This window comes from Gymnodraco acuticeps, unplaced genomic scaffold, assembly GCF_902827175.1.
Source record: "Gymnodraco acuticeps unplaced genomic scaffold, fGymAcu1.1, whole genome shotgun sequence".
NCBI classification, from domain to species: Eukaryota; Metazoa; Chordata; class Actinopteri; order Perciformes; family Bathydraconidae; genus Gymnodraco; species Gymnodraco acuticeps.
The window spans coordinates 1-104,912 of record NW_022991935.1 but is presented as its reverse complement, the minus strand read 5'-3'; the positions used below and the strand labels follow the sequence as shown (position 1 = coordinate 104,912).

At 43.1% G+C, this 104,912-nt stretch overlaps 3 protein-coding genes and 10 non-coding genes across 23 annotated transcripts; all 13 read left to right on the top strand.

The window, feature by feature from the left end:
- Positions 1 to 1,841: 1,841 nt before the first annotated feature.
- Positions 1,842 to 31,931, top strand: si:dkey-30c15.10 (uncharacterized protein LOC559353 homolog). 9 transcript variants are annotated; one of them, XM_034200289.1, is made up of 25 exons: positions 1,842 to 1,987; positions 2,682 to 2,778; positions 2,903 to 3,067; positions 3,457 to 3,552; positions 4,005 to 4,189; positions 4,500 to 4,586; positions 4,914 to 5,000; positions 5,699 to 5,762; positions 6,996 to 7,187; positions 8,492 to 8,805; positions 10,194 to 10,288; positions 10,415 to 10,544; positions 12,145 to 12,280; positions 12,812 to 12,988; positions 13,467 to 13,593; positions 14,530 to 14,578; positions 14,916 to 14,969; positions 15,053 to 15,085; positions 15,170 to 15,197; positions 18,130 to 18,239; positions 18,729 to 18,782; positions 22,395 to 22,481; positions 26,248 to 26,355; positions 26,439 to 26,584; positions 30,726 to 31,931. In XM_034200289.1, exons 2-25 carry the CDS (start codon positions 2,688 to 2,690, stop codon positions 30,883 to 30,885), a joined length of 2,775 nt encoding a protein of 924 aa, XP_034056180.1. In that variant the 5' UTR covers positions 1,842 to 1,987; positions 2,682 to 2,687; the 3' UTR covers positions 30,886 to 31,931. The 9 variants fall into 9 exon arrangements, with proteins under 9 accessions (XP_034056180.1, XP_034056179.1, XP_034056184.1 ...); XM_034200288.1 differs by having other exon boundaries at positions 1,847 to 1,987; positions 2,894 to 3,067; XM_034200293.1 differs by lacking the exon at positions 4,914 to 5,000 and having other exon boundaries at positions 1,847 to 1,987; positions 2,894 to 3,067; positions 5,702 to 5,762.
- Positions 31,932 to 41,852: 9,921 nt separating this feature from the next.
- Positions 41,853 to 82,782, top strand: exoc3l1 (exocyst complex component 3-like 1). Of its 3 annotated transcripts, none has more exons than XM_034200299.1 (16): positions 41,853 to 43,889; positions 44,197 to 44,323; positions 54,486 to 54,661; positions 64,517 to 64,736; positions 70,711 to 70,923; positions 72,118 to 72,317; positions 72,402 to 72,620; positions 73,328 to 73,398; positions 74,008 to 74,125; positions 75,690 to 75,815; positions 75,948 to 76,048; positions 76,149 to 76,265; positions 77,051 to 77,321; positions 78,053 to 78,199; positions 79,292 to 79,425; positions 80,888 to 82,782. In XM_034200299.1, the coding sequence occupies exons 1-16, from the start codon at positions 43,785 to 43,787 to the stop codon at positions 81,072 to 81,074; spliced, it is 2,532 nt and encodes an 843-aa protein (XP_034056190.1). In that variant the 5' UTR covers positions 41,853 to 43,784; the 3' UTR covers positions 81,075 to 82,782. The 3 variants fall into 3 exon arrangements, with proteins under 3 accessions (XP_034056190.1, XP_034056189.1, XP_034056191.1); XM_034200298.1 differs by having other exon boundaries at positions 78,044 to 78,199; XM_034200300.1 differs by lacking the exons at positions 54,486 to 54,661; positions 64,517 to 64,736 and having other exon boundaries at positions 78,044 to 78,199.
- On the top strand, positions 57,269 to 59,609 carry LOC117535751. Its single transcript, XM_034200302.1, has 2 exons — positions 57,269 to 58,783; positions 58,884 to 59,609. Exon 1 carries the CDS (start codon positions 57,454 to 57,456, stop codon positions 58,369 to 58,371), a length of 918 nt encoding a protein of 305 aa, XP_034056193.1. The 5' UTR covers positions 57,269 to 57,453; the 3' UTR covers positions 58,372 to 58,783; positions 58,884 to 59,609.
- A 15,963-nt stretch (positions 82,783 to 98,745) lies between the features above and the next one.
- trnaf-gaa lies at positions 98,746 to 98,818 on the top strand. The gene has a single exon. It is a non-coding gene; the product is annotated as a tRNA-Phe (tRNA).
- Positions 98,819 to 99,138: 320 nt separating this feature from the next.
- trnaf-gaa lies at positions 99,139 to 99,211 on the top strand. Its single transcript has one exon. It is a non-coding gene; the product is annotated as a tRNA-Phe (tRNA).
- Positions 99,212 to 101,865: 2,654 nt separating this feature from the next.
- trnaf-gaa lies at positions 101,866 to 101,938 on the top strand. Its single transcript has one exon. It is a non-coding gene; the product is annotated as a tRNA-Phe (tRNA).
- Positions 101,939 to 102,258: 320 nt separating this feature from the next.
- On the top strand, positions 102,259 to 102,331 carry trnaf-gaa. Its single transcript has one exon. It is a non-coding gene; the product is annotated as a tRNA-Phe (tRNA).
- A 322-nt stretch (positions 102,332 to 102,653) lies between these two features.
- trnaf-gaa lies at positions 102,654 to 102,726 on the top strand. The gene has a single exon. It is a non-coding gene; the product is annotated as a tRNA-Phe (tRNA).
- Positions 102,727 to 103,057: 331 nt separating this feature from the next.
- Positions 103,058 to 103,130, top strand: trnaf-gaa. The gene has a single exon. It is a non-coding gene; the product is annotated as a tRNA-Phe (tRNA).
- Positions 103,131 to 103,460: 330 nt separating this feature from the next.
- On the top strand, positions 103,461 to 103,533 carry trnaf-gaa. The gene has a single exon. It is a non-coding gene; the product is annotated as a tRNA-Phe (tRNA).
- Positions 103,534 to 103,874: 341 nt separating this feature from the next.
- trnaf-gaa lies at positions 103,875 to 103,947 on the top strand. Its single transcript has one exon. It is a non-coding gene; the product is annotated as a tRNA-Phe (tRNA).
- Positions 103,948 to 104,277: 330 nt separating this feature from the next.
- trnaf-gaa lies at positions 104,278 to 104,350 on the top strand. Its single transcript has one exon. It is a non-coding gene; the product is annotated as a tRNA-Phe (tRNA).
- A 320-nt stretch (positions 104,351 to 104,670) lies between these two features.
- Positions 104,671 to 104,743, top strand: trnaf-gaa. Its single transcript has one exon. It is a non-coding gene; the product is annotated as a tRNA-Phe (tRNA).
- The last annotated feature ends 169 nt before the right edge of the window (positions 104,744 to 104,912 follow it).

Here is a 104,912-nt window from a genome sequence, read left to right as displayed (position 1 = left end):
GTACTTCTTCACCTTGCGGCGCAGCCAGTAAGGAGCCGGAGGGGGAGGGGTGCGGCTGGTCAAGCGTCAGGCCTGGCTCTCCTCTAGACGAGCAGCTAGCAGCTAGCAGCTGCTGAGTCGTCCCTATTATCATCATCACTACAGCCGAGAGACAGAAAAGGAAATAAGCTAGGCGGCCGAGCTACACGAAGTAACAACAACCATATGATATCAACATTTACCACAAACTCACATTTTCTTGTTGACAGTGTGTGGCCGTGATTGTAGCCTACCTGTAAATCTGGCTAACCCCCACTAACGTTGTTGGCGGGCTGGGGCTCGGGGATGAAACACGGCTGTCGAAAAAAATATCCATCGAGCTTGGACAATTTGGCTTTTCCTTGGTCCTCCTTTTTTATCTTTTTCTTTGCATTTTGTAGCTCCACTTTTGTGTTTATAACTGCTCATGCTTAGGCAGTGCTCTGTTGAATGACAAGTGATTGATGATGACGTTGACGTTCATTTACGTATGGTGTTGATGGACGGCTGTTGATGACGATTTTACCCAAAATACATTTGGAGACAATAGAAGGGATTCACTTGCCATTTTTCATGTTTTAATGTTAAATGTGAGTGTGAAAATAGCAGAACAAGTTCAACTCGTATTATAGGCTACAATGCTTTATACCTAATATGACCACGAACGTCAGTGCACTCAGTGGCGCGAGGCAGCAGGGCCCGCCCGAATATCTCGGGGGCGGAGCCTGCTGCCTCGGCGACGGGCCCCCATTGGGTCCCGACCGTCCAGGGCCCGGGGAGCCCTGCCCCTACAGCCCCCCCTGAAGCCCCGCCCCTGCACCCCACCTTACACACTTTAGCTCTGTAGTGCAATCTATTATTGCGTCTTTAATATATTTAACACGGTAAATAAAACGCAATCCCATGTTTTCAGCAAGCACATACCATTCTGTTGACTGTATAAGATATACAGACGACAGACAAATACATCTAGATGAATTATGTACAGTCCACGGTTCAGACGTCTACTTTACACAGACACTAGTGCTGAGCAAATCGAGGCCTATTATATTTCGCCCGGTCCAAAGGGGCGCTCTTGCTATGGCAAGCCGATTTAGCTTTTATTCATTTCTGGAGGATATCAAAAAATCTATTCTTATAGTAAGAATGCGAATTCTTGATATCAAAAATGCATTCTTTCTAGTAATAATGTTTATTTCTGATATCAAAAATAGAATTTTAACTAGTTAAAATGCAAATTATTGATATCAGAAATTCAAGTTGTAATGCGTATTCTTTATTATCAGAAATGTGATTTTAACTAGTGAGATTTGCATCGTTTTTCTCATTCATTTCAATGGGAGTTGGAATTTGACATTTCTGATATCAGTTGTTGTTCCTATAGTTACAAATACATTTGAACTAGTAAAAATACAAATTTCTGATATCAATAATTCAATTTCAACTACTCGAAATGCTAATTGTTGATATCAGAAATACCATTTGAACTAGTTCAATTTCCTTTTTGATATCAGGAATTCAATTGTTACTAGTTACAATTGAATTCCTGATATAAAAAAAGGATTTTGAACTAGTTCAAATTGTATTTCTGATATCAACAATTGAATTAGGCCTACTGATATCAGAAATTGGAATTTGAAATAGTTCAAATGCCAACTCCCATTGACATGATTGAGAAAAACGATGAAAATATCACTAGTTAAAATCGCATATCTGATATCAAGAATACACATTACAACTAGTTACAATTGAATTTCTGACATCCTCCAGAAATGAATAAAAGCTAAATCGACTTGCCATATCTCCCACAGTCTTTACGGTACTGCAGTTGGGTGCACTATGCTCTGCTAACGTCAGAAGAAGACCCGCTGAAATTCAAAGTTGGAGGAGGAGACGAACGCGTAAAACAACAAGGAAGTTGTTTCTAGCTTTCTGTCAATTCAACTGTTCCTTACAGACTTATTTTCAGGTAAGACAACACACGATTTATTCAGCATATACATTGCCAGCTCTGTTGTTCCGCTTGTTAGTTCTACAGTTAGCTTGCAATTCTAAGCTAGGCTAACGTTACGCTGGTCAGTTTTAGAAAAGTTAGCTTGGAATTAGCTTGCTAGAGTTTATTCAAATGGCTGCGAAGCTAATGTTAGCAAGCTAAGTCAAGTAACAGGTTTTAGTTACGCAGATATATGCTTTAACGCTAATTAGCTTGAACGAACACATGTTTATTCAAGTGTTAGCAGTGTTAACAAGTTAACATTATGTTACATCATTGTACCTAATCTTACTGGCTTGGACATAGGCCTACTGCAACATTTCATAAAAAATGCTAAAACCGGATATAATATCCGATATTATATCATATTCCTCTGTCTGTGTAAAAACGTCTGTTGTTAAGTAGCTTTATTTATTCTATCATGGCTATTTAGTTCGTCTTAACCCACATCATAACTTTTAGCCGATCAATCGTTTCGTACATTACCTTCACTGTTAACACATCTTATTTGTATCTGGTCTGTAACTCACTGGGCCAGTGTATTAGTTGTGAGCAGGTGATTTGAGAGGTGAGTCACTACATGAACTGCAATGAGTTCACCTGTTTGTAGCAATGCTGTTGTGCTTAATAATAGCTTGCATCTTAAAACACATGATGTGACTGTTTGCAGCTCAGAATGGAAGCTGGTGAGGAAAATGTTGGCAACGTCATGAAAAGACAGAGAACACCTCTGTCAGACTCTGAAGATAATGTCCTCTCGGCACCAGGTTTGTTTGTGCCTTTGTTAACAATAATGTAGAGTTTCACGCATATCTGTGTATCATATTCTCTGCAGAATAAGAACATTTTTGACTTTATCCTTCCCTTGCATCTTTCTATCTGATGTCTCAGAGTGCAATGATGGCCAGAAGCGGCGGCGCCTGGAGGCGGCGGGTCAGGAGAACTGTAGTCCTAAACCCTCCTCTGGCCGCAAAGCTGAGCTAGAGACCAAGCCGGACACACCCATGGTGTCTTCAGTCCGGTCCCGGGTCCAGCAGCTCACACAGAGACGAGAGGGTAATCTTACCTTTACATTTGACCAGACAAGAAAATATTGTATCTTTTGATCAATAATGGAAGACTAAATATCATAACAAAACACTTCAGTATAACATGATATGGAAGTAGCATTTATTGCAGGGCTGTTGCATTGGTATTAGCTAGGAAGACATAATAAACAACTATATATATATATATATAAAACATATTTATTGTATATGCACAAAATTAGACGGTACATACAAAGGTTACAGTTATGTGGGCGGTGATTGTGGGAAATCTGAAGTTGGTGACGTGAAGCAAAGGTCAACAGTCAAGCTGGATTTCCTGCATGCAAGATAAGAACTATTGTCAAGGTGCCGTGCAATCTGTGTGGTGCTATAAATATAAATGGTGTGTTGTCTTAGGGGGAGCTCCTCTTGCCCAGCGGTGCCTGTCTGATCCCGGGGTGGACAGCCCATTGCTCATCCTCCAGGAAAAGGGTTTCAAAGAGCATCTCCTTCGTGAGTATGCAAATAAACACACATGGCAAAGAAACATCCGACTTGTTACTGTTAAATACTATTTTCTATTATTTTACAGAGATTAAAAGAAAGAATAATAGATAGAATACAATCAACCTAAAATGCATAAACTTGAATGATCTCAGATCAGACCTGACAGTGGCCAGAGGGCCATCTTTGAGGGTGTAAGGTCAGTTCAAATCATTTGCAGCACCTAGCTCACATGATCGTGACAAGGGTTGGAAGGAAAGCTTTTGGGACTTTTGCATAATTCACTTTAAAATACATCATGCCCATTGGATTGTACACATGCACTACCTTCACAACATACTGCTGTATTACATAGACAGATACAGATATGTATATGGTGTTTTTGCTACAATTTCTTAGATTTGAATTTGACCTGATGCCTATTCGTGTTTGATAGTAAATCCCTATAAATGTGCCCTCAGGTGAGGGAGAATTCAACCAGCGACTGGAGCGTTTCAAAGTGCCAGTCTTCCAGACTGCCCCCCCCACCACAGCCAGCTCTGCCAACATCTCTCCGCGGACCCCATCCAAATTTGTGTCTGCCATCCAGCAGAAGCTGCAGGGCTCTGCAGCACCCAGCTCCATGCAGGCTTCACGCATCCGCCAGGTTGGTTCTTGGCCTTTTTTTACTAAAATGTATTATCCGCTCTGAATGAACTGGATCAACATCATTGTTGATCTTCTTTTCTTTAGTTTATATGGGCAATTGAACTCCTAGGCTTTGTGATAGAAGTCCTTTACCCATATAAACTATTTGCAATATCCATCAGTATTTCTTTGTTGAATGTTCAAACAGTTAAATCTATCTAAATTGAAGCTACTAGCTGCTGCACTGTCCTTAATTATATTGACTTGAGCATGAATGAGTACCTGTAGGAAATGTATGTCTTGACTTGTGACCTTGTTTCACTGATCAGGAACGGGAGTTGAACCAGTTGCCGTTCCAACCAATCAGTGAGAACGCCTGGCTGAAGAGGAGCAGCTCTGATCCCTCATTATCTCAGGTGGGCTTGCGATCATCATATTTTATAATTCAAATAAGAATACGTTGGTCTTAGCTGTCAGTAATGTTGTGTTATTGTGTTTTATTAAAGTAGATGTGTTTTCTATTTGGCACATAAAAGAAACGGAACAGATACTCACTTTATTCTAGACAGCTTTCCACATCTCTGCGATGCTGATGGGATAGGCTACTTATATAGCGTTTGAATGGATAGGATGCCCCCTTTGGCTGGCATGTAGTATGTTCAGTAATATACTCAGAATGTCACTTCTTATTGTAAATAGCTTTTGAGGGTTTTTTATACACTAGTGCATGTGAACATTAGCAGGGATGGACCCCTCTTGGCCCCTCTTCCTCCGTCTGGGTTCCTAGATCCACCAGAAGAGTTTGTTGGCCTCCTATGCAGCCCTGGGATGTGAGTCTGTGACCAAATAACCCTTCCCTTTCTGGTCACTCTTGTGCTTCAACACTGCCAAATACTTGGAGCCAATCAAATGGGCATCATTGATTTGGGTAGAGATAAGAATAGGAGCAGTGAAGGCAAATAACAAGTCACCTTGTTGGCATAATAACCCATTTCCTTGGCTCCAGATATGTGTCTCTTCAGAGGTAGAAGATCACTTCTGAAAAAGTGCACATATTAAGGTGTGGTGTGGTTTTGGGGAAATGGATTGTTCACATAAAGGATTATCTTTTCACTTCACATGTCATGAACAGCAGCTTCTATTCGATCCATAGTGGGTATATGAGAAGGTAACACAAGGATGGTGTCACAGTTCCAATGAGTTTCATAGGGTTTATTGAAAGAAAATCACCTCTAATGAATACAACTGTATGTTACATGAAGACAGCTTGGTGAGCATTACTGTACTTGTCTCAATGGCTGTATGGTTTGTTGGTTTGATACGTTTTAACACTGTTTTACTTATTTGTCTCGTGCCACTTTTTTAACACGCTTTTTATAGTTGTTTAGCACACAGTCACGATAATACATTTGAGATGCTGTACTGTATTACTTCTCTTTTTAGTATGTGTATTTACTTTGATTATATCACAAACATCAGATGAGGCTCTGCATTCCTGTATCTTACGTGTGTTCCCTGTTGCTTCCAGCAGATGGATGATGATGCTGTGATGAAAGATGGCAGCTTCACTGAAGCTTCTACATCTGGTGCAGGTAAGACTTTCAACATCAGACCTACTTTTACAAAATCAGTCATTATAAATATGCAAACACACATTTTGTTCCTGAAGTATAGAGGATTAGGTCGGTACACACAGGGTTTCAGCAGACCGATTGGAGCGATAGAAGTAGAAATGACCTAAAGTGATCTGCAGGACCAGTATTCTTGCCTTTTTGATGCCATCGCACCCGGGGTATAACAATTATAAAACAAAAAACACTACTCTTTTAAATCTATTTGTATTTATTCCCAAACAGTGATACAGTACCAACATTTCACCTGCTACTAGAACCGTTTAACTGACCCTTTCTACAACCCTTGAAATGCTGCCGTTTGGTCACCTACAGTAAGACGTTATGCTTACATACAGGGTTCCTACGGTCATTCAAAACCTGGAAAAGTCATGGAAATTCTAAATGCAAATTCCAGGCCCTGGAAAAGTTATGGAAAACAATATTTTTCCCAAAGTTTTGGAAAAGTCATGGAAATGTAACTAAAGTTGCATCAAATATAATTTATATTTTATCTAATCGCCGAAATAGTAATACTATAATGATAATAAATACTGTATCGTAATGAAACGTAAATTAGCATTTAACTTGCGAGGTATTTTGCTGGTGAGAGATTTGAGTTGCTTTAGCGTGTAGAAGCTAGTAAGCCTATTTGATTTGTTTTATATAGGCTCAACATGTTTCATATGCAGACCTTATTTTCCTGTTCCATGTTAAAATAAAACATTTTCAGTGGTACCGCTGAGAAAGAGTCATTTCTTTGGTCATGGAAAATTAGGTAAAGGTCCTGGAGAAGTCATGGAAAATCATGGTGAAAAAGTGTATGAACCCTGTACATAGAATCTGGTCTTACTTAGTAATAAGAAGATACATTATTCCTATTAGTTCCACAGTGTGGTATACAGACTTTCTTTTTTTAATAAAAAAGAGCACTGGTTTGGGATCAATAGTCATTCATTTCCTTAAGTTTAAGTGCCAGTTTCATCATGATAGAAACAATATCTACTTTAACAGTGTTTTCCTCCATTTCAATTAATAGCAGCACCTAAGAGAGTTGCAAGGAAGTCCGCGTGTTTACTGTGTAATACATGCTTTTCTAACATCATTATTCTACACTATTTAAATCCATTTTGACACCCACTTAATATAAAAGAGTAGATATGAATGAACTAACACGGGTAGCCTATTATAACATGTAAGACTACTTTTCAACAGGATTAAAGGCACCCAGAGACTGTGAAGGATCGCTAGAGCTTGGAAGCTCTATTGAGGGACAGATGCACATGGAGCAAAATGCTGATGATGGAGTCAGGGAGGAGAAGGAGCAAAAGAGTTCCGCTGCACAGACTGGGACTGTGTTGAAGTTGTCTTTTAGCGAGGATCAGAGTTTCTCAAAAGCACCTTTGGGTGAGGAACGCATTGAGTTGCCTTCAGGTAAAGAGCAAGGCTTGCTAGAATCAACTCATGCAGAGGAGTCGAACATGAAGGAACCGGTTGAGGTAGTGATTACACAGGGCAGGTCTGGGTCATTTGAGGAAATTGATGGTTCATATAGTGAAGAGGGCATTGAGCCTTCAACAGATGAGGAGTTAAGGTCTTGGAGTTATCCTCAAGAAAAGGTGTGCAATGAGGAAGAGTCTATCAGAGCTGCAGAACAGGAGAAATGTGTGTGTGTTAAAGAGCAGGAGAGTCATTGTGAATCACCTATAATGGAAAAAGAGAAAATAGACAGTGTTGCAGATCAAAGTGAACCCTCTGACATCCAACATGGAGAATGTTATTTGGTTGATGTCTCTGCTGAAATGCCTGGCTCCTCTAAAACGAAGGATGATAAAAAACCTAGACCTGAAGAGGATGAAGAACAAGGGAACATGGAGTCCTGTGAAGGAGCAGTTGCAGAAGATATTCATATTTTTACAACAAAACAAAACCAGCAAGATACAGGAGAAAGTACTTCTACCGATGACATATGTCAAAAGTCAAAGGAGATCCAGGCAGCTAATGTGAAAAAAGAAGACTTGGATGTGGACTCATACAAAAGAGTTCCAACATCTGCTTTTGCTCAGGGTTTGTCAGAGGTCCAGGTGTCAGATCACCTTCTGGAGACAGGGCAGGGTGTTGTAGATGGGCCGTCAGAACAAACCCACAAAGCAGAGGGAGGAGACAATTCAAAGAAAGTCACCTTTATCCTGGAGCCTGAGCTAATCCATGACTCAACAGTGTCTGAGGAAAATACCTCCATGGAGTCCAGGGCGGAGGCAGGGTCAGGTGAGAACAGGAAGGAGGTGAACCTCTAGAATCGAGCACGTGGGTGAAATTGTTTGTTGGTGAGACAGAAATCACTGCATGTGGTGGGTTCATATTGAGAGCAGAATGTTTACAAATTCACAGGTGGACAAGCTTCTCCACTTATGTTTGTATGGATGTTTCTGTTTCACTTAAAGCTTACATTATTCAGCTTCAATGCGGTGGTAAGTAGAGAGACCATTTTAAGGCCATGAGCACAGTTTCTATTGCAGGGTTGCACTTGAGGGAAAAGTCGTTACTGGGATTAACCTACAACAAGATAGATCGTGTCTATATGGTGTGGGTTTCCTTCATTTAAATCCAATTGTCTCAGACATTAGCAGGCATCTCATTCAAAAATTCAATTGAAGTTTTTTTTTTCTTCAGAAAGTGCCCTCATCCCTTTGTTAATGTATCTTCCACAGATGCTGAACTGAGCTCTCACGATGAGACCAACACTGCCGAAATTATTGACCAGATGTTCGATGAGGTGCTGGAATATGCTGGAAGGATGGAGGAGCAGAGGCGGGATGAAGACACTGAGGACAGCGGCATTGGCATTTGCTCTGGAGACAAAGAAAAGATTGACATGGAGTCAGAAAAGGAGAAAAGTGAGGAAGAGAGGGAGTCCAAAGAAAAGCACTGTGATGAAAGCAACAAGGATGAGCTGCTGACTTTTCCTTCCAGTGGCATCCTCTCTCCTCTCAGCAAGTCTTTAGAGGCTGTGGTCACACCTCTGGTAAGATAATTGCATAACTATAGGCATTTTCACACCGGAGTACGGACTTCGGGCGGCAGTATACGCCGTGAAGTTGTTTGCAGGGACTTATTCCGATGTGAACGTGATTTACTACAGGGTGTCCGCGGGGTCTTAAAAAGTATTAAAAGTTGATAAATCAATTTAGCGAAAATTAAGGCTATTAAAAAGTATTATACGGCATTTTCCAAGGTATTAAGAAGGTCCACAGCAACGACAACATGAAACACCCTTTCATTGACTGAAACAACATGTCGGGAAACCCCCTCAAGGTGGCCCCATGCATAGCGTGCCATAACATGCTGCTTCTTATTTTAAGTTTCGTTGCCTTGCTCCGCTCTGTGGGGGGGGGGGGGGTTTATCTGCTGGTGGACTACCTGAGAGATATACAGCAGGAGAACACGCCGTCCACCGCGGAGAATAAACAGAAGGGCAACCATGACAACCATGCTCCGGGGTCTTCTTCGCTGCTTTTGGTGTATTTTGTGGCGGCAGCAGCGCCACTTACAGGCCTGGCATATGTACTACAGCGTTTCCAGCATTTCCAGCGGTCTAGTGTGAACGGACACGTTAATGAATCGAATGCGTGTGAACGGAAGACTTTTTTGCGTTTGCGTATGCGTCCTCGTGGGGCCGGGGTCTAAGCCAAACTATATCCAGTCACAGAGATATGCTATTTTAAAGTAAGGTCAACACATATCGACCCTAAATATAGTCTATATTAAGAACGAGAAAAGTCTTAACATATATATCGTTTTTTTGTAAACATATGACAAATGTGTGAGGGTGATGACGTCAGAGCATCGTCCTATGTGCCGGGCTTAGCCCCGGACAGCCCCAGCCCAATTTAACCCCTGGGTATTTGTGAGGGAGCTCCTATATGGCATTACCCCGCTGAATATATTTCATAGTTCAACGTTTTTTTTTTCTTCTAATGGTTTCTGAGTAGTTTTACTGGAATGAAAGAGTACAGAAGCAGCATGCTGCATTAAACCTGACCTTCACAGAGAGGTTGAAGTTCATGTGGAGAGGAGGCTTCAGTAGTCTGTCTGCACTCTGTTTAGTTGTGCTATCTTACAATCAATATAGTAAATGTGAGGTAAAGTGTGTCGCCAATGTAACCGGTTAGAACTCCAAGTTGCGATGAGGTCTTAAAATGTATGGAACGGGTCTTAAAAAAGGTCTTACATTTGACTTCAGGATTCCTGCATATACCCTGTACTAGGACAGTTCTGGGACTAAAGAGTTCGGCGGGACTAAGTACAGCAAAGTACTTGGTGTGAAAGCGGCTTATGAGCTTTCCATACATGTGTTCCATTCATAATTCAGACCCTGGAAAACATATTTAATGTTCCATATTCCACCTACAGCGACTGGAAGCAAGCCAGGATTCCATTCCTCCCTCTCTGCTCCTGACTCCTGAAGAGACCACCACTCCTGTTAGTGAATCTGCTCCTCTATACAGGTAATAACAGCAGGCCCACAGGCCTTCTTAACGCTATGATGATACATTATTTGATGTGAATAGATAGAATATCAATAGTTTCAGTTGACACAATGTTTGAATGTTTTTCTGTTCTGTTTATTACAGTATTGATGCCTACCGCACACAAAGACAGAATAAAGCGCCCAGCATTCAGAGCGTCACTCCTGGTGTTCAGAGGCGAGCTCCAGAGAAGTCCCGACCTCAACCCTCCGTCAACACCAGGGAGAAAATCACGGTGTGTAACACAACCAGACTAACCTATCGAGTGAAGTCGACTGCGTGTAGTCATCTTGAAGTCAATGGTTTTGAATGTGTTTTTTGTTAGATAAATAGGATAAGATAATAGGGTCTATAAATAAGGTTGGTGGTTAACACAAGCTGAAGGGATGTTCACGTCTTGTTCTACAAAATACGCAAGTGAATACCCCACTGATGAATGTTTGAATCTTCAATGTTTATTGCCTCGCAATAGCTTTTTCCTTCTGGTGGAAAAAATGCTAATTATTATAATGATTTTTTTCTGAAATCCAATGGAAAAATCTCATTGCTTTTGGTTGATGGAGCACTTGCGATTCTAACTTCTGAGTCAGCCAACAAAAATACATCATCACTTCACCACTATAATCTGCAGGGCTCGACATTATAAATGGCCCGGAGCGCAGCGCGAGCAGGCTCCCGTGAGCGCGCTCCTTCACTACAGACTATCGCGCCACCTAACCATTCGCCAAATGTTTTTAATACCAGAGGTAACCGGCCAAGCGCCGTGCAAAAAAACTATCTTCAAATGAAAGAAAGTCACCGGAGGAGTTAAAGGAGAGTGACAGGGAGCATGAGAAGAAGAGGGAGAGAAAGTTTCAGCCAGCTTGATCGATGGAGTTGGCTTCTAGTGGTGCAGTGACGCGTCCTAAAACCCTTTTATAATCTATCGATTTGATTTATGATTCTAAAATTATAAAAGTAGGGTAGACATGTGGAGATTATCCGGCTGAATAAAACGTGCATTTATCAAACAGGTTTGTTTTCCACAGACCTTATTTCCAGCTATTTTCCAAAACCCTGTGGAGAAATCTCATTGCTTTTTGTGGAGGGAACCAGCAGCTTACTTCCTGGTTTTAGGACGCGTCACTGCACCTCTCAATATGATGCCAATATAAGGTCTTCTGTCGACTCTGTACATCAATGCCGACCTATGCCGACAAGTAAGTGAAGAGTAGAAAATATAAAAGGTATTGGCTATAGAGAAATGTCCCAGCAGTTTAGGATAATGAAGGATCTAATTTGATCTATAGCCATTACATTTCTAACTCCTGATGACAGGAAGGCAGAAAGCGCATTATACAAATAATAATACTCATAATAATAGCATTTTTTAACAATGACCACAATATCATTATTTTAATAAACCAAATATGAACAATTGAGGAAAATGAGGAAGAACTGATTGTTCAAATGTTGTAGTACAAGTAGTAATGTAATTAGTGCATAAATTACTATTGCAACAAATGTGTTAATTTTCTTCATTATTAGTAGATATTTTGGACGAATGCTCCGGGCCAGTGGTTACAATGGTGGGGCCAGTGATAATACAATTCCACATTAATAATGTGATAATACAATTCCACATTAATTCCACCGGCCCGGTGGGCCAGTGGAATTAATGTCTACCCCTGAACTGTTATTGTTAATCAACCAATTTCAGACTTCATACTTCAGGATGAGATTTAAGTATATACTTTATTAGATAATATTAAATCAGTCAATTTGAAATGAAAACTGCGCTTCAAAATTGAAAGTGAGTAACCCATAGTGTTACATGTTGTCCTGTGTTTGTCCAGACTCTGAATGAAGAAGCAGGGAAGCTGCAGAATGTGATCAGCCAGACGCTGCAGGCTCTGAGCTGCTGCACCGATGAAGAGCACGGCCGAGGCTCGCTGGAGGAGGCTGAGGCGGAGAAGCTCCTGCTGGTCTCCTGTACATACACTACTACTACTACTACTAATAATAACTTACATTTATATAGAGCCTTTCATAAACCTAAGTATGCTTATACAGAGGGAACATAAAACACACAACAGAACACGCAAGGACTGCACAGAAAACAGACAAGGAGACAGAAGGCACATAAGGAGATGTGTAACATTGTTTGTGAGTGCAGGGGGATAAAGAAATTAAAGTGGGAAGGCTCACAAATTAGTTTTCAGGGTTTACTTGATGATATCCAGAGAAGGGTCTAGATTTCAGTTTTAACGTAGCCATCTTTGTCTACGAGCTACATATGAAATATTGCTTTATTTCGATAATAACATTTTACTTACAGTTGATGAAATAACACAAACGAGTGTTATTTAAAAAAACAAAACTATTATGCATACATTTGTCTGTTTATATAATAATAATAACAACCATCCCTATTTCGCAAAGCCTAAATAATTGTATTTAAAGCATAAGAGTTTTTTCTTCATCTTCTTAATTATCTCCATGTGTTCTACTTGTCTGTTCCAGGTGAGAAGCGTTCTGCCCTGCTGGCAGAGGTTGCTAGACTGAGGGAGGAGAGGGGCTCTGAGTCAGGAGAGGAGGGGGACTATGTTCCCCAGCTGCCCTGCAGAGGGACGGTCAGCATCACAAACATCCAGCTGCCTCTCAAGGTGGAGTTTGTCTGCTCCTCACACAACCGCACAGGTAGCAGGAAAACAATTCTACTTTATTTGATTGCATTTTAATTGTCCCATGGTGGCAGACAGGGGAAAACGCACACAAATGTGCCAAAACACATGCACGAAACACCACATTTAAAAAAATGCTGCAATACAAAATGCTGAAGTTCGGGAGTTATAAAGTTTGTCAATGAAAATTGCATAAATCCTTCAGATATTATTGCAGATCTGCCATTGAGCTAACGTAGCTAAACTAATCATTTTAAATATAGTGACTAATTTGCAGCATTTTTATATTTGCATAGTTTCTGAAGTTGCAGCGTGTTTCTCCTAATGACAGGGTTTTACGCCATTGCAGCGCATGTGCACCCGTCAGCCACAGTAGTCCCATATTGTTCATATGTATAGGTTTAATAAAAACACGTTTTCAAAATGCAGGGCTTAGCTAATACAAATGACCTGTTTGACATCCAGTTAGAAAGGACTACGTTTTTTGTGTTTAGGTCGGCCGAGTCACTTCTTTTTCGTGCTGATCCGCTACGGGCCCTGCAACATCGATGCCACGCCGCTGGCCACGGCTGCTGATGCTAAGAACGGAGACACCATCTCCTTCCCTACTTCTGTCATCCTGTAAGCTGCTGCGTTGTTATTGCGTTTAACAAAATATTATGCATCAATCCTGGAACATATTTGCTGCTTTTACATACTACATACTTTATTTTTCTGAATTGACAGAATGTTTTTTCACAAGTAAACAAAACCATTTATTCCTATTGTTTAAATCAGTGATAGACACCCTGGTTTTGGGCTTAAAATGCTTTTAACAAACTATAAATGAATGGTAACATCCAAACAGCTTGTCCTTTAGTACAGTGCTTCTCAAACCTTTTTCAGTAGTGTACCCCTTTGAAACATTTTCTCAGCCGAGTACCCCCTGACCAGCCCGAACATTTTTGATCGAAAAAGCCTATACAAATAATTCCAATATAGTGATGTGTGTGATTTATTAACTCATTCATGCATTAAAGCAAACTAAGGATATTTTCATTTTATGCATGAAAAAAAAATAACATAACGACATTTTTTAAAAACTGATTTTTCCAAGGACTTTTTCCACTGAAGTAATATCTGTTTCACAAACCAATGAACAAAATGATATATTATGCAAAACTATAAAATATAATACACACATTTGACATGTTTATATGAGGACCCCCTTGGTGGTTCTAGGAATATTTTTTATAAAATTGTGTTTTCTATTTAACTTGTTCTAAGATTATTTTTGTAATCATGCATGGTATTTTTTTTAATTACATTTTTTTAGTTTTTTTAAACTCACGTACCCCCTGCAGTACCCCAACGTACCCCTAGGGGTCCGCATACCCCCATTTGAGAATCACTGCTTTAGTAGAACACATTTGTTACACGTGTTGAGTTTCTTATTTATGATCTTGCTCACTTGCCTTTTTAAATGTGAAAAGTCTCATGCCTGCATAAATGTGATAATTTGAGTGGGAATATATAGATTATTGCAACGTATACTCTTTTGTCCTCTTGATATTTAAGGAAGGATATCCGCTCATCCTTTGAGATAGATGTGGAGGTCTACAGCCTGGTGAGAACTTTCAACATATTGATGTGAACTCATATTTTGCTATGTTTTCAATCAAATATCTATAATAGACTGAAAAATTATTTTTTCCATTGTGAAATAACATTTCCAAGTTTAGTATGCTAGGCAGCTCAGCATGTTGTTGGCTTAACGTGATGTTAGCTTGCATGTTGTTGACCAATGGGGTTTTTATTTTGGTGGGCTGGGAGGCATGCATCTGGTTAGCACACTAATTTTCTTAGCATGCTCGTTGTCTTAACAGGTTTTTCTGGTACATTGTGGGTATAACAGCATTATTAGGCACATAATCTACAAATGTTCTGTTTTTGTGCCATTCTAGTCCCACACTTCAGGTGGTAACAGCAGCATGGACCGGGCCAGCGCCAAGTCACGGGTAAGTCGGCAGACAAATAAATGAGCCATGTGTGCATTTACCAAAAAAATACTGATTAGGTTAAGTTGTTTGCTCATATTCAGGTTACGCCAAGAAAGCTTCTGAACACCCTCAAAGTGAGTATCCCGTTAAATGTCCCGTCCCAATCATAGAGTATGTTATTTAACCTCTCACCTAAACCTTTTATTTTGCATTTACAGAGATCCAGTCACAGTCACAGCCTGACATGTAAGTTGAGTTTTATTTTGGTCAGTACTTCTGATATTATAATCTAGGGATGCTCCGATCGATCGGCCGCTGATCGATATCGGCCGATACGCACTCTCTGCCGATCGAACTGTGCTCTCTAAAAATGCCGATCGCATGACGTAAAATGATGACGTAAAATACATGACACTTTTCTCTGCGCGGCAAAACCATGGATGTATAATAAGAACTAGGGGTTTCACAACTACCAATATTTACTAGTCGACACGTTTTTCAAAATAGCAGCCGACTAGTCGTTACGTCATAATAAAGACACACAACGAGAGGTGTACAACTGTATTTTATATCGGAACTCATACAGTTACATTAAACACTGCATTTTAATTTGTGTTACATGGCTGTGTAAATAACAAACAGTAACTGGACTTAGTAAATAACAAACAGTAACTGGACTCACCAAAATCAACAGCAAAAAACTCTGTTTACTGAAATGCCACGTAAATCCAGTGCGCAACACTTTACTCGCTGTCCTCCACGATAACGTCCACCTTTCCAGATGTTTGGTTTGCGTTGAGGAACACCAACGCATCGACATGTGAGGGAAGGAGGCTTGACCGCTTTCGGGTGACAGTGTTGCCTGCCAGGGAAAAAACCCTCTCACTCGGGGTGCCTGTGGCTGGAATAGCCAGGTAGCTCCTCGAAAGCTTGGCTAAACGGGGACGCGGTGCACGTTTTCTGCCCACCACTCCAGTGGGTTATCCATTGTGGGGATATGCGGTGTCCGCTGGCAGTAAACCTAGCTCATCATCCGCATCACTGTAGACCCGTTTTTTCTTGCTGCTCGTCTGCCTCTGTCCTGTGCTGACGCCGGTCCGTTGCTCACTGGTGCTAGCATTACTGCTAGTGCTAGCTGTCGGCAGCGGGAGTCTCATCTTCAGATGGTTGCGCATAGCAGATGTATTTTTGTTGTACAGCTGTACACAACTGACACTTCACTGTGGAGTTGGTTACATCTTTGTTGAAGTACTGCCATACATAAGAATGTCGGACGTGTTTTGAAGCATTTTGCAGCACCTCGTTTACCTCCATTTTTTTCACGACTAGGGCCTACAGCGCCGACTAGTGGTAAAGGTAGTCGACTAGTCGATTAGTTGGTGAAACCCCTAATAAGAACTGGATACAGCGTGGGAGGTGGGGCCTCATTCATTCCTATGAGAGTTGCTCATTGGCGCATGAAGACAGAATGGCCCAACTTTTGAGAGAGAGAAACGTCAGAGATTACCCGTCATGCCTGAGAAGTACCTGTGTGTGTGCGCTTTAACCACGCCCCCCCAAAAGGCTCGTGCACGTCAATTTGCAAAACAAGCTCGCCAAAATGGCTTCACCGGTCTGGCTGTATTTTAAGGTGTCCTAAAATGACAATAAAATAGCGGTATGCAACGTGTGTGAAGCAGAAATCCTACAGCTCCGCCCGCTGTGACGGACCGGTGAGCGGAGCAAAACACTCTAAGAGTTAGACCTAACACACTTAGCTATTTTATCTACCTCTGGAACAAGCTAAACTAGTTATACATATATTTATTCTTTACTGTCGGGTCACTCATTACTGGATCAGTGAGCTGCATGAAATACTGACAGGCTGTCAGGAGAGAGAGAGAGGAAAAGAGAGCGCTTCCGCTAATTTCTCCCGTGTTATTATCCAAAGTTAATGTAAACTTGAATAATGTACTTCATTTGAATGTAATAATTATGTTGTTTGTGGAAGCTCCAGTGAATGAGCCCCATTAACTGAGTTTTAAACATCACTTTAAATAGAAGATCCCCACAGGCCCCGCCCACTCGATCGGATCGGCAATTGGCGATCGGAGCATCCCTAATATCTAGGGATGCACTGATACATCGGCCAGACATTGGCGTCTGCCGATGTTCGCCCTATTTACTGCCATCGGCAAATGAGGTGACATTCACCGATGGCAGTCGCCAATGTTTTTGTTGTTTTTTTCTCGCGATCCGTTACATCTGCGGCACCCGTAGTTCGCTTATATAAAATAAAAACATTAACTAAAGAAAACAAAAAAACAACATGTCGGCAGTGTGGGGATTTGCAGTTGGCAAAAAGTGTTCCGTTGACACGGAACGGAGCGCTCGCTTTTCCTCTCTCTCTCTCCTGACAGCCCGTCAGTATTGTCTCATGCCGCTCGCTGATCCAGTAAAGAGTGACCCGACAGTGAAGAATAAACATATTTATAACTAAGTCAGTGTGATAGGTCTAACTCTAAAGGTGTGTTTTGCTCCGCTCACCGGTCCGCTCACCGGTCCCCTCCCGCAGCGCGCACACGGCGGCATGCGTTGAAGCTTGCCGGTGGGCGTGTCTGAAACTCGACCAACAACCAATCACATGAATCTCCCGCCCGGACACACAAGCACGTGGTTTGATTGGCTAGAGCTTGTACTGGCATATGATTTGATTGGCTGACGCTTCAAAAGTTGAACATTGCTCAACTTTTGAAGCGAGCGAAGCGACGGAACCACAAAGCAGTTCGGCAGAGTGTGACGTCACCCCATTCAAAGTGAATGGGCAGAAGCGTTGAAGCTTCAACGCACGCCGCCGTGTGGACGGGCCGTCACAGCAGGCAGAGCTGCGCACTTTCTAAACGGCGTACTATGATGTTATAATAACGAACTGGCTCAGCCTTTGAAACTGAAACCATTTTGCGAGAACAATTATTTGTTTTTCCTGGCAGAAAGTGGAATGACAAGTGGAAAAAAAATTACATTAAAGCATCGGCCAAATTGTTATTAACATCGGCCAAGAAATGTTGCATCGGTGCATCCCTAATTATATCCCTGTTTAAATCAACAATTGCTCTAGAATGTTAAATGTTTAGAAAATATACAAATGCATATTACTGACTGTTGTGAGTTTATCATTCTGCTTTTCCTTATCATTCAGCTGCAGCTCTTCCTGCTCTCAACCCTCGTCGCTCCAGCAACTTTTGTCTGGTGGGCTCCCATAAGATTGACTTGGCCTCTCTGGGACACGGCAAGTTCCCTCTGGATAAGGTAATCTGTCATGAAAAGGAACATACTCAGGGTTTTTGCCATCCTAAATTAGGAATTAAAGGTTAATACAATTCTTTATCCGTCTGTCTGGAAATGAGGTCTGCAACTGAGCAGTTCTGTGAAAGCAGGATTGTTCATCAGATGAATAATGTTAATATTTAAACAGATTATTTGATATGTTCATATATCTTAACAAGCCTTAGCCACATCCATAAAGATTTTTTTCAGGCAAGTAAAAACAACTCATGAATGAAGTTTGGTGGATTAGTTTAGGTTCAGACACAAATCGTTTTTGTGGTAATAGTTAATAATGTGATAAGATTCAAAGGGAAAAACATGGCCTGTGTAAAACATCCACTGTGCTGCAGAAACCACTATACACTCCTTTGGTGCTTTTATTTTTCTCACACGGGTGCCACATTGGTGATGTAACATGTCTGCCCCTCCCTTTCTGCCTCCCTCCCCCTCTGTCCTGTTTCCTTCACTCAGATGAAACTTGAAGGCAAAATCAGGAGGCTGCTGGGAGATGAATTTCAGGAAAAGGTTTCACTCTTTTCACAACACTGCCAGCCCTTCACCTCTCACTGTTTTCTTTAAAGGTCCCATGTCATGGCCATTTCCACTGATCATAATTCCATTGTTGAGGTCTACTGGAATAGATTTATACTGTGCAATTTTCCAAACTCACATTGGTTTCCCATACAGTATCTCTGTAAAGTATGTGTATTCAGCAGTATTCACTCTCTCCACTAAACGGCTCGTTGCAGCTCTTGCCCCCCCCTCCCTGTGAGCCCAGTGTGCTCCGATTGGTCGGAACCAGTCGGGACGTTGTGAATCGCGCTGAGCTCCGTGGAGGTGTTGTTTCCTTGTTTAGCGATACACAGCCAAACTCATCCTGAGCACACACAAAGTCACAGCCGAAGTAAAAACAATAAGTGTGGCTTGATATTGAGTAAGAAAAAGGTTGATAAACGCTGTGAGAATGGGTCTGCAGAGAGAATGGGTCTGCAGAGAGAATTTCGTCGCGATCCCAACTATCTGTTATCAGCCTGCAGCCAGGAAGGAGAAATCAGCAGAGCTGCCTGCACTGAGTGTGTGAGGAAGTCCGTGGATTGGTCAATTTGGACCAATCAGCGGGGGCTTAACGTAACGGCTCCGCGGACGTAACGTAACGGCTCCACGGATTGGTCCATTTCGTTCCGGGGACGACATGACATCATGATGTACCCGGAAGAATCAAATGGACAATGACGTTTTACCAACGAGGCGTTTTGGGGAGGTATTTTCTGTGTTAGAGTTTTATTCGCTACATGGTGTACTTTGAGAGTTTTGACTCTGCACACCATTTACATGCATAAAAACCTTCATAACACACAAGGGGACGGGTAATAACCGGAAAAGCATGACATGTCACCTTTAACATGAACTAGTCTCTGACTCATGACTTAACAAATGAACTGCCGCTGTGTTTGTGGTGAATGCTTTTATTAGCTCAAGCTATTTCCAATCTGATCTCATAAATCAAAAACACTATCCATTATGTTATTTTTATTCCAAAAGCAAATGTATGGGAAATGACTAATTGCTTCAAGAGATATATGCTTGCTATATTATATATTGATACCCACACCCTAGATCAGGGGTGGGGAATTTGATACGGCCCTTGAGGTAATTTATAAACACACGCAAAAAAAAAATATTTAAGAAATCTAGACCGCAAAATAATTAAACAAGCGAGTGCCTGTTTTTCCTGGCCAAGTTCAGGGTCCTTGAACACAACACGAGCCGTGTCATCACGTGGTGTATGTCTCGTCTGACAGGGGTGTAGAGCTGACGGAGAGCACCAGAACGCGGCTCCGCAGGCCCGGTTCTACGGGGTGCATAAGGGTGCATTGCACCCTCATTTGAAAAATGAAAAGTGAAAAATATGACATATAAAATAATAATTTAGTTGAAATAAAATTAATTGTGGTTGAATAACATTGTCTGCTGCATTTAGTTAGTCAATTTAAACGGTAAGTAGCGTTATTATGTCAGGTGTGCGTGCGCTGCGCGTTCGTCATCTGCAAGGTGCTTACACAGCAGTCAATGATGGACATCAGTAAATGGTTAAAACAACCAGCCCTTATCGCAGTAACACTGCATCTACTGCAGGTAATAGCAGTTCAGATCATGAGGACATTACGTTACCCGCGGCCACTGTCGTGGACACTAACGCCCGACTCGCCGGCTTTGCCCACCTCGCCCACGGAGGCGGAGCAGCCGCAGCCGTCTTCATTGCCCCAAACACCGCCACCCCTCAGCGGCCCGCAAGTGCCAGGGGACCTCGGCAAAACAGAGCCTGCCCAGGTATATTTAAAAAAAGTACCCAACTCGCCTGTTCAGTGGGGTAAGGCGCTCATTTTGCAGCTCATGGTTTTAAAACAGAGATTGGCTGGAATATTCATGTGAAAAATGCCATCTTCTGCTATAATAATAATAATAATTCACATTTATTATAGCGCTTTTCCAGATGCTCAAAGCGCTTTACAAATACACATTACACATATCATACATGCAATGGTCATGTACTGTGGACAATACCCACAGGAGCAAGTTCAGGTGAAGTGTCTTGCCCAAGGACACAACGGCTTTACAGACGCAGCAGCGGCGGGTTTCACCCCTTGATCTGATGATCATTGCACAGCGCCACACCGTCCATCTTCACGCCTCGAAGTCATCGAGGCGCTTTTACAAGTACACATTAGTATCATACATGTACTGTGGACATTAACCACAGGAGCAAATCCGGGTGAAGTGTCTTGCCCAAGGACACAACGGCCTGACGCAGTGGCGGCAGGAGCGGGTTTCGAACTGGAGTGCATGTAGACATTTCGGTTCAAGTAAGTCAGATGCCTTCACCACAACTGGCTACAACAACTGGCGCCATGCTCTTATAGGCTACGTGATAAGGGACTGAGAAGGCATGAATCAAGCAAAGAACACATGGATCCATAGATCTCTTCATTTTGCTCTCAAAGTGCACCAGATTGATGCTTTCAACTTCAATATTTAAAAAAAAAAAATCTTCTCGGGGGAGCATGCCCCGGGACACCCTTAGAGGAGGTGAGGACCCCCCTAGAGGGTGTTAGGTCCACTCCCCACTTATAAAAATAGCACTTTACCACTGCACCCTCTCTAATCTCAGATGCACCCTGAGTCATTTTGTTCTGGAACCGTGTCTGCGGCTCCGGAACTTCAGATAAGGAGCCGTACACATGTCACATTTTGTTCGTGGCTGTGTCTTTAGCTGAAAGCCCCGTGGCGATCTGGTCATCTGTCATACTGATCATACAGTCAATAACTTTGTTGTTATTAGCATCTTGTTAGCTAGCTATGCTAACGAATATAAGAAGCTTTTTCTCCAACCAGTGAGGTAAAGGCACATCTTTATATGATCATTAGTTATATACAACATTAAGAGAATAAAGTAAACAAGTATAAAATACTATATGACAGTAAAAAAAAAAGTTGTTATTAATAAACAAGAATAAAGTTTAAAAGGAGAGTGATTTGTAAAATATCCATAAAGAAAATCTGCTTACAGTTCTGTTTCATATGATGTTGAGAGATGTATCCATAGATCTCCTAATGTTGCTCTCAAAGTGCACCAGATTGATGCTTTTAACTTCAACATTTAAAAAAAAAAAAAAAAAAAAAAATCTTCCCGGACCCTCCTAGAGGAGGTTTTGGTGGTCATGCCACCACCGTGCACGTGCGAATCATGGTGACATATCTGGATTAAGAGGTTGCTTTTTCTTTGCACAGCATGAAAGAAAGGCGAAATTAATGGGCTGTGATTTTAGTTTAAGCAGAGGTCAATAATTTGTACGGCCCTCGGAGGATGTTGTAAAAATTGAAATGGCCCTTGAGAGGAAAAAGGTTCCCCTGCCCTAGATGCTTCTTCCTAGTGTAATCTATTCATGCACATATTCACAATACATTTACACGTCACTCCAAAATGCGGTACCTTCTCATAATGACAATCAGAATATCTAAAAGGCTATGTTGGAAGGAAATTCTTTAAAATATTTTCTGTTTTTTGCTGCTCTGTTTGTCTTCCACGTTAAACCAGTTTAACAGTGCCCCCCCCCCCTCTTCTTCCCCACACTGCAGGTGCCTTTCCTCTCTCCTCTAGAGGGCAACATCTACCTGCAGCTGAACAGCAAGGGGCACTCTAGTGTACAGCACCAAGGCTTCCTGGTCAGTAATGTGGTGATGCTTATTTTCAAAAACTCTTTCTGCATTGCTTACATGTCCATCTTTAGCTGACGCCTATATCCAAAGCGACAACCATTAAGGATATATTTTTAGAACTGCAAGTTAAATAAGCCATACCATTGTTAGTGCAATTTATGGCTCACCAACCTTAATGTTAACACAGAGAGAGATAAATAAAACACAAACAGACATTGGTTGAGATTAATTATTATTCAGTTGCGCAACAACAACAACAATAATCTTGGAGTACAACATCACCTGCCAATTGCGGAAATGTCCCCCAACAGTAGCAACAATCATACAGCATATATAGCCACTGCAATGAACACACACACATTTTCCCTAACCATTTTTATCATGCAGCCTACCACACAAAACGTCACATGTTTTTCCCTCTGAATGCCACACTTGTATATGTTTAAAAGTCATAATTTCATGACATCCTTAGAAGTAAACTAACAAAGGTTAACTGTTTTTATAACCTGAGGCCTTCTCTGAACTTCCTCCAACCTCGGTGTCAGCTCACTTAAAATGAATACATCTATTGATCATTCAGAACGACCATTGTCTCTCTAACTCTGTGACCCAACTCAGTAACACACATCATATAGCTTACCATGTGACCTTAATGAATATGCCAGAAATACGCTGTAATAAGGATTGCCATAACACCATTTTGAGTGCTAGAGCAGAGGTTCAAATGAGACGGAAGGGATTTCAGTCTGCAAAGGAAGATGTGAGAATATCTGCTGTCCTGATATCAGAGGAGAGCTCGTTCCACCATTTTGGAGGCAGGATAGAAAACATGCATGTTTTTGTTGAGGGGTACCTGGTCCCCCCATGAGGAAGTAGAAAGGCAACTGAGGTGAATGCGTACATTTACTGGTTTAAATTATCACTGCTCTATGTAAGACACGAGTGGATCTGCCTATTTTTGAGTGTTTAGTCAACTAAATGTGTTGTTTAAAATGCATTTTGATGGAATATACAATATTAATCCTCCTAAAAAATAAATACAAAAACATAATTGAACGTGATAAGCAGGCTCACTTTCATATCTTAATAGTGGTGGTTTATTAAACATCCAAACGTCTAAGCATTATACAAACATATGAGCGGTATGTCGGGCGGTAGCCAGGCCCCCTTCATAGTGAAGCAGTAGCAGAGTCTAGTGGACGAGCTCGGTGTACTGTTTGACCAGCCTGGATGTAAGATGAGCCTGAGACTAATGGCGCTTTTCCACTGCAGGACCTAGCACGGCTTAGTACGGTATGGTTAGGCCAGGGGTCGGCATGCGCATGCGGCTCTTTATGTTAACATGTAATCTCTTTGCGCCTATACTACTGGCCTTACGGTAGTCTAGGTTGCCCTCTTGAGACTGTGAAACGCATGCGCAGTTAGTCTGTGTCGACCTGTAGCATGAGGTCCACTGTTCGTGAATGGCTCTGTATTGGTGTTATGCACGTTGATTGAATAAACCAAGTTAACAGAAGATAAACGTTGTGTTTATTTGTAGTAGACTAACACTTTAAGCCCTCTACTCTGGCTCCCTTGAGCTTAGACAAAAATAAGAAGGGAATAAAATACAAATATTTTTAGTACTATTTCTATTTTGTTGCACGGTTGAAAATGTTTCGTATTTTGAGGTGATACTGTGACACATAATTTTTTTCTTTTTAAAAACGGTTTTAATTAGGTCTACTAAAATATGCGTCATATCCTGCTGCGGTGAATAACCTGACCCCCGGCTCGATGAGCGAACTATGGATAAATCAAAGAAAAGTATTGGAGGAACACAGAGGGTGTCGTTCTGCGTGGACAGAGTTATATGCTTTCACAGCAAACCATGCTAGCTTACTTGCTAGAGAGAAGTTGTCAAAAGGTGCTGCAGCCTTTACGTATTGGAGGAAAAACACGGAAGAGGAAGACAGCTGACGATCTTCAGTCATAATTCAATCCGTTAACTCTTTTTAACATTTAACATCTATCTATGTTTTATTTATTTCAAAGTGGGCCCATTTTAATTATATTCATTTTCTTCAAATGTGCAGAGGACTCCCCAAGTGCTGTGTTGATTTATTTTAAAGTAGGCCTGTGTATTTTTTGTATTTTCCTTATAAGAGTTCTTTGTTTATTATTAGAGGTAAACAGTTATCTATAATGTATAATAAATGCAAAAAACTGTAGTTTTTGACTATGATGTAACAATATATACAACTTTATAAGCTATCAAATATGTTTTGCGGCTCCAGACAAAGAAAAATTGGTGGAAAAGGGGACAAAATGGCTCTTTTGGTCAAAAAGGTTGCAGACCCCTGGGTTAGGCCTTGCTATGCCAGGCTCACTTTATGCTGCGTTTCCATTACAGTTTAGTAATGGGGGTAGTAACTATAGTAACGCAGTGTAGGCGGGGCGATCGGCTGTTGTTCGGCGGGCGGAGCGACGCTGTGTAAAACTGCCGTGACCTCATCTTCAATGCGAACCACAAAACCAAAACATCAGCCGTTAGCTGTTAGCACTCAGAGCTCACAGCTCCTCATAAACTAGACAAAAGTTAAACAAGTACAAACCACAGACTGTCTGTGTCATGGCGAATACAGTCGCTGGTTTATTTATGTCTGTATAGGCCATTGTTGTGAGTGTGGACGGTCGGAGCATATACTGCGTTAGCTTAGCCGATCTCCATTCAGAAAACACGCATTTTAAAAGGTTTTCCGCCTGCCGTCTGTCTGCAGACCGGTATCAGTATGTTGTTACTTCGGCATAATTTTAAAACGTGTATTACAATTAAATCCCGGTAAAATATGTTCATTTTGTTGTAGTTGTAGCCCCCTTGCCAGCGATTCTCTCTGACCATTCAGCCCGGTTGTTGACCCGGTAAGAACCTCGATTTCGGAGGGCCAGAAAAAAGGTGAAAAAGCAACATTGAGCCGGAACTACCCCTAGTGGAAAACAACCCGGCCCGCTTAAACCGTGCTACGTGCTGCAGTGGAAAAGCGCCATTACTGGACCTTGAAAAGCACGTACCAGTGTCTTGAATGGGATTAGAGCAGCCACTGGGAGTTGAGCAGCTGGGCAATAAGGGAGAACTAAGGGAAGCTCAAGACCAGCTGTGCTGCGCTCTGGATGGAATGCAAAGGTCAGGTGACATATGCGGGCACACCAGCCTAGGATTGAATAAATCAAGGCACGTGATTGCAATATCCTGGACCAGAACCTGCACTCTCTCCTGGATTAGGAATGGATTTGTAGCTTCCTGTACTTATAAACTACATATTGCAAATAAGTGGGTCATTTGTATGGGTTTGTCCCTGTTTACAGTTCTCGGTCCTATGATAAGTCACTGATGGGAGAGGCCTTTCCTGGAAGGAAGAGCAGTTTAGTCGTGTCAAAGTTTAGCTTCAGGTGGTGTGCAGACAGAGATGGTGACCTAACAGAATGTGTCTCTGGCTCTCTGGCTAACAAGAGGTTTACCACTAAATCTTAACATTCACAGAGTAAATTGCGTCAATGTTCCTCATAATAGTTTAAAAACAATTGTGAGTTTGTTAAAAGATGAAAACATAAGTAGCAGTTTTACCCAATCCGGTGGGAATGAGCTGCTGTCTATGCTAAACTATACAATAAAGTAGTACGCTAATCCAATAAGACGTAATGGATGTCTTTCTAAAACAGTGGGAAACAGTTAAACTGCATTTCTCTGTGTTCGGTTGTTTTAAATTCCCTCTCTCTCTTAATGTGTTCCCAGACCATGTTTGAGATGATCAGTGGATACGGGGTGTGGCATCGCCGATATTTTGTTCTGATGGGATGCACCATGTCCTACTGGAACCACCCCAATGACAGAGAATCTAAGGTATGGATGTATGGACCAACACACAGAAGAATCACCCATTTACTTTAAATAGCTTTAACTGTGCTTCTGTTTTTACTTCCCAGGATGCAGAGGGCAGCATTTCTCTGTCCAGCACCAGCAGTCAGTGTGTGCGGCCTGTGAAGAGGGACTCGTGTGCGCGACCGTTCACCTTCGAGCTGGTGAGCAGCGTCCCGCAGCAGCAGGACGCCGGCCAGGACACCTTTGCCAAGTAAGACTGAATAAACACTAATAAGCTTTAATAATCATGTGGCAGTTAGTGAAGTGTAAATACTAGGGCTGTCAGTCGATTAAAATATTTAATCGCGATTAATCGCATGATTGTCCATAGTTAATCGCAAATTAATCGCACATTTTTTATCTGTTCTAAATGTACCTGAAAGGGATATTTTTCAAGTTTTGAATACTCTTATCAACATATGAGTGGACAAATATGCTTTATATGTGTGTTTATTATCATTTGAACAATGACAAATATTCTCATGAATATTAAACACAACAACCTCTGAACATTAAAAATATTCGCCTCAATTCAACCTGGAACCTCTCATACAAGTGTGTGTGTGTGTGTGTGTGTGTGTGTGTGTGTGTGTGTGTGTGTGTGTGTGTGTGTGTGTGTGTGTGTGTGTGTGTGTGTGTGTGTGTGTGTGTGTGGTGTGTGTGTGTGTGTGTGTGTGTGTGTGTGTGTGTGTGTGTGGTGTGTGTGTGTGTGTGTGTGTGTGTGTGTGTGTGTGTGTGTGTGTGTGTGTGTGTGTGTGTGTGTGTGTGTGTGTGTGTGTGTGTGTGTGTGTGTGTGTGTGTGTGTGTGTGTGTGTGTGTGTGTGTGTGTGTGTGTGTGTGTGTGTGTGTGTGTGTGTGTGTGTGTGTGTGTGTGTGTGTGTGTGTGTGTGTACTATCCGTGCTTAGTGTGCTGACTTTTCGTTCAATGTCCCACTGTCTGGCTACCTACATAAAGTCAAGTGCTCGGCGAAATGTCGCTCCTCTGTTTTCATTGAAACAGCTCCTTATATCAGTTAGCGCAGCTAGCTAGCACCAGATGCTAACAACAGCAATACACGTAAGGTATGCCTCGCTCGCGCCACACATACACACACCCTCCCGATGGCCAGTTGGTGAACGTGGAAGTGTGGTCTACCGGGTCTGCCACAAGCGGGCGGCAGGAGCGGGGCTGTCAGCATCAGCTTGTAGAATGTATTTTAAACTTGATGCTCTCTGAAACTACGGGGCGGCCGAGGACAAAAAATACACATGCGTTAAAATAATTAGAGTCGTTAATTTTTTTTTGCGTTAACTTGACAGCCCTAGTAAATACGCCTGAATTATGTCACTTATCATTGAGAGCTTTAAACCACTACTCGGGATTTGCTTTTTATTGGTTGTGTGTTCATGTTGATGTCCACTAGTGATGTCACAGGGGTGTTTTTACTTTTGACATTCAATGAGAAACGCCTTCTGAGACAGTAATGTTTGGGTTGCTGTTTGAAATGTCTATTGAAACCGTATAATTACTGTAAAAATATTTAAGATTAACAGCCTCTACATCAGGGGTGTCCAAACTACGTCCTGTAGTTATTTACACAGTATTCAATAAGCCTCATTTTCAAATATTTCAGTCAATTCAAGTTGATAAAATGTTCTAACAAATCTTTGCATCTAACTTATTTGCATAACAAGTTTGAAATATACCTTTTCCTATTCTTCTTATAAGAGATGAGCTGAACACTTTTTTAAACAAAATTAATGAGGGGGTGCCCAACCTTTTTTGAACCGAGAGCTACTTTTAAAGTTGCCAGTCTGCCGAGATCTACCAGTCCAAATAGAGAGGCGTAGCCATTACTGACAGCCTACTACCAGGTAAATACACACTTCTACTTGTATAAAACTGACCTTTGTACGATTAATACTCCATAAAATACTGCAGATCCTTTATTTTACCTCTTTCTAATCTACACACATACAAGTATTTAACTGAAGTTACACAACAGTGTTGTTGATACAGAGTTGGAGTTTATTCACACACGTCACTTTTCAAGAAACATTGAACAGTGCTGCCACATATGACACAGGAACAAAATAAAAGACTCTGAACCCTTTCTTTGCCATTATATAAAAATAGTGTTGCTACAAAAGTATAAATTAGGCTTACTAATAAGACAACTCAGATCTGAATCTACACAGGAATCTGCTGCCAAAGTACAATAAAAAAGACTAAATTAATAGAATCAAACCCTTTTTTTGTTGCATTTTAGTAGAGTATAAAAATAAATGCATTTAAAATAGGATGCAAGCAACACTAGTTTCTTAACCTGAATTGATAGATTATAATCAATTTAAGTTTGCATTATTATACCATTTTGTACAATAATTATAATGAATAAGTTCAAACAAACTCAAACTTACAGCTGATTAATAACGGTATCTAACTTGAGTTTTTATCATATCAAAAACCTGTTGAAATGCTACTGTTATTTTTATTACGCATCGGCAGCCTCCAGGAAAGCTTCTTTCACAACTTCGCCATCTTTGAAAGACTTCATGTGTTTCGCAAGAACGTGACTGATACGATAAGATGCTATGGTAGCAGCCTTGCTCTTGTTGTTGGGCCTGGTGAAAATGGACTGCTGTGCATTTAGCTGTCCTTTCAGGCCCCTCCCCTTTTGGAGCGTAGGGCAGAATTAGGAAGGAATTCCGTCTCGTAGCGTTTGTGCACTGTTTTGAAATGCCGCTCCTAAATTACCCTTCTTCGATAAAGCCACGCTCGCATTGCAGATGAGATAGATGGACTTTGAATTTGAATAGATACAAACATAATCATCCTCCCACTCGGAGTGAGAATTATATATGTTTTGCTTGTGTGCGGACTGTCACTCCTGTTGACACGGACAACATTAGCGAACTAGTGCACTGCCCACCAGCCGCGCCCCGACACATGGGGTCACGCCGGCCAATCACAAAGCTTTGATGCGTTCAAGTGCATTATTCTGGCACAGGAAGATTATGTTATAGGACATTAACGATAAAACAGAATATTGTTGTTCTATTTTTAGACACATCTCGCGATCGACTGGGAATCTCCCCGCGATCGACCGGTCGATCGCGATCGACTGGTTGGGCACCCCTGCTATAGAGAGATGTGATGTAGGCTGTTTTTTTCTATTGGAAATTCAATTATCAAGCAAAATTGACCTACATTTGATTGATTCTGCTAACATCTAAAGGCCCTGACACACCAGGCCGAAATCGTCCGTTTTCGTTAGTCGGACGACGAAGCGTGCCCTGTCGCCCAAACTCAACTTTGGTGTGTCCCGCACCGGCGGCCTTGACACGCCTTTCATGGCCGACGCACGGCCGATTCAACATGTTGAATCGGCGTGTGTGTCAGGTACAGGCAGTCGGACAAAGAAATCACTCTGATTGGCTGTTCAGCTAGCGAATCAGTGCATGAGAAGCGAAACGGTTGCTTGAGAATGTCTTCCACAAGCAACACTCCAGTACCGCACGAAACATGTTTTCGATGGACGAGAGTGAAAATGGAACGCACACGCTATTTGTTGTTTATATCACGTAGTCTGTTCTTCTTCTGTCTTCCGGTTGTTGCCTCTTTTTGAATGACGAATACACACTACCACAGCCTGCTGGTAAGGAGAGTTATTGCCGCTCACGCATGCGCAGTTCGTACGTGCTCGGCTGAAGTCTTTGCGGTGTGTTCCAGTGCAACACATGGCCAAGACGCAGGAAAACACGCCGACGCAACAGTTGGCGTCAGCGAGTTCTTTGGTGACTGCTTGGTCTGTCAGAGCCTTAACCTAACTTATGAGGCAATATACCTCACCTCTAGTGATTTGCCCAGCCCTTCGTATATTTTTCTGTATTTGGCCCTGAGTGAAAAATGTTTGGACCCCCTGCTCTAACAACATGAGCAATCTGGCCAAAAGGCATCATATTTTGGCATCATCAGGATTGCACAGTTGCCAACTGCCATAACCTCAAAGCTCTGTTGCCCCAATTACGTGTAAGGTGGAAGGAGTACTCAGATGTTGTACTTAAGTAAAATGTACTATAGAGTAGGTATACAAAAAGTACAAAAGCATTAGCATCAAGTAAGTACTCATTATGCAGATTGGCCCTCTTTAGAATAATATTTAGTATATGTTTTGATTATATAAATGTGGTAGAGTAAAAGTACTCGATTTGCCTCTGAATTGTAGTTGAGTAGAAGTACAAAGTAGCAAAAAATGTAAATGCTCAAGTAAAATACAGACCCTCAATATTGTACACTCCCTTTTTTTAAAAAAATAACAAAGTACCCATAAAAACACAGTTCCCTAAAGGCTGATGTTGTTTTTGTTCAGGCGTTGGTTTTCAGCCGACTCCAAAGAAGAGAGGCTGGACTGGATGGAGCAGCTCAATCAGGCTCTTTTGGACTTTCACACGTGGAACCGAACACCTGGAACCCAAAGTCAGCAGTCCAACACGTGCAGCAGTGGGAACCTGAGGGAGAGCATCCTGTAACTACATCACTGAAACACCAGATCCCTGCTGCCCAGGCTCCATGGAAACACAGGGTAGTGTATGTGTGTCAGGTAGATGAGCTGGGATCAGGGTTTACATTATTGTTGGAGAGCTGCAGGAGGTGAGCTTCTCTTCACAGTTAAAATGAAACTGATGAATCATAAACAAAGCGAAACCCTTCTTTATCTCATATAGAAAATGTTAGGAGATGACTTTGATTTTCATACTATTTCTTTTAATCTGAATCCAATCAAAGCTGTTGGTTTACACTTTTATTTGCTAAGCTACAGTTGGCCGTTCTAATATTATTTGTTGTTCATGATTTTGAGGAAAGAGCTGCTTCTGTTGGCAATACTAATTGGTCACTTTCAGTAGCAAAGGTAAATCTTCTTGTAGCAAATGTATTTTTGAGATAATTTACATTGTATTTGCATTGTTAAACTGGAAGGATAAACAAAGATATATATATATATAGTGACACAAACAAATATACAATGAGAGGGAAATCTCTACTTAACTAATGTAGGATGAGAATGTATTTGAAGGAAACACTAAGAATTATTAGCATTAGGAGGAATGCTTCCAAGTGTTGGAATGGAGCCTTTCATAGTCATTCAGACAATATCTGCTTCTGTTGGGCGAAATAATACGTTTTCTATCATCAGCCCAGACTTGTCTGTTTCTGTCAAATGTGATGGAACAAAAAATAGGACTTAATACTTGTCAGTACTGGCATCTTGGGGCCATTTGTCTGCAGTGTTCTCTCATATCCAATATATAATTTGCGTTACTGCACATAAAACACATTTATTTGCATATTAAAACCTGTTTTATATTTGTACAACAGTGGATGAGAGGTGTGGTGAGGTAAGAAGGGACTGTAGTGATGCTGCTGCAATGAATGTAATCTGTTCTGTCTGTCCTTTCCATGTGTTTACACCTATCAGTCTGTCCCTTTTTGTTATAAATGTTATTCATGTGAACTCTCATTCTATGCACTTAATGGAAGGTCCCAATAAAGTAATGGATTGAAATGGCTACAAAAACAGTGTATGTTTGTGAACTTGACAAATCAGGCATGTTTTATTTGAATGCAATTGTCTTTACAAAGGCTAATGCATCTCATTAATAATGGCTCTGTGATATTTGTATTTCCAGTAGAGAACACACTCTCCCATACAGACATTTAAAGCCCATATAAAGGAATGTGAAGGGCCACAGATGTCTTGACGTACGCAGCCTGTGAGTGGCAGGAAGGCAGCTCGGGTCAGGAATGTCATACAGGAAGTGGTCTGAAATTAGACTTCCTGTCCCTCCCATAGCTCCTCTGGGTGGAGCCACTGGTGAGTGCTATGGAGCTCAAGGTAATGACAATAACAGGGGTGGGGCAAGGAACAGCTGTGTACAATTGTCTGTATGAAATTACTATACCCTGGGTGCTGGGCCGTATTACAGTACAGGGAATTTCTTGGTTTGTACCCAGGGCCGGTTCTAGCCAATATGATGCCCTAGGTGAGATTTTAGCTGTCCCCCCAATCAATAGAGTATCCAAGGAATACACAATAGAATATATAAAGAATAGTTGAGAAATATCTACAAAAAACCAATACACTACAAAAACAGAAACTTATTGACATAGGTAATATACATCAAAAAGGCTTCAAATGTATTCAATATTGTATGATCATGTTTGAATTGGGGGGTGGACATCACATCCTCTAGGGCAGTGGGTCCCAAACTTTTTGTGCCCAAGGCACACCAAAGGACAAGTAAAAATCTCAAGGCACACCTATTGTGCAAAATAGCCCTTATAACACGTGTTATCACTCATATCATGTAAAATATCTGTAAATGTGCATAATTATTTACTAATGCCAAATAAAATGTGACAAAGACAACTATATTACTCATGAAATATTTATTAACGAAATATTTCAGAAATTAATTTGAAACTTTATCAAATTAGGCTTCATCAAAGCAGCGACACACTCATTTAAACCAGACAGGTCACAACATTAAAAATGAGGCAAAGGAAACTCAGCAGAAATTCAGCACAGAGAACTGTCAATGCAAGGAAGCTGCATTGTCCATGGTCCTGAACTACAAATGATAAATGTAACATTTCAGCAATCAGCATTGAAACATGTGCTATTGTAAATATTTTGCCGATTTACAAATTAGTGAGATACATGTGCATGTCGGGGCGTGCAGATTTTTTTAATCCTTGGTGGCACTGAGGAGAGGGCCACTCGCAAGTCCTGTTCAGAGAGCCGTGACCTCCTGTTGTTCTTCATGTAAATCAGAGTAGAGAACGCCAACTCCAGAGATGGGGTTGTTACTAAAAAAAATGTAATATTACATATTACTTTAAAAAAAGTAATATATTACACTACTTCGTTACTATCTACATAAAGTAACTCGTTACTTTACACGTTGCTTTACTCGCCGAGCACGTACGAACTGCGCATGCGTGAGTAGCAATAACTTTCCTTACCAGCAGGCGGCGGTAGTGTGTATTTGTCATTCAAAACAGGCAACAACCGGAAGACGGAGAAGAAGAACAGGCTACGTGATATAAACAAACAACAAATAGCGTGTGCGGTAGCTTCACCTTAGCATGTGTTCTTTGCAGGTGTGTGTTGAGGTTTGACGTGGTGTTTCCAGCAGTGGATAACAGCTTCTGGCCTGGACACAGTTTGCACCTCACCGTCACATTCCTGTCTATTCTTCGGACGAACTAAAAATAATGGGCATACCTCCACCCCTCGAAAGTGATCGCTGACTCAGCCATGTTTATGCAGCACTGCACGTGGAGATGTGGACGCGCAAGTCGCGCAGATTACATACATATAAACCTACAAAGTACTGATATAGTACATTAAAAAATTATTATTTTTGTGTAGTTGTATATTGCAATAATAACGTATGGTTGTCACAAAATCCCACAGCACACCCGGACTTGCCTCACGGCACACCAGTGTGCCGCGGCACACCGTTTGGGAACCACTGCTCTAGGGGGTCCCCTAAAAAGATTTTTTTTGAATATTTTAAAATAAAATGCTTCAATCTGGTGCACTTCGAGCACACAATTACTAGAGACTAGATCTAGGGGGTACAACTCTAAACACCCATATGAAAAAGAACGGTTTACATTTTAATAATCAAATAATTATGTGAACATAACTAATAACCCACAGCCAAAAACAAATAAATGTAAAGTATTTTATTTTTGTTGTCCATTCATATATTATTTTACCTAGTTAAAATGTATTTACGCATATTTTTTTATCTCCAGTTTTAAACGATATTTTTGATTTACTGTCTTATTGTATACATTGAAGTTATTTCAAACCTGTATATCCCAATAATTATAAAGGAGTGCCTTGGAAATATGCGTTTACATCAATTGTGATCAAAATGTTTGAGACCCACTGAGATAACTTAGACTAAAGTGAACTATCTAAATACTGAGAGTCCTTTACCTTATTGAGCCTCTCAGTCTTACAGTAGACAGCTCTCTTCCACCCTTGTTGTAGAAACATCTTCTTATATCCGTTAGCGCAGCTAGCACCAGATGCTAATAACAACAGCGCCGGTACCGGTGCGCCCTCTCCCTCGCTCGCTCCCACGATCACTCGCACTTTGGCTGTGAGCTGCGGGCGCCTGATAAGCCAACATCCCCCACAAATCTGAGATGTCAGATTTGACAGGTCCATGGCAACAGCCTATGGTGAGATCTCAGATTTGGTGTAAAGCTGTTGAGGCATGGACTGGTGATATACAAGCGAAGTTTGGGGGACGATCAGACCGTGTCCATTGGAGTTACAGCGTCATTGTGTTCTATGGCGAGGCATGCGTTTCTATGGAAACGGCATATGATGACACCCCATAATTGACGTAGAGCTGTTGAGGGCAGGACCATTAACCATTATCTGAAGTCTGCTGCTCTGAGCATGTCAGTTGGAGTTATGACATCGTGTTCCATGAGACAGGTGTTTATATTTGAGTTAACGAGGTGTCCAGAGATCAAAGGTTTCCATGGCGCTGAGAACTGCGCTGAGAGCTGCTCATAAGCCGAGGCCCCCTGCGCAATGTTAGGCCCCATGCTGCCTGCATGATCGGCCTGTAGGGAGGGACGGCCCTGGGAGCACGTCTGTGTCCGTCCGCATCTGTAGCCTGTTATTGTCTCATTATACCGCACTGTCAATTAATTAAAAGTAAATATATAAGTCGTCATGAACACATCTGTCCATCAGACAAAGGGCTGCTGTGCCTCCTGTCATCATTGATGGACGTCTCTTTAAAATGACCGCTCAGAGGAGAGGAGTTCTCATTTCTCTAACCGCCTGCTCCCCTCCTCTATCCTCGGTTCCCCTCCTCAGTCCTCCGCTCGCATCTTCTGTGGGCGGCACCAAGTCTCAAGGATAGGAGTCGAGGAGGGGACATTTGAGTTTTGAGAAACCTTTCCAGAGTCCTGCCTGCCTCCAGGCTGTCGTCGTGACGACACTAGAGAACAGCAGGTCAGCGTCCTTGTTATCCTCAGTGATGTGGTCCCACCCTGACAGGAAAACATTCTGCACAACATCCTGCTATGTCTCTGTTCCTTACATGGCCATGAAGGAAATGTGTGGCGAAGAAACGAGATGACAGTGAGGTGCTGAGGCCTTGTTAGTGTGACCAACAAAGGAACCGCTCCGACAGAAGGAAGGTTGGACAGATACAATACCAATATGGACGTTTTTACCAAACTGTTCAACATATGATTTTTCGCACCCTGTAGTCTAATGCTTTCGTATACAACTGTCCACTGGTTGTTTGGAGCGACTAAGATACTTAAAAAAAATTAATACTTTTCATATTGAAAAAATATATAGGTTAAATGACACTGTAAAAATACTCAATTTTAAGTAAAAGTACTGCATCATAGGGGTGTAACGGTATCCGTATTCGTCCCGTACTGTCACGGTTCAGACGTCACGGTTTGGCACACGCAGTCACACGACGAATACGCCTTTTTTTTTACGAGTGGGAAAAAAGTCTGTCATTCAGGGCAGTATCCACTACACTATATATAATCCAGGGGGCGGTATTGCGCCTAAAAGCTGTTTGCCAGCCGCCCTTAAACAACAAATGAAGAACAAGAAGAAACACAACAACAAAATACAAGAAGAAGAAAAGTTAGTATGGCGATTTCAGATAACACACAGGAGCTAGAACCCACCTGCTTCTTTTAAATCAGCTGTGTGGGAACATTTCGGGTTCCCTGTGGACTACAATAACGATTAAGTGTGCGAGTGGTGGATCGGACGAGTGGTGGATCGGACGAGGACGGTGTGTCGCCGTTGTTCGACAGTGGTGCGGTATGCTAATGGCACACAGGCCAAACATGCTAAATCATATCAGAAGTAGGGCCGGGACTCGATTAAAAAAATTAATCTAATTAATTAGAGGCTTTGTAATTAATTAATCGAAATTAATCGCATTTTTAATCACATATAAATATTTGACCTGAGAACAGTGAGAAGCAATTTTGTTCACATGGATTTTAGTATACCATTAGGCGCATTCACACCGCAGTACTTTTCCCACAAAGGTTCATGAGAACTTAGTTCATGAGAACTCTTTGAACCTGGGGGTGGATTAGGCAAATGAAGCCGCTGACGTCACTTCTTCTTCTTCTGCTTTGGGTTTACTGGCAGGCCGCAAACCACTTCACGGCGTATACTGCCGCCCAAAGTCCCCGGCCGGAAGTCCCCGGAGTTGGGGACTGGCTTCAGTAGAAGCTGCTGGGACTCCCAGCAGCTTCTACTGAAGCCTTCCGAGTAAATCGCCAGAACGCCGACACCTCCTCATCTCCACCACTCCCATGTTTTATTTTGTGTTGCCATAAGTTAGTCTCTCTGCGTTTCTGCGCTGGGCTAATGCTAATGCGAGGATAATAAAATGGCGGCTTCACAAAACTTTTTGGGAGTTTTACGGGGCGTGGTTTGCAATCCGCCCAGCCAATCAGACATATAGCTCTTTTCTCACAAGAGAGCCGTACGAAAGTCCCTGCTCTCTCGCAGCTCTCTGCTCTCTAGCAGGGACTTTCGTGGGGGTAAAAAGGTTCTCATGAACTAATTTTAGTACCGGCTCTTTTTGGTGTGAACGCGATAAAAGAGGCTAACGTCCACGCTAGCTTCCACGCTAGCTGCTATATGTTTTGCATTGAGGTGATACTTGAGGCTTGATGTGCTGCGGTGATATGCGAATTTCTTTTTGCATAATTTGCACACAACCGTGCTCTTATCAACGCTTCCATCCGTCCGTTTTTTAAAACAACATTTCCCACTGTTGTTCACTGTGGTTTGTTGTTGTCTGAAGTCATGAACGTTAGTTGGTGCTCCAGTATAATCGGTACGCCTGAAACTCATCCAGTGAGAAACGTTCCGCGGTGAAAAAATAAGTGCGATTAAAATGCGTTAATTTTTTTAACGCGTTAATTTTTGTGTAATTAATTAATCTTAATTAACGCGTTAAAGTCCCGGCCCTAATCAGAAGGCATCACCCAGATTTGCCAATCACCGGAGCCCGGCAAAAGACAACAGCAGTTCAACAGCTGATCCCCGCTGTTTTTAAGAAGCCAATAAACATGAAAGCCTAGAGACCAAAATAAATAACGGAAGCTTTTGGCATATGTTTTTCAACGACTATGCGCTCTTGAAACACTTTCTTATTATTTATGTCATATTTTCAAGACATTCTTTTTAGTTTTACAGCTTGATGAAACCTTTTTGTTTGACATCAGCCATTATAGATAATATTGCCATCTGAGTGTGTGTGGTACTGTGTATGGTTTGTTTTTAACTGTTTAATACAGTTCATTATTCAAAAAAAGAGTTATTTATTTTTAAACTGAAACTTGCACTACTGTTCAAACATAAATAACAACAAACCTGGAATTATGCATTTGGGACTTTGTTTTGCTTTTTCTTGTTGTACCGAACCGTACCGAACCGTGACCTCCAAACCGAGGTACGAACCGAACCGTGACTTCTGTGAACCGTTACACCCCAACAATGTTACTTAAGTGGAAGCATTTAAGTATGGTTAGAAAATCTACATAAAGTATTCTGAGTAAAAGTGATCATAACATATTAAAATGTTTTAAAGCAAAAGCACATTTTCGGTTATCCATTCATGATTTGAATTACTTAAATATAATGCTGAATGGAACTATACCAAATAATCATATTTTAAAGTTTTACCTTAGTATTGTGTGTCCAAATCTGAATTTATAAAGTAACTAGTAAATACATCTGTAACAATAAATGTAGTGGAGTAAAGGGTACAAATTAGAGATTAGAGTAGAGCACGGGTATTCAACTAAAATTCAACGAGGTCCAGTTAGAGAAAGTCTCCCCATGCAAAGGTCCGGAACATCAAAATGTCTAAGTTGTTTTATGAATTAGTGATATATATTGAAGTAGCTTTATCAACGTCTGCATGTAATCAACAACTGACTGCCAATCAAATAAAGAAAGTACAATTCATAAACAACAATATTTATTGTCAATTAACATTGAACTATACAGATATACAGTAAATACTGTGGATATGTGTAATGTTCCTCTCGGGCTGCATTTAAAAAATAAAATAGAGAAAATAAATAAAATAGCTTTTGAAAATATGTGCATCTTAAAAGTGCTTAATTTTAGATAAATAAATTAAAAGTGTAGCAGCAGCTTGAGTTTCCATTTTTCTTTGTTAACCGTTTCACATCATGACTTAACAGTTTCAGATAATTATAGAACAATATCAGTTTTTACACATCATAACAATTGAACAGTTTTAAAGTTTCTCTTTCTTTCCCTCTTATATTGCAGTCCCTCACTCACTTTTTTTTAATTCAGTGCGAGAATTGAGCTCAAGCTCGTCCTGCCAGGAGATTCAATCTGGGCTGAAATGGTGTCAGGGCCATTCTCATACACACATGCATTGGTTAGCCTCGGTTAGCCTGCCCTGGAACGATATTTAGTTTTAATTTTGATCCTGGTGGACTGATCATATCGGGCTCTGAGACTGCTTATTTTTTGTGACCTCAGTTCTGACTTGAGAGGGAATGTTTGGTCAAACACTTTGTGTTTTGTCTCATAGTGGCGTTTTGGCACTTTTAATGAGCGCCACGGTCTCTGAACAAATGAGACAAACTGGTTCTGTGCTCCCATGGGCAGGATGAACATGAACGAGTCCGTCCACTCAGGGTTAAAATCTCTGTTCTCACTGTCCACTTTCCTCTTCTTGGAGAGCGCCATGTGTAATTATTTGTCTCTCCCTGTCTGCCGCTAACACGCCTGTTCACTCTCCTCTCCGCTTCTCTCCCTGTATCGCTAACTCTTCTCTTCACTCACTTTCCTCTCCGCTTCTCTCTGCCGCTTTCTCATCTCTTCTTCTGTGTTTCTCTCCCTGTATCGCTCACTCGTCTCTTTCGCCCCCTGTCGGCAGCGGTTAAAATAGAATCGCCCCGTCAAAACTGAAATCCCCTATTAATGTATTATTGATTATAGGTCCGGGTCCGTCTGGGTCTGGACCGCGGTCCGCCTGTTGCTGACCCCTGGAGTAGAGGTATAAAGTGAAAATACAAATACCTCAAATGTGTACTTAAGTACAGTACTTGAGTAAATGTACTTAGTTACTTTCAACCAATGGATGTGACAACCTTATCACCCAAGTTTTCAGTTCCCCTCAGCTCTACGGAGCGTTTAAGCATCTTGCATCGCATTGTTTTAGTTCAATAATGGCTTTCTTCTCTTTCCACATACTGGAGCTGCCGTCTGGCAGGCGGTACTGCAGCATCAGGACAAAGACCACCAGACAGTTTCATCCCACAGGCCATAAGACTATGGCCAATAAAGCCTTGAATGTTGAATTGAAATGAATGAGTTTCTCAGGAGTTCATGGAGATCAAAACAAAAATGAAGGCGGGATGACTACTCGACTTACATTCATGAGGTGCCAGAAAGATGGTTTCAAATGCTAATGTTGTCCCTCTCTACTGGATGTGCTGGATGGAAATCTCCACTGACCGCAAGTGTCCAAGAAATCATTTATTGCATATTTAAATTCATGTATGCCATATCATTTCCTAACACTTTATGTAATTGAGATACTAGTTAGTTATGTGGAGGATCCAAAATATTATAAACATCAAGTTCCTTGACATTCAACCCATTCTGGACAAGCTTTCTCAAGATCTGTTCTTTCACATTTATTTTCTTCATTCAAATTCAGTTTGTTATTCACAGAGCTCTGACACACACACACTTTTTGAATTGCATGAGGACATTTGAAGTGCAGCAATGAGAGATATTGTTCCCATGTTCCCTTCAGACAGCTTGTTTGTGCTGGCTCCAGCCAGCGGTCCACTTGGCACGCTCCCTGCTGTGTTCTGAAGAGGTCAGGAAGCTTGGAGGAGTAAACAGGGCAGCTCTCTAAACACAGTTCCTCTTCAGTGATGAAGGCTGGCGCTGGACTAACAGCTGCATGGGATCAGAGGGTCAGTGACTCTGCTTCTGTTGTCAAGCATCAACAATAGAGCGACAAGTTTACCTTCCTGGTATTAAAGGAGTGTCTTCCCTTTTTTTTTAATAATGTTTATTACATTTTTCAAATACAATACAGAACACAACAGCTGAGACATGACATGACAAGTAAGGTGTGAACAACTAAAAACACTGGACAATTTAGGATTTCCCCAACCTTTACCGTTCCAAAAAATTAATAAGAACTTATTTTGAACTATATTTGATCAGACTCAGGTAATGTTGTGTTACAGAATAAGCCACAAACGGTCAAGCGTTTTCTGATGTTAGTTGGTGATTTTAAAATGCAAATGCAAAAAGAAGACGTTTCATCTGAAATACAACTGAAAATAAGAGTATTTGACATAACAAGAAATGTCAGATGCATCGTCTAAAAACAAGACCCTACACTGCATTGTTACTTCTTCAGTTATTAGGGCTTATATCAACTGTAAAGACATATTCTGACTAGAAATTAGACACATTTTACAGTTTTTGTAGTGTATATAGTATTTATTTTTAAGTACTTAGAAAAAGCTAGGTTTCAGGAGGAAACCCTCATGATATGAAAGTGTGGGTCCAATATAGTCCAAGCAAGGGACCCATACTTGATGGAAAGCATCCACTGAAGAGTGTAGCATACATGTATTTGTTAGGGACACACTCCTTTTGAACACAAAACTAACACACAGTTCATTCACAATGCCAGAGCAGTAGCGTTGTAGCTTCACACATGACCAGAAACAGTTAATAGATCGCTAGTTGTATGTGTATGTGTGCGATGTAAGATTAGAAACTGAGTAGATTTGGTGTTAAAGAATGTTGACTACAGAAATGTTCAGAACACTGTCTGGCTTGACCATTCTGTCCTGTAGAGGGAACAGTGACTTGAGGAAGCAGTAACAGCCGTGGCTGTGAGGGAATATTTCTGTCTTTACTCCTAGGCAGTGGCGGTTCTAGACCAATTTGACTGGGGGGGGCCACTGGGGGGCCAGTTATTTTCTGAGGGGGGCAGGACGAAAAGGAGAATTAGACAGTATGAAGTAATTGCGCATAAGAAAACAATGCAATACAGTTATTGGTATTTGTTTCAGTACACTTATTTATTTCAGATAGATCTTATAGTTATTACTGTTAGCTTCAGCTTAAGTTATAGTGCAAACATTGCACTAACACCATATTTATATAAAAATAAAGGCAAAAAACATCTCTACTTTACATAAGGGTGTCTGCACAATCTCACATTACAGCAACAAAATCCTGCGGTTTTTGGCAAACCGAGTACCAGAAAATATACATTTATAAAAAAAAAAAACTTTAAAAAAAAACTTTTCATTGTTAGGGGGGTCAGAGGTCAGTGTTAGGGGGGCACCCCCCCCCCCCCCCCCCCCCCCCCCCCCCCTAGAACCGCCCCTGCCCCTAGATATTTAACCTTTTGCCCTTTGACGTTTATGACCAACCCTGGCTCTGTTATCTCCCGTAAGGAATGTGGTAATGCAGTCATATGTTGATATTTCTCAGTCTATGACTGGTCAAATCTGGGTCACAAATGGTTTATGGGTGAGAACGCTGGCTTAGAGGCATACCCTTTAACTGCCAGCACCACCATTTGGTAGAGCACATTTTGTGTCTTGATAGTAGTTGAACTCCATCTGATTCAGCCAGCTCTACCCTTTGGTTGACATGTTATGCACAAAACAACCTCTAGATGTCACTGTGGTTCAAACAGAATGTCCTTCAGCTAGCTTCTTCTGAGAAAGTTGGCATGCTAAAAATCACTGCTGAAGAAATCACTCTTTTTGGTCAACTTTTGTAAGGTAACCATATCCTTTTTGACATATTTTAGTGGCAGGGCACTGACTGAACATAATTAGATAACTTGATGCACAAAAAAAGTTTTAATAAGGGTGTAATTATTTTTCTGAAAATATGCTCAACCAATCGGTCGAATTGGCCTTTTATGGTAAGCTAACAATATGACTTTTTCAGAGTTTCAGAGATGTTTTCCAATAAAATATGGTAAATGAATAGCTAGTCAAAAAAAAATAAAAATTGTTTGTGCTTATTTGTGGCCCATTTGATAAGAAAATGCAAAACAATAATTTTTCCATAGCTTTTTTCTTGGTCCGGCAGTTAAAGGGTTAAGGGTCAGACGCAAGTGATTCAGTGGGCCCAGCTGTTTAGATTATTCTGCCCCAATATGTTGATTTAACTCTCTGTAAACTAGTTAAAAGGTCTATCGAGAGAGAGGCTGGGCAGAATTGATGTGGCAACCCACCCGTGCAGTCAGAACCTCTGGCTGCTGTGACTTGTGATGTGAAATTCTCCGGCCGATACTTGTAATAAAACACCAGTGTTTGACATCAAAGCTCCAACTCTCCTCATGTCTCTGAGTCCTGACTCTCCATTGCTGCAGAAGTTTCCCTTACAGTGGCCTCCATTAGTTCTTGGCTCCTTGTGTTCCCTTATTTTATGACTGCTTGCAGGCTAATGACATGCATTATACATCGTTTCTTCCTGTAACTGTGCTTTATTGGTTTCCCTTTAAGAGGTTTTGTGGAACACCATACGTCCACTTACAGTACCTACCCCCCCCCCCCCCTTTCTGCCACCATCTGCATTGTTTTCCTGGTCCCTTCCCCTGCTATTGACACAATTATAATAACTTATTATATTAATACTTTTTAATTTGATACTTGTGTTTAAGTTATTTTGATGCTACGAATACACCATAACTCGTAACTAGTAACATATTTTGCTTCGTTATTAGAAAGTGGCATTTTTCTGACAGAAAAATGCCAACACGTCACAACAAATAAATACAAAGATTAAAGAAAAACAAAGATGTAGATTGGTTTGTCCACCAGGCATGGGTTTGAGGAATATTGATCTCTGTCTTCATGGTTGTTACATGAATCAAAAGTACTGAAGCCTCTGGAACAAATCATTTCGCAACCAGTTACAAATCCATGTAGGTAAATTCTTCATCATTTTCTCAATCAGTGAGCTGTAGAGGTGATTGTAGTAGATTTTGTATCCAGGATGTCTATTCCACTTAAGATAAGCTAAGCTAACTGACGACTGGCAGTAACTTCATATTTATTGTGCAGACAAAAAAACAATGTTGATATCTTACACTCTGCAATAAAAGTAATTACGATTATTTCTTTAAATGTGGTACTACTCCTTTAAAAAGTATGTATTAAAGCATGCAGTTCATTCTTGACCCCGTCAATTCTTTGTGACCAAACAATTCCAACTGAATTTGCCTCACAAGCTCTATCCAGGTCTTAAAACCGCATCACATCTCAATCAGTGGGTGGAGTTTGCTCAGTTGTCATGGAGATGGATCTGTTGACATGCGAGCTAAGTACTATCATCCAGGATGTATCCATCACAATGTTGTCACCTAACATAGACAGTGTGAGAGCTTTGAAATCTGAGGTAAATATTATTCTCTATATCATTCTTCAACATGTTCAACACAGCTTACATCCCTATCCCTGCCCCTTTCTCCCCTCAACCTCCCCCTCCCCACCCGCCAGAATTATTCTCTTCCCTCTCCTCCCCCCTGCTCCCTCCCTTTCCTGCCGGCCTCTCAGCAGAGGATGTGTCTGGGAGAGAGAGTGTGTGTGAGGGAGTAGAGGAAAGCCGTCAGTAGAATGGATATATGCCCTCTCTCCACGCTCTCTCCTCTTCCTCCTCCTTCTTTTCTGTCTCATCTCTGTCCTTCTTCACCCTCCTCTGCCAGCCTTGCCCCCCGGACCCCTTCAGAGCCGGTCCCCGGGGAAACAGAGACTCGTGGGGTGGACGGGCAGCTGAAAACTCAACTCCAATGTCTGCAGGGGATCCGAAGAATGGCCGGGACAAACCAGAAGGTAACTGGATGCACAGACACACACTGTTGACAACATTGACAAGGCCAACACCCACTTCTTATAAAGTGTCTTACTACAGATGAAACAAAGCTGTGCATGGCTACAGTGATTAAATGATTGAACTATTCAAAAACAACAACTGAATCATTAGGTTTAGAGTGATGCATTTATTCATGGGGCGGCACTTGTCAACCACCCTTAGTGTGATGGAGGTTCCTCCCGGAACACAGCGGTTGAGATCACAATAATCAGCTACACACTCTACAAGTTCATCAGTAAGTTTGAATATAATATGTCCTGATGGACTAAATGCAATTTCATACAGTTGTTCAAACAGTATCACTACAAGGTCCATTTAGTCGCTGTTCTGGAGCTTTCAGTCTTATCACATGATCTTTATCAGCAAATAAAGCCCAGTTGTCATGGAATGACTTTTATGAGAATGGTGGACTTTAAAGGGAAAGTCTGGCATTTTAGTATTGCATTTCAATTAAGTGAAGGTATTTTGGGGGGGACTGATAAAAGTTGGCTAATTGGTGTAGCAGAGGACGATATATCCTAAGGTAACTTTAGTTCCTATATGGGTCAAACCCCCGAAAATATGGATCTGACTCTTAGCATATTGCTCAACAGCATATTTTGCATCTCCATCCCTTGCAGACTGGGCTCTGGTTTCAGACAGAGGGTGAAAACAGGTGCTGCAGCACAAGCAGTATGAGAAAAATGTATTATTCTTTTGAACATTGAAGCATGTGAACATGTCACAGAATACAGAAATGAACCTGAACATTAGCATCATAGGGCCTCTTCTACATGTAGAATTGGGTGAGAGCCTCTTTAAAGACAACATGTATCTGCATAAAAAAAGAATGTATAGCATTGTTTGTGTAGGTCTAGCATGAGTCCTTTTTGACAGCAGGCCGGCCATCATACCAGCTTAAACGCTCCACTGTGTACCATCATGAGATGATCGATTGGTTTCCATACCAACCTGCCATTATAATCAGTGACTCACTGCTGTATTGTCCTCTTGTGATTTTCACTGTGCTGTTGCAGCAGAGGCTCACCTGACTCATCACTTTCCTGAATGTGGGCACAATGGTGTGTTGTTTTGCAGAGCTGCTGATGATGAGCACTCAGATTTAATGTTGGAAGGAGATAGCAGTGTCCCGTGACCCCCTGCTAGACAGAGACAGTCCTGTCTGTGTAATCGACACAATCACACAGTCAGGAGTAGCTATTCCTACCAAGACCAAAACCTGAACTTTTAGTCATGCCTGCTTAATCAACCACTGATTTAATGATGTTATCTTAACACTTTCATCTAAAATGTTATCACAGTATTTAGCAGTATTCCTACATTCACAGAATGACTGCTTAATAGATGGGTGCAGCAATGACTCCTGAACCCTGAAATGAGTTTTACCACTTCTGGTTCCCTCGTCTTGATGTCAACGGTGATAAACGTGTTCTTTGTTAGACGCGTGAAATAAGGTTTGTGGTTAGCACAAGCTGAAGAGAATTTCATAAAATAAAAGATATCAGTAAATATCCCACTGGTGAACGTCTGAAGCTTCCTTTTTATGTGTCTTAAATATGAACGTGTTAACAGGTGGCTGAATGAGACGACTAAACATCATCCCGCGGAACATTAGCCGGCTTTAGCTTAGCGGTGGTGACGTGAAGTCATGTGACCATGATATAGTTTGTTTATGGCCCAGCGCTAGCTTTTGTAATTCTGGCGATAGCATTTACACTTCAAAATCATAAAGTGGTGTTAATATGTGAAAATGATCCTGCTAAACAAAATGTGTAAGTATCATCAATGTGTGTATGCCATAGATATTTTTTATTCTACAATATTCAAAAACCCAATGGAAAAATCCCATTGCTTTTTGTGGAGGGAGCTTTTGCTATGCTAACTTCCAGATCGACCATACATGACGTATGGCACTGAATCTCTGTATTCTGGTGGGTTAGGGTACTGTCTGCTGAGTCAATACCCAGCACAATATTCAATTAAGATGTGTTTAAATGAGGCATTCTCACATGACTGATGGCTGCCAGTCTAGCTGACTAAAAGATGAGAAATGAAATAAGGAAAGATGCTCTCCATTAGAGTGCAGATAAATGTTTCACTCAGACTGTTCAGCATATCAAAACTGCTGCTAAGCATGCCCAAAACAGTCTCTTTTTTGCAGTGATGGCCTCAGTAGGACAATAACAAACTGGAAGCATAGAAGAGCCCGGAGGACATTTCGGAGATGTCACAGAATCACTGAATAATGCAATACATAATCAGGATGGAGAACTGTCTCACCACACTGGATTATTTGCTGAAAATGTCTTGTATGCAAAGCTCCTGTGGTGACAGAAATATTGTTAAACTCAGTTGGCACAAGTCTAAACTTCCTCTTCTTGTGGTTAAGTTTGATATTTTAAAACTGACATTTTGAAATCCATTTGGTACCAAACTTACCCAATTATGATTGAAACGTTTTTCCCTCTGAAAACTGTTAAGATGAGTAGGCAAACCTGAAGTGTCAGGTCCCTTATTCAACAGCATCAATAGTCATGCACCGTACATATAATGTATTTGCGGTGTAAAGTATTCCCTCTGCTCTGCTTCATGACTTGTTTATTCCATAAAAGCATATTTTGATGTTAGTGCAGGAAACCAAGAGTGGTGTGTGCATCATAATGTGAAGGAATCACAAGTTGATTCTCAGGCAGAACCTAAAATCCAATAAAAAGTGAGCCAGCATTTTACAATATTGCATGTTTGCTGAGCTAGGTGTGGTTCTGCTGATCGACTTACAAAAGTGATCTCTGGTTCTCATTGTTTGACTAAACTAAACCAGCTGCTTTCTGGTTCTGCAGATGTATTTTTCCCAAAGTTGTGCCTGTCAACAAACTGGAAAATGCTACCTATATAACTATCATGATGTGTCAAGCCATCATACTAAATTAAGACGCAAGATGTGTACTAGATTTAGCTTACTAATTGAATATTACGGAAGGAAATGTTTGTCAGCCATATTATTAATTGTCTTTCACATTTGCTTACGTCATCTTAGAAAGTACATGTTGAATGCACTCTAATGTAAAAGGCTATAGCTGACCAACTGTTATGAACCGGGACGCAGGACCCAAAAGCAGGACTCGGAGACAGTTGTCCAAAAATAGAATGTTCTTTAATAACAAAAACTAAATCGTACTTTCAAAAAATAGAAAGTAGTTAAACAGCCAAAACTAAGTTGTACAGCAACACAAAAACTCACTTGGCAAAAGGTCTAAATCGCAAGGTAGGTATCAGGAGTCAAAAGGCCTAGGTGCTCACGACATGAAACATAACGAACTGACAAAGGAACAAAGAAACACCAGGGCTATATATAGGTGAGGGGGATGGGCACAGGTGAAAACAATCAGGGCAGGGCCAAGCAATCTCACGGGCGGGAAACACACAAAGGCAGGAAATGTGGGATCTGGAATGACAGGAAAGATTACTTTCAAAATAAAAACAGGAAGTGACAAGATCAAAACACAAAACTAGAGTAAAACATAACTAAACCTAACATATCTGTCGAGTCACAACATTACCCCCCCCCCCTCTAGGGACGTCTCCTGACGGCCCAGGCAGATTAGGATGTTGCCTGTAGAAATCCCTGATCAACTCCTGATCCACAACGTAGCGAGAAGGGATCCACATCCTATTCTCTGCTCCATAGCCTTTCCAGTCAACAACGAACTGCTTGCCACGTCCCCTTCTCCGGACTGCCAGCAGTTTCTTGACCGTATAAACAAGGCCACCATCAACAATTCTGGGGGGTGGCGGAGGTTTAGTTGCGGGCACCAAACTGCTTTCCTTGACAGGCTTGATCTTCCCAACGTGGAATGTAGGGTGGACCCGCAGGGACCTGGGGAGTCGCAGGCGCACAGACACAGGGTTCACAATCTTCGTTATTGGAAAGGGACCAACAAACCTGGGGGCTAATTTTCTTGAAGCGACATGGAGGGGTAGATCTTTCGTGGACAACCCCACCTTCTGCCCAGGCTGGTACACTGGAGCTGGCCGGCAATGTCGGTCAGCCCCCCTTTTCATTGAAGAAGAACTCCTTAGAAGGGTTCGACGGGCAGCCGCCCAGATGCGGTGGCAACGTCTGACCAGGGCATGTGCAGACGGGACCAAGACCTCCTTTTCAGTCTCAGCAAACATGGGTGGTTGGTAGCCAAAGACGCACTGGAAGGGAGTCAGACCTGTGGCAGAGGTGGGAAGAGAATTGTGGGCGTATTCCACCCAGGTTAGGTGCTTGCTCCACGATGAGGGATTCTCAGCCACCAAGCACCTCAGACATGTCTCCAACACTTGATTTAATCTCTCCGTTTGTCCGTTGGACTGGGGGTGATACCCAGTGGAGAGGCTAGCGGTGGCTCCAATGAGACTGCAGAACTCTTTCCAGAACTTGGAAACAAACTGTGGGCCCCGGTCTGACACAATATCCCTGGGAAATCCATGTATCCGGATACATTGACCATCATAATTTCCGCCGTTTCCTTGGCCGAGGGTAGCTTGGTCAATAGAATAAAATGAGTCATTTTAGAAAAACGATCTACCACTGTTAGCACAGTGGTATTACCTTGAGACACCGGGAGTCCAGTAACAAAGTCCATGGATATGTCAGACCAGGGCCGTTGAGGAATGGGCAACGGCTGCAGCAAACCAGCCCGAGACCTGGAAGAAGTTTTGCTGCGAGCACAAACAGGACAGGCATTCACATATTCACCAACATCTTTAGCCATGGACGGCCACCAGAAACGCTGCTTAAGTTCGAACAGGGTTCCTCTAACCCCAGGATGACAAGTGAGCAAGGACGTGTGAGCCCAGTGAATGATCTTGGAGCGTAAGGGCACTGTAACAAACAGCCTATCAGGCGGATACTCCTTAGGTGCTGGGCTCTTAACATTTGCTTGCTGCACCTCTTTTTCTATCTGCCAAGTTACCGCTCCTACCACACGGTTCAGTGGTAGGATGGGTTCTGGTTCCTTGGCAGCAGGCTCAGGGTCAAACAGACGGGACAAGGCATCTGGCTTGGTATTCTGGGAGCCAGGTCTAAAATCAAAACGACTGAAAAAAGTGTCCATCTAGCCTGGCGTGAATTCAGTCTCTTAGCCTTTTTTATGTATTCGAGGTTCTTATGGTCTGTCCATACCAGGAACGGCTGAGCGGCCCCCTCTAGCCAATGTCTCCACTCCTCCAAGGCTTGTTTCACTGCCAGTAGTTCACGATTGCCCACGTCGTAGTTCCTTTCCGCTGGGGACAACTTACGGGAGAGATAAGCGCAGGGATGGAGCCTATTATCCTTTGCAGCCCGCTGAGAGAGAACTGCCCCCACACCGAGGTTAGAGGCATCCACCTCTACCACGAACTGTCGAAGTGGATCTGGGATGGTGAGGATGGGAGCAGAGTAGTGTTAATTTCGTCAGCTATTTTTTTAATTTAGCTTTAGTCTTAGTCCTGTGTTAAAAAAATTCGTTTTAGTCATATTTAGTCACCTTCATCCTGTTTTTATTTAGTCAAGTTTTAGTCGACTAAAAGACTGAGCATTTTAGTCTTATTTTAGTCGACTAAAACAGTAAACATTTTAGTCAAGATTTAGTCGACTAAAAGTCTTATTTTAGTCAAAGAAAACTGATTATTTTAGTCTACTTTTTGTCAATGAAAACTGTTGAGTCTTTTTTAGTCATCAGATTATATAGAACATTTCAGTCAAACTAGTCTAGCCAAAACCAATAATTTGTCATTTTAGTATATATAAATAAATAAGATTATATCTTGTCCTTATTTGATGAAAAACACAGATTGAATGATTAAGAATGCAGCTTTGCAGAGAGTATCTGGTCAGGTTTGTGGTGTTTTTACCTGTGTTATGGCCACATTGCTTCCCTTCTGATAAAACAATGCATTCGCTTTTTTTCTCCGCCTCATTGTAGCGAAAATGGGGCCAAATATCACATTGTTTCTTTCTCCCAAGCAGTGGTGGCTTTAGACTTTTTCGTTGTCATTTTGACGGACAGGATCGTAACATTTCAATAATCCATTATTATCCGTCGAGTGCACAATTTATCAATCACTCGCGCTGACGGGGGGGTATTCGGTTAACGCGAGTGCGACCACTGCTCCCAAGCCCTGTTGTTGCCATTTTATTTTCTGTTAAATAAGGTTAGTTAGACCATGAGTTAGACCCGAGTCTTCCTGACAGTTCACAGTGTGCCGCTGCTCAGTGTAATTCAAATCTACCACCGCGCGCAGCACAGACACACACAGCTGCTGCCCTGCCGCAGAACCGGAAATGGAACTGCTGGGAGAAAAACTGACTATCAGAGATGTAACGTTATCTTTGATAATATTTAGTCTCCTCATTTTTCGTCAACGAAAGTAAAGAGAGATTTTGGCATAGTTTTTATTTAGTAAACTACATTTTCGTCTCGTCACTTTTCGTCAACGATATTGCATGATGATTTCGTTACAGTTATTGTTTACTGCCGTCGGTGCCGTCTCGTCATCGTCTCGTTTTCGTCATGGAAAAAAAGGTTGTTGACGAAAATATTTCGTCATAGTTTTAGTCAACGAAATTAACACTAGAGCAGAGGTGAACATCTCCTTTAGAGCTTGAAAAGCGTTAGCAGCTTTGGAGTTCCATTCAAAAGGGACATGAGGAGAGGTAAGTACATGTAGCGGGGAAGCAATAGAACTGACATTTCTGATGAAAGGTCTATAAAAATTTGCAAACCCCAGGAACTGCTGTAGTTTTTTCCTGTTGACAGGAACTGGCCACTCGGCCACGGCACTGACCTTGGCAGGGTCCATCTTTATTTGACCGGGGGCAATGATGAAACCCAGGAACGATGTGGTTTGGACATGGAACTCGCACTTCTCTGCTTTAACATAAAGTTGGTTCTGTAGCAGGCGGTCGAGGACTTGACATACATGCTGCTGGTGGGTTATGTTGTCAGGAGAAAAAATCAAAATGTCATCAAGATATACAAACACAAACTTATTCAGGAAGTCCCCCAACACCTCATTTATGAGGGCCTGATACACTGCCGGTGCGTTTGTCAAGCCAAAAGGTACTCATAGTGTCCACTAGGTGTGTTAAATCCAGTCTTCCATTCGTCCCCCTCCCTGATTCTCACCAAATGATAAGCATTCCTTCAATCCAGTTTGGTGAAAATGTTGGCGTCTTGCAAAAGTTCAAAGGCGGAGGAGATGAGTGGGAGAGGGTACCTGTTTTTGATGGTGATTGAGTTCAGAGGGCTGTAGTCTATACAGGGCCGGAGTGATCCATCCTTTTTGTCTACGAAAAAGAAGCCCGCTCCCGCCGGTGACGAGGAAGGGCGAATGAGTCCGGCCTGCAAGGAGGTCTCAATATAATTGTTCATGGCCTCCCTTTCGGGTCCGGAAAGAGAGTAGAGGCGACCTTTGGGAATGGGGGAGCCAGATACCAAGTTTATAGCACAGTCATTAGGCCTATGTGGTGGCAGGTCAGTGGCTCGGGCTTTACTTAAAAACCTCCTTTAGGTTCCAATAGCAATTGCGCAGCTTGGACTTGTCAGAGAAATCTTGCTCCTGTACTTGGATAGCCTCAGTCATTTCTGTACATGCAATCTGAACAACAGCTTGGGTCTCAATCCTTCTAGCATGGGGAGTGTTGTCACCAGTCTTATTGTCTCTCAAACAGAAATGCTTGCAGTCCTCTCCCCATCCCTTAACTCTCCCAGATCTCCAGTCTATGTGTGGGTTGTGCTTGACTAACCATGGGTAACCAAGAATAAGTGGATGCTGAGCCGAGTCAAATAAATGGAAAGTCATGTGTTCAGTATGTGTTGCATTTACGGTTATTTCAATGGGCATAGTACAGTGGGTAACGGTAAACAATAACCGACCATCCAGAGCAGAGGCCTTTAACGGTTGCTTCAAAGGAATTACCACACAGTTCCATTTCTTGGCCAACCCCCAATCCATTAAACTTTCATCTGCACCAGAGTCTATGAAAACCCCCTGAGTTAAAACATGTCTGTCTACTTTTACCTGTACCTGTGTCAACGTACGAGGAGGGAATCCAGATGACAGTCGGCTCACCAGGGTCCTCCTCGTCCCTGATGAGCCCGATCTTTTGCTGTACAAGAAGCCAGGAGGTGCCCCTGCTCCCCACAGTAAAAACACCTGCCCTACTTGAATGCGCCGAAGACGTTCCTCCGGAGTCAACTTTGCCCGACCCAACTGCATGGGCTCCTCTGAGACACTAGGGAGCACTCTTCTCTCAGGAGGAGTATCGGCAGGAGGTCTCCAGGCGGGACGATGGCTTGGTGTGTCCCCTTGATGTCGAGGCAGACGTGCCACATTCTTGAACCTTTCTTTTTGTCTTTTTCGGCCAGTCTATTGTCTATTCGAACTGCCAGTGCAATGACAGAATCCAAGTCTTCTGGGAGGTCCAAAGGTATTAACTGGTCTTTAATGGAATCCGAAAGACCAGACAAAAAGGCGTCGAGCAGTGCTGAAGAATTCCAGCCACTATCTGCTGCAAGGGTCCTGAACTCAATGGCATAGTCCGATACTCTGCGCTGACTCTGCTTAATCTGCATCAGTGCTCTGGTTGCCTCCCTTCCAGGAGCCGTGCGATTAAACACCTTGGTGAGAGTGTCTGTAAATACATCCAGAGAATTACAGGTAGGTGAATCTCTCGCCCATTCGGACGTAGCCCAGGCCGCTGCTCTCCCCGTTAAGTGGCTCACCATGAAGGCCACTTTAGAGTGATCAGTGGAGAATGCAGCAGGGTTATATTTATAATGGAGATCACAATGAACAATGAAAGGGCGACAGTCACCGGAATCTCCGGAGAATCGCTCTGGAGATGCCAGACGAGGCGGTGGAGCATGGAGTGGCACATGGTCAGCTGGAGCAATTGGTGTGTGAGCAACAGCAGGAGGCTGAGGGAATGAACCAGCTTCCAGGTGAGCGAGGACACGGTGCAGCTGTTCGGCAAGGTGATTCACCTGAGTATTGACGGAGGCTTGAACATTTTCCTGACGGCCGGTCAGGTCCCTCACCCCCAGGTTGATGGTGCCCAGCTGCTCCTCATGCTGGTGTAGTCTCGTTCCTTGAGCTTGCAGAGCTATCTTCACTGTCTCTGAATCCGCTGGGTCCATATTTTGGTCAGTTCGTACTGTTATGAACCGAGACACAGGACGCAGGACCCAAAAGCAGGACTCGGAGACAGTTGTCCAAAAATAAAATGTTCTTTAATAACAAAAACTAAATCGTACTTTCAAAAAATAGAAAGTAGTTAAAAAGCCAAAACTAAGTTGTACAGCAACACAAAAACTCACTTGGCAAAAGGTCTAAATCGCAAGGTAGGTATCAGGATTCAAAAGGCCTAGGTGCTCACGACATGAAACATAACGAACTGACAAAGGAACAAAGAAACACCAGGTCCATATATAGGTGAGGGGGATGGGCACAGGTGAAGACAATCAGGGCAGGGCCAAGCAATCTCACGGGTGGGAAACATACAAAGGCAGGAAATGTGGGATCTGGAATGACAGGAAAGATTACTTTCAAAATAAAAAGAGGAAGTGACAAGATTAAAACACAAAACTAGAGTAAAACATAACTAAACCTAACATATCTGTCGAGTCACAACACCAACAACAAGAAAAATCCTCATTCCTTTTTCTTTTATTCAGTTATTGTAATATTACATTTCCTAGTGGTTCTTTACTAAACTTAAAGAATTGTAAATGTAATAAAAATGACAGGAATCTGAACATTTCTGTCCTGGGCAAATCCCAGTAGTAGTAGGTAAAAAGGCATTGGCAGACAAAACATATGTCAACTGAAAATGTACATTATAATACAATCCAAAAATGTGGGTTTTAAAAGAGTACTGCCCCATTTTAGCTTTGCATTCCAACACCAAGGATCAGAATGGATGCAGCAGAACCAGATATTGTCTTTTTTATTCCACATATTTGATTTTCCTTGTTAAAGTCTAGCACTTGGTTGGAGATTTAGGTGTGTTAGTATCGTCTAAATGAGCATGGAGACACTAGCTGCTACATATAGTTATAACAATAATGTTATTGTTCCCTGGTGTTCTGTCAGATTCACTGCAGGTGGCTCAGATATGGCCGGAGGTGGAGCGGGCCGAGTGCCTGGCCCGGGGCGCTGCCCTGAAGTGGGCTTCAGGTGTGTTCTGTCGGCCGGAGCATCTGGAGCGGCTGAGCCAGTACAGGAAGAGAGAGAGTCAGAGGACTGCCTCCATACACACCAGACTCAAGGTGACACCACAGACATCACAATCAGCCTGTCCTCCTACAAAAAACGACCATATAGGTCGATTGTTCAGCAGCTTAATACGACCCAGAGTCACGTTTTAAAGTGTAGCACCTCTAGTGGTCGTGTAAGAAAAAACATGCTCCCGTTTATTCACAAATAACCCTATCTGGAAAATCCTAAATTGTGGAATAGTTTGGCCATTAAAATGTTTTTTTATTAGATTTATAGCGAGAAGTGTATATTGTACTTTTATAATCTACGTCCAGTCGATGTGTAGGATCTATAGTTTGATAGATATTACGAAGATGATTTGAGGTCTCGCCAGGATAACGTGTATGCAGCTTCCATGTAAAGTTAGCGTGGGTGAAAACAGTTTTTCCGGTCTTGAAGTTTTCATTATAAAACCAGAAGTATTCCCCACACTGTCAAATGATTACACAGTGATATCTGCATTACTCATCCACTAAAAAAAATCAGTTTATCCTTGTTAATTACACAATATTGATTGGTTTAAATTGTGTACAATGCTTTTGTGTTTTTAACCTTCGATTCGGAAAAACAAATTGTTTATTTGGAGTTTAGACACTACAGAGTTTCCGAAGACACTACACTACCCAGAATCCCCAGCTATCGTTTGGGACTACAACACCCGCCTTGCTTTACAAACCCCGTGATTAGTCATCAAGCCCTGTGATTGGATGTTGGAGTGGCAGTGCGACAAGGTTACGCCGAGCGTCAAACAGCTCTTTGAAATGGAATGGAACCACGGCAGACTTTCCAAAACTGGACTTGGACGGGTCCAGCCCCCGGGTCCAGCCCCCCCAGAATTACACATGCTGGCTATTGTGTGTTTCGCAACATGTTCTATGGCACGTCTCTACTGGGAATTGTAGTTTTAAAAGATGTTTACGTATTTCCCACAATTAGTGTGTCCATAATGGGCAGCATTAATATACCCACATGACAGCTAAGGTCAGAAGAGCTTTATTTAACAGCTGGTCTTATGTCTGTGACCCTTCCTGTTGTTCATTGATAAGCCTGAAACATGCACTTGTATAGGTTCAGAGGCACATTTAGCAAATATGGCAGTAGCCATCGATCATCTTAAGATAAGATAAGATACTTTATTGATCCCAAGTTGGGAAATGTTTTTGTTACAGCAGCATACTACTTTGTTCTACTCCACTACAATTCAGAGGTTAACCTGGTATATTTACTCTACTACATTTATTTGTGTTACTTTGCAGATTCTGATTAATGATGTGAAATATAAACAACCCTTAAATCAGACTTTAGTTACACCTGAGTCAAATTCAGCCTTATTAGTTTGTCTGTTTTGCACATCGTCCTGTTAATAGGCTTGTTTGAGACACATTGCGGCTCGCCTCGAAAGTAGACGAGAGTAGCCGATCGCAGCCGGGGGAGGTGTCAAAAAGCTCGTCTTAAGTCGGACAGCTCGGAGTCGGCTTGACTGGCTGGGTTTGCAATGTCGGAAATTGCGTTGGCGTTTTTCGTTGCAGATGAAGTGGATGCAATAGAAATCCCACAATTATTATATCACTACAAATGAATGACTCAAGTGTCAGTTCATTTTGAAACAAATCAGTACAAGGGGGGTTGAATACATGTAAAAGACAGAACCACTTATTACTTTTCAAAACTACTTCCGTCAGTGGTCTTGACAAGTTTGCATTTATAAAGAATGCACAAATGTGTATATTCGTTAATGTCAGATATGTACTAAGTAAATGCATTTGTTCCTGCTCAAGATTAGATTCAACTTTATTGTCATTGCACATATTACAGGTACTGAGACAACGAAATGCAGTTTAGCTTCTAACCAGGTGCAACAAGCAGTAAAGTGAAAAGTAATGTACACAACCTACAGAATAAAAATGAATTGAATGATGAATAAACAGTGAGGGGTATGAATACACTAGATATCAGCCTGTGAGCAGCATGAACAGTGTGTATGAATATGCTAAGATATATAAAGTATGAAAACGGTAAGCAGTATAGTATAAAATATATGGATATTAATTTAATGATGATAAACATTGTGGAACAATGATGAAAAATGGGAATGGATGTGGCGACGTAAAACTGACACAAAACAACAACAAACTTTTGCCAGCCAATTGGAGAGTTTCATCAGCAGCACGTGGTAAAAACCACCAATGAGCGCTCAGCTCGAGATACCAGCGAGACGTTTCCCATCAAGCATTTCGCTTCTGCAGCCCGTGGAGAGCAACTGCGCCAACTCGCCTCGCCTCGCTCTCAAGGCTGCGGGCGTCTTTGTCCCGCGAAATTTCAAAGTCTCATGTGGGCGGGCCTCCAGAGCAAGTCGGACAAAATGACTAACCATCATGCAACGCACTAGCAAGACGTTGATCGCAACTGCGCAGGTCTTGCTTGTCTCAAACAAGCCTAATATCTTTGGACGTCCTGCACTAAACTGTTTTATTGTAGAGATCACGACATTATCTTCTTGATATTTTCTATCATTGACCCTTATTTTGTATGTAGGCTACTCTTAATATTTAAATGTTTTCATCAAATATAACTTATTCAACAACTAATTTCAATAACGTGCTTTAACCACTAGGCGGTGCGGGTTAAAAAAAACAGTGGTGTAGGGAGCAGCGACATGTGAGGATGCAGTTTTCGGAAGGAACATTTCAAAAGTTATTTTTCGCCTCTTTTCTCGCTCCCGTGGGGCAAATGTGTCTCTAAAGTGTTCAGCTATCTAAAAGTAACCGTGTTTTGATTTGGTTGTACATAAAATTCTCAAAAAATGCAGAGGAACCAAAGACCGAAACCAGGCCCAAACGCTGCGGACTCGCCTGAGGAAGACAAGGCCGGGTCAGCGGAGCCGCTGTCGGATACACAGGCAATCATGGCCGCCCTGAAGCGGACTGAGCAGTGTGTGCTAACTAAAATCGACTCAACGGTGACGGTGGCTGTAGGTGAATTGCACACCAAAATAGACAACCTGTCGAGGGACTTAAGATCAGAAATCTTCAATGTGCGCACAGAGTTTACTAAGGTTGTTGAAGATGTTAGGAAGGAGAACGCAACTTTCGTAACGCGCATTGAAGGCCTTGGGGAGGGGGCTAATTGCTATGCTAACCGGGTAGTGGAACTCGAGGCTAAAGTTACTACGCTGTCCTCACAAGTAAACAAGTTGGTGGACAAAACCGAAGATCTAGAGTCTCGACCACGGAGAGATAATTGTCGACTAGTTGATGTGGCGGAAGGGACTGGGAATATTCAACCAGAGAAAGCCATAGCTCAACTACTGCAGGATGCTCTGAGCCTGGACTACACACCGACGCTTGACCGTGCACATAGGGGCTTGCAGCCGAAACCAGCTGATGGGGATGCCCCGAGGCCGATCATCATTAAATTCCACTACTTTCAGGAGAAAGCAGATATTATACGGAAAGCCATGGGAGCGCGGCCCATCTTCCACAATGGCAAGCGTTTCTACATCTACCCGGACTACACGCTCTCGGTGAGGAAAAGGAGGGTGGCGTTTACTGAGGTCCGGGGGCTGCTGCGCAGATGCCCTGGTGTGAAGTATGGACTTGTGTATCCAGCCACACTTAAAATCACAACCTCAGCTGGAGATCAAAAGTTATTTGAAGACCCAACCAAGGCAAAGCACTACATTGAGACGGATTTGCACCCGCGGGATCCGGAGGGAGAGTGATAATCAATATTGGGGCCATGACAGGTACTGTTGGAGCTGCAGGATAATGTCACAGCCTGTGTCACAATGACTACATTTTTGACTGTTAATTACACTACAGTTGGTTGCGCTTTATGTGTGGACTATGGACAATGAGTCAGGGAAATTACAACAATACAGATTTTCTTAAGTTATAGCTGTTTATATCTCCCAACTGTAGGTGTTTAAGGCTGTTTTAAGTTATGACCACATAAGTGCAGCAATGTCGGTACTATGAGAAGGGCCATGTTTCATTTAAATTCATATTGTTCTGCCCTTGCACAGTTCAGTCGAGTGTTTAGGTTAGTCTTGACGTGTTATATGCCTAAGAGTAGGACGAGTGTTTGTAGGGCAGTCTCAGGCTTTAAGAAGACCAGCCCGGGGATCGAGGATGGTAAGAGTTTATTTTTTGTTACTTTCTTAACTTTTGTCTGTTTTATGGTACTTTTTTGGTTTTCTATTGCCTTAACCCAAGATTGCACATATGTGTTCAGATTTTGCCAACTTTCAAGTCCAGACCATGTATCCAGTGGCAGAGTTATGGCTCCTGATGCTGTATAAACAACAAGGTGCATTCTCTTTCATCAGCTGGAATGTCAAAGGCCTAAATAATATGGTGAAACAGAGTAAAATATTTGCCCATTTAAAATCATTGAAGCCTGATGTGATGTTTCTGCAGGAAACACATCTGAATATTAACTCCCAAAAGAGACTAAGATGCAGTTGGATTGGACAAGTGTATCACTCGCGTTTTGATTACAAAACCAGGGGCACAGCAATTTTAATTAGAAAGGGGATACCTGTTGAACTCTCTGAAATAATATCTGATCCCAATGATAGATATATTGTTGCAGTTGGCAGGTTGTTTAATACTCCTTTAATATTGGCTAACATCTATGGACCGAATTGGGATGACTCAAAGTTTTTCATAAACTTCTTCTCAGCCCTCCCTGACCTCAATAGGCTACCTATAAATTGTTACTGGGTGGTGATTTTAACTGCGTTCTCCATGCCCACCTTGACAGATCCAACCCTAGACCTAATAGTACCCTGTCAACATCTGCGATAGCTATAAACTCCTTCCTGCGCTCCTGTGGCCTATCCGACCCGTGGCGGACAAAACATCCTAATACTAAACAATTTTCGTTTTTCTCCCCTGTCCACCATAGGTATTCCAGGATTGATTATTTCATTGTAGATGACCAATTACTTCCCTTAATCCCCAGGAGCCAGTACCACAGCATTGTGTTATCAGACCATGGTCTGATAACACAATGCTGTGGTCCAGTACAAATGGATATGATGTTTCCTGGTAATATAGCACCCCAACGCACCTGGCGTCTAGACCCCCATTTGCTTTCATATGAACACTTTAAAACTTACCTCAGTGGCCAGATTGACTTTTTTCTAGAAATTAATGACACCAGGGATATTTCTAGGAGTGTTCTATGGGAATCCCTAAAAGCTTACATCAGGGGACAGGCTATTTCATACACTGCACATAAAAATAAAGAGCAATCTAAGAAACTTAAAGAACTGACACACAGCATTGCAGATGTTGATAGACGGTATGCTTTCTTGCCCACGGCAGATCTTTTTAAAGAAAAAGTACTGCTTCAATCTGAATTTAACACACTTTCGACGTGGAGAGCTGAAAAAAATATTTTAAGAACTAAACAGGTTTACTATGAACATGGGGACAGAGCAGGGAGACTCCTCGCACTCCAGCTCAAGCGGCTGGACAGACGATCCCAAGGATCAATACAGGTGCCGATTCGACTTTGCATAATCCCCAAATAATTAATGACCAGTTTAAGCAATACTATTCTACTTTATATCAATCAGAGGTAGATGTTAACTCGTCTGAAATTCAGTCGTTTCTGGATTCCTTACACATCCCAAAACTCTCACCAGACTCCCAGTGCTCCTTAGAGCAGCCATTAACGGTTGGAGAAATAGAAGGCGCAATCAGACTGTCTAGTACAGGGAAGGCACCAGGTCCGGATGGGTTTCCCATCGAGTTTTATAAGGAATATTCCTCAAAACTTGTGCCGGTTTTAAAATCGGTTTATGAAGAATCACTGGTTAATGGTAAATTGCCACCAACACTCTCTCAAGCGACAATTTCAGTGATATTGAAAAAAGACAAGGATCCCTCACAGTGTAGTTCCTATAGACCAATCAGCCTTCTTTGCTGTGATTATAAAATATTAACTAAAGTCCTTGCGCAGCGATTAGAAGCCTTTATTCCTACCATTATTGATAAAGACCAAACAGGTTTCATCTCTGGGCGACATTCATTTTTTAATGTACGGCGGTTATTTAATTTATTATTGTCCCCTAAATCCACAGTACGGCCTGAAATTATCCTGAGCCTTGATGCTGAAAAGGCGTTTGATAGGATTGAGTGGAACTATCTTTTTTCTGCCTTGGAAACATTTGGACTGGGACCTGTTTTTTGTAAATGGATTAAGACAATATACTTAGCTCCTACAGTCGCTGTTAAAACAAACAGTCTTATTTCCGAATATTTTATGCTCTACAGAGGAACAAGGCAGGGATGCTGCCTGTCACCCTATATATTCGACATTGCAATTGAACCCTTAGCAATTGCTATCAGAACGGACAATAGGATTAAGGGCATTTCCAGGGGCAACACAGTGCATAAAACATCTCTATATGCGGATGACCTGCTCTTGCAAATGTCAGACCCAATAGAAAGCATGCCATGTGTTCTCTCCTTGCTGAAGACATTTGGGAACATATCAGGTTACAAAATTAACTTGTCAAAATCTTTACTATTTCCTCTCAATTACATGGCAAGGCTGGAGGATTATGGTCATCTGCCCTTTAGGATTGAAAATGAAAAATGTACTTACTTGGGTATTGAGATAGCAGGCTCGGTTAAGGATATTTTAAAGTACAATTATAAATCTATCTTGGAACGCACCAAGAATGATCTAGATAGGTGGTCGAAGCTGCCTGTCACACTAGCAGGGCGGATAAACGCTGTGAAAATGACAATATTGCCCAGATATTTGTACCTGTTTCAGATGATTCCGATTTTCATCCCAAAATCCTTTTTTGCCCAACTAGACAGTCTTATCTCTGCGTTTATATGGAATAAGAAGCCTGCACGCACAAATAAGGCAAATCTGAAGGTGGTTTGGGTCTACCTAATTTCCTATTTTATTACTGGGCAGCTAACATAGCTAAACTCACATACTGGAGTACCACATTTGCAGACAAGGAGGGCCCAATATGGGCTACAATGGAGTTGGAGTCCACACTCCCAGTTTCCCCAATCTCATTTTTAACTGCCCCCCTTCCATTGAATGTTTAAGTGAGTTTAACTCAAACTTAGTGGTCCAAAACTCAATTAAGATCTGGGGTCAATTTAGGAAACATATGAATCTGAAAAGCATATGCAGTTTCTCGCCAATAATGTCTAATCACCTTTTTACACCATCCCGTTTGGACATGGCATTTGCTGTTTGGCATATAAGTGTCTTGGTCTATTTTCAAGATCTTTTTAGTGACGGCAGTTTTGCATCCTTTACACACTTGTGTAGGGATCACAACATACCAAAATCTCACTTTTTTAGATACCTCCAGGCTCGGTCTTTTGCGTCTAAACATTTTCCAGGATATCCATGTCCACCCTCTCAAGATCTAGCTCACTCGGTTCTTCATGTGAATCCATTTAATAAAGGGGCTGTGTCCAAAATATATACATTGATTCTGAATAACTGCCCTCCAACATGGGACAAAACTAAAAAAGCATGGGAATGAGATATTGGTGATTCTATTTCAGAGGAAGCCTGGGGAAGCATTGTTTCACGTATACACACCTCTTCTTTCTGTATTAGACATGGATTAATCCAATTTAAGGTAGTACACCGGCTACATTACTCCAACGACAGACTAGCTAAGATCTTTCCCAGTGTCGCTCCAACCTGTCCCAGGTGTCATTATTCTCCTGTTTCCCTGGGCCATATGTTCTGGTCATGTCCGTCATCAAGCAGTTTCTGGGCTTCTGTGTTTCGGTCACTCTCTGCAATATCAGGCAGGATGCTATCTCCTAATCCTCAAACAGCTATTTTTGGAACTGTTGATACTGGACTAGGGTTCTCCTCCCTCCACAAAAATGCGGTTGCCTATGCGTCGTTGCATGCTCGCCGTCTCATACTGCTAAATTGGAAAGGAAAAAATCCCCCTTCCTATATTCACTGGATCAGGGAAGTGATGCTTGGGCTAGACTTGGAAAAATTGAGATATGCAGTGCGCGGTTTAGTCAACAAATACGACTAAACTTGGTCGCTATTTATTACCCATGTTAGAGGCCTATCTCTCACCTGATTCACTTTGCATTTGTCTTTGACTATTGACCTGGGCACTCTGGGGTCCCTAACTTTGGGCTTGAAGTTGTTGCGTACCTTGTCAGACTAAGGGTTTAGAAGGCTGGCAATAAGAATAGCATAAACTGAAATGCTTTTTTGGGTTATGTGTGTGATGTTTTATTATATCTGATTATCTACTCGTATACTGTCTATTATCGTCATTTTTGTTGTATGTGTTTATTTTGGTATATTCCTTATTTTTTCATTTATTTTACTTGTATTTATATATTTTTTATATTTTATTTCTATGACTATTCGTTTTTTCCGGTTTTTTTTCGTTTGTCTATTCACTGGGGAATACCACCTGGAGGGGGAGGGGGGTGGGATTTGGGGCGTTTGCAACTTGTTGTCATAAATGTTAGACATACTGTATTTGTGATGAACTGAAAAATAAAGTTGTTAAAAAAAAAACAAAAAAAAACAGTGGTGTAGTTAATAAAACATAATAATATCAAACATTATATTACTATTAACTTTATTGTGAAATTAAAACAGAACGGTAAAGGAAAATACAGTTTCAGTCTCTCGATTTGAAACTTATGCATTGTACCATGAACCTGTATACCTGTAATAGTCAACTGCATGAGGAGTTGGAAAGGTAGTTCAGAAAATCGGTAATATCTTTAAAAACTACAAAAAGTCCCTTTCTATCAGCTGTGCACGGTTATGGTGTAAATACAGACCATCTACCAATTGGATCAAATATAAAAGTCAGCCGAATTAGTGTTGATACTGCAAGGAGACGTATTGTGTGAAAATAAATGTAAGATGTTGTTTAATTGCTGATATATTTATGATCCACGTCACATATTCAGTTTTGGCGGTATTTCTTCCAGTTTGTCTAGAAGTCTTCTCATCAGGGCTCTATAAATAGAGAACTACGGCAGATGTGTAATATTTAATGCAGCCGAACCGTGTATTACAATGCCGTTATGTGATAACTTCCAAAGAGAAAAGTATTATTTTATTTCTTTTAAATGTTTTCCGATTTCATATCACATAAACACCATATCCCGACGTGCATTGCGGCGGGATCAAACCCCTCTGAAAAAAGAAATGTGTCTCAGAATCGAAAGAGAAAAACCTATGGGAAAAACACAAAAGCATTGTACACAATTTAAACCAATAAATGTCATATAATTAACAAGGATAAACTGATGTTTTTTAGTTGATGAGTATTGCAGATATCACTGTTAAATCATTTGATCATTGGTTTTATTATGAAAACGTCGAGACCGGAAATACTGTTTTCAACCCGTAACTTTACATGGAGGCTGCCGCATACCTCAAATCATCTTCGTAATATCTATCAAACTATAGATCCTACATATCGACTGGACATGGATTCTAAAAGTACAATATACACTTCTCGCTAGAGATCTAATCAAAAAGCGTTTTAATGGCCAAAATATCCTACAATTTAGGATTTTACAGAGGGTTATTTGTGAATAAACTGTAACGTTTGCATTCAACGGGAGCACTAGAGGCCGAAAACTTTAAAACGTAATTATAGGTCGTATTAAGCGCTTAAACAAACGATATATTTGGTCGTAATAAGGGCTTGAACAATCGGCCCATTTGGTCATATGAGTTAGAGGACTTGTTGATCACAATATGTACTCTAAATGGTTGCACTTAGAAATGGTTGCTGTTAGTCAGTCAGAGGGGAGCTGTTAGTCAGTCAGAGGGGATCAATAGTAACCACTGTGCTGCTCCTTTCCTTCCAGTCCATGGTGCAGTCGTACCTGGAGGGGGTGGGCTGGGGTCTGGAGCAGCTCCGGGGTGCCCGGGGGGAGCTGAAGGAGGTGTCGCAGGCTCTGAAGAGAGCAGGACTGGAGTCTGATGGAAACACAGCGGGGGTAAAGTCTCTGGAGAGGATGAGAGAGGTTTCTGTCAGCCACCGTCAGCTCCTCGCTGCTGTCAGCAACCTGCCACGACTATACTCTGGTGAGAGGGCCGAACACTCATTCATTCATAATGATTTCTGTTCATGATTATATCATAGAGCGACCAAACTGTGCGTTAGATGGATCAAATTCAAGTACACTGGCAAAACCAGAAGGTATGGGTCCTCTTGGATAATGGTCTCCAATGCTGGTCAGTCACAGGAGGAGCTTCAGTTAAGACTATATTCACCAGATTGACCACAGAGCATCAGACTGTTTAACTCAAAAGACTGGCATTGGACTACAACATCAGCAGCCAAACCCTTCAAAAATGTGCAATTTAGCATTTATATCTTATTAATACCAATACATCACTGTATGCATATATATTTATTACAACGTGCATTTTTACCTTAACTTCTCATATTAAAAAAGAAAAAGTATATTTATCTTTTTAGTCTAACTTCTTATGTTTATATCAACCTTTTTACTTTGTTTTTTTTATTTTATTGTATCTTTTTATTGCACATTTTTACTTTAACTTATAGTTTATTTTATTTTTGTATTTTATTTAAAAAAACATTTAATTCTAAAATGGAGAACATGTCACAAAACGGTGGTTTACATATTGTAACCCTGGTTATATAAGCACAGGCGGAGCCCTCTACTGGACTCTATGGGTACTACCCTTAACCATGCTATGCGAGCATTCACATACTGAGTTGCATAAACGTAACTGGCCAATCAGGGCAAGTCTACCTGAATGCGCACGCAGGCACAGTATATAAGGTGGCCACGCCTCCAGATCCTGTTATCCTACACCCTCTTTAGCGAGCGGCATAGGAAAGACAGGGCCCCTAGGTAGAGGGCTCCGCCTGTGCTTATATAATCAGGGTTACAATATGTAACCTCCCGTTATATTACACAGGCTCCGCCCGCTACTGGACTCTATGGGTACAGTGGGTGGAGCCCTGATGGATAAACGCCCTGTAGTTCAGCAGCATCGACCCATCACACTGCCCCTGACCGGCTTTTGGTCCCCACACTCATACACGCTTAACTCGTGTTGAGTGTGCATGGAAAATAGTGAGGAAGGGGAGGAGTGTCCTCCAATCCTGTACGGGGTTTGCAGCATACTACGTTTCCCGTGTCCCTAAGGCGCATGGGAAAACATAAGCGCACTATGTCCCGGGGGGGGTGCCTACTGAACCACAGCCCCCCCCTCTCACCAGTTGTGTGTTGCCCCAGCAAGCACCGAGGATGAGAAGGAGTCAGACATGTCCAAGAGATAAGACCTTATGGAGGGGCCTGGCGTAGACCAAGACGCCACCATGCATATGTCCTCCACACTCACGCCGTTGAACAAGGCTGAAGACACGGCCATACCCCGTGTAGAGTGTGCACTCGACCCCAGTGGGGAAGGCCCTCCCAGCCTGTCTGTAGGCATATGAGATGCACTCGCTGAGCCATCCTGTCAGGCGCTTCTTGGACAGAGCTTTACCGCCCCCCCCCCCCCCCCAAAGCACACAAACAGCTGTTTGGTGCGCCTAATGGAAGCCGTTCGCTCTACATAACATGCCAGCGCACGCACTGGGCCGAGGAGCTGTAATTTAGGCTCCCTTGCCCCAATATGGGGTGGAAGACTAAAGCCGTTCAATTGTATAATAATAATAATAATAATACATTTAATTTCAAAGCGCTTTTTCAGGTGCTCAACGAACGAACAAACTCCCTGGGTTTTTGGGAACAAAGGAGGGGTTCGGTCTGAGTGTCGCCCCACTACGGTCACCCCGGATCAAAAGGCAACTCGGGTGTACCGACAGAGCGGTCAGCTCGGACACTCTTTTGGCTGAAGTCAAGGCAAGCAGCATAGCTGCTGTCAATGACAGAGCCTTCAGGGAGGAGCGCTCCAGAGGCTCAAATGGTTCTGTGACCAGAGCCTCGAGCACCAACGGCAGGTCCCATTGCGGGGAGGAGGCGCGCCCTACTGGGCGCTGCAAACGCGTCTTCCCCCAAGGGTGGATTGTCCCGCCGAGCCATGGAGAACCACAGGGCACAGTGGCTGTTGCGCCGGTTGGCGAACAGGTCCACCTCCGCTCTCCCGAACTGGGCGTGAACACCGTGATGTAGGAGGTCACTCGCCCCAGTGGAGTTCCCCTCCGCAGATGTTTTTGGGACCCCCAGTATCGGAGGTTGCCCTCCACTGATGGGGGGGGGATGGTCACCAGACGTAGTTTGTGCCTCTTGGGATCTAAACAAAGACCGGGAAACCACCTCTGCAGGCGACACATGTGCAGTAATCCCAGTGGTACCACGGAGTGCGCAGCCGCCATCAGACCCAGAGTCTGCATAATGGTCAAAGCTGACACTGTCGCCCCCTGTCGTAATCTGCAAACTGCCCGAAGCAGGGATGCCTGTCTGCTCTCTGATAGGGTGGCCCGTAGTCTGCCTGCATCGAGCAGAACCCCCAGATACTGCAGCTGCTGGTGAGGTATGGGGCTGCTCTTCTTCCAATTGACCACAATCCACTTGGATCAATTGGGCTGTGTTTGACCCTTCCCTGGACCTGGCCATGACTATGAGGTCGTAAAAGAAGACACTCATGCCATGGTCGCGAAGCGGCTGAAGCGCTGTGGCCACACATTTGCTGAACATGTGTGGGGATAGGGAGTAGCCTAATGGTAGTCTGTTGTACTCGTAGGCTACCCCCTGGAAGACAAAACGCAAATACTTTCTGTGCTTTGGAGCAATTTCGACATGAAAGTAAGCGTCCTTCAGGTCGATGGTTGTGAACCAATCGCCCGGCTGCACTAGTTCCAGTAATTGTTTTACATATGAAACTTTTTGCAGGCATTGTGCTGATTCAGGCTGCGAAGATCCAGAATGGGTCTGAACTCTCCTGTCTTCTTGGAAACCAGGAAGTACATGGAGTGTAAGGGAAACTTCTGCAGCAATGGAGAGTCAGGACTCGGAGAGACACGAGGAGAGTTGGAGCTTTGATGTCAAACACTGATATTTATTACAAGTATACGGCCGGAGAAATTCACATCACAAGTCACAGAGCAGCCAGAGGTTCTGACTGCCCGGGTGGGTTGCCACATCAATTTTGCCGCGCCTCTATCTCGATAGACATTTTAACCAGTTCAGAGAGAGTAAACAACATATTTGGGGAGATAGACTAAACAGCTGGGCACCCTGAATCACTTGCGTCTGACCCTTAATGGCCTTGAAGCCGTAAACCATTTCGTGACCTAGAGTTGAACTGGTTTATCAAGATAGCTGGAGCCTCCCATTCCTTAAGAGATATAACAGAGCCAGGGTTGGTCGTAAACGTCAACACACAGAAAAGGTTAAATATCTAGGAGTAAAGACAGAAATATTCCCTCAGTTTCACTCTTTTTATCATTTATGATAACCTTAAAACATTAGTCTAATAATAATTTGGTCAATACTTAAATCAATAGGCGTCTTCAGATTTGAGTGTGGTCTTACACAACATCAATTACATCACAAAGTAGAATAAGATCGAAACATTCAATCACAATGATTGATACAACCAATCATAACAGAAAAATCATCTCTCATCAATGTTTGGATCATCTTTTGTCAAAAGCACAATAATGAACACGCCAATTTGTAAGGGAAACTTCTGCAGCAATGGAGAGTCAGGACTCAGAGAGACACAAGGAGAGTTGGAGCTTTGATGTCAAACACTGATATGTATTACAAGTATACGGCCGGAGAAATTCACATCACAAGTCACAGAGCAGCCAGAGGTTCTGACTGCCCGGGTGGGTTGCCACATCAATTCTGCCGCGCCCCTCTCTCGATAGACCTTTTAACTAGTTCAGAGAGAGTAAACAACATATTTGGGGAGATAGACTAAACAGCTGGGCACCATGAATCACTTGCGTCTGACCCTTAATGGCCTTGAAGCCAGCGTTCCCAAAGCCGTAAACCATTTTGTGACTGAGAGTTGAACTGGTTTATCAAGATAGCTGGAGCCTCCCATTCCTTAAGAGAGATAACAGAGCCAGGATTGGTCGTAAACGTCAATACACAGAAAAGGTTAAATATCTAGGAGTAAAGACAGAAATATTCCCTCACATGGAGTAAAGCCCCTTTTCTCTGTCCTGAACGCACCGCGGCACGCTCTCGGGGGCCGCGCGCCCCGTCATAATGCCGTCTTCCCACAGACTGTGAAATGCATCAATCGGAGCTATTACACTAGGCGAGGTGTGTTTACTGAACAACACGCAAGCTGTAGTAGTCTCTGGTGGCCTACTCCGCTGCCAAACCTCCCATAAAAGGAAGTTTGGCCCATGGGGGGCTGACACAGAAAGGGCCAATTTTCTTATGAGGTCTTTGAACGCACCGTCATAATGCCGTCTCTTTGAAATGGACATTATGGGGAAATGTGGAATTGTGGAGAGAGATAACTCTCACGGCCCGTCCACACTACAGCGTCTGCAGCGTCGACAGCTTCAATCTGCCCATTCACTTTGAATGGGGTGACGTCACGTTGCCGCTTTTTTTCGCCGAACTGAATTGTGGGTAGCAGAGCGGTCCGTCTCCGGCGTCTCCGGCGTCAGAAGTTGAACATTGTTCAACTTCCGGAGTAGCCAGCGCCAGCCAATCAAATCCCGTTTCGGAAAATCTGACAGATCAAGCCGTAGCCAATCAAACCGCGTCTAAGCTGGGAGAGATATCCCGCCGTTCATTTCTATATTTCAAAAAAAGATGGAGGAGAAACTAATTATCGCCGTAGCGAATCACCCGGTTTTGTATGAGCAGACCCTCTTCACCTACCCGGATACAAACCGGAGGAACCAGGCATGGAGGGAGGTGGCAGAGACAGTGGGTGAAACTGGTAGGTTTTCGCCTGTTTTGGGAGTTTATATATATATATATATATTGCTCCCATACAATTCCCGGGGGTTTTTGCTTTCTATGTCAGGGGCGGGAGATACATGTGATTGGTTGTTGGTCGCGGTGCTTGAATACAATCCCCAAGCTTCAGACACGCCCAGCTCCAAGCTTTTTTTGAAGCTGTAGTGTGGACGCTCCGTTACTCTGGGATAAATGTAATCGTTTTCACTGAATGCATTTCTCTCACACACATCACTCTAGAACTAGGGTTACAATACGTAACCCACCGTTCTTCTACGGAGGTCCTTGAATGCTCTGATCCGGTGAGTTGGGGGCGAGACGCCCAACACATCCTTGTTTATTATTTGTAGCCGCCCTGTCACGCGGCAGCGGGGCAGAGGTTCTCTGCCCAGCCTGCTGGGAGCAGATGGGCTGCCACGCTCCGCCGCCATGGCCATCACCAGGAGGAAGTCCTGGCGGACAGACCTGGTGGTGGACTTCCATGGACTCCGGAACCGGAAGTGCCCGACAACGAGAAGTCCTCGTCATCCTCCTCCCCGGCAAACGGAGCCATATTCTTGTCCCCCAAACACTCGAAGCAGAGGTGGTGGGGATCGGCGCCCGCTATTAAGCCAGGGCACGAAGGACCAGCCCGGGTCTCTAGAAGTACCATGAAGGTATGATAACTTCTTTATCAGTTGTTGCTCGCTCGCTGAAGAGAAAAAGGATCACAGGATCAGGAGGCGTGGCCACCTTATATACTGTGTGCATGCGCGCGCATTCAGGTAAGCTCGCCCTAATTGGCCGCCTACGTTTATGCAACTCAGTATGTGAATGCTCGCATTGCATGGTTAAGCGTAGTACCCATAGAGTCCAGTAGAGGGCGGAGCCTGTGTGAAATATAACCATATTCCCCCCGGGATAAACTAAGTATTCTGATTCTGAAATATAATGCAGCTCATTGCCCTAACCGTACAATTAACACACATTTTGTAAAGCTATTCATTGTATTATGTTTTATTTATAATAACTTTTTTTAGCTGGAGACATTAGTATGCATTGTGTTTAACAGCAGAAAGCAACAGCAGCAGAGGTTATTGCACCAGCTGTTGACAGTTTTCAAAATTAAAGTCCTCTCTCCCTCCACCCCCCCTTGCCCTCTGCAGTGCGCAGCATGGTGATGGAGACGGAGCGTCTGGTGGAGTCCCGGCGGCTCCTGGAGGCCCACTCCCGGCTGATGGATCTGGAGTGCTGGCAGGACGACATCTTGTGGCAGCTGTATGGGGCTGCTGGGCCGGCAGGAAGTGCCCTCAGCCCAGAGGAGCAGGAGCTGGTGGGCAGATACTTCTCTGGAGTCGGGCAGCTGGTGGACGCCCTGGGTACGAGAGCATATAAGCAGCACACAGAAAGTTTACGCAGTCATTTCAGTTTAATTAATTCTATGTATCATTAGCAAACATATATGGCATCTATATTTGTTATAGTTTAGTGCCCCATATTTTTGTATTGACTCAAACATTTATAAATAACTATAATCTCCTTATTCCAACAGGATTTATTTGAAGTATTGAAGTATTGAAATGTAATACCGTAACATAAAACCTCCTTCTTCATTTGACTGATTGTGTTTGGACTATATTACATGTTGTAGTGCCGTGAAAAGAGAGTCGGAGGCGGTGTATTAAGAATGGAGTTCCAATCTTTATTATCCATAAATATCAGAGAGGTTAACACATGAACTGCTCTGCCTGATGAGCTAGCAGGAATGGCAGCTAAAGCTATAGGTGTTCCCCACTAAAGGGTCCGTGTGGCAACACAATAAGGTGAATTATGGTCCCACATGGTGTCACCAAAATGTATTTGTATTAAATAAAAGTGTGTCTTATTTTGCTAGATATTTAAGGAAATGTATAAAATAAATTATAATTTAAAGAAAGATATTTTTGTTCACTTGGGGGCAGCAGAACAAGAGCATGACACATCATGGACATACTGTATATTCCCCCTTAATGAGCAAGTCGTTTCAGAGAGATTGTTCTAGTTTACTCAACCCCTAGACATGTAATAACATCACCGTTTATTTAAAGTCATGATTTTGCCCCTCACAAACTCCAGCTACAGTACTTGCCTACTTATAGTTTTTTTTTGTTGCTAAAAGCCATCCTCATTTGCAGCCGTTTGGGGGCAGAAACACCAAAACAAAGAGTTCAAAGAGGCTAAAAATCTATTCACAGCTGAGATGGACTGCACATTTTGGTTCCGTTTCTCTGTGGGTTTGTAACTACAAATGACACCCCATCTATCACAATACACATGGTTCATGTAAATCATGCATATATGGTGCAGCATTAAAACGTCTCAGGGAGGACAGTATTTGTCCTGAAATGTCCTGTATTAAAGATCATGTGATGTTCTGTTTGCATAAGTCAAATGAAAACTTAAAGTAGATTAAATTAATAATCTAACTGACAATGATACACTTAAAAAGTTGATGTGTTTAGCTTAGATATTGGATATTTGCATCATTAATGAAAAGGTATTAAAAAAATCCAACATGTCCCCCCTGTGTGCAGGTAAGGAGCTGTGGGCGGTGGTGAGCAGCGCTCTGGCTCTGGCCCGACAGAACCCAACACCATTCGTATCAGCGGTGAGGATTGTGGAGCGGGAGGAGGCCCTGGACCGAGCTCTACTGGAGGAGAGAGGGGGGGCCAAAGGCCACTCCAGGCCCCTGCCCCCCGGACGACCCCGCTGCTGGAGAGCCAGCTTCTTCCAGGTCAGAATCCAACACAACACAACACCTCACCTTTAATCATTACCTCTTTCACATTTCTGCTGTGTCTTACATTTCCCCCGTCAGGTGCTGGAGGAGGCGGTCTCTGCCAGGTTCCGCAGTGTCTCCTACCTGCACACGCGGGGCCCCGGGCTCGCAGGCCACCTGTCGGCTCTCCAACACGGCATCATGGCTGACCTGGCCACAGTGCGCCACCTGCTAGAGCACTGTGTCCCCCCACACTACCAGCTCACAGCAGCCTACCTGAGGGCCAGCCACCACTGCCTACATGCTCACCTGGCACAGGTCAGTCACGCAGAAACAAAACAATAATACATTATCTAGAAAAGTTAAAGGGACTAATATTATCTCTGTAAGTCTGTGAGTTCAGCGTGCATGTACATGTGTCTCTCTTTCCAAAACTAATCTTGCATTTTACATGAATCCACAATATGTTTAGTCAATAGGTTTGTTGTCTCTCTTATACAGTGCCTTCATTGACTGCTGGCTTTCCCTTAACCGGCCTGTAGGAGCCACAAGTGATCAAAGTAAAAGCAAAAGACATTTCTTTGCCACAGCTTGGCAAATCTCTCACGTACTCTGTTATCAACTTTATGACCCACTAAAATAAGGCAAGATACAAGATGAATAAATCACAGTTTTTAGCTTCTTTGTAACCATCTTGACTGAGGGAGCCAGAAGGGAACATTGAGTGAGATTCAACTCTTCCTTGTTTGTGAGGGGAGAGGGACATACAGTTTTCTACTGAGTGACTTTTTCTAACATCGTTTTCTGCTATACATGATTATTTAAGGTTCTAAATCTTAACTGTTCATATAATATAGTTAGAGGCATGAGGCTTTATACAACGTTTTTTTTGTATTATTCAATAAACTGTTCTTATTAATATTTTCTTTATCAGCTCATTTCCCTTTGGCAATCACCAGCTGGAGTTTGTAGATGAATCACCATTTTTACAACTATTTCCAAACTAAGTGATACTTGTGGCCTAGGTTAGCAGCTGGGACCTGGAGAGTGGAGAAATCTTCGCCGTGCTAAACTGGGTGCTACACACCTACAACAGGTGAGAGGCAGGACCTGCACACAGTTTCATATTCTGTATTATATTCTTTGTTTTCTGTCTGTGTGGGGTTATTTTAGCTCTAAATCTATCCATATTTCCCTTAATTACCATTTAATAGAGCAGAAAATAACCCAAATAATGTCATTAATCACTTTCATCAGTTGTGAATTGTAAATCCCAGCTTTCATAATATAGTTCAGGGGTACATTAGTCTAAATCAGTGATCCCCAATACACAAGCTGAACCCCGGAAGGTCTTGCAAAATGATAAACCAGAAAGAAAGAAAGACGGAAAACCAATTCTGTGTCACATAAGTTATTTACTTTTTCACTTCTCTTGAATATTTGCTCTGTTCTTTGCACCTGTTCAGACTACTTTAAAACATCTATCTGAGCTGCTTCTAGGTTGACCACATATGTAACCGATGAGCAGTGAGAGTGTTTGGCTTTAAAGAGTCATGAAGACCTCCACCACATTGTGCTGCCCAAATAAAAAGTTGATTATCGCGCCATGATAACATTTTATTCCACTTTCATTCAGTGTTGAAATGAACCTGTTGAATATCGTTTAAAATGAAATGCTCAGAGTCTGAAGGTCTTGATTTGGCAGCCCAGACATGATGGGTCAGCCGGAGCTGGAGGCTGAGATGGAGAAGCTGGAACTGGGACCCCTGATCTCCACCGAGGGACTGGAGCAGCTGCAGAACAAATACGTGCAGAGTGTTCGGGTGAGTCCACCATAAACACTTGTTTAAACCTGTAGCTTAAGTAAGTTCAGCACGCAGGTTTAGAGTTTTCAAGGTCCCCTATTATACTCTTTTTCAACAATATATTACAGGTCTCAGATATATACAGAACATGTCTCTGAAGTGTTTTGCTGAAACACCAAACAGATCATTGTAGCATCCCATAAACCCCTCTGTTTCAGCCCTGTTCCAAAAGTGCTTATTCTCTGGCTGTAGCTTTGAATGCTAATGAACTGCTGCTGGCCACGCCCCTGTGATTGGTTTAAAAAAAAAAAAAACACATTAGGCGCTTTCACACTGCGGTACTTTTCCCGCGCTTTCACACTGCGGTACTTTTCCCACAAAGGTTCATGTGAACTAAAGAGTTCTCATGAACTAAGTTCACATGAACCTTTGTGGGAAAAGTACCGCAGTGTGAAAGCGCCTAAAGGTTCATGTGAACTTAGTTCATGTGAACTCTTTAGTTCACATGAACTAAGTACAGATCGCGTTCACACTGGAAAAAGTCCCTGGGGGTGGATTAGGCAAATGAAGCCGCTGACGTCACTTGTTCTTCTTCTGCTTTGGGTTTACTGGCAGGCCGCAAACCACTTCAAGGCGTATACTGCCGCCCAAAGTCCCCGGAGTTGGGGACTGGCTTCAGTAGAAGCTGCTGGGACTCTCAGCAGCTTCTACTGAAGCCTTCCGAGTAAATCGCCAAAACGCCGACACCTCCTCATCTCCACCACTCCCATGTTTTCTTTTGTGTTGCCATAAGTTAGTCTCTCTGCGTTTCTGCGCTGGGCTAATGCTAATGCTAATAATGCTAATGCGAGGATAATAAAATGGCGGCTTCACAAAACTTTTTGGGAGTTTTGCGGGGCGTGGTTTGCAATCCTTCCAGCCAATCAGAAATGTAGCTCTTTTCTCACAAAAGAGCCGTACGAAAGTCCCTGATCTCTAGCAGGGACTTTCGAGGGGGTAAAAAGGTTCACATGAACTAATTTTAGTACCGGCTCTTTTTGGTGTGAACGCGATAAAAGAGTTCACATGAACTAAGTTCACATGAACCTTTGTGGGAAAAGTACCGCAGTGTGAAAGCGCCTAATGGTGCTCTAGGAGGAGATTCAGGTGATAAGGTAGGGGGGGGGGGGTTACCTTGGTTGGTGATTGGCTAATGGTCGGCATCACAAAGTGGCCAAGATCTGATCAGCTCATTTTCAGACAGGTTGTTATATAGATGGATCAGGATAAAAAGAGAAACTGAGACTTAGAGAATCACTTTACACAGAGGGGACACATATTTATGTATAAAATACATGAACAAGTGGATTTTGCATAGTAGGTGACCTTTAAAGACGTTACACAGTAACACGACCACACATTTGATGCTGGTCATCCATCATCAACATTTAGTAAAAGGACATCAGTTATCTTTTTGAAAGGTACATGCTGAGTACCTTGAGATAGAAAGTAGGTAGTAACCACATACAGAAAGTAATGACGGAGAAATCCACAAGATCTGTGTAGTTATACAATGTGCATGTCCATGCTGTTGTTCTTACAGAAGAGTGTGTCAGAGTGGATGCACAAAGCTCTGCAGGTGGAGCTGCAGGACTGGCAGAGAGACCAGGAGCCGGACACAGACCATGAAGGCTTCTACCTCACCAGCCTGCCCACCATCATCACACAGGTACACAGGCCATACACAAACACTACACTAAAAACACATACCACTTTGGTGCAGTGGCCCTGTAGATGTATCCAGCCATTTGTCATACAACATGTGTATTTGGTGCAGATTTGTTTGCTTTGTGTTTGGTAGATGCTGGAGGACAACGCCCGGGTGGCTCTGATGATCGGGAAGTCTCTCAGAGATCAGATGATTCAGATGGGCCTGTATGAGATGGAGAACCTCCTCAATAGGTGTGAAATATGTTATATAATGTGCCTAATTTGTATTCAGTATTTCAAGCAGGCATGTGTTACCTTCACCCTTTCATTCACCTCCATCCTAACAAATCAGGTTTCGAGAAGCTCTGGTGGAGTTTGGGAAGGAGCATCGCAGGGATCCAAGCAAAGACAAGAACAAGTTCTACCTCCACTACCTGCTGGCCTCCATCAGCAACTGCATCATCCTCAAGTGAGATTATAGATGATAGGTGCTACTCATGTTCTTCTACTCGAGACGTATTTAGCCACAACTTCTATGGCATGAGCTACAAACATCACATGCATTGTGAAGGAGTGGGAGCAGCATGCTACTATTTTTTACTCAACCTATTAAAAAGAGCTTTTCTTTTAATCAGCTAAAATGCAGTTGCAGGTGTTCATACAAGTTATTGGGTAGTTGGTGAACACGTTCAACCCGACAGCTCCAATGACCTGCCATTCCACATCAACACATTACGATAAGTGGCAAAAATATGTTCTCATATATTTTCTGAGACAAACATAACAAGAAAAGCAGCAATGGACAATTCTTATGCATAAACAAATAATAACAGTAGTCGGGGTGGGGGAGGGATTTAACTGTTAATTTATTTTATGCATGTATTGCTACAGTATATAACATGTTGTGTAACCATAGAAACACTTTCTTACAGCATGGTCTTACATCAGCGCATCTATTCCGAAATAAAAATGTAATTTCATCAGTATCTTTCCTTATGGATGCTCTCAATATTAGCCTCAGTGGTCAATATTGATATCCAGAGTGAATATTATGGGTCCAATAATGTGTTTTTTATATTACAAAGTGATGATTAGATTGAGGAATGAGCTTATTGTAACCGTAACTTGTTTTGTCTCCTCTCAAGATATGACAGGGCCTGCCTCCTGCAGCTTCTTCAAAAACCTTAATTAAATGAAAATAAATAACAAATCCAGGCCTTAATAACACCCTGTCTGTCCCTGTGTTCTCCACAGGAAGTCCACAGTGAGCCTGCAGCAGCAGCAGTCGTCCCGGTCTGCAGGACAGTTCTCTCGGACCCCCCCCAACCCCCTGGCTGCTCTGGACCGGGCGGTGCGGCGGGCCTGTCGCCTGGTGATGGATCAGCTGCTGCTGGCTCTGCAGCCCCTCCTCCCCGGCCTGATGACCCGACACTGGCTGGTCCAGGGAGACCCCACCCCCAAACTCTGCAGCGTCCTGGAGCTTCACCTGGAGCTGTACGGCCATGTGCGGCCCCCCTGCAGAGAGGTCCCAGCTTTACTCACACTTGTGTTTTAGCTATAAAGACAATCATCACTGGTACATCTGTTGTATACCATTTATGTTTTATAAAACCCAGTGTTTAGAGCTTAAGAATTGTGGGTCTTCACACATTAAACTCTAAAGACATTAGAGTATAGAATGCATGTTTTTTTGCTATAGAAAGAAATATCCCAAACTCTCAAAATTGTTGAGTTCATGAAAGAACACGGTTTTAGCCTTTAGGATCTCACCTTCAGCAGTCGATTAATATTTCATGTGGGTATTCAATATTTCAATTTCACTATTGTAAACACAATATATAGATATATCTCTAAAAACACTTTGGACAGCATCATATTTATGTGTAGATGACATGTAGAGTGTGTGTGTGTGTGTGTGTGTGTGTGTGTGTGTGTGTGTGTGTGTGTGTGTGTGTGTGTGTGTGTGTGTGTGTGTGTGTGTGTGTGTGTGTGTGTGTGTGTGTGTGTGTGTGTGTGTGTGTGTGTGTGTGTGTGTGTGTGTGTGTGTGTGTGTGTGTGTGTGTGTGTGTGTGTGTGTGTGTGTGTGTGTGTGTGTGTGTGTGTGTGTGTGTGTGTGTGTGTGTGTGTGTGTGTGTGTGTGTGTGTGTGTGTGTGTGTGTGTGTGTGTGTGTGTGTGTGTGTGTGTGTGTGTGTGTGTGTGTGTGTGTGTGTGTGTGTGTGTGTGTGTGTGTGTGTGTGTGTTTGCAGCGCCTGCAGGAGGAGGCTCAATGGCTGCTGGTGGTGGAGTACGTGCGGGCTCTGATGCAGAAGAAGCTGGTGTGTCGCGGCGCTGAGGAGAGGAGGCAGCTGGCCCAGCAGGTGGTGCAGGACAACCAGCAGTTCAGAGAGATCCTCCACGGCCTGGTGAGGGGGAAACACTCTCTAATGCACTCTATTTGATTTACATGCTGTTAACACATTTTGTATGAAGGGTTTCTCAAAGGCTGGTTTTATAGCAAAATTATGACTAGAGTAGATTACACACTTTCTTTATGCTGCTGTAGTTTTAGAAGTTTTATCACCAAATGGAAAAGTGCCATATCGAAATCGCAGTTAGCCAAATATTTGGTCAAAGCTAAATATCTGAAACAATCTGAATAAGGTATTGTGGTGCTGCAGAGAAGTCCCAGACTTCAAGTTTAAACCTAAGTATAAGTAAAACATTTATATCAATAATATAATATAATATATCATCCTTTCTCTGCCACTACCTGCTTTGGTGTCTGCACTGTAGTGACACCTGTTTCATCGACAATATAAATCATGTTTGGAGGGAATTGATGCCATTAAAACAAATCAGAATAAACCAAACAGCCCTAAATATATATCCTGGTAAATATAGCTGTTTACACATCTACCCAGGGTTGATCTGTCAATATTTCTGTCTTTTGCTACTGCTCTGAGGGATTTTCCACCCTCACCATCAGTGGCTCTCTCCATCTCCTCAGTCTTTCTCTTGGCGTGATGGCTTTACTACAATGTTTAAAACATAAAAAAACAAATCAGTTGTGTAAAACTGCTTTGAAATACCATTTTATACTACAGAGACTTAACTTAACTTCAGTGCCTCATGGGGGGTTCAGTTAACCACTTTGCACAGTATGTGGCTCACTGTCTATCTTAATCCTTCATGCTAGTCTTTAGCTAAATGATTTACGCAGTTTTACACCTTGCTAAATAACCAACATGTATGATACATATTTTCAGACCTGGATACATTTGCTTTGAAGATTCTGTAATTATACCTGACATGTGGTAAAACATGGTTTATTGTGAAACAAACACATTTACCACTTTAACATGTGCTTCTCTCCATCACAGACCAATATAAATGATGGGTGCTTCCTGAATGTATGGTCACATGACAACACATGTGTACAATTCCCTAGATACAGGAGGGGGGTCATCTTACCCACTCTGCCCTACCATATCACTCATGTGTGTGTCTGTGTGTAGGAAGGAGAAGGGTCAGTACCTGAAGTAAACCCTCTGGCCTTACTACCCGTCCTGGCTGACTTCATCAGACTGAAAGACCCCAACATGCTGACTCTGGAGGTCTCTGGACTGGCAGCCAAATACCCCGACATCAGGTAATCTGACCCCGATTTATAGTTCAATAACCATACTATCGATTATAATCAAATTCAATCATCTTGAGGGGCGGCAGCAGCTCAGTGCGTAAGGACTTGGCTTAGGAACAGAGGGGTTGCTGGTTCAAATCAAGTGCCTTTGAGCAAGACCCTAATCCCCGGGTGCTGTATATACAACAGCTGCCCCCTGCTCCGGACACTAAAGCTCCTTACACACCAAACTGACACCAAAGAACACCAAAGCACACGTCCCGACGGAACGTCGCCTCACGTCTCCTGCATCTTGGCCATGTGTCGCACTGGAACACAACGCAAAGATTTCAGCCGACGGCCAAGCAGCACGTACAAACTGTGCATGCGTGAGTGGCAATAACTCTGCTTACCAGCAGGCGGTGGTAGTGTGTATTCCTCATTCAAAAAGAGGCAACAACCGGAAGACAGACTGCGTGAAAACCGAGAGAAGAAGAACAGACTGCGTGATATAAACAACAAATAGTGTGTGCGTTCCATTTTCACTCTACAGCGAGAAGCTCATGGGGCTTTCCCGAATCTGTGTCGAGAGCTGGAGTTAAATGAAATCTCAGATTTGCCTTCTTAATAGTTTGTTTGGGTCCCTGACTTCAGTTTCGCTTCTCATGCAGTGATTCGCTAGCTGAACAGCCAATCAGAGTGATTTCTTTGGCCGACGGCCTTTAGCCGACAGCCTACCGATTCAACATGTCGAATCGGCGGCGGAAGGTGTCGGCACGGCCGAAAAGACACGACGGTGCAGTACATACCAATCTGAGTAGGGCGACACAACGCTCATCGACGGCCCGACATCTTACGACGCCGAAAATCGTCTCGGTGTGTAAGGACCTTAAGATGGAGGTCAGTCCATACAAAACCAGCTAGCAGGGCCGTCCCTCCCTACAGGCCGATCATGCAGACTGCGTGGGGCCTCACCTTGCGGAGGGTGCCTCAACTGAGCCGAAAATGCGGCGCACCTATGCGCTTATGCGGCGCAATTAGTGTGGCGCGGCACGGTTTCGCCGCTGCGAGGCCCCACTAGCACCCCCGTCCCGTCCCGTCGACGCTCGCGAAACAAAGGGCCTCATCATATGACTTTGTGTGGGGACTGATGTTGGCCAGGGGCAACTGGTCACTGGTTCAAGTACCACACAGACCAAAAATATAGCGAGTTCGCTTACTGGGAACTAAAGAAGTGTCCTTAGCAAGGCTCCATAGTGCCCAAACATGGCAGCCCGTCGCCGGGACACGTCTCCATTAACGCATGTGTTTGTGCATGTGTGTATTTGAACTGTAACTGTATATCTATCAACAACAGAGTAAGACCTGATTTTCTCTAGGGGATTATTAAAGCATGGCATCATTTTAAAGAGTTATATGTCCATTTCCAATGTTAACCATTTAAAGACATGAATATTTTGTAGCTTTTGACCATGTTTTTCTGTCTCCTCAGTGAAGAGCATGTGTGTGTGCTGCTGGATATCCGTGGTGATGTCTCCAGGGACGTCAGAGGGGCCGTACTGGACCTGTTGGAGCAGAGCGCCCCCCCTCTGCCTGCAGGTTATCGGCCCATCTTCACTGACATCCTGGTACCTCCCTCCATCATGGCCTTCTGTCTGACCACTGCCAAGTGTGCATGACATTAACTCAAACTGCCTTACAGACTCATCAATACGCTGGGAGAGATCATCACTCTCTTCTTTATTCCCCACTGAAGTGCAGGGAGGGTTCAGGGTCCTACCAGGGGCTACTCTGCAATATGTTGAGTGATGGCAGTGACACATTTTCTTTTACTTCATCTACAATTTACCAAGACTATAGCTTGTCGTGGTCTTAGTCTGACTTTTCAGAATCTATGAGCCACTACAGCTGACTAGAGCGGTGCAGTGGTGATATACTTTTGTAGGCCATCCCGGAAAGTAGCATCGCAAGGGCTCCCTTGCCAAAAGGCAATTTGTTTTCTTCAATGGATTTAGGGTTATTCCAGAAAATACAATATTTTGCAAAAACAGGCTAGGCTATAAACAAACGACTCGACAGTCGCATGGCTGCACATCACCACCGCTAAGCTAAAGGTGGCTAATGCTTGGCGTTATGACTTTTATTAGTCTTATTCAGACATCCAACGTTTGTCACACATATAGAAGCTTCAGACATTCATCAGTGGGGTATTTGCTGACATATTTATGTCGTAAAACAAAAAAACATGAGCTTGTGTTAACCACAGATCTTATTTCAGGCTTCTAACAAAAAACATTAAAAAAAACGTAAACTTTGAGACGAGAGAACCGGATGTGCTAAAATTATAGTTAATTTTTGCTCATTCCTGCACCACTCTATTGGTTACAAGGTTAAATAATATATTCTGCTCTTTTGCGATTTATGCTACTGATTTACAGTTTTACAGCATTTGAACAACAAGCGCAAAAGTTTGGAACTGGTTTATTTAATCCTGTTAAAACATGATCAGTAAATGTCTCACAGCTTCATCACATGTCTCAGTGTGTGCTAACTTGGCTAAGGCATGATGAAGTTAAACAGATGATGCAACCTTACAGGCTCAGCTCACTGCAGACACATTGCATGGACAGTATGTTTTAGCTGCAGATACATAAGAAATTGGCATGGCCACATATTACTGCTGAAAGTGTCATTCAGAAACATGTTACACTTCCTGAATCCTCCTGACCAAGAACAGCCATAGAAGAGAGGAATCAGCAGCCTGTGAGATATTCAGGGTTTACTTGTATATCTTTTCCACTGTAAAGGCAGAGACTTCCTGCTGAAGAAATTGGAGTTTGGCATCTGGTGTATTCAGTAAAAAGCCAAACAGTGGTCACAATATGAACAACTAAAAAGCATCTGAGTGATAGTTTACGTATGTAACAGATGAATGACATATGTACGTTATACGACTGTTAAGAGTATACAGAATGTTTTATCCAAGCATCATACCAGTACAGTCTGGATTTAAACTTTTCGGGGAGACTGCAAACTAATCCTCCCTGAGGAACTTGGGCTGCTAATTCATTACTTTATCATCATCTTTACCAACAGTCTTTCCTGATATTGTCTTGTGTATTGTATTTGTCCAATTTTAACTTGTTCATATTGGGTTTTTTATTTCAATTTTGTAATGTATTTATTGTATTTATGTATTATTTGTAAGCTGTTCATTTTGAATAGTGTTTCCTGTTCAAAATATATTTCCCTTGTTCTGGTAACAGGTAAAAAGCCCGTTGTAAACTCTATCAGAGAAAATGCTTCAATACATGTTTTTAATTCAAAGTGTTGTCTTGTATTATGATTATTATTATTACTTTGACATAAATCCAGTAGGAATATAAAGAATTGTGCGTCATTTGTTTTTCCTTCCTAAAACCAGTACACAGAAAAGAAGCTGCTGTTTGAGGCTGCCTTTACTGACTCAAAGAAAAAATAATGAACCTGTTGTGTGACTCCTTCATAAAAAAATAGATTTGACCTCAAACTAGAATACTTACACTTAAAATACTTAAACTTTTACTTCAAAACTTAAACCCATAACTTCACCTCCCACATGTACCATACCAAGGCCAGCATCACCTCCACCTGGTTCCATCTCAAAGATGGGCTCAACCAAAAAATGTAATATATAATAAGACGGTGTATTTGTGTTCCATGTATGTTATTCTCTCCTATACACAATACCATTGTTTGCAGTGTTAACATTATATATTGTTTTGTATTATAAATGTGTTCAATGTAATAAATCATAAATCATTTATAAAAAATGCCTGAACTTAAAAATCGTTGTTGTGAGATTCCAGAGAAGCTGCAAAGTACTGCAGGAAGTGTGAGAAGTTTGACACAGCGATACTGGACAGCAGATACTGGACAGCAGATACTGGACATCAGGTACTGGACAGCAGGTACTGAACAGCAGGTACTGGACAGCAGGTACTGGACATCAAGTAGTGGACAGCAGGTACTGGACAGCAGATACTGGACAGCAGGTACTGGACAGCAGCTGGCTGCCACGGCAAGGGGACAGCGGCAGCAGCAGCTTGGGTGGGGGTGCAGAGGCAGAGTTTCCCAGCACCACATTTGAGCTCTCAGATGGAGCTCCATGATATTTACTCCAGTAACCTCACAGGTTCCTGTCCTGGTCGCTGCTCTACAGGCTCTGACTGCCAGCCTCTCTCTGCTTATCCTGCTCCTAGTCCTGCTCCAACCAGCCGAAAGCTGACCTGCAAAGTACTGCACAACATGTGCAGAAAGTGTGGGAAGTTTGGGACAGCCCATACTTGACACAGCAAGTACAGGGAGTTGTGTGTCCTGCCCCTTCGTCAAGGTTGTGTCAAAGGAGCAGTAGTTGCAGGACATAAAAAGAAAAAAAAGTGTATTTTATTATATTTAACTAATTTCAAAAAGAAAGGTTTAGTTCTTTCAAGTACTGTCCAATAACCCTCTATTCTGACATTTTACCAGCTATAAATAGCATGTCAGTTTAATTCATTCATTAAAACATAAAGACCATTGTTTTTAGGCTACTTGTTTATTTGAGCATTTGTTTGTCGATGAATGGTTAATTGTGCATGGTCCAAACTTTTTTCCGCTGTGTGTATTGAAGGACAATAACAGCACCTGGTATTCCCAGGTGGTCTCCCATCCAAGTACTGACCCGGCCCGACCCTGAGCAGCTTCAGAGACCGGATGTGTTTTTAAAAAATCTTTTATTATCAAAAATATAATTTGAGATTTTATTTATCCATCCATCCATCTTCTCCCGCTTATCCGTGGTCGGGTCGCGGGGGTAGCAGTTCCAGCAGAGAGACCCAAACTTTCTTTTCCCTGGTGACATCAACCAGCTCTGACTGGGGGATCCCAAGGCGCTCCCAGGCCAGCGAAGAGATATAATCCCTCCACCTGGTCCTAGGTCTACCCCTTGGTCTCTTCCTAGCTGGACGTGCCTGGAACACCTCCCTAGGGAGGCGCCCAGGTGGCATCCTAACTAGGTGCCCGAACCACCTCAACTGGCTCCTTTCGACGCGAAGGAAGAGCGGCTCAACTCCGAGTCCCTCCCGGATGACCGAACTTCTCACCTTATCCCTAAGGGAGACACCAGCCACCCTGCGGAGAAAACCCATCTCGGCCGCTTGTATCCGCGATCTCGTTCTTTCGGTCATGACCCATCCTTCATGACCATAGGTGAGGGTAGGAACGAAAATGGCCCGGTAGACAGAGAGCTTTGCCTTCTGGCTCAGCTCCCTTTTCGTTACAACGGTGCGGTAAAGCGACTGCAGTACCGCTCCCGCTGCTCCGATTCTCCGGCCCATCTCACGCTCCATTGTTCCCTCACTCGAGAACAAGACCCCGAGATACTTGAACTCCTTCTCTTGGAGTGGACAGTCCATCGGTTTCCTGCTGAGAACCATGGCCTCAGATTTTGAGGTACTGATCCTCATCCCAGCCGCTTCACACTCGGTTGCGAACCGATCCAGTGAGTGCTGAAGGTCGCAGACCGATGAAGCCATTAGAACCACATCATCTGCAAAAAGCAGTGGTGCAATCCTTAGTCCACCAAACTGCAGACCCCCTCCCCCATGACTATGCCTCGAAATCCGATCCATGTATATTACAAACAGGATTGGTGACAAAACGCAGCCCTGGCGGAGGCCAACCCTCACCGGAAATGGATCCGACTTACTGCCGAGGACCCGGACACAGCTCTCGCTTTGGGAGTACAGAGATTGGATGGCCTTGAGTAGAGACCCCCCTCACCCCATACTCCCGCAGTACCTTTCGAGTACCTTAGAGTAAACTTTCCCGGGGAGGCTGAGTAGTGTGATGCCTCTGTAATTGGCACACACCCTCTGATCCCCCTTTTTGAAAAGGAGAACCACCACCCCGGTCTGCCACTCCTTCGGTACTGTTTCCGACTTCCACGCAATGTTGATGAGATGTGTCAACCATGAGAGTCCCTCAACACCCAGAGCCTTCAGCATTTCTGGGTGGATCTCATCCAACCCCGGGGCTTTGCCACTGTGGAGTTGTTTGACGATCTCAGTGACCTCCCCCCGGGAGATTGGTGTTGATCCCCCGTCATACTCCAGCTCTGCCTCTAACATAGAGGGCGGAGTTGTCGGGTTCAGGAGTTCCTCAAAGTGTTCCTTCCAACGCCCTAACACTCCATCAGTTGAGGTCAACAACGTCCCATCCTTACTGTACACAGCTTGGATGGTTCCCTGCTTCCCCCTCCTGAGGTGTCGGACAGTTTTCCAGAACAACTTTGGTGCCGCCCGAAAGTCCTTCTCCATGTCTTCTCCGAACTTCTCCCACACCCGCTGCTTTAACTCGGCCACGGATGAGGCTGCTGCCCTTCGGGCCTGTCGGTACCTTGCAACTGCCTCGGGAGTGCCCCGGGATAACAAATCCCTGAAGGCCTCCTTCTTCAGTCGGACGGCTTCCCTGACCACCGGTGTCCACCAGGAGGTTCGAGGGATACCGCCCCTTGAGGCACCTAGGACCTTGAGACCACAGCTCCCCGCTTCGGCAATAGAGGCTTTGAACACCGACCATTCTGGTTCAATGTCCCCAACCTCCACAGGAATGCCCGAAAAGCTCCGCCGGAGGTGTGAGTTGAAGGCCTCCTGAACTTGGGCCTCCTCCAGACGTTCCCAGTTCACCCGAACTACACATTTGGGCTTACCAGGTCTATCCAGAGGCTTCCCCCGCCACTCGACCCAAATCACCACCAGATGGTGATCAGTTGACAACTCCGCTTCTCTCTTTACCCGAGTGTCCAAAACATACGGCCTCAGGTCCGATGATACGATAACGAAATTGATCATGGACCTTCTGCCTAGGGTGCTCTGGTACCACGTACACTTATGAGCATCATTATGTTCGAACATGGTGTTTGTTATGGCCAATCCATGACTAGCACAGAAGTCCAGTAACAAACCACCACTCCGGTTCAGATCAGGGGGGCCGTTCCTCCCAATCACGCCCCTCCAAGTGTCTCCATCATTGCCCATATGTGCGTTGAAGTCTCCCAGAAAGATTAAAGAGTCCCCTTCAGGAGCCCCATACAGGACTCTTTCCAGGGTCTCCAAGAAGGCTGTATACTCTGAACTGCTGTTGGGTGCATAAGCACACACAACAGTCAGAGTTTTCCCCCCCATAACCCGCAGGCGTAGGGAGGCGACCCTCTCGTCCACTGGGGTAAACTCCAACAACGAAGCACCCAGCCAGGGACTTGTGAGTATCCCCACACCCGCCTGGCGCCTCACACCTTGAGCAACTCCGAAGAAGAATAGAGTCCAACCCCTATCCAGAAGTAAGGTTCCAGAGCCGACGCTGTGCGTAGAGGTGAGCCCAACCAGATCCAACTGGTAACGCTCCACCTCCCGCACAAGCTCCGGCTCCTTCCCCCCCAGAGAGGTGACGTTCCACGTCCCCAAAGCCAGCTTCTGTCCCCCGGGTCTGGTCCGTCGAGACCCTCCGCTTTCACTGCCACCCTTCTGGCAGCGCACCCGACCCCATCGCTGTTTCCCGTAGGTGGTGGGCCCGCGGGACGGAGAAGCGGAGGTGTTGCCTTTTCGGGCTGGGCCCGGCCGGGTTCCGTGGCAAGCCCGGCCACCAGACGCTCGCCGACGAGTCCTCCTTCTGGGCCTGGCTCCAGAAGGGGACCCCGGGCTTCCTCCGGGCCGGATTTCCTCACTTCTTGTTTTTTCTTTCATGAGGTCTTTTGAGATTTTATTTATTTAATCGTTTATTTGGCAGGGACAATGCACTATAATGAACACTTATGTATGTAAAAAATCAGCTCCAAAGCCTCAGCTGTAGTAAACTTCTTTGCCATACCTCAGTCTACTTTTAAGACACTAAAAGAACGTATTACAACTTTTATTTTGTTTTCGTGCGTGGAATATACCGGCTCTCGTTTCAGTACACATAACAACGGAACTGACAGACAACCCTCTGAATCAGACTCCGATTGGCTTTGACTGCATCCACTCAGTAGAGGTTTCTCAATACTCAAATTTCCCCTCCTCGACTCCTCGGTCCTCCGGTAGTGACCAGGAAATGAATTTCAGGGCGCCATTTTGAAGGACATCTCATTTCTCTAAATGCACTTCGAGGACCGAGTATCGAGCATCGAGGAGGCTCTCTGGAGGAGCTCGAACCGAGGAGACACTGATGGTTCCTCCACGGCTCCTCCGCGGATGCATTTCCGGGAACAGTGGAGGCGTGACGCACGGCCGGACTTATCTCAGCCAATGACAGCTCTGCATGCATCCCCTGGATATTATTGTAGAAACTGCTCTCATCGTGACGCGATGTTTACAGTGAGAACAGCTGTGAGGTCCGTGCAGAAAGCAGAGATATCTACAAACAAAGAGTCGATATTTTTCTAAGACCATTTAGTGCTTCACATAATAAAATACACAACGGCTGTAGCCTGATATGCTTTAGGAGCTGTAGGTGTGTGTGGTACAGTGTGTGTGTTGTACAGTGTGTAGATGCGGCGGACAGACAGGTCTCAGTTGGTTTGGTGTCCTGTGCTTACTTTTAATACTTGTAAATACAACTTTTGGCCCGTAATTTCAATTCCCCATTTCAGCGACCAGAGAGGTGGATATATCCAGTCTCTGATTGTGTTACGTTATTATGAGAGTGCTCTCATACTTGTTTGATTCTGAAATTGTATATATTTATATAAATATATGTGTGTATATGTCCGCATCTGTAGCCTGTTATTGTCTCATTATACCGCACTGTCAATGAATTAAAAGTAAATATATAAGTGGTCATGAACACATCTGTCCATCAGACAGAGGGCTGCTGTGCCTCCTGTCATCATTAATGGACGTCTCTTTAGAATGACCGCTCAGAGGAGAGGAGTTCTCATTTCTCTAACCGCCTGCTGCTTCCCCTCCTCTCTCCTCGGTTCCCCTCCTCGGCTCCTCCGCTCGCATCTCCTGTGGGCGGCACCAAGTCTCGAGGATAGGAGTCAAGGATAGGAGTCGAGGAGGGGAAATTTGAGTATTGAGAAACCTCTAGTGCAGGGCTTCTCAAACTCCGGACCAAGGTCCGGATCCGGACCGAACTGCAAATCAATCCGAACCATGTGTCCCATTATAAAAAAATAAAAATAAATCTGATTCTGATGTAAATTAAAGTGGACCTATTATGCTATATTGGAAAACATATATTGTAGGGCCATACCTATACAAATATAGGTCTGTGAAGTTTTTTGCTTAACATACCAAACAGTTCACCCATTTTAGCCATGCCTCATACTGCTCATACCGTCAAAAAAGAGGAGGCAGAGCTAATGCCATTCTACCAGAGTAAAAGTTAAATTCTGTTGTGATAAAATGCCATCCTGTTCTAAACCACATCAAGGATTATCTCTGAAACAGTATGTAGCTCAAATGCTTTTTCTCTTGCAGGTTTATCACAAGGTGAGTTCCTTTTTATTTCCTGCTTTTTAAACATGTGCTCTCCAGTACAGGTTAGTGTTTCAGTCTGCAGCTTTATTCCGTAACTCACAACTCCATCACATGTATATTCCCGCGCTTGCGGATATAGTACATCACAGTGTAAGCCTGTGTCAGCATGCAGTTTACTAAAGCGCCAACAGGCGTCACTATATAGCAGGCATTAACAGATGCCCATATCTGTAACATCTCCTTTCCTTTAGCTGTAAACAACATCAGCATGTCACTTTAAAGTGCAGGTAAGAGCTACATTGTGTAAAGCTAACACTTTAACATTGTCAACCTCCAATACATGAAAACAATTACAATACTGATTAACCATGCAAGTACCGATACAAAACTATAATAATATCCAACAATTCTTTTTTTTTTTTCTTAACAGTCCAACAGACTTAGTGACAATGTTCCCAGTTGTATCACAGGTTCAGTCTCTGCGGCGGCCGTAACAGGCGACCACATCGCGAGTATACAGCTTGGCTCTCTGTACTCACTGGCTTCCCTGGTGTCAAACCCCGCCCTTGCGCCGGGACCCCTGGAGAGTGAGGAGGCTCCCCCAAACCTGTGTCATCCTGGACCGGGTCGGTTCGAGCTCCACCTGCAGCCCTCTCTGCGTTGACATGGCCCCGGTCCGTGTGGCTGCTCTGCTCCGGCCCTACCAGCTGTCGCATCCGGGCTGAGCGCTCCGCAACCCGCAGATCCACCCGGTTTCTCCTGTAGAGCGTGCCGTCCACCTCCACTACGAATGAGCGAGGAGCGACTTTCTGGAGGCATTGACCCAGTTGCCAACGGCCTGTGCGATCTCCTGGAAGAGGCCTCATCCTTATGTGTTCCCCAACATTCAGTTCTGGTAAGTCCCTTGCCGATATGTCATAGGCGGATTTTGCAAGCCGCCGTTTCAACCGCAGCTTCTCCGTCACTCCCGTCACTAACCACGGTTGCAGCAAGCTGTCCGCAACCGGCAGCGAAGTCTTCAGCCTTCGTGACATTAAGCGTTGGGCTTGACTGCTGTCCAACCCCTCTGTGGGCGTGTTGCGCCAATGGAGAATGGCCTGCCATTTATCCGTGCCATCCAACTTTGCCCGCTTGCAGAGTGATTTCACTATCTTGACAGCTGACTCAGCTTTGCCGTTTGATTTTGGATATCTGGGTGAGGATGTGACATGGTTAAATCCCCACTTTGCAGCAAACTTCCTGAACTGTTCACAGGCAAACTGTGGGCCATTATCTGTGAGCACTTTGTCTGGCTGTCCGTAGCGTGCAAATTGAGATTTACAGCGTGTGATGAGAGTGTCAGCTGATAGATCCGGCAGAAGATCAATCTCCCAGAAGTCTGAATAGTGGTCCACTAGGACGATGAAATCTTGGCCAGCGTAAGAGAAGATATCCATACTCACTGTTTGCCATGGACGTGTTGGGATATCATGCGACATCAATGATTCCTTCTGCTGGGCTCGTGCATATTCATTGCATGCAGAGCAGTTCGACACATAGTCTTTTATCTCTGTTCTCATGTTTGGCCAGAACAGCGTATCCCTGGCGCGCCTGTAACATGCCTCCCCCCCGATGTGGCTGGTGTGTATGCGTCTTAACAACTCTGCCCTCAAGGCCTTAGGGATAACAACGCACTGCCCTCTGTATAGCACACTGTTTTGCACGTTGAGCTCATCCCTGAAGGGCCAGTATTCTCGCACCAAGAGGGGGGTGTCCTCTTTGAAATCAGGCCATCCCCTGAGGATTACTGATGTCAAAGCTTGTAATACATCGTCCATCTCTGTGTGCTGGGCAATTTGGCGAAACCTGAAGTCAGTAACATCCAGATGCTGTGCCTGATCCAGCTCTGAGTCCTCCACCTGAAAGCTGTCCATGGAACACACCGCCTGTCGTACATAGGGGGTGTCGGAACCACGATACGGTGGAGTGGCCCTGCTTAGAGTGTCACTGACATACATCTCCGTGCCTGGTTTGTAAACAACATCCAGATTGTACCCCTGGAGCTGCAGTAACATGCCCTGAAGGCGTTTAGGCGCATTCATGAGGGGCTTCTTAAAGATGGTGATCAGTGGTTTGTGGTCTGTTTCTGCAGTGATTGTGTCCCTGCCGTATAGGTACTGGTGAAATCTCTGGCATGCAAAAACTATGCTTAAACACTCTTTCTCTATTTGAGCGTAGTTTTGCTCAGTCCGTGTCAGTGCGCGTGAGGCAAATGCTACGGGCTGCCCCTTTTGCAGCAAGCAGCACCCCAGTCCATTCATGCTGGCATCACTCTGGATCGTTACAGGCTTTGTGACGTCATAATATTTGAGAACCGGCATGTTGGTGACCATCCGCTTTATCTCGCGTATTGCATCATCGTGTTTTGGCAGCCAGTGCCATGCTGTGTCCTTATCCAGGAGTCTGCGAAGAGGCTCACAGATCTCCGATAGCCCTGGCAGGAACTTAGCCAGATATGTCACAAACCCGATCATGCGTTGCACTGCCTTAGCATCCGTGGGCGTCGGCATGTCCAACACTGCTTGAGTTTTCTCTGGGTCGATTTTCAGTCCTTCTGTAGACAGTACATGGCCGTGGAAATGTACAGCTTTGAGCTTGAACTGCAGTTTGCGTTCACTCAATCTGAGCTTCACAGCCCTGCACCGTTGCATGAGAGCTCTTAAGTTGGTGTTGTGGTCCTCTTCAGCCTCTGCGTCCGTATCGCCACACCCGACCACCAGGATGTCATCCGCAATAGGCTCGATGCCAGCCAGGCCTGATGGCAGCTCATGTTGCTTGCGCTGATAGATCTCTGGCGCCACTGAGACTCCAAACGGGAGTTTGAGCCATCTCATCCGACCCCATGGGGTCCAGAATGTCGTCAAGCGGCTGCTTTCCTCATCAAGCTTGCACTGGAGAAAGGCGTCACGAGCATCAACCAGTGTGAAGACACGAGCCTTGGGCAGTTTGTACAAGACGTCTTCTAGCGTTGGCATGTGGTAATGGGACCTGAGAAGTGCCTGATTGAGAGGCTTTGGGTCAATGCAGATTATTATCTTGTCTGGTTTAGCTACTGTCACCATGTTGCTTATCCACGCTGTTGGCTCTGTCACTGGCGTAAGGTTGCCTGCTTTCACATGTTTGTCCAGCTCTTCCTTAACCCGGGCTTTTAGCGCTACAGGGACATTTCGTGGTGAGCACTGGACTGGTGTCACTAAAGGGTTCAGATCGAAATGAATATTACCTGGGACTGACTCGATCGGGTCATGGAAAACATCATGAAAGTCTTTCAGTAGCATTTCTTTTGTGAGTGGCATAGACTGGCTTGCATCAATAGTGTTCACCTCCGCTGGCAGTAGTTCTCTTGGAATAGTGAATTTCACAAGGCCCAGATCAGTGCATGCAGCACCACCGAGCAGGGGCTTTTGTTTGGTGTTCACTATCTCAAACACAAGTCTGTGTATTTTCCCCCTGACCATACAGTCAGTGTGAAATTTCCCCAGGGATGGCATGTATGTATCAGAGTACAGCTTTAGCCTTGTTCTGGTCGGCTGTAAGGCTGTCTTTGGTGACAGTTTCTCTTTAAACTGGCGGCCCATAACATTGCAAGTGGCCCCTGTATCTAGCTGGCATAGCTGTCTTTTCTTATTCAGGTGTAGGTGTACAAACCATTTGCGTCCAGGTGCTTTCACATTCCCCACATATTCAGTGACATTGTATAGGTTTTCACTTGTATCCGAGTCCCCTTCAGTTTGCTGTACATCCTCAACAACATTAACTTTTCTTGTTTTCTCTGCTCTGCTGCTGGCCTGACATACTTTTGCAAAGTGATTTGAAACGCCACATGCTCGGCAGGTCTTACCATAGGCTGGGCACTGCTCTCTGCCCCGTTTGTGTCCATTTCCACAGTATTTGCAGGTCCACTGCTGCTCTCTCTCAGCCGCTGTGTTTCTTTCAGCTGTTTTCCACTGTATTTTGCGTCGTCCGCCTTGCCTGTCCACCATAGAATTAATACTGTCCACCTGTGCCTGCGGGCTCTCAATAAACCTCATGCGTGACTCCGTCAATTCTGCAAGGCGGCAAATCTCCACAGCTGTTGGCAGCGTTAGGTCCCGTTCACGCAGCAGTCTCCGTCTGGTGCTCTCGCTGGCAATACCGAGTACCAGCCTGTCCCTAATCAGTTCATCTTTTAGGTCACGGTACTCACATGATGATGCTTTTTCCCTCAGCTTTGTTATAAAGCTATCGATCGGCTCGTCCGGTCCTTGTTTGCAGCATCCAAACGTGTATCTCTCATAAATCACATTTTTTGCCGGCTTGAAATAATCCCCCAACGCATCCAAGATTGTTTTGGGGTCTTTCTTTTGTTCCTCGGTCAGCGTGACGTTGTGCATATATATATGCCGGCACTCGTTCCCCATAAGCCGTCTCAGCGTGGCTGCCTGCACCGCATTCGTTTTTTCGGTCAGACCTGTAGCGAGCATAAAGTCCTCAAATTCTGCTCTAAAAACCTCCCAGTTTTTGGCTATATCACCAGACATATGCATGCCCTCGGGTGCCGGAATACTGTTTGTCGTCATGACGTGAGTTTTCTTGAGCTTTTAGTCCAAGAAGACCACTTCTGACACCATGTTTCAGTCTGCAGCTTTATTCCGTAACTCACAACTCCATCACATGTATATTCCCGCGCTTGCGGATATAGTACATCACAGTGTAAGCCTGTGTCAGCATGCAGTTTACTAAAGCGCCAACAGGCGTCACTATATAGCAGGCATTAACAGATGCCCATATCTGTAACAGTTAGCTCTGAGTGTTAGTGAGGCTTGCTAATGTAACCAAAGACGAGATTACGTCCAAAACACGTTAGGCATTGTTTTTGATAGCAATTTTATGTGGGTCTGCTGCCGATTTGACGTCAGATTGGCAGCAAATCTGTATCCGCTCGTTGTACCCCCGTTGTTTTTAAAAGATTTGGGTACGGAGGAAAAGAGAGCGGGTTTTATTTTCTGACGCTGCGTGAGTTCCCCGACGCACCGGGGACACATATTGATGTATAAAAGACATCACAAAGTGCATTTTGCATGATAGGTCCCCTTTAATGTATTGTCTTGTGTCTGACGCGTTCTGAGAATGAACGTGCATATATTTACTTGTGTGCGCGAGCGTGACGCGCATTTAAGTTAACCACAAGTTTACCTTGACTTTCTAATGCTTCTAATGCCATTTTTGCCGAGGTTCAAGGCATTGGCTACAGACAAACAGTGCCATTTCTCCCACTAGTTTACCGACAGGCAAGTGCTTGGACCAGAAGGGGGCCCCCAAATAAGGTAGATTAATCCAATCCAGTCCAACTTTATTTATATAGCACTTTAAAACCTCCTGACCAAAGTACATGCATAGTGCGCCGAAACTGCTTCTTAATTTCAGTTTCGTTGCTCCGCTCCGGGGGTGTGGGGGACTTTACTGGCATTGATCCGGACCATTGACCTTGTATAAAATTCACAAGTGGACCTCTAACAAAAAAGTTTGAGTACCCCTGCTCTAGTGTGTCCGATTCAGAAACGTGACTCTTAGGCCCTTTCTCATTTCTCTAACTCCCCTCCTCGACCCCTATCCTCGATACTTAGTCCCGCCCACAGGAGATGCGAGCGGAGGACTGAGGAGGGGAACCGAGGAGAGAGGAGGGGAAGCAGCAGGCGGTTAGAGAAATCCTCTCCTCTGAGCGGTCATTTTAAAGAGACGTCCATCAATGATGACAGGAGGCACAGCAGCCCTCTGTCTGATGGACAGATGTGTTCATGACCACTTATATATTTACTTTTAATTCATTCACAGTGCGGTATAATGAGACAATAACAGGCTACAGATGTGGACACACACACGCACACACACACACATATGTATTTATATAAATATATACAATTTTAGAATCAAACAGAGCACTCTCATAATAACGTACTGTAACACTATCAGAGACTGGATATATCCCCCCCCCCTCTCTGGTCGCTACAATGAGGAAAATAAATTACGGGCCAAACGTTTTATTTACAAGTATTAAAAATAAGCAGAGGACACCAAACCAACTGAGACCTGTCTGTCCGCTGCATCTACGCACACACTCTACCACACACACCTACACTACACACACGCACATACAGTTCCTAAATCAGCCTACAGCCATTGTGTATTTTATTATGTGAAGCACTAAATGGTTTTAGGAAAATATCGACTCTTTGTTTGTAGATATCTACTAAACTAAAGCAAATAAAGAGAGTAGGCCTGTTATACTGAGTGATATATATTTTACACACTGCTCTGCTTTCTGCACGGACCTCACAGCTGTTCTCTCTGGAAACATCGCGTTGCGATGAGAGCAGTTAATAAAATAATATCCAGGGGATGCATGCAGAGCTGTCATTGGCTGAGATAAGTCCAGCCGTGCGTCACGCCTCTTTGAAACATCTCTGTTCCCGGAAATGCATCCACGAAGGAGCCGTGGAGGACCCATCAGTGTATCCTCGGTTATAGCTCCTCCAGAGAGCCTCCTCGACGCTCGATCCTCGGTCCTCGAAGTGCATTTAGAGAAATGAGATGTCCTTCAACATGGCGAGCTGAAATTAATTTCCGGGTCACTACCGGAGGACCGAGGAGTCGAGGAGGGGGATTTGATGAAATGAGAAAGGGCCTTACACTCTTTACGTAACAAACAAAGATGGTGGATGAGAATAGGGCTGAAGCATCCATGGGCTGAAGTCGAATAGTCCATTTAGCTTAGGAACCTTCCTAACGGAGTGAAATGACCCGGAAGACCCTCAGTGGCAGCCATGATAAGTGCCGTTCCAATTCTCTAGAATGATAGGAAAGGAGTTTTCAAACTTCCTTTATAACCTCCTTTAGGAACCACTGGACCTCCCTAACTGAAAGGAGAGGAGAAAATGCTGCCCCACAATGCCTTGCAGCCGCAGCATTTGCGTCACACAACAGTCGGCCGTTCACGGAAACGATTATGACGGAGAAATTATATCATGAAAGTTACGGTGCTTATTAAGCATTTTAAAACGTATGTGGTAAGTTGCCAAAGTGCTTTGTTTTGAACGTTCATCAGTATTATAATCAAAAAGAGAAATATGAACGTTAGTTTTTACTGAAATGATCAAATAAAGTCAACATTTCACAGTCTTTACTGAGCTGTGTGGGGTTTGTTCAACTTTTAAAAGATGTTTGAATGGTGATATACACAGTGATAGATGTTAAGGACTAACGTTTATAATAAATACATTTGTATTGATTTTTAAGATCTTTTCATACAATCATACGTATTGGGATCATTTGTATTAATGTGGACCGGAGGGAGAGGGTGACGAGCATAAGTTTCACTTTCCTTTTTTATTTCAATTCCAACTTTGGTCATGAAGAATATGTTTCTCTGTTGTCCACGTTCATAAAGCATAAAGCAACAGCATCAGAGCACGGTGCAAAGTCTCTAGATGAGTTTACAGTAGTCCCTCGTTCTTATTAAACATCCATGTTGTAGTCCGCTGTATAGAAAACTGTAGTTTCCATAGTTTCCCCACAGCAGCAGACGCACATTTATGACGTCCGCTGGCGCATCATAAACACGTTGGATAGTGGAAGTGCATTCGGATTCTCTAAAGCAGTGGTTCTCAAATGGGGGTACGCGGACCCCTAGTGGTACGTTGGAGTACTGCAGGGGGTACGTGAGATTTATTTTAAGTTAATGAAAAAACAAATCATAAATAATGCATTTAAACAAACTACTAATAGTAGATTAACTACTTTATTCAAAGTTTACAGTAATTCTGGATAATAAAATGGGAAAAATAAACGGGGTGCTCTCTTTTCTTCTCCCTCTCCTGAACCTGTAATAAGTGACCCGACAGTAAAGAATAAATATATTTATAACTAGTTTAGCTAGTTCCAGAGTAGATAAACTAGCTAAGTGTGTTAGGTCTAACTCTTAGTGTATTTCATTTTGCTCCACTCACCGGTCCATCACAGCGGCGGAGCTGTGATCATGCAGAGCTGCGTGTTATCCGTCAGCAGCAGTTGATCTGATCTCTGATCTCTCTCTCGCGTCCGGTTAGACTTCACTTGCGTTTATGTCCAAATCTATCAGATCTAGCTAGTTCTAGTTAATTATATGACTGCCTGCTTATCAAAGGACACCTAAACAATAAGCGTTGCTTGGCAACGGCGTGCGGCCGCAAAGTATAGCATATGTTTATATGAGGGGTCAAAATCCCATGCTCATAAAATGCTCATATATTTTTTCTCTTCATTCCCCATTCTAACCCTAACCCTAACCCTAACCCTGCCCCAAAATAAATTAATAAATAAACCAATTTTAGGAAAAGTAACGAAGTTTGTGCAGTGTGGGTTTTATATTAACACATTCAAAACGTGAAGTGTAATAACTGCAGTTTGCCTCCCTGTCAGAATGACAAAGATCCTCAGTGAAGCACAAGCCCATATTTCACTAAATTGTAAGTACAACTTATTAAAAAGATCAGTTCAATGCAACTAATGTTGTCTCTGTGTTATTGCATGATGTAAAACATTTGTTTGCCATGAATTTAGTGATGGATTGTAAACATTTTAAATGTAGCATTTCAGTTACAGTTACAATGTTGTTGTTTTAATAAATCAGACACTGATGGTGTAGCACTGTAGGCTACTGTACCTCTTTATAAGCATGTTTTCCTTAACAAATTTTGTTTGCGCTGATCAGGGGGTACTTGGCTGAATTTGTTTTTTTCAAAGGGGGTACATTATTGAAAAAAGTTTGAGAACCACTGCTCTAAAGTACCGCAGTCTCTTCTCCTAAGTCCTTTTGAATTCTCCTATCCACTATCCCTTAACGTTTCACTCAGAGGTCAAGGAATAGGAGATAGGGTTAGAACTTCGGAGCTGATTTTTAAACTATCCGACCTAAACCTAGGTCTAGAAAACGATAAGCAATGCGCCAGAATCAAGGTGAGACTATTTTCATCTTTTAAAACTCTACGCACATTCTTTCACCGAAATAAGTAAACGCCTCTCAATGACAAACTTAATAGAGTTGTTTATAGCCATTTCTGTAGTTTAAGAGGAAACACACGGCATGTCTCTGGCTGAAACAGCTGAGAAGTTATGACGCTTTGAACACAACGTGATATTTGGGATCATATACGGCCCCGTAGGTCTCAGAGGGTTAAGGCAGTATCATTTTGTGGCGTCTAATGTTGTAGACTGAAGATCCTTAGTATTTAACATCGCTCCGAGGTCTCAATCCATAGTGAGACTATCAGAGCAGCCCTCCATGCCCTCCGAGGCTTCGGAGGAGATAAAGGAAAGTGCTGCTGGATGTTCCAATCAGCACGGACGGGCTGTTCGGACCCCAGTTCCACGACATGGTGGAGTCCATGAAAACTGCCGCAGAACAGGGCAGCATGTCAGCTGGCTCCAGCCTGCTGAGCGTCCGCAGCGGCAGTATCCGCAGCACCCGCAGCATCAGGGCTCGCTGCAGAAGCCAGCTGTTTTTAAACTATCGGTTAATAAACTGCAGAGCTCGCGGCATTCCTCTGTCCCAGATGTACCTCCTACACACGCTCATAATGAGCCCAAGAGTGCCGTTATAACGCCTCGTGTGGACAGCACTGCACACCTCCACTCATCCCCTGAGCGTTTAGTTTGCGAATTTGGACAACATTTGTTATAGCTGCTGACTTAAGGCAGTGAAGTTGTGTGGCATCTACTGTTGTAGACTATTTAAACGTTAGTTGTACTTTCTGAGAAGTCTGTCATACCCTGCATATGTTGCTTAGTTTTACGTTTGTATTAAACCAAAAGTTGTGCCGAAATAGCTCAGTTGGGAGAGCGTTAGACTGAAGATCTAAAGGTCCCTGGTTCGATCCCTGGTTTCGGCAGAACGTAGATTTCTTTGGTGGACAACTTGCTCAATGGTTGAACATGATGACTCCCAGGTTGTGAGCAAATATCTAAATGCCCCTTGTTTGACTTGGGTAGCAAGTAGCTTACTAAAGAGGACAAGTTGCTCAATGGTTATGCTTGTTGACTCATAGTTTGCGAATTTGGACAACATTTGTTATAGCTGCTGATTTAAGGCAGTGAAGTTGTGTAGAGTCTACTGTTGTAGACTATTTAAACGTTAGTTGTACTTTCTGAGAAGTCTGTCATACCATGCATATGTTGCTTAGTTTTACGTTTGTATTCAACCAAAAGTTGTGCCGAAATAGCTCAGTTGGGAGAGCGTTAGACTGAAGATCTAAAGGTCCCTGGTTCGATCCCTGGTTTCGGCAGAATGTAGATTTCTTTGGTTGACAACTTGCTTAATGGTTGAACATGATGACTCCCAGGTTGTGAACAGATATCTAAATGCGGCTTGTTTGAATTGGGGAGCAGCAGGGGCGGATCTACCGGGGTGGCATGGGGTTGCAACTGCCACCCTAAACAATAGCCTTGCCACCCCAGTTGGCATCTTTGTTTTGAAAGAAAAGTTGTGGCTCATCGGACATTTATGAGAGAAAATCTCTAATGTCCGAGTGCAAGTGAATGCAGCACAAGACGCGAGTCTTGTAACCCCTCCCCCGGCCCTGGCGCGAGACTGGAAATATGATCGAGAAGCATTTCGGACCCAAGTAGACGGAAGGAATGAGGTATTTGCGATCTACAATTACAGAGAAGAGAATGTCAAGTTTGGCTGTACTCAGCATTGAATCAAAACGCACTAAAGCTTTGGATCTTAATACGTTTGTGAGGCGTTTTGCTGAACAAAATATTAATCGCCGCATTCAGCTGTAATAGACATGCCAACTTGATGCTCTGCTCACGGATGACTCGATGAGCATAACAAACTATTAAGATGATGACCTTGTATGCGTGTGTATATTTTTTTTCTTTGAGGGGGTCTGCCCCCAAAAAAACTGTTTTAAGTCCTGAGAAAGTAAAATCAGACGGTGTGTAAAACTACACTGCCCAGCCAACAGAAAGTAACCACTTTGATTTAACCAGGCCAGTAGACAAGGACTTTCCACTGGATAATAACTTACTGCAGCGATGTATATGTTTTAGCTGAATACACGTTTTTTTTTTTAACCCTAACTGATGCAGTTAGTCACTTTTTTAATATTTGTTCTTTCTGATGTAAAGTCAAGGTTGTAACTGTATATCAATAATGATATAATTACTTGTTTTTCAAATTTGAAGGAGGGTGAGCAAGCATCTTGATGAACATTCATCATTAACTCCTCCAAAAAATATAGTTTATTCAATAATAAATGAATATGTGAATCATAAAAGGGATTGACAGCTGATAGGAATAATATGATTGTTAATAGTATCATATTCATTCAGACAAACATCGATGAGACAGTTAATGAATGTACTTATTGCAGCAGTCTTCATAGATTTGGTACCACTGCTGGTCTAAGATTGAAACAAACTCATTCAGTTATTGTTCAGTTAAAATTCATTAAATTACGTCTGCCACCTTATATATTTATATGTAAGGCTTTACTGATGTGCCACAATAATATCACCTAATGTCATTGAGTTAAAATATTAATATTGTGGCTTTCCAAGTTAACATTGATTGTAGGGGTGTAACGGTTCACAAACATTTCGGTTCGGTTCGTACCTCGGTTTTTAGGTCACGGTTCGGTTCGGTACGTTTTCGGTACAGCAGAAAAAATTATCACAAAACATTAAAAAAAATATTTATTTTTTTAATTATTATTAAACTGTGAATATTCACTCAAATAAATACAAAATATAATAAAATAAACATTAAGGTGCAGCATTTCGATGAACTGAAATAATCTGTATTTGAACTGTACTGTACTAGTACCTAAGCAGCCAGCTTGACATTAGGACTTGCTTGTCATTGTATTTTCATGTTTTTTTAAAGAAAAATTAACTTGTCCACATTGCTTGCCGAAAGGGCAGATCTGCTGGCACTAACAATGTCTCCTGCTGTGGAGAACACCCTCTCTAGGGACAGAGGTAGCAGATACAGCCAGGTAGCGCTTTGCTAACATGGCAACATAAGGATATTTGGCGTTTGTAATAGCTTTGGCTCGGTCTGAACTTGTTGCGAGTGGTGGAGGCTTAAATGCTAGTGGGAGTTGGGTTTGCACTTCAGTCTTTTTTCTTTTGGTACCGGTGATATTCACGTTTGGGTGATGCCTTTTCAAATGAGTGTGCAAGTTTGATGTATTGCCAGCCGCGTAACCAATGTTAGTTGAACAATCCCGACAAACAGCTTTGGTTCAGTCCACCTGTCTTTGTCCGTCATCCTTGTACGTAACTGCGAAACCAAAATGTTCCCAAACTGGAGACTTCAATGATGCTGGAGAATTTTCGAGCTCAACTTTATCTGCGTTCGCCATTTCCTCAAATTACTGACTAAATTTGAACGCATCCCTTTGACCAGCTCTCATAGTATGCCTCTCGTCCAATGAAATGACTTGGTCGCTCTATGATATATATATACCTAAGATTACTTCCAGAAAGTTGTTCATGTTCTCAATTTTTTACATTTAACGTTATATTCGTTCGGTACCCTTCGGTTCACACGTGTACCGAACCGAAGGGCCCGTACCGAATAATTTCAGTACGGGTACGTGTACCGTTACACTGCGATTTAAATCAGCATATACTTCTGCCAGGGGATGCCACCCCTCAAAATCTCCTGCCACCCTCTTGCCACCCCATGAATATTTGTCTAGATCCGCCCCTGGGGAGCAGGTATCTTATTATAGAGGACAAGTTGACTCGTAGTTTTCTAATTTGGACAGCATTTGGACAACATTTGTTATAGCTGCTGACTTAAGGCAGTGAAGTTGTGTGGCATATACTGTTGTGGACTATTTAAATGTTAGTTGTACTTTCTGAGAAGTCTGTCATACCCTGCATATGTTGCTTAGTTTTAAGTTTGTATTAAACCAAAAGTTGTGCCGAAATAGCTCAGTTGGGAGAGCGTTAGACTGAAGATCTAAAAGTCCCTGGTTCGATCCCTGGTTTCGGCAGAACGTAGATTTCTTTGGTGAACAACTTGCTCAATGGTTGAACATGATGACTACCAGGTTGTGAGCAAATATCTAAATGCCCATTGTTTGACTTGGGTAGCAGGTAGCTTACTAAAGAGGACAAGTTGCTCAATGGTTATGCTTGTTGACTCGTAGTTTAAGAATTTGGACAACATTTGTTATAGCTGCTGACTTAAGGCAGTGAAGTTGTGTGGCATCTACTGTTGTGGACTATTTAAACGTTAGTTGTACTTTCTGAGAAGTCTGTCATACCCTGCATATGTTGCTTAGTTTTACGTTTGTATTAAACCAAAAGTTGTGCCGAAATAGCTCAGTTGGGAGAGCGTTAGACTGAAGATCTAAAGGTCCCTGGTTCGATCCCTGGTTTCGGCAGAACATAGATTTCTTTGGTTGACAACTTGCTCAATGGTTGAACATGATGACTCCCAGGTTGTTAGCAGATATCTAAATGCGGCTTGTTTGAAATGGGTAGCAGATATCTTACTAAAGAGGACAAGTTGCTAATGGTTATCCTTGTTGACTCGTAGTTTTCGAATTTGGACAGCATTTGGACAACATTTGTTATAGCTGGTGACTTAAGGCAGTGAAGTTGTGTGGCATCTACTGTTGTGGACTATTTAAACGTTAGTTGTACTTTCTGAGAAGTCTTTCATACCATGCATATGTTGCACGTTTGTATTAAACCAAAAGTTGTGCCGAAATAGCTCAGTTGGGAGAGCATTAGACTGAAGATCTAAAGGTCGCTGGTTCGATCCCTGGTTTCGGCAGAAAGTAGATTTCTTTGGTGGACAACTTGCTCAATGGTTGAACATGATGACTCCCAGGTTGTGAGCAGATATCTAAATGCGGCTTGTTTGAATTAGGGGAGCAGGTATCTTACTATAGAGGACAAGTTGCTAATGGATATCCTTGTTGACTCGTAGTTTTCTAATTTGGACAGCATTTGGACAACATTTGTTATAGCTGCTGACTTAAGGCAGTGAAGTTGTGTGGCATCTACTGTTGTGGACTATTTAAACGTTAGTTGTACTTTCTGAGAAGTCTGTCATACCCTGCATATGTTGCTTAGTTTTACGTTTGTATTAAACCAAAAGTTCTGCCGAAATAGCTCAGTTGGGAGACCGTTAGACTGAAGATCTAAAGGTCCCTGGTTCGATCCCTGGTTTCGGCAGAATGTAGATTTCTTTGGTTGACAACTTGCTCAATGGTTGAACATGATGACTCCCAGGTTGTGAGCAGATATCTAAATGCGGCTTGTTTGAATTGGGGAGCAGGTATCTTACTATAGAGGACAAGTTGCTAATGGTTATCCTTGTTGACTCGTAGTTTTCGAATTTGGACAGCATTTGGACAACATTTGTTATAGCTGCTAACTTAAGGAAGTGAAGTTGTGTGGCATCTACTGTTGTGGACTATTTAAACGTTAGTTGTACTTTCTGAGAAGTCTTTCATACCATGCATATGTTGCTTAGTTTTACCTTTGTATTAAACCAAAAGTTGTGCCGAAATAGCTCAGTTGGGAGAGCATTAGACTGAAGATCTAAAGGTCCCTCGTTCGATCCCTGGTTTCGGCAGAAAGTAGATTTCTTTGGTGGACAACTTGCTCAATGGTTGAACATGATGACTCCCAGGTTGTGAGCAGATATCTAAATGCGGCTTGTTTGAATTGGGGAGCAGGTATCTTACTAAAGAGGACAAGTTGCTAATGGTTATCCTTGTTGACTCGTAGTTTTCGAATTTGGACAGCATTTGGACAGCATTTGGACAACATTTGTTATAGCTGGTGACTTAAGGCAGTGAAGTTGTGTGGAATCTACTGTTGTAGACTATTTAAACGTTAGTTGTACTTTCTGAGAAGTCTGTCATACCCTGCATATGTTGCTTAGTTTTACGTTTGTATTAAACCAAAAGTTGTGCCGAAATAGCTCAGTTGGGAGAGCGTTAGACTGAAGATCTAAAGGTCCCTGGTTCGATCCCTGGTTTCGGCAGAATGTAGATTTCTTTGGTTGACAACTTGCTCAATGGTTGAACATGATGACTCCCAGGTTGTGAGCAGATATCTAAATGCAGCTTGTTTGAAATGGGTAGCAGGTATCTTACTAAAGAGGACAAGTTGCTAATGGTTATCCTTGTTGACTCGTAGTTTTCGAATTTGGACAGCATTTGGACAACATTTGTTATAGCTGGTGACTTAAGGCAGTGAAGTTGTGTGGCATCTACTGTTGTGGACTATTTAAACGTTAGTTGTACTTTCTGAGAAGTCTGTCATACCATGCATATGTTGCTTAGTTTTACGTTTATATTAAACCAGAAGTTATGCCGAAATAGCTCAGTTGGGAGAGCGTTAGACTGAAGATCTAAAAGTCCCTGGTTCGATCCCTGGTTTCGGCAGAAAGGACATTTCTTTAGTGGACAACTTGCTCAATGGTTGAACGTGATGACTCCCAGGTTGTGAGCAAATATCTAAATGCCCCTTGTTTGACTTGGATAGCAGGTAGCTTACTAAAGAGGACAAGTTGCTCAATGGTTATGCTTGTTGACTCGTAGTTTAAGAATTTGGACAACATTTGTTATAGCTGCTGACTTAAGGCAGTGAAGTTGTGTGGCATCTACTGTTGTGGACTATTTAAACATTAGTTGTACTTTCTGAGAAGTCTGTCATACCCTGCATATGTTGCTTAGTTTTACGTTTATATTAAACCAAAAGTTGTGCCGAAATAGCTCAGTTGGGAGAGCGTTAGACTGAAGATCTAAAGGTCCCTGGTTCGATCCCTGGTTTCGGCAGAAACGTAGATTTCTTTGGTGGAACAACTTGCTCAATGGTTGAACATGATGACTCCAGGTTGTGAGCAAATATCTAAATGCCCCTTGTTGACTTGGATAACAGGTAAGCTGACTAAAAGAGACAAGTTGCTAATTATCCTTGTTGACTCGTAGTTTTCAAATTTGGACA

Excerpts from the sequence above, each read along its gene's own strand:
- si:dkey-30c15.10 (XM_034200288.1), top strand. The coding sequence starts at position 2,688 with ATGGAAGCTGGTGAGGAAAATGTTGGCAACGTCATGAAAAGACAGAGA. Across the intron at positions 2,779-2,893 it reads TAATGTCCTCTCGGCACCAG|ATGTCTCAGAGTGCAATGAT; the intron begins GTTTGTTTGTGC and ends TCTTTCTATCTG. Across the intron at positions 8,806-10,193 it reads AGGCTGTGGTCACACCTCTG|CGACTGGAAGCAAGCCAGGA; the intron begins GTAAGATAATTG and ends TTCCACCTACAG.
- exoc3l1 (XM_034200298.1), top strand. The coding sequence starts at position 43,785 with ATGGAGATGGATCTGTTGACATGCGAGCTAAGTACTATCATCCAGGAT. Across the intron at positions 73,399-74,007 it reads GTGCTACACACCTACAACAG|CCCAGACATGATGGGTCAGC; the intron begins GTGAGAGGCAGG and ends TTGATTTGGCAG. Across the intron at positions 79,426-80,887 it reads GCCAAATACCCCGACATCAG|TGAAGAGCATGTGTGTGTGC; the intron begins GTAATCTGACCC and ends CTGTCTCCTCAG.
- LOC117535751 (XM_034200302.1), top strand. The coding sequence starts at position 57,454 with ATGCAGAGGAACCAAAGACCGAAACCAGGCCCAAACGCTGCGGACTCG.